Source organism: Dermacentor silvarum, chromosome 1 (genome assembly GCF_013339745.2).
Source record: "Dermacentor silvarum isolate Dsil-2018 chromosome 1, BIME_Dsil_1.4, whole genome shotgun sequence".
NCBI classification, from domain to species: domain Eukaryota; kingdom Metazoa; phylum Arthropoda; class Arachnida; order Ixodida; family Ixodidae; genus Dermacentor; species Dermacentor silvarum.
In genome coordinates, this window is record NC_051154.1 from 432,939,371 (window position 1) to 433,083,549 (window position 144,179).

The 144,179-nt window shown below is 46.9% G+C and overlaps 2 protein-coding genes across 2 annotated transcripts; both read left to right on the top strand.

Moving 5' to 3' along the window:
- The first annotated feature begins 14,996 nt into the window (after positions 1 to 14,996).
- On the top strand, positions 14,997 to 111,629 carry LOC119437697 (uncharacterized). Its single transcript, XM_049664154.1, has 14 exons — positions 14,997 to 15,106; positions 17,775 to 17,889; positions 18,702 to 18,816; positions 20,089 to 20,203; positions 20,553 to 20,667; positions 21,947 to 22,061; positions 22,411 to 22,525; positions 73,776 to 73,904; positions 75,391 to 75,401; positions 78,480 to 78,581; positions 99,150 to 99,245; positions 100,268 to 100,427; positions 103,069 to 103,206; positions 111,543 to 111,629. The coding sequence occupies exons 2-14, from the start codon at positions 17,801 to 17,803 to the stop codon at positions 111,617 to 111,619; spliced, it is 1,377 nt and encodes a 458-aa protein (XP_049520111.1). The 5' UTR covers positions 14,997 to 15,106; positions 17,775 to 17,800; the 3' UTR covers positions 111,620 to 111,629.
- On the top strand, positions 33,892 to 35,768 carry LOC125942593 (uncharacterized). Its single transcript, XM_049660782.1, has 2 exons — positions 33,892 to 34,111; positions 34,886 to 35,768. Exons 1-2 carry the CDS (start codon positions 33,996 to 33,998, stop codon positions 35,196 to 35,198), a joined length of 429 nt encoding a protein of 142 aa, XP_049516739.1. The 5' UTR covers positions 33,892 to 33,995; the 3' UTR covers positions 35,199 to 35,768.
- Positions 111,630 to 144,179: the final 32,550 nt, after the last annotated feature.

The following is a 144,179-nucleotide window of genomic DNA, read 5'->3' on the forward strand; positions in this document are numbered from 1 at the left end:
AGACAAGCGCTAGCCGTTTACCGGTAATTAAATACTCCCCGTAACAATATCCACGATATAGGCACTAATTAAGCTACCGCGCAGCCTTTCTTTGTTTTTGTTTTTCTTTTTGAAGTATCAGCTGGAAAAAAAAAATTCCACGTATGGCTAACTAAAACCGTTTTCGGCGCTCGAGGTCCGACTGCAATAAATGACCCAGTACCAATTACTCCGCATTCTGTTACGCGAGAAAGGCGGAAACTTGAATGGAATGTTGCACTGCAGTTTACTCTTTTTTTTTAATCTATACCAATGCTTCCCGTAAATCTTAAGTACAAGGCGCCGGATGGGGCAGATATGACTTGTTTGAAGCGGCAAGCAGGAAGGTTACATACACACGAGAGATACATGCTGCTTGAAGAACGAGACAAATATTTTTTCTCCAAAGGGAACCATACGAGAACACAGTAGAATGAAAGCCGACACTGCAGCCGCAATGCACGCGCCATCACCGAGCGGCATTAGAAAATAATAAAAATAAATAAAGAAGAGAAAGGAAAGCAATTTATTCTTAAGGCATAAATACATGTCATATGCAATTATGAACCCCATTTGAACGGTCTGCACGCAAATACCAGCGCGCGAAGTAGTACGAATGACCCTGCCGAGCAGTATCGCCAGTGGTTTCCAACGGCGCGACCTTGATGCGGCCCAACTCACTTCGACCGCAGCGCCGCCCCAGTATTTTTCCACGTCGGGCGCCTCACTGCAAAGCATGCGCCGCCCCAGCCGCTCGTCCCACTCGGCCATATTCTAGTACACTCTAGTTGCAACATGCATGTCGTGCATGCATGCGCGAGCTCGCTGTCGTTGTTGAACGGCCCTGAAAGCGCTGCGTTAGGGGCGAGTGCAACCGAACATTACGGCAAGTTACGATGGGAACTTCTTTCCGTGTTACGTGAATGCGACGACAAGAACGGCCAGCAGTAGCGTGTCGCCTATTTCGTCTTTGCCGACATCGAACAAGTACAGCTCGCCCGACCGTGGCAAGCACCCCAAGTGTTGCGGTCTACACTGCGTCGTCTTTCATTGTGATGTGAGAGATCGTAACGCACAGAGACTGCCGGATGCATACGAAAGCCTACCAGCAGGAAGTGACTGTGCCATTTTTCTCTTAACGTCTCAGGTGAGTGTATCAGCTTTTGTTCGAGTTTTCAAACGGCGCGTACTCGGCCCTTCCGGTTTGGCTACATTTTGCGCGACGTTTCTCTTGGCACGACGTTTCTCTCGGCAGTTACAGACGTTTCCTAGGAATGCGCGCGGAGGCTATTATTACTCGATTTTCTATTTTGTGTCTTGTGTTTTATGGAAGAAATGGTTCTTTCATTTGTATTTTTATGTGAGTATATTGGTATTTGTATATTTGGCAAGCAGAAATGAGTTCATTGCAAAGTTGTACCTCCCAGTGAGCTGCATATGAATCCAACCAAGTTAATCCTGTCTTGGCTGTTGTACGTATACCAATTTTAAGTACATACAGCTGTAGTTGGCTTAATCGCTGTAGGATATTTTGTTGTAAAAGTAGAATTCTGTGTACTGTTTTACTGCTGCCATGCAGAAATACTTTTTTTCTTGTACCAAGGAACACTGACAGTGTTGAATGAAATATAATTGGGTGTGGTGTATTTTACTAATTTAATTTTAAAAAATTTCGTCTGTATGTATCAGAGATTAGTTTACCTTGTAGAAACAATGTTGTGTTATCTCCTGCGCTACTGCTGTTGTCCTGCGTATTTTTGTAATCTTGAAATGTATTTTATTTTAGGTATTGAAGAAGCGGCAACAGCCACAGGAAGTAGCCATCTTATCTAGCACGTTATGGGTGAGAAATCGTAGCAGGCGCTTTGGCATATCTCTTTAGCAGTATGATGCGATTTGTTGTAATTTTTTTTGTTCTCGTTCCTGCCTTATTTATTTTAGTCTTGTGCAAATGATAATGCGTTAACATAGAGACAGAGTAATCACTCAAGGGTGTAACATGGCTGGAGGAGACAAGACATAAGCCTCCTTTGTCCGTGTATCAATGTTGCGCAGTTACTCTGTCCTCATCTACCAACAAGCCAAAATTTCTCGTCAGGTACGATTACTAATTCTCTGTTATTACAATTTCATCAACACAACAATGAAAGGACATATGTACACACACAGGAACACAAGAGACTTCAAATGATGAAGAGTCAGAACAAAGAGCATTGCTGGAGCCAATATTTCGACAAGGAGAATAAGACAAGTCCTCTTGTCAGCGTGTTGGCTCCAGCGACATTCCTCGTTCTACCACAATTTACCGTTAAAAGGAACGATTATTGCTCTTGCAGAAGTATTATGCATTACGTAATGAAAAATAGCAGGGTGAAATGTCAAGAATGTGAAAGTTTTTCTGTATTCTAATGCTAGAGCCAAGACAGGCAGAGAAACAATAAGATTCAGAGAAGCACTTTGTTAGCACTACCCAGTTGGCCAGCTTCATTTGCAGCTTGCACTTTATTGCATTAATGACCATAGAAATTAGTTAATTAAATTAGCTTGATTTACTTTTGTCAAGAGATGCTGAATTTGGATTAAGGGAGGTTAAAAAATATACAATGACATTTTAAGATGGCAGGCTTGCAGTTGACTAGCACACCACTTGATGGCATGAGCTAAGGTTCGGGTTGCACACTCTTTTTCGTCTTTGCAGGCATTTTCATAAACATAACATCGGCTTCGTTATTGTTGGGTTTCTAGTGTTGTAGGAGCTAACTGTTTACGTTTATTTATATTGGTAACCACGTTACACAGACAACGGCTGCATTTTTGTAAATTACGACATGGTAGGACTTGGAACATTTGTGCAAATTTGTTGCAGGTAGAACTTGGTGGCTCCTGCTCCTGCCTTCCACCACCACCCTATCCCTACTGCTTCCACTAGAGAGTTGGCAACCTTAGTGATGATGCCAAGCAGGCCAATGGCAGATGGCAAGATGCAGGTAAATACATGCAAACCAGCAGTGTCTTCTTGACTGAAGCAGCCTGTAGCCACTCAGCAATGAATTAACCTTGAAGTAGTTCCACTATTCCACGTCCCTCTATTGGTGCAGCAATGATCAAGTCCACGCAATTTGTTTTAGCCGCCAAAAGGCTGTGTGGATTAGACGAACCACGATACACATTTTGATACTAGTGGAAACCACTTATACAATTTTTTTTGCTTAGCACTAATAAAGCTTTACCAATTTGAAAGCAATACAGTGTGCTCTCAGAAGTGATATTTGGCATATTTTTACTAGGACCGCCTCATTGTTAAACCTGCGGATAAACATACGCCAAAACTGAGTTTTCTGCGAGTTCATCCTCATCTTTGCGTTTCTGCATGCAATATATTGTTACGACGCGTGACAAACGGTGATTATTGAACAGGCCTCAGGGCGAGCCTCCGACGAGCAAGAAGCGTTCTCTTCTTTGTATTCTCCGCTAACACTCCTCCTCTTCTACTAATGCGACTACATTTACTGTAATATTCCTCCCCTCCTAGACGAAGCCTGCCGAGCAAGTCAGCTAAGTTCTCGGTGTGAAGGGCTTGAGACGAGCGACATGCACAACCTCAGTCTTGGCGGAGCGCCGTCCAGTTGCGGTGAGACGCGCCAGTAGATAATTCACTTCACTGAGCTGGTCAACAATAACGTACGGGCCAGTATAGTTGGCAAGAAGTTTCTAACACAGGCCACGTTTGTGCACCGGACACCATAGCCAGACTAGATCCCCTGGAGAATAGGTGACATCCCGATGGTGCCTGTCGTACCGTGCTTTTGACTGCTCATGCGAAGCCAGAGTACGTATGCGGGCCAAGCGTTGAGCTTCTTCAGCGAGACACAGAGTCTCGGCGATGGTGAGATCGTCGTGGGTGGAGAAAGAAAATATGGTGTCCAGTGTGTGACGCGGCGGACGAGCGTAGAGTAGGAAAAACGGGCTGTAGCCAGTAGTCTCGTGCTTTGCTGTGTTAAAAGCGTATGTAATGAATGGCAAAATGTCGTCCCAGTTTTTATGGTCCGATGCGACGTACACGGACAACATGTTCACCAGTGTGCGGTTGGTACGCTCGGTCAGCCCATTTGTTTGCGGGTGATACGGTGTCGAGTGGCAAAAGCTGGAAGCGCATAATCGAAGAAGCTCTTCCACGACATATGCAGTAAACTGGTGGCCGCGGTCACTGATGATTACTCGAGGAGGGCCGTGACGGAGAATGATCGAATGCAGGAGGAAAAAGGAAACTTGGCTGGTGGTGGCAGATGGCAAAGCAGCCGTCTCGCAGTACCGGGTCAGATGGTCGGCACATACGATGATCCAACAGTTTCCTTTCGATGAGCGGGGAAAGGGACCCATGAGATCAATTCCAACTTGCTCGAAAGGAGAGCTCGGAGGCGTCAGTGGTTGTAGGAGGCCGGCTGGCGTCGTAGTTAGGTGTTTGTGGGCCTGACACTGAGCACAACTGGCCACATACATTTCAGTCGACCGACGCATTCGGGGCCAGTAAAACCGTTCTTGGGCACGATGAAATGTACGCGCTGCTCCGAGATGTCCGGAGGTAGGATCGTCGTGCATAACCTGCAGAATAGAGGAGCGTAGCTTCTCCGGAACTACAAGAAGGAAGCGGGCACCAGTGGTTGCGAAATTCCTCTTGTAGAGGAGGCCATCACGAACACAATATCCTCGGCTTGTTGTGGAGTCATGCGCGTTGAAAAGTGGCTCTAAGCTGAAGTCTTCTCGCTGCTCCTTCTCGAAGGTCTCTTTATCAGGGAATGCAGGTGCCAAAGAAGCAGTCAAATGATCAAAGTTATCGGCATCACAAAGAGTGGTGTTTAGCGGCATTCGCGAAAGGCAGTCAGCATCAGCGTGTCGGCGACCGCTCTTATATGAAACTGTGAAGTTGTACTCCTGGAGACGCAGAGCCCAGCGCGCGAGTCGACCAGAGGGATCACTAAGGTTGACAAGCCAACACAACGAATGATGATCTGTGACGATTGTGAATGGGCGTCCATACACGTACGAGCGAAAACGTTGCACAGCAAAAATGACCGCTAGGCATTCCTGCTCCGTAACGGTGTAATTGCGTTCAGGCTTACTTAACGTACGACTCGCATAAGCAATGACATGCTCGTTCCGGCCGCATCGCTGAACGAGGACTTCACCGACCTCCACGCCACTCGCATCGGTGTGGATCTCTGTTGGTGCAGCTGGGTCGAAATGCCGAAGGATGGGACCCGTCGTCAGTAAGAACTTCATTTGACGAAAAGATGCGTCGCACTCGTGAGTCCACTCAAAAACGGCGTCCTTATGCAGAAGACAAGTCAGGGGATAGGCGACATCGGCAAAAGCAGGTATAAATCAGCGGAAATAAGAGCAGAGGCCTAGGAAACTACGAAGCTCTTTAACAGACCGAGGAGGCTTAAACGCTTCAACAGCTGCTGCCTTTTGTGGATCAGGCCTGATACCATCCTTGTCTACAAGATGACCAAGCACCAATGTCTGCCGCTCACCGAAGTGACATTTCTTAGAATTGAGTACTAGGCCGGCGTTTTCGATGCAGTCTAAGACGACTTCCAGGCGCCTGTTGTGCTCTTCAAAAGTGCTTCCAAAGATGACAACGTCGTCTAGGTAACACATGCAAATATGTCATTTGATGCCTCGAAGAATGGTGTCCATAAATCTTTCGAAAGTTGCGGGTGCATTGCAAAGCCCAAACGGCATGACGTTGAACTTAAAAAGGCCATCCGGGGTTATAAAGGCCGTTTTTTCTTTATCCGCCGGGTGCACTGGGATTTGCCAGTACCCCGATCGCAAATCTACAGAAGTAGGATGCTGAATGAAGGCAATCCAATGCGTCATCAATCCTTGGAAGAGGGTAAACGTCTTTCTTGGTAATGGAATTGAGACGGCGGTAGTCCACACAAAATCTCCAAGTATCGTCTTTCTTTTTCACAAGTATAACTGAAGCAGCCCACGGACTAGGTGACTCCTGAATTACTCCTTTCTGTAGCATTTCGTGGACCTGTTCGTCGATAACCTGGCGCTCTGACGGTGACACTCTATAGGGTTTCTGTCGAACAGGCTGCGCCGACCCTGTGTTAATTCTGTGCTTGGTTCGAGACGCAGGAATGGACGGCGCGTTATCGCCCTGGGTGAAGTCGAAGATGTTTAAGTGTTTAGTCAGGACGTTCACTAATGTACGGCGCTCGTCCATGCTGATCGACTTGCTGATCATTGGCAGAATCTTCGAGTCTTCCGAGCAGATGTCAACTCGTGTATGTGGAGCATCTGCGAGCACGGCGACTGGCGTCGATCTGTGCTCTTTGAAGGAAGCAAGCTTCATGCCAGCAGGTACCACTGTGTTTTCGCCTGAAGGGTTGACAACCCATAATTTTGAGCGCCGCTGAGCAACAGACACAAGACAATGTGGCAGAAAGATATTCTTCTTCATGCACGGTAAATACGCCGGCTCTACTGTGGCGTTGAAGGCCCGATGAGCGGTAGTAGCGCAGCCCACCGGCACACAAACAGCTGACAACGCAGGCACGAGAGTGTCCTCACAGGCATGAAATGCGCCATCCTCGTTTGGAGCATCCTGCATGAGCTCGTAAGAAATGTCACCACTCACAAACATCTCCCCTGTTTGGCAATCAACAGTGGCACCGCACATCTGTAGGAAATCAATACCTAATATAACATCATGTGAGGAACGGGGGAGGATTGTAAATTCAGTCGCGAAAACTCTACCACCCAGTGACACTTGTGCAGTGCAAAAACCAACAGGCCGCAACGAATCCCCACTCACGCCACAAAATGTTGCCACTTGGTTCCATTGAAATACCACTTTGCGTCCTAATAACCTTTGGAAAGCGAGACTCATCACACTGAAACCATCATTTCTGAAACCATCTTGCGTACACAGTACATGTCCTGAGCACTTGGATCACGTTAGTTTACAGCTTTTGCTAGAAGCCATTTCTCTGAAAATAAAACTAGGTCATTTTGCCCATTTTTAACGTTCCATAATAAACTAATGATCAAGGAAAACAATTTTACGTGTAAGGCCTCTTCATTCTCCAGAGCAAAATTTGTTCTGCTCTCACATGGAAGAAACCGGTATCTTGGCTATGCCTTTCGGTGCCTTAGAACAAAATTCACATAGAACTTACACCAGTAAAAAAAATGTTTCACCTAGAAATATTTCACAAAATGATAATTTGTCTGATATTGAAGGGCCTGCAATTTTTCAAATAGAAATCCTAAATTGTTGAGGGCCAGGTTGGGACAGTTGGCATGCAATAGCCTTTTTACAGAAATGGGGCATGCGGAGGGCCAAGTAACGTACACTTGACATTACGTTAAGGTGAAATTATTGATTCACACAAGACAAAATGACAAGCATTCCATCCTATAAGTAGTTCCTTACATTTCTTTATACTTTTCGCACATTTATTTACCTTCAGTTGGGTGACCTGCGTCTGTTTTCATTATCTGCTATGTGTAGATGGTAAGCTTCAGATTTGTCCTATGGTGAAGAATATTTTGGTGTTTATAAATGTGGGCTTCTTTTTTTCAGGTTGCTGCAAAATTTTACCTGAGCTGTGCCACACACTTGAGCCAGGCCTCTTGGAAAGGAAGCATAATCAGACTCCACGCGTCGATATCGGAGGATGCCAGGGATCAAGGCAACCTGTTGTGCCCCAGCATTCAACCTTTGGTGACCCTTCTACGTGTTTCACCTATTTCGCAGCTGTACATCGGCTGCCATCTATCCAAACAGCATCGCCAGCTGTGCACACTTGTCGAACCAAGGGAAAATATTGGCATTGAGTGTTCCCTAGGCTTGATGTTCTATTTGCTCTTTAGGATTCTTAGCAAATACTCCTGTTATAAGTTACGTGTTTTTAGCACTGAATTTTAAATATTTCCGTTCTCTTGAAATTCTTAGCATCATCTCCTGCTATTATATCTGTATGTATGCCCAGTTTCTCGTAGTTCTTTTGTACTTGTGTATGTAATTGATAGGTTAACTCTTCTAATACGTAAGACTAAAATGCTGACTTACATCATGTTTTGTTCATTTATTAATCTGCAGCGCTGTAAAACATTCAACAAATATAACTCAACTAGCGCTCTATGGCAGGATAAATTCAAGAGCAAAATTGAGCACTTATTTCAAGCACTCATTATTTTTGAAAAAAGAAAGAACATAGGAGCATGAAAAAAAAAGTTTTATAGTAGGAAAACCTGGGCTGCCCATCATAAGTGTGTTAATAATGTGACTTCCTTTCAGTGCAATGATACCAGTGGCACTGGTGGACGTTTGAGACATGAAACCCATGATACTCTTGGCATTTGTCAGCGTGGCAAACAGGCTTGCCACACTTAAGAATGCCAACGGTACTGTTTCATGCACACATTGGTTGTGTTACACCTTATGAGAATTTCATTTCTTGAACATGAAGGTTTACAGCAGTGCTTTGAATGACCACTATATTTCCTAATTTTCAGTATTTATGAATGCAAGAGTAATGGTACAGATCATGTAAAAATTATTTTACAGGCTATATGCCTATAGATACACACTTCTGATGACACAGCACCGACATGTGGTGGCGGGATTTGTCTTTATTTCAGATTTAAATATTGCCTTCCAGGCCTGGGTTAGTAGTCTACTACACTGAGAGCCCATGTACTAGAGGGAAGTGAATTAAACTAAGAATGATAAACATCAAAATATCTTGTTTGTGACACTAATTTGACAATCGGCAAGGTTCTTTCTGCATTCATTTCCAAATTTGTTATATATTTTATATGACTGGTTTCATTAATGCGAGAACAATGATTTGTTTATTGTCAACACAGTTGATGTCGCCCATTTGCACACCATTCCTTTACAGGCTAAAATTTCAATGTAATAATGGGGTGTTTAAGGTTTTGCGCACTCAGTGTTAAGGGACGCAATGGTGGCATACAACCGAATGCACGAAAGAACAAAAAAAATGCAAGTAGGTCATAGGGTTTTGTAGGCAGATGCTTTGGTGTGCTATTTCTAAAACTTCCTGCGGTCTGCCTGAATGCATTGTCTAATAGAGATGGGCAAAACGGCTCACTTCAGTGGCTCGGAACAGCTCCGCTCACTGAAATGAACCAGTTCATTTGAACGGCTCACCGGTTCACTTAAACGTGTAACCTGTGTTATGCATATTCTATAGTCATGTGGCTTTGAAAAACACGATATATGCATAATTTAATAACTGTGTTATTGGTATTTTCGCTATGTTTAGAGAATATTTTTACATATATTGATAGCGTGAATTTTTAGTTGTAATGAAGCTTTCTTTTCTGATATTGGGGATAAAATGCTTATGATACTGTTACAGGCAGAATACGAAGTACTTTTTTCAGAAAGAAAACTATGTAACTTCATCGTCATTACAGAAGCTTGTCCGTTTTTGTGGTACTTTAAAATCAACTTTTGTCAAACAAAGAACACAAAATGTTTGTTATGTTTCAACTTTATTCATTTATTCACATACGTACGTTCACTATAATATGAGTAAGCTGTAACGCCATGCAAAATGAATGTAGAGATCATTTCTTGAAGTACAATACAAAAATCATACGAAAGATCCCCAATACTGCCGCACGTACCTTTCGTTTTTTTTTCTCTTGAGTGCACACGCGATACTGGCGATCATGCCATCATACACCAGGACAAAAAAAGAAAAAAAAAGAAATGTTCTATTACAACACATCAGATAATTGGCCTCGTTTTATTGACGTGCTAATGATACACTCTCAGAAAAGGCACTGAAGTGTATGTCATGGGCGACATTTTCTTGACTACACTAATTAGCACAAATGAAGACTAGGACGTAAACTGTACGTTCACCTCTTGTCGTTAAAGGGCCCCTAAACCACCCAGAGGTTGAAATTTAGTTGTGGTGTTGCAGTTGTGCACGAGTCTACAACGAACGCGTAGCCGTGAGAATTTTTCGAAATGGTGCCGTAATAGCGGAGTTACACACGTTTGATGACTGAAAAACGGCCCTCGCTCGTTTTGCTCTTTCCTTCGCTACTCTCCTCATCGGCTGGTATTCTCCCCTCCTCGCCGAGTGCTTCTCGAAAAGTCACGTGACATACGTCATCACCAACGCGCTTCTAAAAACACTGCATACTTCTGGTCTCGTCCACGCTAGCGGCACATATACCGACGGCGAACCGTCCGCCAGTGCCGTAGAACGTCTGCCCCGCGAGAGGTGTCCAAAGGAGACGGCAGTTCGGCCGGCGCCCCACCCGCTGCACCATCAATGACCCAATCGACGACCGCGAACCTGCGCGCCTCCGCCACTGGCAACGAAAACATCAGCTGCAGCCAGGAGACGACGGGCTCGGCTGTGCTCGCATCGCAGCTGACGGTGCCGCTAATATCAGCGTATTTTTCTTCTTTGTGTACAAGTATTGCGAAGAGCGATAACAACAATAAGAAAATATTGCGGCTTGTGAGCGTCGGTATTTCATTTCAAAGCGCCGTCCGTTTTAGATTTGAAGGGAACCAGAAAAGGCCTAGCAACGATATCGGCGCCGTCGAGCGATCAGCGGCGGTGAATCTGCCGCACAAATGAGTCCCGGTCTCATCCTCTCTACATACGGCAAGGAAATCTCGCCGTTCGCGAGCAAAAACCGCTGTTGAACGGCGGCCCGCGAATGGCAAACGGCGTGCGATGAGTTACCGTGCCGGTAACGTAACTCAGCACTTCTCGGCTACCCGCTGTTGCTGCGGTGCCAGCCCCTGTTATCTGAAGCGTAATGCTATAGACCCTGTGTTGCGCGCATGTCTGGAAAGGCCAACACTGGTGCACTCTGTTCGCGCAGCTAATCGGACCGCTAAGCACGACTGTGTTGGAACGCGAGCGATTTGGCACTTGCGTTGCGGGCTGTAATTACCGATTCGCAAGGGCGCACAAACGAGCAACACGACGAGGCAGAGCAGAAAGTGCGCGTACCTGCTAGCAGACTAACCGGAAGTCGTAGGTTCTTGTTCAACCAATGGACATCGTTTCCGCTGTTGACATCACCAAATCCGGTGTTGGTGTCGGCGTCATCTTTAGCGAAAATTTCCGTATATGTTTAGGTATATATATGCCACGCCATGCTACATGACATGCTGTATATGCGGGTTATATTGCCACACAATTCTATCACTTAAGTTGCTCCTACCTTGTCTTATTCTCATTCATCTTAGCAACGTTCCCAACTGGACAATGCCACATGGAATGCAGAAAAAACATCAGGGGGGACATCACCTGATGCACAGCCCTCGAAAACTCTCCCCAAAAGAGTACCAGAGCGTGCCAATGGTAAGTGGTTGTTTCTCAAGCTTTGCGCCTGGCTGCATGTGACCGTCTACCTTACTTTTATGGTTTGGTTGCACAGTTCAGACCACTCAAATGCTTTCCTGCACCATATGGTGCGCAACCATTCTTTTGGAAATGTCAGCGTTTGCTTTTTAATGCAACAGCGTTAAGGGCCCCGTGCCGCAGAAATCCGGTGTTGGGTCGGCGTCGTCTTAGCGAAAATTTCCGTATATGTTTAGGTATATATATGCCACGCCATGCTACATGACATGCTGTATATGCGGGTTATATTGCCACACAATTCTATCACTTAAGTTGCTCCTACCTTGTCTTATTCTCATTCATCTTAGCAACGTTCCCAACTGGACAATGCCACATTGAATGCAGAAAAAACATCAGGGGGGACATCACCTGATGCACAGCCCTCGAAAACTCTCCCCAAAAGAGTACCAGAGCGTGCGAATGGTAAGTGGTTGTTTCTCAAGCTTTGCGCCTGGCTGCATGTGACCGTCTACCTTACTGTTATGGTTTGGTTGCACAGTTCAGACCACTCAAATGCTTTCCTGCACCATATGGTGCACAACCATTATTTTGAAAATGTCAGCGTTTGCTTTTTAATGCAACAGCGTTAAGGGCCCCGTGCCGCAGAAATCCGGTGTTGGCGTCGTTGTCCATGAGCGAAAATTTCCGTATATGTTTAGGTATATGTATATGCCACGCCTTGCTATATGACATGCTGTATATGCGGGTTATATTGCCACACAATTCTATCACTTAAGTTGCTCCTACCTTGTCTTATTCTCATTCATCTTAGCAACGTTCCCAACTGGACAATGCCACATTGAATGCAGAAAAAACATCAGGGGGGACATCACCTGATGCACAGCCCTCGAAAACTCTCCCCAAAAGAGTACCAGAGCGTGCGAATGGTAAGTGGTTGTTTCTCAAGCTTTGCGCCTGGCTGCATGTGACCGTCTACCTTACTTTTATGGTTTGGTTGCACAGTTCAGACCACTCAAATGCTTTCCTGCACCATATGGTGCGCAACCATTCTTTTGGAAATGTCAGCGTTTGCTTTTTAATGCAACAGCGTTAAGGGCCCCGTGCCGCAGAAATCCGGTGTCGGCGTCGTCTTTAGCGAAAATTTCCGTATATGTTTAGGTATATATATGCCACGCCATGCTACATGACATGCTGTATATGCGGGTTATATTGCCACACAATTCTATCACTTAAGTTGCTCCTACCTTGTCTTATTCTCATTCATCTTAGCAACGTTCCCAACTGGACAATGCCACATTGAATGCAGAAAAAACATCAGGGGGGACATCACCTGATGCACAGCCCTCGAAAACTCTCCCCAAAAGAGTACCAGAGCGTGCGAATGGTAAGTGGTTGTTTCTCAAGCTTTGCGCCTGGCTGCATGTGACCGTCTACCTTACTGTTATGGTTTGGTTGCACAGTTCAGACCACTCAAATGCTTTCCTGCACCATATGGTGCACAACCATTATTTTGAAAATGTCAGCGTTTGCTTTTTAATGCAACAGCGTTAAGGGCCCCGTGCCGCAGAAATCCGGTGTTGGCGTCGTTGTCCGTGAGCGAAAATTTCCGTATATGTTTAGGTATATGTATATGCCACGCCTTGCTATATGACATGCTGTATATGCGGGTTATATTGCCACACAATTCTATCACTTAAGTTGCTCCTACCTTGTCTTATTCTCATTCATCTTAGCAACGTTCCCAACTGGACAATGCCACATTGAATGCAGAAAAAACATCAGGGGGGACATCACCTGATGCACAGCCCTCGAAAACTCTCCCCAAAAGAGTACCAGAGCGTGCGAATGGTAAGTGGTTGTTTCTCAAGCTTTGCGCCTGGCTGCATGTGACCGTCTACCTTACTGTTATGGTTTGGTTGCACAGTTCAGACCACTCAAATGCTTTCCTGCACCATATGGTGCACAACCATTATTTTGAAAATGTCAGCGTTTGCTTTTTAATGCAACAGCGTTAAGGGCCCCGTGCCGCAGAAATCCGGTGTTGGTCGTCGTTGTCCTTGAGCGAAAATTTCCGTATATGTTTAGGTATATGTATATGCCACGCCTTGCTATATGACATGCTGTATATGCGGGTTATATTGCCACACAATTCTATCACTTAAGTTGCTCCTACCTTGTCTTATTCTCATTCATCTTAGCAACGTTCCCAACTGGACAATGCCACATTGAATGCAGAAAAAACATCAGGGGGGACATCACCTGATGCACAGCCCTCGAAAACTCTCCCCAAAAGAGTACCAGAGCGTGCGAATGGTAAGTGGTTGTTTCTCAAGCTTTGCGCCTGGCTGCATGTGACCGTCTACCTTACTTTTATGGTTTGGTTGCACAGTTCAGACCACTCAAATGCTTTCCTGCACCATATGGTGCGCAACCATTCTTTTGGAAATGTCAGCGTTTGCTTTTTAATGCAACAGCGTTAAGGGCCCCGTGCCGCAGAAATCCGGTGTTGGTGTCGGCGTCGTCTTTAGCGAAAATTTCCGTATATGTTTAGGTATATATATGCCACGCCATGCTACATGACATGCTGTATATGCGGGTTATATTGCCACACAATTCTATCACTTAAGTTGCTCCTACCTTGTCTTATTCTCATTCATCTTAGCAACGTTCCCAACTGGACAATGCCACATTGAATGCAGAAAAAACATCAGGGGGGACATCACCTGATGCACAGCCCTCGAAAACTCTCCCCAAAAGAGTACCAGAGCGTGCGAATGGTAAGTGGTTGTTTCTCAAGCTTTGCGCCTGGCTGCATGTGACCGTCTACCTTACTGTTATGGTTTGGTTGCACAGTTCAGACCACTCAAAAGCTTTCCTGCACCATATGGTGCACAACCATTATTTTGAAAATGTCAGCGTTTGCTTTTTAATGCAACAGCGTTAAGGGCCCCGTGCCGCAGAAATCCGGTGTTGGCGTCGTTGTCCTTGAGCGAAAATTTCATATGTTTAGGTATATGTATATGCCACGCCTTGCTATATGACCTGCTGTATATGCGGGTTATATTGCCACACAATTCTATCACTTAAGTTGCTCCTACCTTGTCTTATTCTCATTCATCTTAGCAACGTTCCCAACTGGACAATGCCACATTGAATGCAGAAAAAACATCAGGGGGGACATCACCTGATGCACAGCCCTCGAAAACTCTCCCCAAAAGAGTACCAGAGCGTGCGAATGGTAAGTGGTTGTTTCTCAAGCTTTGCGCCTGGCTGCATGTGACCGTCTACCTTACTGTTATGGTTTGGTTGCACAGTTCAGACCACTCAAATGCTTTCCTGCACCATATGGTGCACAACCATTATTTTGAAAATGTCAGCGTTTGCTTTTTAATGCAACAGCGTTAAGGGCCCCGTGCCGCAGAAACCGGTGTTGGCGTCGTTGTCCGTGAGCGAAAATTTCCGTATATGTTTAGGTATATGTATATGCCACGCCTTGCTATATGACGTGCTGTATATGCGGGTTATATTACCACACAATTCTATCACTTAAGTTGCTCCTACCTTGTCTTATTCTCATTCATCTTAGCAACGTTCCCAACTGGACAATGCCACATTGAATGCAGAAAAAACATCAGGGGGGACATCACCTTATGCACAGCTCTCGAAAACTCTCCCCAAAAGAGCACCAGAGCGTGCGAATGGTAAGTGGTTGTTTCTCAGGCTTTGCGCCTGGCTGCATGTGACCGTCTACCTTACTGTTATGGTTTGGTTGCACAGTTCAGACCACTCAAATGCTTTCCTGCACCATATGGTTCACAACCATTATTTTGAAAATGTCAGCGTTTGCTTTTTAATGCAACAGCGTTAAGGGCCCCGTGCCGCAGAAATCCGGTGTTGGCGTCGTTGTCCGTGAGCGAAAATTTCCGTATATGTTTAGGTATATGTATATGCCACGCCTTGCTATATGACATGCTGTATATGCGGGTTATATTGCCACACAATTCTATCACTTAAGTTGCTCCTACCTTGTCTTATTCTCATTCATCTTAGCAACGTTCCCAACTGGACAATGCCACATTGAATGCAGAAAAAACATCAGGGGGGACATCACCTGATGCACAGCCCTCGAAAACTCTCCCCAAAAGAGTACCAGAGCGTGCGAATGGTAAGTGGTTGTTTCTCAAGCTTTGCGCCTGGCTGCATGTGACCGTCTACCTTACTGTTATGGTTTGGTTGCACAGTTCAGACCACTCAAATGCTTTCCTGCACCATATGGTGCACAACCATTATTTTGAAAATGTCAGCGTTTGCTTTTTAATGCAACAGCGTTAAGGGCCCCGTGCCGCAGAAATCCGGTGTTGGCGTCGTTGTCCATGAGCGAAAATTTCCGTATATGTTTAGGTATATGTATATGCCACGCCATTGCTATATGACATGCTGTATATGCGGGTTATATTGCCACACAATTCTATCACTTAAGTTGCTCCTACCTTGTCTTATTCTCATTCATCTTAGCAACGTTCCCAACTGGACAATGCCACATTGAATGCAGAAAAAACATCAGGGGGGACATCACCTGATGCACAGCCCTCGAAAACTCTCCCCAAAAGAGTACCAGAGCGTGCGAATGGTAAGTGGTTGTTTCTCAAGCTTTGCGCCTGGCTGCATGTGACCGTCTACCTTACTGTTATGGTTTGGTTGCACAGTTCAGACCACTCAAATGCTTTCCTGCACCATATGGTGCACAACCATTATTTTGAAAATGTCAGCGTTTGCTTTTTAATGCAACAGCGTTAAGGGCCCCGTGCCGCAGAAATCCGGTGTTGGCGTCGTTGTCCATGAGCGAAAATTTCCGTATATGTTTAGGTATATGTATATGCCACGCCTTGCTATATGACATGCTGTATATGCGGGTTATATTGCCACACAATTCTATCACTTAAGTTGCTCCTACCTTGTCTTATTCTCATTCATCTTAGCAACGTTCCCAACTGGACAATGCCACATTGAATGCAGAAAAAACATCAGGGGGGACATCACCTGATGCACAGCCCTCGAAAACTCTCCCCAAAAGAGTACCAGAGCGTGCGAATGGTAAGTGGTTGTTTCTCAAGCTTTGCGCCTGGCTGCATGTGACCGTCTACCTCACTGTTATGGTTTGGTTGCACAGTTCAGACCACTCAAAAGCTTTCCTGCACCATATGGTGCACAACCATTATTTTGAAAATGTCAGCGTTTGCTTTTTAATGCAACAGCGTTAAGGGCCCCGTGCCGCAGAAATCCGGTGTTGGCGTCGTTGTCCATGAGCGAAAATTTCCGTATATGTTTAGGTATATGTATATGCCATGCCTTGCTATATGACATGCTGTATATGCGGGTTATATTGCCACACAATTCTATCACTTAAGTTGCTCCTACCTTGTCTTATTCTCATTCATCTTAGCAACGTTCCCAACTGGACAATGCCACATGGAATGCAGAAAAAACATCAGGGGGGACATCACCTGATGCACAGCCCTCGAAAACTCTCCCCAAAAGAGTACCAGAGCGTGCGAATGGTAAGTGGTTGTTTCTCAAGCTTTGCGCCTGGCTGCATGTGACCGTCTACCTTACTTTTATGGTTTGGTTGCACAGTTCAGACCACTCAAATGCTTTCCTGCACCATATGGTGCACAACCATTATTTTGAAAATGTCAGCGTTTGCTTTTTAATGCAACAGCGTTAAGGGCCCCGTGCCGCAGAAATCCGGTGTTGGCGTCGTTGTCCGTGAGCGAAAATTTCCGTATATGTTTAGGTATATGTATATGCCACGCCTTGCTATATGACGTGCTGTATATGCGGGTTATATTGCCACACAATTCTATCACTTAAGTTGCTCCTACCTTGTCTTATTCTCATTCATCTTAGCAACGTTCCCAACTGGACAATGCCACATTGAATGCAGAAAAAACATCAGGGGGGACATCACCTGATGCACAGCCCTCGAAAACTCTCCCCAAAAGAGTACCAGAGCGTGCGAATGGTAAGTGGTTGTTTCTCAAGCTTTGCGCCTGGCTGCATGTGACCGTCTACCTTACTGTTATGGTTTGGTTGCACAGTTCAGACCACTCAAATGCTTTCCTGCACCATATGGTGCGCAACCATTTATTAGAAATGTCAGCGTTTGCTTTATAATGCAACAGCGTTAAGGGCCCCGTGCCGCAGAAACCGGTGTTGGCGTCGTTGTCCGTGAGCGAAAATTTCCGTATATGTTTAGGTATATGTATATGCCACGCCTTGCTATATGACATGCTGTATATGCGGGTTATATTGCCACACAATTCTATCACTTAAGTTGCTCCTACCTTGTCTTATTCTCATTCATCTTAGCAACGTTCCCAACTGGACAATGCCACATGGAATGCAGAAAAAACATCAGGGGGGACATCACCTTATGCACAGCCCTCGAAAACACTCCCCAAAAGAGCACCAGAGCGTGCGAATGGTAAGTGGTTGTTTCTCAAGCTTTGCGCCTGGCTGCATGTGACCGTCTACCTTACTGTTATGGTTTGGTTGCACAGTTCAGACCACTCAAAGCTTTCCTGCACCATATGGTGCACAACCATTATTTTGAAAATGTCAGCGTTTGCTTTTTAATGCAACAGCGTTAAGGGCCCCGTGCCGCAGAAATCCGGTGTTGGCGTCGTTGTCCGTGAGCGAAAATTTCCGTATATGTTTAGGTATATGTATATGCCACGCCTTGCTATATGACATGCTGTATATGCGGGTTATATTGCCACACAATTCTATCACTTAAGTTGCTCCTACCTTGTCTTATTCTCATTCATCTTAGCAACGTTCCCAACTGGACAATGCCACATTGAATGCAGAAAAAACATCAGGGGGGACATCACCTGATGCACAGCCCTCGAAAACTCTCCCCAAAAGAGTACCAGAGCGTGCGAATGGTAAGTGGTTGTTTCTCAAGCTTTGCGCCTGGCTGCATGTGACCGTCTACCTTACTGTTATGGTTTGGTTGCACAGTTCAGACCACTCAAAAGCTTTCCTGCACCATATGGTGCACAACCATTATTTTGAAAATGTCAGCGTTTGCTTTTTAATGCAACAGCGTTAAGGGCCCCGTGCCGCAGAAATCCGGTGTTGGCGTCGTTGTCCGTGAGCGAAAATTTCCGTATATGTTTAGGTATATGTATATGCCACGCCTTGCTATATGACATGCTGTATATGCGGGTTATATTACCACACAATTCTATCAATTAAGTTGCTCCTACCTTGTCTTATTCTCATTCATCTTAGCAACGTTCCCAACTGGACAATGCCACATGGAATGCAGAAAAAACATCAGGGGGGACATCACCTTATGCACAGCCCTCGAAAACACTCCCCAAAAGAGCACCAGAGCCTGCGAATGGTAAGTGGTTGTTTCTCAAGCTTTGCGCCTGGCTGCATGTGACCGTCTACCTTACTGTTATGGTTTGGTTGCACAGTTCAGACCACTCAAAAGCTTTCCTGCACCATATGGTGTACAACCATTATTTTGAAAATGTCAGCGTTTGCTTTTTAATGCAACAGCGTTAAGGGCCCCGTGCCGCAGAAACCGGTGTTGGCGTCGTTGTCCGTGAGCGAAAATTTCCGTATATGTTTAGGTATATGTATATGCCACGCCTTGCTATATGACGTGCTGTATATGCGGGTTATATTGCCACACAATTCTATCACTTAAGTTGCTCCTACCTTGTCTTATTCTCATTCATCTTAGCAACGTTCCCAACTGGACAATGCCACATTGAATGCAGAAAAAACATCAGGGGGGACATCACCTGATGCACAGCCCTCGAAAACTCTCCCCAAAAGAGTACCAGAGCGTGCGAATGGTAAGTGGTTGTTTCTCAAGCTTTGCGCCTGGCTGCATGTGACCGTCTACCTTACTTTTATGGTTTGGTTGCACAGTTCAGACCACTCAAATGCTTTCCTGCACCATATGGTGCGCAACCATTTTTTTGGAAATGTCAGCGTTTGCTTTTTAATGCAACAGCGTTAAGGGCCCCGTGCCGCAGAAATCCGGTGTTGGCGTTGTCCGTGAGCGATAATTTCCGTATATGTTTAGGTATATGTATATGCCACGCCTTGCTATTGACGTGCTGTATATGCGGGTTATATTGCCACACAATTCTATCACTTAAGTTGCTCCTACCTTGTCTTATTCTCATTCATCTTAGCAACGTTCCCAACTGGACAATGCCACATTGAATGCAGAAAAAACATCAGGGGGGACATCACCTGATGCACAGCCCTCGAAAACTCTCCCCAAAAGAGTACCAGAGCGTGCGAATGGTAAGTGGTTGTTTCTCAAGCTTTGCGCCTGGCTGCATGTGACCGTCTACCTTACTTTTATGGTTTGGTTGCACAGTTCAGACCACTCAAATGCTTTCCTGCACCATATGGTGCGCAACCATTATTTTGGAAATGTCAGCGTTTGCTTTTTAATGCAACAGCGTTAAGGGCCCCGTGCCGCAGAAATCCGGTGTTGGCGTCGTTGTCCGTGAGCGAAAATTTCCGTATATGTTTAGGTATATGTATATGCCATGCCTTGCTATATGACATGCTGTATATGCGGGTTATATTGCCACACAATTCTATCACTTAAGTTGCTCCTACCTTGTCTTATTCTCATTCATCTTAGCAACGTTCCCAACTGGACAATGCCACATTGAATGCAGAAAAAACATCAGGGGGGACATCACCTTATGCACAGCCCTCGAAAACTCTCCCCAAAAGAGTACCAGAGCGTGCGAATGGTAAGTGGTTGTTTCTCAGGCTTTGCGCCTGGCTGCATGTGACCGTCTACCTTACTGTTATGGTTTGGTTGCACAGTTCAGACCACTCAAATGCTTTCCTGCACCATATGGTGCACAACCATTATTTTGAAAATGTCAGCGTTTGCTTTTTAATGCAACAGCGTTAAGGGCCCCGTGCCGCAGAAATCCGGTGTTGGCGTCGTTGTCCGTGAGCGAAAATTTCCGTATATGTTTAGGTATATGTATATGCCACGCCTTGCTATATGACATGCTGTATATGCGGGTTATATTACCACACAATTCTATCACTTAAGTTGCTCCTACCTTGTCTTATTCTCATTCATCTTAGCAACGTTCCCAACTGGACAATGCCACATGGAATGCAGAAAAAACATCAGGGGGGACATCACCTTATGCACAGCCCTCGAAAACACTCCCCAAAAGAGCACCAGAGCCTGCGAATGGTAAGTGGTTGTTTCTCAAGCTTTGCGCCTGGCTGCATGTGACCGTCTACCTCACTGTTATGGTTTGGTTGCACAGTTCAGACCACTCAAAAGCTTTCCTGCACCATATGGTGCACAACCATTATTTTAAAAATGTCAGCGTTTGCTTTTTAATGCAACAGCATTAAGGGCCCCGTGCCGCAGAAATCCGGTGTTTTCGTCGTTGTCCGTGAGCGAAAATTTCCGTATATGTTTAGGTATATGTATATGCCACGCCTTGCTATATGACGTGCTGTATATGCGGGTTATATTGCCACACAATTCTATCACTTAAGTTGCTCCTACCTTGTCTTATTCTCATTCATCTTAGCAACGTTCCCAACTGGACAATGCCACATTGAATGCAGAAAAAACATCAGGGGGGACATCACCTGATGCACAGCCCTCGAAAACTCTCCCCAAAAGAGTACCAGAGCGTGCGAATGGTAAGTGGTTGTTTCTCAAGCTTTGCGCCTGGCTGCATGTGACCGTCTACCTTACTTTTATGGTTTGGTTGCACAGTTCAGACCACTCAAATGCTTTCCTGCACCATATGGTACGCAACCATTCTTTTGGAAATGTCAGCGTTTACTTTTTAATGCAACAGCGTTAAGGGCCCCGTGCCGCAGAAATCCGGTGTTGGTGTCGGCGTCGTCTTTAGCGAAAATTTCCGTATATGTTTAGGTATATATATGCCATGCCATGCTACATGACATGCTGTATATGCGGGTTATATTGCCACACAATTCTATCACTTAAGTTGCTCCTACCTTGTCTTATTCTCATTCATCTTAGCAACGTTCCCCCAACTGGACAATGCCACATTGAATGCAGAAAAAACATCAGGGGGGACATCACCTTATGCACAGCCCTCGAAAACTCTCCCCAAAAGAGTACCAGAGCGTGCGAATGGTAAGTGGTTGTTTCTCAAGCTTTGCGCCTGGCTGCATGTGACCGTCTACCTTACTTTTATGGTTTGGTTGCACAGTTCAGACCACTCAAATGCTTTCCTGCACCATATGGTGCGCAACCATTAGTTTGAAAATGTCAGCGTTTGCTTTTTAATGCAACAGCGTTAAGGGCACCGTGCCGCAGAAATCCGGTGTTGGCGTCGTTGTCCATGAGCGAAAATTTCCGTATATGTTTAGGTATATGTATATGCCATGCCTTGCTATATGACATGCTGTATATGCGGGTTATATTACCACACAATTCTATCAATTAAGTTGCTCCTACCTTGTCTTATTCTCATTCATCTTAGCAACGTTCCCAACTGGACAATGCCACATGGAATGCAGAAAAAACATCAGGGGGGACATCACCTGATGCACTACCCTCGAAAACTCTCCCCAAAAGAGTACCAGAGCGTGCGAATGGTAAGTGGTTGTTTCTCAAGCTTTGCGCCTGGCTGCATGTGACCGTCTACCTTACTTTTATGGTTTGGTTGCACAGTTCAGACCACTCAAATGCTTTCCTGCACCGTATGGTGCGCAACCATTCTTTTGGAAATGTCAGCGTTGTCTTTTTAATGCAACAGCGTTAAGGGCCCCGTGACGCAGAAATCCGGTGTTGGTGTCGGCGTCGTCTTTAGCGAAAATTTCCGTATATGTTTAGGTATATATATGCCACGCCATGCTACATGACATGCTGTATATGCGGGTTATATTGCCACACAATTCTATCACTTAAGTTGCTCCTACCTTGTCTTATTCTCATTCATCTTAGCAACCTTCCCAACTGGACAATGCCACATGGAATGCAGAAAAAACATCAGGGGGGACACCACCCGATGCACAGCCCTCGAAAACTCTCCCCAAAAGAGCACCAGAGCCTGTGAATGGTAAGTGGTTGTTTCTCAAGCTTTGCGCCTGGCTGCACATCACAGTCTGCCTTACTGTTATGGTTCAGTTGCACAGTTCAGACCACTCAAAAGCTTTCCTGCACCATATGGTGCACAACCATTACTTTGAAAATGTCAGCATTTGCTTTTTAATGCAACAGCGTTAAGGGCCCCGTGCTGCAGAAATCCAGTGTTGGCGTCGGCATCGTTGTCCGTGAGCGAAAATTTTCGTATATGTTTAGGTATATGTATATGCCACGCCTTGCTATCTGACATGCTGTATATGTGGGTTATATTGCCACACAATTCTATCACTTAAGTTGCTCCTACCTTGTCTTACATTCTTGACAAAGTTATTCCGCGGAATTTATAGATTGACAGCCCACAAACAAATGTCAAGAAACAAAACACCAACAGCGCATGCCTTTTATGTTAAATCTTCTCAGACTGAAATATTGAAACTGCGAAACAATAACAGAAACCTGAAAATACTATGTTTTGGCGCGGCTGTGCACTACCTCCGGGATTGGTCCACACAAAAGGCTGCGTTTCTACCAGAAAGCTTTCCCTCGTGCTTAGCGTTCGCCAGCAGCGTTTCCTAGTGAAAATTATGGTTACATAAGCTGCAGTTGCCGTGAAGCGTGAGAAGCAGTCAGGAATCTTTCAGTGCTAACGCGTTCCATTCTTAAAGGCGAAGTTTAAGCGTCCTGCAAGTTTTTAATGCTTTTGTAACACTGTAGTGCTTAGAGCCGTGCCTTCGACAATGATGAGCTTGCATTCCTTTTCTATTGATACGTGAGCGATACTCGGGAGAGCAGAATTAAGTGGAGGTGTCAACAGATTTGTGTCCCCATTTGCACGGAAATCTAGCCATTGTGTGATGTCATGTGCCAAACGATCTGTGCAACACGTTGTTGCACAGATCCCACTGTGCTAAGAAACAACTTTAGTGCTGTGAATAATGGGAGATAATGTTGTCGGGAGAAGTCGATGCTTCCATGACATTTAAAAAAGAACCAGCCACTGCCGTCGAATTTTACTGTATTCACTGTTAGCATTGTGAATTGCGCTGTGCGGCTGCACGCGAAACTCTTGGTGTCAGGTGCAGTTCAGTTGTACACGTGTCACTAAAAGCACAATCTCATGATGTATCAGGCCTGCTGTAGCCAGTATCACTGCTGTGTTGTCAAGAGAGGAGAGTTTGAGCAATCTAAACAAAGTATAGTGCGTGTATGACCTCCTCTATATCTTTGTTCAGAAACTGGACCATCTGCGCAATGACAATTCTCCCGCACCAGAATCATTTGACGAGTGTCCATTTATATTGGTATTTTTCCTTGTAGATTGCAAGAACTGTTCTTGTCCCTTATAGTATTAGAACAAAACGAATATTCTATTCGATAATTTCAAATAGTGAAATCTCGAATCGAATACAAATTGAATAGCAAAAACTATTCGATTCATATTCCAAATTTTGAATATTCGCACACTCCTAGTTTGAAATCGTAAGATTAGCTTGTAACCCCTATTTGCAGCGAATTTTCTTTAACAAAGATGGGTTAGCACTCGCATATGCATCCCATTTCGCAGCCAGTCAACCATCACTTTCTTTGCGTTGCTACTGTACGAGGTGCTACCCTAACGTTCCGGGAACTTGAAAAGCACGGCCAAACTGAGGGTGGTACACATTCCCGCCGCTAGATGTAGCTAGCAGTATGACTTGCGAATCAGTGTGCTAAACGACTTGCATCTGAGAAGAAGTACTGTTTTCCGAAGTGTTGCTTTGCAACTCAATGTTTCAGTAATTTGGTGCATTTCTTAGCAACCTATTTGGCAGACTTCAAGGAGCAAAATATTTCCATCAAGGTGTGTTTTAAACTTGGCAAAACTGCGGCAGAAACTCATCCTATGCTAGAGGACGCTTTTGGAGTCGATGCCATGAGCGAAAGTAGGAGGTTTTTATGGCATAAACGTTTCAAAAAGGGTCGAATGTGTGTTGAGGACGATGTACGCTCTGGACGGCCATCAACGAGCACAACCCCGGAAACGATAGTGGAAGTTCGTAAGAGTATCCTTGGAAATCACAGGCTAACTATAAAGAATGTCTGCTACATTGTAGGACAATTGGTTGTGCCGCGTAGTGCGAACAAAGACTGGTCCAAAGCGATGACGTCAATGCGCGTTGCCTAGCGACCACCTTGCGGAGTGGCGTGTGCTTCGCCTCCTCTCCGTGCCGTGGCGTAGCCAGAAATTGTGTCCGGGGGGGGGGGGGGGCTGGCTCACGTTGCAGCATGGCCTCCTCCTTATAGAATCTGTCGAGGGATCAAATACATGATAACTGCATTGTCATTGCCAATTCCATTGTATGTTAGATGCTGCAAACGAATTATTGAATGTTACGCACTGTCATGACAAGTACAATATCTATTTTTATTGCGATAGCAATAATATGGACATTTCAAACGGATTTTTGCCATCACCGTCACTGTGAGGTTCCATGTAAAGTCCCAGGGCGATAAAATCGTCGCCGCGCCCGTATGTGCAAGTGAAAGTGGGCGGGGGACGTGCGGCTTCACGCAGAGCGAACGCACAGCAGAGAGAAAACGCGACTTCCGTGGCGCAAAAGGCCGTGGGGGTATGGGAAGGAGAGGGGGGGGGGGCGACGCTGTGCTGCGGCACCAAATGCGTATCTTGCAACAGGACGCAAGGGTAACTGGCGACGCAATCTCCCACGCGAAAGGAGCAAAGCAGGAAGGTAACGCGAGGGGGAGGGAGGGGGGGTTGACTTCTACTCAGCCAACAATTGCGTTCTTGTACTTTGCGCCTTTGCTGGCTGTCGGTGTTGTGGAGCGCACCGTATCTTGAAAGCGATCTCTACATGGCTCTGACCTTTGTATGCGCTGTGCGTATGCCACTCAGTTGTTTTTTCTGCATTCAATGTGGCATTGTCCAGTTGGGAAGGTTGCTAAGATGAATGAGAATAAGACAAGGTAGGAGCAACTTAAGTGATAGAATTGTGTGGCAATATAACCTGCATATACAGTATATCATATAGCAAGGCGTGCCATATACATATGCGTAAACATAGACCGCACGAACCTTCGCTCACTGCGGCGGCCGCGCTTCCCCACGCCTCCGTTTTGACAGTGGTTGTCTGCAGTCGTCGAGTCTATTCATGTTTGCTTTTACATGCTGACACCACGCTTGTTAATTCTGTTAGTAAGCGAATGTGTCAAGTTCATGCAACCGATAAAACTACTATCCCTACTCCTTATAGCTCTCTACTAATTTGATATTAAAATTGATGCTTCGCCTTTTGGGCAAAACTGCCACATTTTTTCATAAAAGAAGATAATAGTATGTCCCAAACATTGTGGCAGAAATAACTGATATCAATGCTTCCGCGTTTTTTTGTTTGTTTATTAAATAAAGAAAATATCACACGAACTGGAGAACTATATCAGTTCGAAACCAGCAAAGCAGTGCATGCAGCTGATATGAAAAACGTAAATGCCGTGAAATGAACAAGTTGAGGACAAATATTTTGATCAATCTTTGTCATTCAAGAACCTTGTTTACATTTTTGTGCATATGCAACGACCAGGGAAAAACCTCAATGACGCTGTCCTTCGATGCAATAGATTGCTCCGGAGCAGCAGTTACCGGTCATGTATTGTAATTGCACCAAAATTATAGTCGTAACAGTGAGTACATATAAACAGCAGAAGTTCTGAAAAATATACGTTAGAAATCAATCAATCAGTCAAGTTGTTTATTTCATATTTGTATTACATGTTTCATAGTGTATATGCGAAGATACAACTTGATAAAGGGCAAAAAAGTGTCGCCAGAAACAAATTTCACTGCTTGTATACACAAAACCTCGCAACAAGGTATTTGAATGTACGTATAAGTCTCCAATACATCTACGTGTCTAAGCAAGCGTCACTGTATACAGGATGTCCCACTGTCCCAGCTATCACGCAGCAGGATTTAAAAAACGGGAACGGCATTACACAAAGCAAACCCAGTGCGTATTGTTTCCAGTTCAGTGGAGTAGCCACCAGTAACTTTTTTCGTTACTGAGATTTAATTAGGTAATTGTAATTATTTATCTAACTCGAGAAGTACTGTCCTAATTATCAAACTGTCAATGAGAAAGTTGTAGAGCAACATGAAAAACTCCTGATACAGCTTTCTGTTGCTCAATACGTGCTACATAAGTGTTTTTCCGAATGTGAAAGAAGCCCGCGAATACAAGCAGAATTGCCGCGTAACTGGCCGCTCGAGGCACTTTGCGGGTATTTGTTAACATAATCGTGGGATCCCATTTGTGGTGAGCACTTACATGCCTGCCCGTCCTGCGGGCAGACCTCCACTCTAGCACACATGCTCTGGGAGTGCGGGTCGAGATACCCCAAGTTGGGAGCAAGGATGAGTGGGACTCGCTTCTGCGTAGCCCCGCTCTAGACAAGCAAAGCCTGGCTTTCCGGCGTGCCCGCGACCGGGCCGGTGGGCTAGACCTGCCGGTCCCGACGTGAGACTAGCCGGGTGCGCGACTAGTTCGCGTCCTCGCAGGACCTCTAATAAAAGTTACTTCACTCACTCACTTACACGCTCATACGTGGCGATTCAGTCTTCCATATCGAGGTGGTCGGTGTCACAGAACATTTCAGGATCCCGCCACGGAGCCAGGACAACTGTCGGGTTGTAGGCGTAGAAGTGGACCGTGCCATTACGGGACCTCTATCATGTTGTCCTGCCCGAGGTGACAGCCACTGCAGAGCTCCATTGTCGTCTCTCGTGGGTATCCCGCACCTACACCAATTTGTTACGTTGCGGAAGTCACATATAAACATTTATTTACACTATTTACAAGGAAGGCAACTATATACAAAAAGATGGCTGTCAAGACTGATTACACGTCAACACGTCACAACTCTTGGTTGCGCCATAGCAATATGTACCTGGATCACAGGTGTCGTTGTTTAAGTGGCTCATCGCAGGGTGGAACAATGCGGCTCATATGCGCAAATATGTATGTTTTCCTACATTTTGACATTATTAATTTCGTATTAGCGTTGCACCTTTTCCCCAATATTTGAAGCAAACCACAATCTGCGGCTGCAGGTGTCGATGTAGACAAGTGCACCGCTTCGGTAATTCCTACATGGAAAAAAAAATGAAAACATGAGGTTTTACGTACCAAAAACACTATCTGATAATGAGGCACTCCGTAAAGCTGGACCACCTTGGTTTCTTTAACGTGCGCCTAAATCTTAGTACACGGGTGTTTTTGCATTTTGCCTCCATCGAAATGCGGCCCCCGTGGCTGGGATTTGATCCCGCTACCTCGTGCTTAGCAGCCCAACACCATAGCCACTAAGCAACCACGGTGGCTGATCTGACGCGAAAAGCTTCGCATGAAAACTTCTTGGATATGTGAAATGACTAAAGAAAGTGCAAAAAAGAATACAAAAAGCGAGGTGCAAGGTGAGTGGTACATAGCTCCCAGGAACCACATGCTGCCACGGAGAAGCCAATAATTGGTATTCGCGATCCACTAAACGGACAACCGACGCACAACCAACATGGGCGCAGGTATACACAAATCAACCGGTGAAAGCCCCGGCGCCCTTCCAAAACGTTTCCAGCCACGTGCAGCAGAGGCCTGCACAGGAAAATGAAAAGCAAAGGCTGATTGTCAACCCCGAAGATAAACATGTCCTTTCTTCCCGGTGACGCGACTTCAATGTGTTCTTCGCAGATGGACGAGGCCGTGAACCAGCGTTCAACCACGCACCACGACACAGCAAACACAAAGGACCTCGCAGAAATCCATACATCACTAGGAGCTGGCAGGCCAGCAGGCGCTATGCCACTGCCACACACGCAAGGCATGAGTTGCATATCGCACTAAATCTATCTTTGCAGAATGAGAGTCGTAACATGCTGCAACTTGCAATAGGCCACTTGCAATATGCCACTCCCCGTGTGGGGACAGCGATGCTTCGTGACAACGACAATACCTAATATTTGTTGTGCACTTGTGTTTCGGTCTGGTGCCAAGGGCGCTGACGAAAAAGGTAATTTGTTTTGATTCCGTACCGATGTGGACCTACGAGACCAGCGGAATCAAGCGATTGCGTTGAGAGAGATTATCGGCTATCCTTATGACTGGAAATGCGTTCGCATGAGTGAAAAACGTTTGGTGCCGATGACATTTTATTCGCACAGACGTGCGCACAGTGAACGGAAACGTTGTGTCGTTGCAACGGGAGCGATCTATATAAGCCCAAAGCAGGCACCATTCGGAGGGGTTTTGAAAGCCTGCCGGCTTACTTCTCTAAGCCGAAAGAACATCATACAGTGACACGGTATCGTCCATAGACACAAGAGAAATTAGCAGTTACCGTCTATAATAAGTGCTTTATGATGGTAACAAAAACAGACTCTTCCGCTCAAGGGGACGCGTAGCTAGCACAGATCAGAATTCTTATCCAAGCAGGTTTTAAACAAAATTTTTACCCCCACACCTGAATTGCCAACTTAAGTGAATGAGTTCACTAAGGCTTATTTCTTTTTGTTTTGTAGCCGTCAGCATTATTCCATTTAGTACTACAATGTTCTTTAACCACCGTCGTGGCTCAGTGGTGACGCCGTACTTCTGACAAGCATAATGTAGCAGGGTCCGAAGCCCTCTGACTGTCATATAGTTCCATTTTAGGACTTTATAAGCACCATCAGCGAACGAGTGTACAAAATTAATTTGCGTGCCACTCCGATTTGTGTAAAGGTATTGCTCAATGTTCGAGGTACTTCGCTTTCGCATCTATGCGAGGTCAGTGACACGCTATTATAAACATTTCGACAGAAGGAAGGACTTGCTGAACCTCTATTGCCTGGTAAGGCTTACTGGAACACTTTGTGCGAGCAATGTGACTTGGCGGGCCCGCTCTATAACCCAACTTTGTGGTGTATAATTTAGGCACAAACGCAAATAAAAAATAAAAACAGAAAAAATGTCACAGTTTCGCCCTAAGGGTGAAGCAATGAATGCGATAGCAACACAGCAATGTCATACGAAGTAAGGTGAGTGGCTTTGGTAGCAATATGAATTGTAGTAAACATGAGCTGATTAAGTAAGCAGGTGTGCTGTGGCGTAAGTAGACCGACATGAAGAGAGACTCGATGACCACGAGAAGGCACGTGTGAAACGGTGGTGTTGATGAGAAGCGCTTCCCGTGGGCAGCGTGTGCGAAGGGACACACCTGTAGCGCTGCACTACCGATCCGGGTAGCATTGCATGTGTAGCGTGCGTTGGAAAATGTGGCCCGACTATTACTAACTGAATGAACAAGCGTGGTGTGAGCGCGCACAAACAAACATGAATAGATCACACTGAATGACTGCAGACAACGACTGTCAAAACATTGGCAGCAAGCGCAAACGCCGCAGCGGTGAAGGTACATGCGGTCTCTCGCTTCAACAGAAACTGAGCGGCGAATGCACAGTGCATAAAGGTCAGAGCCGTGGGGAGATAAGAGACGGTGCGGGCGGAGTGACAAGCGCGGTTGTTGGCAGAGTAGAAGTGCGCCCCCCCCGCTCCCTCCGGTGCTGGCTTCCCACTTCCTTGCTTGCGCGTGGGAGGTTGAGTGCGTTCGCTCTCCGTGACAGCGCGCGTCCCTGCACGCTTCCGCTCGGGCATACGGCGCGCGGCGAAGATTTTATCTATAGAGAACCTCACGGCGACGGCGACGCTGACGGCAGAAATCCGGTTGAAGTGTCCATATAATTGCTATCGCCATAAAATAAAAACTGCCCGTCACAGTAAAAGACAATATGTTATGAAGAGCAAGCTCAAAAATCTTAGACGTGGCACTGAGAAGTGAAATTGGGCGATAATTCGAGACATCGGTTTTACAGCCACACTTAAGTACCTGTAAAACACAAGCAGTTTTCCACGCGTGATTGAGGGAAAGTGGAAGTAGTCTGATAGTTATAAATACTGATGTCAATACTAGAGCAATTACACTTCCGTAAGCCTTTAGAATGGCGGAGGGGATGCCATCAGGTCCGCAGGACAGGGAAGGCTTCAAGTGCTTAATTCGCAGATGAGTTTTTCATCAAACAACACAGCCTTTGACGCAGGAACCCTTGTGTGACGCTGACTGACGCCAATGTTGAAACCTGCAGCTTAATATAAGGATAAGAAATGGGCAGCAAGACAATCTGTGACCGCTTGAACTTCTACTCCTCTAGAGTGGAGCAGGCGAAAAACACTCTCCACGTTTACTAGAGTGCCATCGCATATAGTTCCAAAATGGCGTTGGCCAGTCGGAGGTGCTCTTTTCCAAGAATGCAATATATGAGTCGTGATCCCACTTATAGAGGCGTTTGCAGAAAATTCTAAAAATGCGGAATTTTTCTTTCCACTCATTAGACACGATACTTCTGGATTTTCGGTTGGCGTGATCTTTATACTTTAGGCAGTTACACGTTCAGATGACAACCAGTGGGTATATTTAGAACGTCAGTACTGTACTGGGGAATGTATTTTCTTATACTGCTCAAAGCAAGCTTCGTAAATTGATCTACTTGATCATGAACATTTATTTTGAATAATAATAATAATAATAATAATAATAGCAACCTTTATTGCGAGTTCTTAGCTACATGTATTTCTTGCCATGTCTGCTGAAGCCTTCCGAGGGCTTGTATGGCAGAGACCTGACAGTCGCGGCAAAATCACATTGATAGGTTCTCGAACATAACTAATGCTCCAAAATATAAACTAAACCTCTTCACCATTTTCAATAACACGTACAAATACATAAAATACCAAGTTTATCGGGTGATATCGGCATGTACTACACGTGCTGATAAGTACAAGTTATATCGGTGTTGCCCTCTCCCGATCCAGGCATGTATATAAAGCCTTGCTGAATAAACATGACGATTCTTCCCGTTATGCTCGGACTGTCAGGATGGCCCAACGGCGCTAAACGATACATGGTGTCAGAAGTTAACCGAAGCTAGCGCCTAAACAAGTACAGCATGGATTTTTTAAACCAACGCCCCCACTACATACTAATGGGGATATCAGCAAGAACTTGCAGCTATTGAAGCAGCGCTTCGAGTTGTTCTTGATGGCGTTGGAGCCCAGTGCGAAACCTTCAACAGAAGCAACAAAGACAGTGCTCCTCTTAAGCGTCGCAGGTGAGGAAGCTATAGAGATCTTTAATACGTTCGATTACCAGCAAAATGAGGATAGTAGCGACTACAAAGCAGTCGTGCAGAAGTTCGATGCATATTTCGCAGGACAAAGTAACGAAGTGCATGAACGCTATGTATTTCGTTCAAGGATTCAGACGCCAGGAGAACCCTTTGAACATTTTGTAAGAGATCTGAGGACTCGGGCAGGAGCGTGCAACTTTGGCAGCCTTAAGGAGTCTATGATCAGGGACCAGATTGTGTTTGGGACCATAGACAGCAACCTTTGAGAAAAGCTGTTAAGGGATAACAACTTAACCCAGCAAAAGGCAGTGCTGGCATGCAAAGCCGCGGAAGTAGCAGCAGCGCATCAAGAAATCTGGGCAAGCGAACATAAGTAAGTAGATCGGGTAGGCGTGGCTCCCAATCGCAAAACATTACCACCAAAAGAACAACCCGCCTTTTCCAAGTGTCTGAAGTATGCGCGCAGGCATGCACCACGAAGATGTTCAGCCTTCGGGCAGATGTGCAGGAAGTGCCATAAGCGTAACCTATTCGCCATATGCTGCAAAGCCTCCATGGAAGTTCACGAGCTCCTAGGCTCCGAAGACAATTTTGACATTCTGGACGTGTCAAATCTAGAAAATAGTCGACGTGACTGGACGGTGCGAGTTCAAGTTAAGAACGTGCTAGTAGACCTAAAAGTCGACACTGGAGCACAAGCAAATTTGCTTCCTTTGGGCTTCTACCTCAAGATGCGCCATAAACTGCCGCTGAATCCAAGTAGCGCGGTGTTGCGTTCGTATGGAGAAAGTGCAATTAAACACATCGGGCTCATACGTGCCGAAGTCACACTGAATGACTCGACCTCAGTACTCGATTTTTTCGCCGTCTGGAAGGGGCGTCAAGCGATTCACGGACTTCAAGCATGCCAACTCATGGGGCTTGTGCCGCATGTACACAGTGTATCCAAGAGCAGCCCTGAAGGCATCTTCAACGAGTTTCGCCATCTGTTTACTGGAACTGGGTGCGTGTAACGAGTATACAAGATGGTGTTGCGTGATGGCACCGTTACCGTCGTGCAGGCCGCAAGGCGTGTTCCAGTGGCCTTACAGGAACCCCTCAAGCTGGAACTGGACAGCATGCACTGTGACGCCATTATCACGAAAGTGACTGAGCCAACAGACTGGGTGAGTCCTGTCGTTATTGTTCGAAAGAAGGACGGGAAAATCCGAGTGTGCATCGATCCACGAAACATAAATTAGCGCCTAAAACGAGAGCATTACATAATGCCTTGCAGAGAAGATATAGAAGCAGATCTCGCCGGCGCGACAGTGTTCTCGCGCCTGGATGCAAATTCTGATTTCACCAGATTCCTCTAGATGAAGAAAGTTCCAGAATTTGTACCTTCACAACATCATTCGGCTGCTACCGGTTTATGCGTTTACCCTTTGGTATAGCATCTGCTTCAGAGGTTTTCCATAGAACGTTGAATGAAATTTTTGAAGAAATTCCCGGAGTCAGAGTGTCCGTTGATGATGTGCTTATCTGGGATGCATCCATAGAAGAGCATAATGAACGCCTAAGGTTGCTGCTGCGAGCAGCTAAACGTGCCGGTCTAACATTCAACCCAGAAAACTCCACGATTGCTGTCGAAAAGATAGAATTTCTCGGGGACATAACGGACAAAAATGGCATCAGGCCCAGCCCATCCTTGATAAATTGCATGTTAGAAATGCCAACACCGATGGACAAGCTTGCGGTGCAAAGAATGTTGGGCGTCGCCCATTACTTCGGCAAGTTCTTGCCGTCGCTCGCTGAAAGAACAACACTACTGAGGGGTCTAATAAAAAAAGACCGCATTTTCGAATGGACAGCCAACCACGATCAAGAATGTAATCAATTATGCGACAATTTGAGCAAAGCACCTTAGCTATCTTTCATCCTCAGCGGAAAACTAAAGTGTCGTCCGACGCGTCGCGAAAGGGGCTTGGATCTGCTTTGTTGCAATGCCACAATAACACGTGGAAACCCGGCGCGTATGCGTCACGAGCGCTCAGCGAAACAGAGCAACGATATTCACAAATCGAAAAGGAAACATTAGCTTTGCTGTATGGCTGCGAAAGACTCCATGACTTCATCTGCGTCCACAAAGTAACTGCAGAGAGCGATCATCGGCCCTTGATTGTCATCACTTGAAAACCAATAGGCGATATGCCGCCAAGGCTACAGCGTTTTTTCCTGCGTCTGCTGTGTTATGACCTTGACTTGCAATTCATTCCAGGGAAGCAGCTTGTCCTCGCCGACATGCTTTCGAGAGCCACAAGCAGGCAAGCAGGTGACACCGACAGCGACGACGTGGAAGTCCACGCAGTAAGTGTGATGTCTTTATTAGTGAGCGACCAGACTTGGAAGCGATTGGCAGCAGAAACAGAGAGGGATGAACAGCTTAAGGAAGTACTGAAGAACTTAGAGTCCGGAGAGGATATCAAGGGTCAATGGAAGACATTTCAAGTAGAACTATCCCAAGTTAAAGGAGTACTTTTGAAAGGCTGTAAGGTGGTAATACCCGCTACTATGAGGCGTGAAATGCTAGAAGGCATTCACCAAGGCCACCTAGGTGTCAACAAATGCAAAGCGAGGGCTAGACTGCTTGTTTTTTGGCCTGGAATAAATCAAGATATAGAATCGTTCAACTATAAATGTGCAGCATGCCGAAAGTACGCCTATAAACAGCCGACAGAGCCCCTTATGATGCACCCGGCGCCACCCCAGCCATTGTACCGTGTAGGGGAGGAACTTTTCGAATACGGCGGTAGAGCATACTTGTGCGTTTACGACGCGCTTTCCAACTTTCCTAGGTAGAGTTGCTCAAAGACACATCTTCGAGAACCGTCATAGAAGCAGCAAGTGCAATCTTCGCCAGGTGCGGCGTACCAGTTGAACTTTTCACTGATAATGGCCCCAGTTCACAAGTCATGACTTCGCGGCATTTTCTCGATTTTGCGATTTCAAACACGTCACTTCAAAACCTGGATAGCCTCAGTCAAATGGCCTCGCGGAAAAAGGGCTGCAGGTTGTTAAGCGCATTCTAACAAAAACTACTGACGCGAAACAACACTTCTGGCTTGGACTGCTCGCTTGCAGGATGACACCGATGGAAGGCACCCCTTCACCTGCCGAGGTGTTACAAGGAAGGCGACTGCGAACGACGCTGCCAGATGTCCGGGCCGTTCAAGAACTACAGGGCCGAAAACATTGCCAAAGCAACACTTGGAAGAGGACACTAGTGCCGCTGGGAGCAGGCGACACCGTTCGGGCTAAAACAGGGTCATGGGCAACCAAAGCCCAAGTCCTCAAGCCGTGCAACACTCCCGGGTTATATCACGTGGTCACAGAGGAAGGAAAGGTGCTCTGCCGCAACCGCCAGCACCTACTGCCGACCGGCGAAACCTTCTGAAGGCGTACATGTTCCAACAGCGATGAGGACTTCGGCGAACAAAATGCTAATTATGCTAATTGCAGTGGTGGACCCGCCTATCCACATGCACCCAATGCGGCAAGCACCACAGCAGCATCGAGATGCTCGACAAGACGACGGCGGCCACCACAACGGTTGACCTATGACAGAAACTTTGTGCAGGTGTCGTGATCAGCCTCCAAGCGGTGTGCAATGAACGTTGCCACTTCAGTACACTGTTATATTTGTTAACCTTCTGATGGAAACTTTTAACTGTTCTGTTTTTTTGTTTTCTCAAACGAAAGAGGATGTATCGGGTGATATCGGCATGTACTACACGTGCCGATAAGTACAAGTTATATCGGTGTTGCCCTCTCCCGATCAAGGCATGTATATAAAGCCTTGCTCAATAAACATGATTCTTCCCGTTACGCTCGGACTGTCAGGATGTCCCAACGGCACCAAACAGAGACATGTCATCGTCAAACAAAACGCGTCACACTAGTACATGAATATGCATTGAATTAGCAAATGTACTAAAGGAAAGCCGCGAAGTGGTCATGTGTACAATGTTCAAAGCAACTGCAATGCTCGCATACACCCAAATAAAAGTCAGCTTCCTATGAATGATATTTTTTTATATCTCTTCTTTGAAAGCTTTCTTGAAGCCCGATAAACTTTGTTGCTCCGAACTGAAGTGGGAAGTTCATTAAGCAAATTCGGAATATCATATTGTCCTTGCCCTATGCCATAATTAGTTCTCCTAAATATCTGGAGGGATTTGGTAGATTTATGTGCTTTATAGCGGGTGTTCCAGAAATATCACGGCGCAGCAACAGAAAGAAACACTGAATAAAAGTTCGGCATTTTCAGAGACCTGAATGAGTTATCCATATCAATGTTTGTGTTGTAGGCTGCACTTTTTAGAATATTCTGTAATGTTTACTTTGGTTTTCCAAAAGCTGCAGCAATTAAAAAACAGCAGTTACCATATCTTATACGCAAATAAGCTAGCGCATGCATGATCATGCATCTTTTGCGCTTCTAAGGCAGCACTTCAGAGTATTCATTTTGCCATTTATCACAGCACTCATGAGCAGCTGGCATATAAGAGAAGACCACCATTGAGCTATCCCTAAGGGGTAAGAAATTATATTTCAGTGGCTACCTGGACATACCAGCATCGCTGGTAATAACCTCGCCGACGAAGCCGCCCGGTCTGCTCATCTGGAAGGCCGACCAGTCCCAATGCCCTTATCTAGGACCGATGCTGCAGGAAAGCTTCATATTGTGGCTAAAGCTATCACACATAAATATTGGTCTTCTCTTAACCTCCCGAAGCATCATCTCCACAAAATTGACCCATCCTTGAAGCTGCAAGTGCCATCAAACATTTTCCGCTCTGAGGCGACAGTATTGTGCCGCCTCAGGATCGGGGTGGCATTTACAAAGGCCTACTCGTTCCGCATTGGAATGGGGTATTCGCCCATGTGCGACTCTTGTGGAACCAGAGAAACTGAACGCGCCTTATGCCTCTGTCCCCAGTTCGACATCGAGCTTCAAGCTCTCCGGACAGCACTGAAGCGGCTGAACTGAAGGCCATTTTCAGAAATGAAGATCTTTGGACCATGGCCATATGCGTCGATGGCACAGAAAGCCACGAAAGTCTTGTTGCACTACCTCAGGTCGACAGGTCTTGGCGACCGTCTGTAGACTTCGTGCGAAGTTTCAAATGTGCGCGAAACTGTGCTCCCTTTATTTCATTTCTCTCTCTTTTCATCCCTATACCCCCTTTCCCCAGTGCAAGGTAGCAAACCAGACATGCGTCTCGTTAACCTCCCTGCCTTTCCTCTCTTCTATTGCTCTCTCTCTCTCTATCTTTAGAAGCATAGCTCCGAAGTCTCCGAACATGCAGCTCATCGAAGTTCTGCACAAATGGCACCCATATGAACGTTCCATGATGAATCATTGTCAAAATGAACTTTTAGATATTTAACACTGCCTACGCGTTGTATCGGTGATGCATAGGCTTGTAGCTCCGAAGGCGGTAAAGTTAACACGCAGCTTGTCGAAGTTTTGCACAAATGGCACACATATGAACGTTCCATGATGAATCATTGTCAAAGTGAAATCTTAGATATTTAACGCTGCCTACGGGTTCTATCGGTGATGCATAGGCGTATCTATCGGGGCAGGGAGGGGCCACTTGCCCCCGCCCACCCCATTGTCAGAAGTGGAGGGGCAAAGTGTGCCATTTGCCTCCCCCCCCCCTGCTTTTGAAAGCGGTCACTTTCGGCTATATGCACGCTGGAAAAGCCAACAAAACAACAGTTGAGGCCAAATTTTCTTTGTGAATGCATTAGCCATGTAAGTAATGCTTTTCTTCATTACGTATCCCCTGTTTGGGCAGTAAGGATTGCCTGTGGTGCCTCGCTGCAAATAGATGTAGCAGGCAACGAACAGGGTGCACCATATACGCTGGCATTGTTGAGAAGGCTGGCGCTAGGCACTTCCCGCCATAACAATTTTCTTGTTGCGCTTCTTCCGTCATGCCCAGTTTTTTGGGAACGCCTAATCATATTAGAAAACATAAAGTCAGCTTGCAATATTTAACACAAGGGCGAGTGAATATACCATATTATAATCAGCCACGACCAAGGATGTCGTGCCTTATGGCATGAAATTGTTGGATTATCAAATACCGGAACTATTGAATCTATAATTATATCAAGTGGCTGTGGAATTTCAAAACGATCTTCAGGATTGTCGACAGTTGGGTGAATTGGTGACGAAAATTTTGGCAGTAGTCCTTTGCAGTCTTTCTGCTTTTCTGTGTCCTGTTTTTGTTTGGTGCTTCATGTGTTAATAAGAACACGACACTGTCGAACGTGAAGAGCCATTACTATACTATTACAGCACTGCCTTGAATTTTTTCTATCGGCATGCGCCGCTTTGACGTTGTCTGTTAAGTGTCTTTTTAGGCGGTTTCAACGTGAGAGTTATATTAGCACACGTTCCATGGCAGAAGCAAAAAAGGACGAAATTTCATAATTTTGAAGAAATGGGAGGTCACTTTTCGACTGATATGTACCGAAAGTTCGAACTCGGTAGGTTACTTATCTGCTTTGAAAATATGTACTAAATATCTGCTTTCTCCCAACTTTTATGCGTTATACAAGGTATTTAGTTGCTTTTCCTGGTTATTTCGGTAAACAATGTGATTCACGGTGTACTATCGTGTCCTGTGTGACAAGTGATAAATGTTTTCTCTGTGCGGGTTCATTGCAGCCTTGTAGAAAATCACTTATTCAAGTGTTTTAATGTGTTGTACTGTCGTTACTCCAAATATTTCTCATACTTCTAAAACAACTGCACAAATTACGAACTTCAAATTCCGTGAAAATAGGGATAATTTTTATTGTAATGCGCTGCGAAATTTTCACGTAGTTTTAAATGTAACGCTGTAATTAATTACTGAACCCTTGTTTTTTTCTCCTATTGTTCGTCATACAAGGCTCGCAGTTTGTTTCTCCGGTGTCTTCGGTGAACTAAAGAAGGCATCTTGTTCATATTGGGAGAAAATTAGAGGCATGGTAAGCGTATTGTGTAGGCTACGTTGCAAAAAGATGGGTTAAATGCGTCTTTTTACAATAGATTACGTATGCAAGTGGTCCGGAGCGTTATAAGTGTGTTTAACCAGCGGTGTAAAACTTATACCGCTGCCCTGGCATAATTGCAATTACAACCGAGGTCAAATTTTGCTAGCATATGGAGAACGCTACTCAGTTTGCTGGGCATGTTAAATGCGTGTTGATCAAATACAACTTTTGCAGAAAAAGTTTAAAATTTTAAGAAAAAAAACAGCAAGCGCATTCGTGTGAAGCTGCCGTAATCAGCTACGTGTCCCAAGTTCCCAAGAGTACTCTGCATTCAACAAATTTTATACTTAGAAGGAATGCATGCAGCTTAAGTGGAATTTGTCGCGAAAGTTTAACATTTATTTCTTACTAAGGAGCATTACGAATAATTATTGAACCATCGTTTTCTTTTTTTGTTTTTTGTTTTTAATGCATGATGCATATACATTGGGTTCGCCGGGTGTCCTCAGTGAACTAAACGAGTCAGCTTCTTTATTATTAGTAACAGCATGGACGAGGTAATGGGTGATCTGTAGGCAAAGTTCAAACTAGGTGGGTAATTGAGACTATGGTAATACATAACCTATGTTAAGTGTTTTAGCGTTTTGAGTGTGCCTAAAGAACGGGGAATTTAACCCGTTGCTCTGGCAGAACTACAAATGCCACAGAGACCACACTTAGCAGAAATGGGTAGAACGCTATGAAAATCGTTGTGCGAAGTTAAATGAGTGGAATCAAACAGAGCTTGTCTTAAGTTTTACAACGTGTGATGTGGCCACTGTCTTCTATGTTTCCCATTGTCCCCACATGGCTGTAGGTTATACATGTTTATTATGGTGGCTAGATGGGTAGGTGTGCCGACAGAGCGTAGTTCACCACTTCTTGGCATCATGATGCGGAAGTGGCGCTGCGGACAGTATAACGCCTGAGCTGCGCGCAACATTGGCTGCGCTGTGTAGTCGAGCAGCGTGTTTGATAGTATCGCGGCCTCTGCTCTGGCTTTGAAGTATGCGTTATACAATGCCGTTTTGAGCAGTGTAGGCAAAGCCAGAATGGGGAATGTGTTACTGTCGTCTAGTCAGAAGACACGATATGCTGAAGTCAATTTTGTAGCTTGGCGATTGGTCGCATTTATTGGTATAAACGCGGCGCTCCAGCCCATTGCAATAAATACGTAGATGCATTTTCTCCATGCATAAAAGAATGCTGCAGTGATTTTATACGGTATATGGAAACCTGTTTACGTGATATTTACTGAGTTCTAATGTTTCAATTTCGATAAATCTAGCCATTGTGTTTTATTGCTTGGCATGGCAGCATTTATGCATGGCTTTACTGCCTTGGCGTGGCAGCATTTTGTCTACTTCCACAAGAAGGGAGCTGACTACTTCTGCAGATTTAATTAACAGTCGTTGCACCACCGTTCCCTGGACAGAAACATTTGCTCGCACATATGATCACATACTTTCAGGAGGATGACTTTAGTGAGCGTGGTGCTGTTTCCGTTCTTCTGGCAAACGGAAAACGCGACTGCTGTTGTACCTTCCAATGAATGCCGTGTCCAGCGGCCGGGAGGCAGAACACACGAGCTGACGATCTCTGCAAGTTTAGGTGTAGAAAACTGAATGTTGTCGTTGCCATTTGAGCAGGCTTCACTAAAATCTCCTTCCTGGGATCTCGCCGCATTTTCAGTACAGCTTGCTGTCTTAATCACCTGTTATGATGGCAATCCCAAAGAATTCTTCGTTTTCCTTTTTTTTGGGGGGGGGGGGGAATCACTTTAGAGAGGTAGACGGGAGCACCTGGCAGAATTGATGGCAGTGCATCGTTGGTAAGCCATGGATGCTCCCTTGGAATCTGGTCAACCTCTCGGTTGACCACATGGGTGAAATCGCTCTAAATGAGATGTTCTTGAAAGAGTCGCTCGCACTCAACTGATGTCGGCCCCAGTTGCTTGTCCGCTGGATGCATTTCCTAAAAAGGTCAGGTTATTTTGGCACCAAAAGCAAGGTTATTTTAGGCCTCTTTCTCAGAAATTTAGAACCCTACTTGCAGGTCGGAGCGAAGCAGTGTCCTTGGTGGCCTTCTTTGGTGGAGCAATACTGCCGCTAATATCGTCAGTCATTTTTCCGTCCAGGAACATTTCACATGTCTTATGAACTTTCAAACAGTAAGAAAGACCCGGAGCTATTCACCTTTCAAGCTGACACGAACAGACAACATACAACTATTCCAATACGGGTTTTATATTTTTGCGCGTTATCTGCCACCTACAGCAGACGACGCGCGCTGCGGAACCGCTATACTGACCGCAGCGCCAATTTTGCGTCATGACGCGGAGAAGTGGTGAACTACGCTGCAGACGCGCCGGTCGGCACACCTACCCATCTAGCCACCGTAGTGTTTATATTTTGTGGAAAATAATGGGAGGTGTGGTCACGGTAAGTGCCATGTCTGACAAAAGTTTCACGTTTCTGGTCAAGTTCAAGGTCAGCCTTGCAAATAAGTACTGAACTCTCGTCTTTTTCCCCCTATTTTCATGCCTCATAAGACGTTCGCAGTTGGCTTCTGCGGGGTCCTCGGTGAACCAAGGCACATTGGTTATATTTCGCGAAAATAAGGGGCGCGTTATGGTAATGTGTAGGCTAAGTTGAAAGTGAGGGAACAAATTACGAAATATTTGCAGTAAATTTCGCATGCAAGTGATCCAGAGCGTTATCAATGTGCTTTACAAACAAAGCAGAATTTATCTCGCAGCTCTGGGAGATCTGGGAACGAAACTGAGATAAACTAACATAAATAGTGGGGATGCTATGCCATCAGCTATGGTTAAAGCTTCTGGCTAAGTAAAATGTGTATTGATGAATTACTGGCTTTCAAAAATTCCTAACAGAAAATTTAGTTGCATTGCATCTGTGTATGACCAGCGAAGCTGTGTATGTGGCGATTGACCGTTGCTCCGGCGAAACGTTCCAAGTTTGCGGGATTGGGGCCACATAGACTTTCCGATTGTTCTTTCTTTCCGATTCGCATTCGCATTAATGCTTATTTGATTACTTTTGCATAAGTCTACAACGTTTACGGCGTCGCTTTGAAGCAGAGCTACAGACCTTTCATATTACATGTGCCTCGAAACAAGCAATGTGCCGTCCACATATTAAAAACAGTACTTGTGCCAATTACTTGTCCCAAGTCACGCGGGTATAAGCTAAATAAAAGCCGTGACAGCACTGAACCCTGCGGCACTCCTGCTGTACGGTACCGCAGTGTGCTGTGCACTTAATTAAAGAAACAACAACTTGAGACCGATTCAAAAGATATGTGTTAAATAAATCTAGAAAATGTCCCCGGCAGTCATGGTTCAAAAGTTTACTGCATAGAATACGGTGGTTATAACTGAGTCAAATGCCTTTGAGATATCCAAAAAAGCGTCCACAGGCCACCTGGCTTCGTTCAAACCAAGTGGAATATGTAACGATGCCCAGGTTACAGTGAACTAGAACATACGTATATGAGAAGGGCACCGACCAACACGCGCTTCACCTTATCGCACGTGTCGCTCGAAGTGTTGCTCATAGCGGTGGCGTTCTCGCTAAAGGATCCTTAACACTAAGCCGACACGACACCGCTTTTAGTCTGCCGACTGTTGGCGATAGCCTTTTCCTTCCTTTAAACCGTTGGCCACAGCATTTTCCGTCCTGTAAAAGGCTGTCGCCAACTGTCGACAGGCCAAAATCGGCGTCATGTCTGCCTAGTGCGAAGGAGCCTTAGCTGTTGAACGTGTCTAGCAAACCGTAGCTCTACCCATGGCCGGTTTGGAGCACGCGTCTGCTCAGACGCCAGGCGCGCGTTCCAGATGAGGCCGTGCTCCAGCGCCGCGCATGCGCCTTCAATAGTTAGCGACTGCGGCGCCGCCACTACTGGCGCCACAAAAAGCGTCCGGCGGAGAGGCGCAGCAGTCGCGCCACTCAAAAACGGTCGCGCTGCACTCTAACCAGGTGGTCCTACTTTTAATGCGCTAGCATTCTCAGGGTACTTCGCGCACGGAATAATCTCTTTGACATCGACTTGGAGCACTGAGTACGTGCCACTCGGTCTGTGTTGGTGTTCAACGAACGTCTTTGATGCCTACTTGGGTAACTAGGTATCTGCCACAGGGAAGTTTTCGCTCTGAGATGACGAAAATTATGCTTTGAATTTCTGCTATGCTGGGTGGAGTCGAACCCAGGTCACAAGGGTTCCTCAAGGACAGCAACGCGACGCTTTAGCAGGCATTGCTTCAAATGCACTGGGTATGGGCCTCTCTTCAATGAACATCTCGCCAACTTGGGTCGCTGCGTATGTGGTACTGGGTGTGCGGCAAGCGAGGGAACCATTCTCAGCGTTCGCACGCACCGGTGCGCCGTGCATTTAAGAGGCCACATGCACGCTAGATGGCACCGAGTGTTCTTAGGAAAGTGCAAAAGAGGAGTCGCGCTGCAGTACACGCCTCATACGTAACTCGTTTCGACGGTGGCAATACGTTCTGCGGCTATATTGATGCAATGCTAAGGCACTATCGTCGACAGCCGTTGTTAGACAGGTTCTGCGGAATTTGTATTATTATTAGTTGTAGTATATAGTAGTAATTTGTACTACTTGCGCTGAAAATATCGCAAATTTCTGAAACCAGCCTTCAGGGGCCCTGAAACACCTTGTTACCAGCGACAGAATGGAATGAGTGCGACGGCTTTTATGGAGTGTGTATATGAATTTTTTTGCAAGGGCCCAATATGAACGAATACATAAAGAGGGCAAGGTTGAGTTTACCGGTTCTTCCTCAACTAATTTTTGCTGGGACACGGTCGATAGCAATATAAACAAATGATCGGCATTTATAGAGTGAAATATTGTCGACTTACAACTGAATTTACGTCTATTAAGAAGTGAATATCCACGCATTGGTAACAAAAATAAACCGAAAAGTACAGCAACATCACATGATTTCGGAAATCAACTCTCGTTGTTAAACGCATGCCCACGATTGCCTGAAAACTCGTCAAGATGTTCAAATTGATGTTTTGAAAATGCAGCGGAACGTTCACACGGACACACATGTCGTCCTGCTTATTTATGATTTCAGCCTCTATAATATCGCCGGTTAGCTAGGCTTCATGCTTTGCCAACATTTTGCATTGATCCAACAAGGTCCGCAACCACTGTCGTGGCATTTATATACGCTTCGCTGCTCGCTCATTATTCAGCCAGAGACGTAGGCCAAAGTGGCTCACTGTGGTCAGACATGACCTTTTCGCCATGAGCCCATGCATTATTACTCCTATATACAGTGTTGATCGTTTCTTGCTTTGTCTGCTTTTGTTTAACCCTAAGGAAAGAAAACATGCACCCCGAGAAGTGTGTTGAAGGTGAAACATCTGGTAGCACGTAGACCAGCAACCCTTAGTTTGAGGCAGTTACAGAGAGGGTTTTTTTTCTTTTTTTTACTGTACAATTTTTCAATAAAGAAGCCAGGAGTGTAGCTTACATGATTCTTGCAGATGAAGTCCTAGGTAAGGTGTACACACTTTGCTGCTACTAATGGTAATAATGTGAGCATCCGATAACTAATTTACAAAAATGTACTACTTCCTTTTTTTATTAGTGCCTTTGGGGGCAGTTGTATAAATGGCGAATTTGGATGGAGTCACATTTTAATGCCCCCCCATTCTTTAAAACTCTGGAAAATCTCACCTAATTCTTCACATTCATAATCAATTCTACTTTCAATCGAGGCAAAATGTAAAAAATGTAAACCAATCACGCCGGGAGCGTAGAAAAGTCGGCTGTTCTGTCACGTCAGACGGAAATGCCCCGTGACGAAAACCAGGACTAAGTGTGAAATGGAACGTTGATACCGATACGACACGTTTCGCCTGCCGTGACATGCCACCCCTCAATCTTCGTCATACACTTTCCGTGTGACGTTCGAATTCTCTGGATTGAGCGTTGAAATTCGATGAAGAATATCTTTAATTATTATATGATTTTAACGAGTTAAAAAAACGAGGGTGCAATAATATGTGACTGTCTCCAAGCTTGGGCACACTCTCTCCAAGTTTGCCCAAGGCTATGAAAAGTTAATGAAAAATATTTCTGAATCCGTTTGCCGAGACTCTATATTAGCGGTAACGTTAACGTTATGAGCATTATGTCCGCCTCGCCTAGGAACTCCTATGCCTAAACTCCATGTTCGCTACTCTCATTTGATTGGGTTATATAGGCACTTTTTTAAAATATTTGACATATTGAGGCTGTTTTCAGTGGATGTGCATTAACGACACACAATGACAAGGCTACGTTAAACCTTCTTGCCATCTTTGTCATGGCTTTTCAGATTCTCGAGAAACTAAATAAAAAGAATTAATTGCGAGAGGCTTTTTTATTGTTCTCACGGCACACGCAGTTAATTACTAGGAACTCTTTACATTTCTTCCGGTCCTGAAAGTTCTCAAGAGTCGGTTTTTGCTTATACGGAATCACTAAATCAGTTCTTTTTTTCTTTATTTCGTTTTGAAGAGTTAAATGCAGGAAGTATGGTTCCAATACTTATCCCTCATAATGCAAGAAGTTTTAACCTCATTCAGAAGTTCGTGGTTGAGTCGTGCAATGTAGCGTTTCTTGGCTGTCACATAGGGTTAAGCTGCCGTGAATAAACGAATGAACGAAGCAGTGAAGCAAGGAACAAAACACGTAACCGCACGCGAAAATACAGAAAATTAGGCTGGTTTCTTTCTCTTCGTTATTTTGCATGTGATACCGCTAGGAAAGAAGTTAGGATGCTGCTCAGTTCCATTACAGAAACTGCAGGTGCCTACGCTCCATAGACATCTTGAATAAAAATTTGTAGCGGTTATTGAACAATCAACATGCCTTTAGTGGCATTGGTTTTCTATAGCTGTAGAAATCCGCATCGCCCCGCGGTGAATGGCAACTGTGTGCGTGATGCGTTGGAATCACATGACTCCAGTTTGGGCGAAGGCGAGGAGAGAAGGAAGAAGTGACATTTTGCAGTAGGGAGAAGAAGAGAAAGAAAGCCGCACAGGTAAAGCCTCCGTATTTATTCACAATTGTGGCTACATCGAACTCTGTCGCTCTGTTTGCGCATTGGAATAACGCCCGCAGCACGCACAATCCGATAAAGGTGAATGCTAAATATATGTGCAGCCCACGTGATAATTCACACTCAGCATTCAGGCGTATAGCCGTCATCACGCAATGTCTTGTAATCAAATGCCGTAACTCATTCGTGGTCGCACATGGAAACGCTCTACGTTACAACCCGTCAAGGAGAGAACTCCTCGCTGCGGTCCTGGACGAAGTATGACCCGTGTTTAACATATAATGCTTCGCACGTGCGTGTGTATAGTGCGCATGTTTTCAAAATATCGATTGTTCTTTTCGGTTTGAAGCAGGATTATCCTTTGTATTCCATTGCTTGCCCACCTGCCATGCTCTCAACTGAGAGTTGCAGTATTGCAAATAAATAAACAAAAAATAGGAGCTTGACGTGCAAATGTTAATGGGCAGCTAACTTTAAGAAAGAAAGACGGGGACGGGGAGCACGAAAGGTTAGTACCTCTGTTAACAAACTCATCTGGGACAACCATTAAAAACATTGGTGATTAACTGTTAACTGATGAACTGTTAGTCCCCTGGAACTATACTGGCAGGTGATGGCCTCCTCGCAGTTACTCCCATGAAGAGTAACTGTTTCCTGTTTGCACGCTATGTAGTGAAACTCGACTTTAGGTGGACAGTGCTTGCGTGAGGTTCACAGGGTGATGTATAAGAATCGTCACACTACGTTGAATTTGCCCGCAGGGGCGCCTGCGTCAGCAGGCGTTTGGTGAGCTGCGCCACCACGTACCCGAGCACACGAGGGTTGGACCCTCAGCGTCAAATGTGCGCGGCTTAGCCGTGTCCGGGGAAAAGGGGATCCTGGGGGTTGAGCCAACGCTGAGTGTTTGGACCTTTAAGGCCCCTCGGCGGAGGCAACACACCCCTTTGGCCTCGGCTTCACGTAGACGGCACCCCCGGACTGACCCACCCGGGGGAAATCGGTAGTTGCCTTTTCCTGTCTCTCTCTCCAATCTTCGTCTTTCTCTCGCCTTTTCATCTTTCCTGTCTTCTACTCTCTTCTATATTACTTCCGAGCTTCTTGGCAGCGAGGGTTAACCCTGTGTGAGTAGCCAACCTAGGTTATTTCATATTCGGTTATAGTGGTGACGTACGGCTGGCGTCTGCAGGACCTGTGTTTACAGGCCCTGCAGCGTCCCCTTGTTGGGCTCCGTGGTGGGTGGCTGGCGTTGCTGCCGAAAAATCCATATATCCTTATGGCTAGTTCCTTCCCATCACTCCCTGATCGCCGTCTGAAACGAGGGCGCACCGAAGACGTGTTCCAGTTCTTTGGACAACAAAGACAAAACTTCCCTAGATTCCATGTAATTCACTCCGAAAAAGCAGGAAGACAAGTACGAACAATCTCTCCATTTCTAGTCTCTAAATCCCTAACTGAGGCTTTTGGGCCAGGTTACAAGTCATCGAGGATGGCCAGTGGTGATCTCCTCTTGGAGCTCCATGATCAGAAACAATATGACAAGCTGCCTAATCTAGTGTCCTTTGGGGACATCCAAGTAACTGTTACCCCACACCGCACCATGAACACCACCCGAGGCGTTGTCTCAGACGACGATTTGTTGGAACTGACTGAAGCTGAACTCTTGGAGGGCTTCAGTGAACAGAATGTTATCAACGTTAAGCGAATTAAAATGAGGCGTGACGGAAAAGAAATCCAGACTAAGCACCTGATACTCACTTTCAATTCAAGTGTTCTGCCCGAGTCCATCGAGGCCGGGTACATCAAACTTCGTGTAAGGCCATACGTGCCAAATCCTCCGATATGTTTTAAGTGCCAGCGCTTTGGGCACAGCTCACAGAACTGCCGAGGTCGGCAAATGTGTGCGAAATGCAGTGCACACGAACACACTTCTGAATCTTCTGAAAACTCTCTCCACTGTGTAAACTGTGATGGGGAACACGCCGCATACTCGCGGTCCTGCCCATCCTGGAAAAAGGAAAAAGAAATTGTCACAATTAAAGTAAAACAAAACATTTCGTTCAAAGAGGCACGTCGGCAGGTATCCTACCTGCCAAAAACCAGCTTTGCCGAAGTGGTGCGTCAGGGGGCTGCGCCACAACGGCTTTCAGCGGCTGTCTGGCACATGCGTAGTGAGCCAGCCGTGACGCCATCCGCCCCCTCGGCGGCTGCAGCTAGTGCTGCTCCGCCATCTCAGAAGAAGGGGCCATCGACCTCCGGGCTGGTGGCCTCAAGGGTCTCGTCTCTTGAGACGAGGCCTTCAACGCGAACAAACCGCTCTCAAGAGCGGGTGTCCAGCGCGCCGCAAGAGCCGATGGACACATCTTCTAGCCAGATGGCGCAGCCAGCGCCTAAGGAGCGGCGAGAATCTCTCGACCGCTCCAAAAAGAGAAACCCCGCCTTACAGGGCCTCTAAAGGGTTCTGTAAGCTAACTTTCTTTTCTTAAACACACAGCACAAAACTCTTTTTAATATGGGCACTCAAATAATTCATTGGAACGTCAGAGGTCTCCTTCAAAATCTTGACGACGTGAAAGAACTCCTCCGCAAGTTTAGTCCCAGGGTGCTGTGTTCAAGAAACACACCTCAAACATACACAAACAAATTTCCTTAGACAATATGCTATTTTTCGCAAAGACCGCGAGGACACTGTCGTGTCATCCGGTGGTGTAGCTATCATAGTAGACAGAGGTGTTGCCTGCCGGGAAATAAAACTTCGTACGCCCCTAGAGGCAGTTGCTGTCCAAGGGGTGCTGTTTGACAAGCTAGTCACTATCAGCTCTATATACATCCCTCCCAGTTATCACCTTAATAAAACCGAATTTCAAAACTACATAGATGAACTTCCGGCTCCATACATAGTTGTCGGAGATTTGAACGCACACAACACACTGTGGGGAGACTCGTTGCGATGCGAGAGGTCGCCTAATCGAAAACTTTCTCTTTTCCTCAGGAGCATGTCCACTTGATAAGAAAGAGCCAACATACTACAGTGTGGCGCATAATACATACTCCTCCATAGATTTAACTATAGTATCAAGCACAATAATGCCGTACCTAGAGTGGTCCGTTCTCAAGAACCCTTTTGGGAGCGACCACTTCCCTATTATATTAAACTTAACGAAACAAGATATAAGCTCACCACACATTCCCCGATGGAAGGTTGACACAGCTAACTGGGAACGTTTCCGAGAACTTACGTATTTAAGCACGGATGATATTGCCTCCTTTAATATAGAAGACGCTGTGGTGTATATTACAGGCTTTATAATTGACGCTGCCACGAAATGCATCCGTCAAACTAATGGACTAGCGAATAAATGTCGCATCCCGTGGTGGAATGAAGAATGTAAACAAGCATGGAAAAATCTAAACAAAGCTTGGGGACGACTTCGCGACTCCCCAACTGCTGAAAATTTGATTAGTTTCAAACAAATAAAGTCCCAGGGTAGAAGAACACGCCGACGTGCTAAAAGGGAGAGTTGGGAGAAGTACATCTCCAGTATAAATTCTTACACGGATGAGACAAAAGTGTGGAATCGAGTAAATAAATTAAAAGGCCGGGAGGTACACCCATTACCGTTAGTCAGTACCCAAGGTGAGAGCCTGGAAGACCAGGCAGATTGTCTGGGCGAACACTTCGAACATGTATCCAGTGCGTCCCACTACACACAAGCATTTCTGAGGTTCAAAGAACGCGAAGAGCGACAGCCCCTTAAACGTAAAGGTTCATCGAGTGAGGCCTACAACTATCCATTTACTTTAACTGAACTCAAGGCATCCCTCGCTTGCTGCAATGACTCGGCGCCAGGCGGTGATCGTGTCATATATGAAATGATTAAGTACGTACATCCTGAAGCTCTGAAAACACTCCTGTATCTTTTCAATGCCATGTGGGCAGATGGTTATATCCCGTCCTCGTGGAAGGAAGCTATAGTCATCCCCGTGCTTAAACAAGGCAAAGACCCATCCCTAGCCAGCAGCTACAGGCCAATTGCGCTAACAAGCTGCCTGTGCAAACTATTTGAAAAAATGATAAACAGGCGCTTAATCTCTTTCCTTGAATATAACAAACTACTAGACCCCTTGGAATGTGGTTTCAGGGAAGGTATGTCCACAACAGACCACCTTGTTCGCATTGAGTCTTATATTAGGGATGCTTTTATACATAAGCAGTTCTGCCTCTCAGTGTTCCTCGACCTAGAAAAAGCTTACGACACGACATGGTGCTACGGCATTCTCAGAGATCTTTCCACGATGGGTGTCCGTGGCAACATGTTAAATACAATCGAAAGTTACCTATCTAATCGCACATTCCGCGTAAGAGTGGGTAACGCTCTGTCTAAATCATTCACCCAAGAGACCGGTGTACCACAGGGAGGCGTGCTCAGTTGCACACTATTTATAGTAAAAATGAATTCCTTGCACAGAGTCATTCCACGCACAATGTTTTATTCCATTTATGTCTACGATGTACAAATAGCCTTCAAGTCATGCAATATTGCCATCTGCGAACGACAAGTGCAGCTTGGAATAAACAAATTGTCCAAATGGGCGGATGAGAATGGTTTTAAAGTTAACGCTCAGAAGAGCACTTGCATACTCTTTACAAACAAGAGAGGCGTAATGCCAGTCCAAACTATTGAAATCAAAGCAGATGCGCTCTCTGTAAGCAGCGAGCACAAGTTTCTTGAAGTAACTTTAGATTCAAAACTCACGTTTATTCCTCATATTAAGCGTCTGAGGGCAAAGGGCCTGAAGACAATGAACCTCCTAAAGCTTCTATCGCGCACAACATGGGGCAGTGATCGAAGGTGTCTCTTAAACCTCTATAACAGTCTTGTCCTCTCACGCCTTGATTACGGGTCTATAATTTATAATTCTGCAACGCCAAGTGCGTTAAAAATCCTAGACCCCGTTCACCACTTGGGCATCCGTCTCGCGACTGGTGCTTTCAGGACAAGTCCAATCCAGAGCCTCTACGTAGAGTCGAATCAGTGGTCGCTTCATCTGCAATGGTCATACAGCAGTTTTACATATTTCCTGAAAGTACAAGCAAACATTGAACATCCTTGTTATTCAACTATAAATGGCGTGACCGCTGCCATACTCTTCCATAATCGACCTGCCGCGAGAAAGCCATTCTCTTTGCGTGTGAGGAACCTCAGTGAGGAAATGGGTGTTCCGCTTATTGAACAATGTCCTGTGGCTCCAGCGAAACTGTTGCCACCGTGGCAGTGGCAGCTCATAGAGTGTGACACATCGTTCGTAGAGATCACTAAACACGCGCCAGAGGCACATATTAGAATTCATTTCTTAGAACTCCAATTTAAATACTCGTGTACAGAGTTTTACACAGACGCTTCCAAGTCACATGCCGGGGTATCTTATGCAGCCATCGGCCCATCGTTTTCGGAATCCGGTGTACTGCACCCGGAGACAAGTATCTTTACGGCTGAGGCCTATGCAATATTATCGGCTGTAAAGTTTATAATGAAATCAAAACTCAAAAAGACTATCATATTTACAGACTCGCAAAGTGTTGTGAAAGCATTGCAATCACTCTGTAAACACAAAAACCCTGTACTTAATGAGCTCTATTCCATTCTGTGTAAAGCGTATATATCTAACCAGCATGTGATTATATGCTGGGTGCCGGGTCATAGAGGCATTGAGGGTAATGTTCGAGCAGATCAAATGGCCACATCTGTTACATCTCAGGCTATTAATCCTACAACTGCTGTTCCTGCAACAGATTTGAAGCCTTTCCTGCGAAGGAAACTGCGAAGCCACTGGCAACGCTTGTGGTACGCTGAAACAAACAATAAGCTTCACCTCATTAAACCACAGTTAGGTTTCTGGCCTCCCGTAACGAAAACACGACGAACTGATGTCCTATTCTGTCGTCTCAGAATAGGACATACATATGGCACCCACAATTTTTTGCTTACTGGTAGTGAACCACCAACCTGTGGTAGATGTGGTGAGAGGCTGACTGTCCTCCATGTCCTCGTGGAGTGCCGGGAAGCTGAAACAGAAAGAAAGAAATATTTTTCACAAGCGTACCGATATCATGTCCCGCTTCACCCCATTATGTTTCTTGGCGAAGAACCGATCTTTAATGCCAAAGCAGTTGTCGACTTTTTGAACGATGTGGTCCTGCATGTTATTAGCCCAACTAGTTCGTAGCGCATCCTCTATCCAGAGGATGCCGCTGTGATAATTTTTATAGCACATGCCTCCAGGCCCTTGTGGTTCAAGGGCTCTGTCTAGGCAGTAGTGCTTCTTGCAAATTACTGCATCTTAAATATTTTAAATATCGTGTCATTCTTTCTCAATGTATTCTTCATTGCATAGTACACCTCATTATTCATTGCCATGATTTTAGTACATGTATATTTTACGCACTTTACAGCGATTATTTTTCGGCCCCTTTACAGCCCCGTCACATCTACTTCTCAGAATTCATCACTTCACTGCGAACTAACAAACACTGGCATGGCGCTCTTTGGCCATACCTGGCCCTTGCGCCACTAAACCACACACATTCAATTCAATTCAAACTACGTTGAATTTCCGCATTTAATTAACAGAAAATGGACGTTTAGACTGTATTACTCGACGGCATGAAGTCCTAACTCATTTTTCTATATTGACATCTTTGAGACACACGACGAAATACTTTTTTCCCCTGCTTGGGTTGCCAGGCGGCATAACGTCAGCGTGTAATTAAATGTAAGCATGCAGGCCCGTTTCATAGAGATACTGCAATAGCGACATATCAAATGTGTCGTCCATAATCCCCCTTTCATAGTCTTCAGCTTAATCACTCTTCAGTTCCACACCTTTAAGTACACTTTCGCAAATTGTCTTTGTCCCAGGGCACGTCCAAAGGAGAGGACGACGAAAGACTTTGTCGCTGAAATTTGCTCGCCGCACCCTCGCTTTGCATTCAATCTCGACAGGGACTAACGGCAGGTTTTTTAGACTAAGTGCTCCTTTACCGTTGCTTTCCCGGGCATTTTTCTTAGAGTAGAAACAAAGCTCGGGCAGACCGAAAGCAGTGGGCTAACTCCCTAAAATAACTCCCTCCGTATAAGAAGTTCATCAACTGCCTACGCTTAAGAGACAGGCTTAGCACAGCATTTACAGACCGCTTCACTAGGACGGGTGTATAAATACAACAGTGTGCATGCACACGGCCGCTAAGCGGAAACACTACAGTGGAATCTAGATGATACGAATCTCACGGGTTCACGAAAAATATTCTTGTTAGCCGAAATTCGTATCATCGAAACACAATTAAAACTAGCTAAATTAAAGAGTCAGAGGTGAACTCACGTAAATAGTCAGAGGCACACGCAAGTAAAAAGCATTTACAATATAGACCACTTATAACGTAACCGTTTATAGTGCATAACTAGCTACAACGCGTCCTTTTCCCACTCCCGTTTTCCCTCCCATAGAACTCTATATATACGCATACCACTTACAGTGCAGCCGCGTGAGACTAAATACCGGTTATAATGCGGCTTCCGCGAGAAAATCTCGCCGACAAGGGCGTAGCGAGCACGCTTCTCAACGAGGTGCGCCCACCGATGGGAGAGGAGCTCAACGAGGGCGATGCGGAGGAGGAGCATGAGGCGTGGCGCATGAGACCAATGGCGATAAAATCGTCCCCACGCGCCGTATGTGCGAGTGAAAGCGCGCGGGGGACGCGCGCCTTCACGGAGAGCGAACGCACAGCGGAGAGCAAACGCGACTTCCGTCGCGCGAAAGGCCGTGAGGGTATGGGAGGGAGGGAAGGGGGCGACGCTGTGCTGCGGCACCAAATGCATATCTTGCAACCGGGCGCAAGGGTAACTGGCGACGTAATCTCCCACGCGAAAGGAGCAAAGTGGGAAGGCAGCTGGGGAGGGAGGGAGGGGAGGCGGCTTCTACACTGCCAACAAATGCGTTCCTGTACTTTGCTCTTGTGCCGGCTGTTAGTGATGTCGCGCGCACCGTATCAAGAAAGCGATATCCCCATGGCTTTGACCTTTGTATGCGCTGTGCGTAGGCCGCTCAGTTTCCTTTGAAGCGATAGACCGCACGAACCTTTGATCGCTGCGGCGGCCGCGCTTCGCCATGCCTGCGTGGGGAAAAGCACAAAAGCAACAAAAGCGCCACCGCTTCAAACTCTTCGCGCCCAGTCGCGGGCTCCGCGCTGTCCGGCGCCGCGTCCCCGCCTCAGCACCAAAAGAGAAAGGGAAGAAGCGCGTGACTGCGCGCTGTTCTCTTTCGCGGCCGTCGGTGAGACGGTGTTTATTCGTATCAACCGACCGGGTCGAAAAGCGATTCGTAACAACCGTTCTCTAGCACATTCCAAAGTAATGGGGCTCGGACGGGACCGCAGAAAAATTCGTATCATCCGGAAATTCGTATTAGCCGTGATCTTATTCTCGAGATTCCACTGTATATACTTGCGCCTGCGTGCAACGATCATGCGGCCCTCAGGGGAACGTGATGGGGCGCCCGCACACACCATCGTAGTTTCACAGCGCTTCGTACGTACCCTTGCGACTAGCGGTTAAGGCATAGAGTAACATACGGATTACAAGAGTGGCCACTCCAGCCTAAAAGCGGCCGAGCTACGCAGCTTCATGCCGCCCGCTAGAGGGCAATACAACACTCCCTGTCTCCAAGGGAACGCACGTACTAGTTATCTACTGTAGTAACTTTTCTATAGTGCACTGTACGTCTACTTGTCTATGTGGCTGTAGACGTAGACGTTATCAACGGGATCAGCCGTCCGTAAGCGGTGGATGATAAGACTAGTATATACAGCAAAGCATAACGTATCGCTGCAAAATATCGGCCATGGTGTGATCAGGCAAGGTGACGCTACAAAAGATGTGCGATAACGTCTGCGTGGTCTTTGCTGGCTTCGTCTGCCAGAACGTCTGTCTGCTTGGCTGCTGCTTGGTAAGAAGGCCTTCATTACGTTCTTTTTTCCCTTTATTACTTTGCAAATTGCTTATGTATTTGTCACTTCAGCCGTAAGTTGACATTTGTCGCATAGTGCTGTTCGCCGCAGAGAGCTTTTTGTGTTCTTCATTTCGCGCATGATGTTCGTGGATTGCTTCACCTTATGTAAGAAACGGCAATTTGGAATGCTGCGCGGCACGTTTGCGAGAAAACTGTTTCTTGGCGCCAGAAAGTGAGTCGGCACACGCCGGTGTACGTAGTCTGAATTCAATGCACGTGTGGGCAATTGTGTGAAAGAATGCAGTTATGCTTAGGGTCGTTATTTGTGGCGTGCGCAGATTGCTTGAAGCCTTTGTTACGAGCGCAATTAGAGAGAACTTGTGAATTGAGAAGAATGTTTGTAAGCTGTGGCTACGACGTCTTCTGAATAAACACTCCTGCCTCAGTAGCGCATGCATGGCACTGAAGGTTGCTTTTTTTTTTTCAGCTGCGACAATTGCATGTGACGCTCTTCGCGAAAGGGCGATCTGAAGTGCGTAGGTGAAATTATGTGCGAAGGTGGGAGAGAAAACATAACCAATACTTTTTTTTCAGGTCATGCCGACCACAGTCAAGTACTACGGGAATTACTGCTGTGTTGCGAGGTGCAGTAACAACGGCAGGACAGGGAGAGAGCGTGGTTGGCTGCCAACTGCAGTGAGCAGCCTTCATTCCTTGTTTGCTATGCAGCCCAAAACTACCACTTAATAAGAAAGGTTAGGCTTCAAAGGACGAGCGTTGTTTTCCTCTTTAATGCTAATGCTGTATTCTGCAGTTTTACTGTTCTGTGGGGTTTTTCATATCACCTGTTAATTCTTTTTGTGAAATTTATTCTCAACATATGGCACCTGTATTGGCATGTCTTGCACTTTGCAGTGCAACCATCTTTCTGTGCTTGCGTTCATCGGCGTGCGTCTAAATGTACAAAAATCCCTCACGTGACTCGATCCTAGGCACCTAGGGACACGATCATTTAGGGACTTTTGAGAAGGCGCGATGGTGGCGCCAAGCGACGACGGCATGCGACCATGGAGGAAGGAAAAAAACATGCGACGGCGTGTTCGTTCTCTGGCCCGCGCCGACCGCGCGTTGTTCAACGTTGCGTGTGTGATTGTGCTTGCGTTGCTTGTGTCTTGTGTATTGGTTGTAGGTTCTGTGTTACTTGGCGGAAAGCCGTGAGTAGTGCTTGTGTGGCAGTGCGGCTTTGGCCTCGGTGAGCGCTGGCAATACAGAACCACGGCCGCTCGATGAAAAACACATGGTGTGTTTTTCATCGAGTGGTCGTGACAGAATCTGCGTTGTGTGATCCGTGTTCCTTGACAATGCGGAGGTGGTGACGATTGAAATGTCGAAGTGGCGTAGCGCCTCGGCAGCGCAATTCAGCGAACCGCGATGTAGCGTCGCCGTGTCCGCTTTGCATAACAGACGTCGAGGGATGTGCTGCTCTCTACAAGTCACAAAAATGTGACTGCTTCGACCGCCCACGGTTGAGCGCTAAATGTGTGGTTTGAGTACTGTGCTTGAAACGAGTGGTGCAGCTGTGGTGCCCTAATTTCGCACAATTGAGACGCGTGCTTTTGTGCAAAAAGGGCAACAAATCGTATCTTAACCCGCTGAGGCGATGCTACATTGTCAACAATGCCGTGCATGTTTATTATGATGGTAGTCTCTACAGCAAGCATGCTTTATGCAAGCAAGTATGCACTGCAGCTATGCTGTGAATATAGCCTCAACTCGAATGTGGCGTTTGCAGGACCCTTATGTTTGTTTCGGCTTTCAAACAAGCTGTATGTTGTTAGGATTATCACTCACTGCTCACATGAGACATGGCGGGGGGGGGGGGGGGGGGAGGTCCATCGTGTGGGCTGGGGCTCAGCCAACACCACCTAGACTTTTTTTCAAGGCCTCGGCAAGCCTCCGTCTCGACAGCGTGACGTCGCTGCTGTGAGATCTGTGAGAAAGCAACGCTCGACTGGCTGGAGTCGGAATGGCTTGCGGCTTCTGTTCGCCAAATAGACAGACAATCTCGTTTGCTTCGAAACAAGTTTTCAGAAGGCAAACTGAAAGAAATTATTACCTACTATCTAACAAAAAGAGCTTTGCAATATTTTATCTTTCAAATGATGCACTTATTTACTTGATTTATTCACGCTTTAAGCATTTTCGTGCACAGCCGAGCGAAGTTGGCAGCGCATGACAGTGCGTCTGGCCACATTGATCTTACGTGCTCGCTCGCTCTGCTGGCTGTTGTGGTTGTAGGCTAGTGGCATTGTTACCGCTCACGCTGTTTTTTTCTTTCTCTTGTGCTGTGTGAGCATGGTTGGGTAAACAACGCAATATGCCTGGATGCTGCTGTGCACCGGGGTGCAACTCTAACTATGCTCATGGACCTAAAGCGCGCGTCTATCGGTTTCCGATGGACGCCGACCAAAGAACCGCATGGACGAGAGCGATCCCGCGCAAGGATTTTGCGCCCACAAAATACACTGTGGTAAGTGCGTTCTTTCACTTGTCGCAGGTGCCTACGCATGTGTAAACTCACTCAGCTACGCAACTAAAAACCTTTCAATTTTCATTATTTGTGAGCTAAGCTTTCGAGGCACTTGCAGCATATTTTACGAAGGACATGAGACACGCAGTGTTAGTAATCGTGCTGCTTGCCTAATTTTTGTTTTCGCGCGACCAACCTTGACAAACAGATACTTTCCTCGCAATCTCACGCCTAGCTGATGACCTGAGTCGCTCTAAACGGACTGCAGCGCCTGATCGAATCCTATGAGAGTTAGAGTAAATAAACAGCGCTCGCCTGTTGGGCCGCCTAACAAGGCATTGTTACTATGATAATGCCTAATAATACAGCCACATTTTGTGATATGTAGTTGACTAATGTCCACTAACTTTTTCTTGCTTGATTTTTGTGCTATAAGCTCTGTTTCATTTTTTTTTCAGGTGTGTGAGAAGCACTTTCTTACAAGTGATTTCGTGACCACTTCGACCTATCGAGATGAGAAAACCGGACGAGTACTTGAAGTTCCTCTCCAGCTGAGACGACTCAAGTCTGGTGCTATCCCCAGCCTATTTCCAAACTGCCCTTCGTATCTTTCTCGTCCCACTACTATTGTCCGGGAAGGCCCTGAAGAGAAGCGGCTTCGTCTAGAGGGAGAATCACTACAGGAGGCAATAAGGCAGTCCGTTAAAGCTCACGAAGAAGAGAAGAAAAAGAATAACGTCAGTACTTTTGAGGACTTGCTCACCGCTCTGACAAGCTTCCAGACAAACACCTTCTGGACAAAACTTGTTACTCACGACAAAGTCCTCTTCCTAAACTTCGATTCTCAAGAAGCTCCAACCGTGCGGTTTTCTGTTACAGTGTCAGCTGATTTGATCGTGAAAGTGTTTGTTGGTGACGTGCAGCTTAACAAGCTCGGGACCCTCGTGCTTCCTGTTTGTTTGTGTGATCTGCGGGAAATCGACAAGGTCCTTACTGCTGTGCAAAGTTTGGCAGGAAACTTCTCCAACAGCGAAGAACGCCTGCAGATTGTCTTGAAGAAGACAGTGGAAACACTGGATGAACTAGCGTCACAAAGTTTCCCACACGAGTGGCAAGTGGAAGTTGTCAAGTTCGTAAAACAACAAGTCGGCATTTTACTGAGCAGAACTTCGAGATACCCTGCGGACTTGCTGGTATTTGCTAGCCTTGTGTTCACTATATCTCCACATGCGTACAGATTTATTAGGTCCACATCAAAGTTGAAACTTCCACATCCCGACACAATTAGACGTGTCTGTGGGTCATACCGTGTGAACCCATGCTCTGAGCAACAAGATGCTTTATTTCTGTCATATGCAAAGAGGCTGGCCGTAGGAATGGATGACCAGGAAAAAACTGTGACGCTTGTCATGGATGAAATTCATCTGCAGCCATACATTGACTACAAAGGTGGTGGTCTAGTAGGAATGGCTACAAACAATCAAAACGCAGCAAAAACTGCATATGTGTTTATGATTCAAAGCCTCCTGTCGTCAAGCAAAGACGTAGTGCACATCCTTCCTGTGGCGAAAATAGATGCAATACAGCTGCATCAATTTCTTCGTGAGCTCATTAATGGGCTGGAGGCTACAGGATTTCGAGTAATCGCGGTTGTTTCAGACAACAACTCCATCAATGGGAAGGCAATGTCATTTTTTTCAGAGCCACGGAAGGTTGATACGGTCTACAAGCATCCATCAGACCAATCAAGACCACTGTTTTTTATTTTAGATTCTGTTCATGTTTTAAAATGCATACGAAACAATTGGCTTAACCAGCGTAACAGTGGTAAATGTATGTTTTTTCCAGACATCAATGGACTACCTGACAAGCCGTGCGTGCTAACAGCTTCATTCAACACGCTGCTAGAGCTTCATGAGAGAGAGAGAAATGAGCTTGTACGACTTGCACCAACATTGTCTTTGAAGACACTGAAACCTTCGAACTTAGAGCGACAAAACATGAAACTTGTTCTCAAGGTGTTTAACAGTTTCACAATCGCAGCTCTCAACAGTGCACAAGCAGCAGGACTGCAGCATGCCAAAAGCACGGCCGATTTTATCAGCACTGTCGTAATGTGGTGGCGCATAGTGAATGTTAAGACGCCGGATAAAGGGAGGCGCCTTCGAGATGACTTCCAAGAGCCCATAAAGGCAGTTTGTTGCCCCCAAGTCGAGTTTTTGAACAAAATAGTCAGTTGGCTCGACTACTGGAAAAGCCTCAAGCATGACATTGGTCATTTCACTCATGAGACGCACAATGCATCGCGTCACACGTCTCTTGCTCTTGTTCAGGTGACAAGCTACTGCCTTAAAGAGCTTGGATTCAAGTACGTTTTACTGGGGAAATTCCAGTCGGACTGCCTTGAGGACAGGTTTGGCAGGTACCGACAGTTAAGTGGCGCACAGTACCATATCTCCATACGGCAGATGTATGAAGCGGAGCACAAATTGAGGCTGCAGAAGGTCCTCGAGCTGCCAGAGAGTGACGAGATTCCTCTATGTGCCTCCACTGATGAATTTCGTGATGCTTTAAAGCAATTCCAGATTGTAGTTGGAGAAGAGGACATTGCTGCACAGCAGCACACACTTCCAGCTATAACTTATGTCGCTGGTTATTGCGCATATGCTGCACTCAAGAAGCTTACATGTGCATTCTGTCAATAGAACCTGGTTGTTGAGAGTAAGACTGTCACAATTGAGGCAGACGAGCTCATAACGAGCATCACAAGAGGTGGACTTAAGTTTCCCCAAGCTGTCGTTGTGAACGCCGTACTGATTATGAATATTGTTCTCGAGAAACTGACAAGTGAAAAACATGCAGCCAAATTTTATGGCTGTGAAAAGCAGAAAGAACTGCTTGTTTCAATGACAACACTTTTCCTTGAGTGGAATGAAGACTTTGATGTTTGTGACAATGGTCATATGCCGCATGTAGTGATGGGGTACATACTTAGTGCAGCAGCAAACACTTTGTTAAATAACCTTTGCAAACGAGAAAACAACAAGCTGTCTGAAGCCAAAGCAGCTAAACGGAAACTGAAGACACTCCAGGCGTAATCTCTCGCACATGACTGATAATGTGTCCTTTGTGTTTACAAAGCCAAATCGTTTGAGCTCCCAGTTTCAACACTTTCAACAAGATCATTTTAAAAATGTTCTTAAAAGCTTTATGTCCACAATTTTTTTAAGTATTGTCACAAGTTCCGTTTTGCTGTGAACGTTACCTTTCTTTTGACGCTCGAGCTGTTATGTGGAAGAATCATTTGAAGATTTTAAGTAAATCATATTTAACCCATTCTGTGTGTGTTCAACTACATGTACTTAAAATAAGTCAACAAAGTGTCGAAAAGATTTTACAGGTAATGTCATGTCTGCTTTATTTTACTTTTTATAAAAATATTGTATGTGAAAAACTTCGCATGAATCCTCGTTGAATGGTTTTATTTCATTGTTGGTTTGTTTTTAAAAGCATTTCATATAATAAAACATGCAGTCTTGTTTTGACAAAAATCTTCTGGTGCATTTACTAAAGCATGCAAAATAGACCCTCCAATGCCTTCAAAAACTGAAGGCTTTGTCAGGGGTCTATAACGTTTACACCTGTTGCTAACAAAAATTCCTTCTAGGCAGGCCCGTAGCCAAAAATTAATTTTCGGGGGTTGGGGCACCTGTTGAAGTCCTTGACAAACCCCTATTTTCACTATTCTGGGTAAAACAGCCCCCTCCATCCGAATTTCGAAGGGGGGGGGAGGCTCCTAGGGCCCCCTCCCCCCCCCCTGGCCACGGGCCTGCTTCTAGGTGTAAATCTCCGAAAAAAAATGCTACGAGTGCAACCGGGCCGCGTAACGACAAAACGCGAACGCGTGCCGGTCATTTGAGTGAAGCCAGCTTCCAGGCAGATCTCACACTGATGACGTCACGTAGGCTTGCGGAGGCCTTGAAAAAAAGTCTAGGTGGTGTTGGCTCAGCACGAATGTGTGGTGAGGGGGTGCGGAGTTGGTGGCTGTGTCAGGTGCCTCACTGAATTTTGTCATTAGAATAAACTCTATGTAGAAGGACACACCGTATACCTGATGGCTCACTTTCACGAATATTGCCTTTTTTTTCCCTTGAAATTTCCAGCCTCAGGACGTGCCTCGCATTATATTCAGGTTCGTGACACACATAATCACTATAAATTTTTGCTTAGGAGAGACCAAAAGCCGCTCGTTGCATCATATTTGTGGTCGTGTTACTTACATGCAAATCCAGTACTTTCAGTGCCCATTGACTGACTCAGGGGTGCAGGACTTTAGCAGTGGTAGCAGCACCAAAGCAGCTGCCCAAATGGTATACCCTATAGTGTTAGATTTCTTGCGCACATGGGTGTACTGTGAAAACACGTGAAAGGAATTCCACAATTGCTGCAGCATCACGTCTGGATCTGTGGATCACTGAGCGGTTGTTTGATCACATGTCTGAATTTCTGTTGTCACTGAGTGGTTCTTTGATCATTAGCTTAGGCTGTCTGTTTTCTACATATATTTTCTACATATTATATTACAGCAATGCCGTCAGAGTAGCTGCAAAAATGGGATTTCGCTGTACAATCGCAGGTTGGTTGCTTTTCTGACTGCTACATTGCTCTATTTGCTGCAACTGCCGCCAAATGTTGCTTTACCATGTCTGGTGAATGCCTTGAACGTGAACCACATTTGGATGATGGTTGTGAAAGTATAACATACTCCTTGTATGTAAAGAAAACTATCACACCGGTAGGTGTGGTGGAGTCACTGATGAAATAGAAGTTGAAAAATGAAAGTTCTCGCAAAATCTGGAAGTGTTCATGGCACTTGCCATAAAAATGTGTAACAATCCAAGCAAACATAAAGATAACCTACCTATCCTGAAGAATATGAAAGTGGTGCTTCAAGTTGTCAACATAAAGCTTGATATACTGGTGCCGATCAAGGAAAGAGTTGAGATTATGTAGAAGGATTCAGTGCAATTCATGTTTAATCAGCTTGGCAATCTTGTCAAAACGACCGAATAAAATTGTGACAACTTTTAAGATATTGCCATGATAACGTGATGAGGTTGCTGGCATTATTTGGTGCTTGGGAAACAAAGCATCACAGGTATGTGGTGATTGAGCTTCTCAAAAAAATTAGGTGTGCCACTAAAGGTATCTAATGAATTGAACGCATAAACCACTGAAAGAAGTTGGGTGTGCAAAGGCAAATAGCTACAACTATATTTGCACAGTAATAGAAAAGTTGTAATCGGGCTGATGGTGCACAGGTGATGGATGTATATTGCATGTTCGAGGGCTTAATTTTTCATGAGCTACTCATTTTTGTTTTCCTGTTTTGTTTCCATGTGCCTTAGTGAGTGGAATGCCTGACTGCAGACTCCCGTCATTATGTACAATTAATGAAAAATAAAGTACATTTTTCTATGGAACTTTTTTGTAACTTCTGTTCCGTTGCAAATGACGCAGTTGTCCCTACTCTGCACTGAATGGTGAAGGGGGGGGGGGGGGGTGAGCGCATGCAGGCACCCTATTTACTGGAGCTTTGGGGCGCCCTCACCATGGCTGCTCACATGCCTATTTTTCTGGCTGTAACAACCTAGAGTCAGCGCACAGGTGTTTTTAACGTTCCACAATTAAGTAAACTTGACGTCACTATGCACAAAATTTAGATTACGACAGCCCAAGATGGCAACTGCCATGAACTGAATATAAAATTGCCTATAAGCATGCATTGTGCAATTGAATGCCTGTGAATTCTGTAATGCCACTTTCATGAAATTGACTGGCATGGTTTGCTTGAAACTGAAAACATGTTCGATCCTCAGTTGTGGCAGACTTCTCAGATTCATTATAACATATTTGATAATGCAGGTGCAGATTGTGAAGGAATTGAAGCGGCTATTACTCGTGGTGAGAATCAGTCATGCTCAATAGAAATTATAGCTAAGGCTATATATACATTTCTTCAGGTGAGATCGACTAATGTTGAGATAGGAGCTCAGCTGTGGCACATAGGTACAAGGGAATAAATTTAGAAAGAAAAATTCTGGCATAACCCATTTCACGATGATGCCGATGCTAATACGATAGCATTGAAACAATGTAGAGACATTGTATTGCCACCACAGAGATCAGTCATGTATGAGCCGGGCTCCTCTCTCACGAGTCCCTCTGGACATGCTATGCCTGTTAGCAGGGTTGCCGCTAAGTCAGTGCTTTACATTGGATTCGAATCTGCCCAGCACCTAAGAAATTTTTTTTGTCATTGATGAGCGGCCCGGCCCATACCTCGTGACCTATTTTTGTTTCAAACTGGGTGCCCTCAGCACAGCAGCCCCAGTGCTCTACCCATTATACCATGGATTACCCAGTGACCCAAGTTTACGGAAAAATGAATAAAGACCCGGACAGACAGGAAGATAGGATATTACACACTATTCAAGGTCTAAGAATTATAATTCTAGGCAATATACACAACTGGCCTGTTATGGATACGTTGCCGGCATTGCAAGAGTACAATTTACAATTTAGAGCTTCTATTGGTAAAACCACAACAATATACACAATTTTGATTTCACAAGAAACAGTAGTGCCATCTGGTTTATGTATTCATCTACGTCACAGGCTCCAGAAGGAGTATTGCGTGGAGGGGGGAGGGCATCGCATAACAAAGGAGCGAAAAAGTTATACAACGTTAGAAATATAAACATCAACACAAGATCAACGCAATAAATTGAAAAGAATAGAAATTATAAAATCGCGAAGTAAAATTCTACCATTAGAAAGCTGGGTTATACAGTGAATAGTACGATTGCATAATTACATAAAAAAATTACATACACCAGAAATAGAAACACTTGAACACTACCCAAACGTACTGATTTTTTGTCTGAAGGTTACAGTATTGTTAATGTCAGCAATGTTACCGAGAAGACCATTCCAATGCCTAATGGCACGTGGCAAAGCAGACAAGTCAAGGGCATTAGTTTGACCAAAAATGTGCTGGACGCTAAGGCGATTGTGCAAGCACCTAGATGTGTGGGATGGACAAACAAGAGGCAAGGTGGACGACTGCTCACTATAATGATTTTATGTGGCAGACAAAGCGACACTACATTCTGGCATGATTCCAAGGATGGTAGTGACAATGACAACATAATGTTAGATATGCTCAAATATTGGTTGCAATCCCTGGCGATTAAACGTGCAGCACAGTTTTGGCTATACTCAAGAATGCAGATTAGATATGCCTGGTGAGGTGACCAAATTGAACCTGCCAATTCTAGTTGGGGCAAGAATAATGTTTGATATGCAAGCTTTCTTGTGAAGGAAGGAGCAGCATGAAGGTTGCATTTTTGAAGATTGATGATCAAAGCACTCGTGTATATGGAGGCTAATGGATAATATATACAACACTGCCACAGTGCAGTCAAGACACTGCAGTAGTGAAAAAAATTCAGAGCACTTATCAAACAAGGACATGTATGCAAACAGCAACACAACACACATGGAGATGAGATTCAGTGCAACAATGCCCTTGTAGCCTACAATGTGCGGTTACTCAATATTTAGAAGCAACAGCACTACTACTAGGGCAACTAGAAGTGTTGTGCACGGGTGACGAGTTGACCGTAGTAGCAGCAGAAGGCACAGGCTGTGAACTTGCGGGGCGATCAGCTGTTGCAACAACAATGAACTGTAGACTGCCTAGGTCGAAGGGAACACAGTACGTTGGCCTCTTGGCTCTTCACTGATGTTACGTAAGGGCCTATAATTTGTGCAGAAAGCATGTGGCCATCCATGGCTCAATCACAGTTCTATGGTTGTGGGTGCCGATATTCCTCTTAAATTTTCCGAAAATGCGGGCATGACCAACTTAGTCGTCTGCATTTTCACTTTTCTGTCACCACCAAAGAACACTGCCAATGGTGCAGTTTTTTGGTAGGCTTAACATCTTTTAAAAGCACCTTAAAATAACATTGCCAAGAATTTCTCATCAAATTGACAAAACACAAAGAACAAACCGGCTTAGCTAGCATCCCCATTTCGCAAACAGAATAGCAGCTCACTTTGAAGAAAATGAGCCCATATTGTCATCATGCTTACTGAGGGCATGCAAAGCGTGGAATGCCAGATTGGGAGCAGTACTGGGACACTCCTGACAATCTTCTCATGGTAGACATTGTCTTATAACACATGCTAGGCATGTATATATGCTACACGTTTTTAATGTGAGAAAAACTGCAAAGCTGGCAGGCAGCATATCGCAGCACCTTCGCCATCGGCGTCTGTCAAGTAAGGACTGGTTACTTAAATATTATTGCGTCGACGCTACCGAATAGGGCGGGCACAGAGGCGCCGCTCCAGGGCGCCGGTTCGCGAATTGGCCGTCGTCAAGACGCCGACGTGAATTCGATATTTCGAGCGTGTGCACAGCACGGATTTCACGGCGTTCTGGCACCACAGCTGCACCACTCGTTTCAAGCACAGAGCACAAACTGAGGCCTCATGGCGTTCTGCCACCACAGCTGCACCACTCGTTTCAAACACAGTACTTGAACCACACATTCATCGCTGAACCGTGGGCGGTCGACGCAGTCACATTTTTGTGACTTGTAGAGAGCAGCACATCCCTCGACGTCCGTTATGCAAAGGCGGACACGGCGACGCCACATCGCGGTTCGCTGAACTGCGCTGCCGAGGCGCTAAGCCACTTCGACATTTAAATCGTCACCACCTCCGCATTGTCAAGGAACACGGATCACACAACGCAGGTTCTGTATTGCCAGAGCTCACCGAGGCCAAAGCCGCACTGCCACACAAGCACTACTCACGGCTTTCCGTCAAGTAACACAGAACCCACAAGCAACGCAAGCACAATCACACACGCAATGTTGAACAACGCGCGGTCGGCGCGGGCCAGAACGATCACTACTACTAAGTGGTTCGTTGGGAAAGGGGAAAGGTTGGCGCTATCTTCTGCAGCCCTTGAGGGAGCACGGCTCAGCGCCAGAACGATCACGCCGAGAACGAACACGCCGTCGCATGCCGTCGTCGCTTGGCGCCACCATCGCGCCTTCTCAAAAGTCCCTGAATGATCGTGTCCCTAGGTGCCTAGGTTCGAGTCACGTGAGGGATTTTTGTACGACATTTAGACGCACGCCGTCCATCGAACGTTGCGAAAAAAAAGTGTGCATGTGCTTACTGAGAATATGACTTGAAAATAAAATATTTCGTCTATCCCAACACTTGTCATGTTTATTTAAAATGTCTGCATAAACACGCAGTGGCATCGTGTGCTTGCTGCTCTGGCGGTACAGCTTACACGAAGCTACTCGATGCATGCAAGCAACGCGTTAAAAAATTCGAAATATAGCCTCCGGGACGAGCACTCGCAAGGAAGCGATCTTGGAGGCTGTGTAATTTTTCCAATCACCAGAATATAGCCTTCGAGATTAGTTTTTCTGCGGTCCCAATCTCTGAGTTTGTGTAGATTCCACGCACCCGCTAGGTGCGCTGCGAACCAAAATCGGCCGCGAGGTACAGCGAGGTAGTGCGGCAGGCTTCGGGTGGGAAGGGACGAACGGCAGGGAGCACATCGTCACGTGTCAGTGGCGCACGGCGGGTGGAGAACCAGCTAGCGCGAACTGGAGGACGACAATCGCAGGCGGGAGGCAAACGTGTAGAGCGAAGGGTCCTAGTGGTGGGGGACTCCAACGTAGCTAGGGTTGAGGAGGGCGTCCTTACAACAGTGAAGGCAGACGGGCGGGTGAGGGTGGAGGCCCAGTCAGCGAAGTGCATGGTTGACGCAATGGCAAAAGCTCAGAAGGTGGTATCGGACAACCTCGAGCATGAACATCTGGTCGTTATCCATGCTGGTCTCAACGATGTGCTGAAAGGAAGGAGCCAGAACCTAAACGGACAGTTAGAGGTTGGGTTGCGTAAACTCAGAGAAACCTCTGCGAATGTGCATGTGACCATATGCACTATCCCACATGTCCGGGGCCAGGCTAGCGGGATGGAATGGAGGGTGCTTGAGGCTAACCGGGTCATTAGGGGTCTGAGCAGACCACTTGGGTACGGCATAATGGAGGTAAACCGGGAAGTGTACGAGTCTGGCTCCCACCCTTTTACACAGGATGGCATTCACTACAGTGGTGCCACGGGCGGGAAAGGTAGTAGTAGGATAGGGCGCCAAGCTACGGCTTTTTTGGGGGGACCCAGAGCCCTAAGACCACCAGTGTAGACGAAGACGGACCCAGAGAGGCTCCAAGATTCAAGAAACGTAGAATCGGTAGAAGAAATAGACGTAAGCACCAGGGGCAAGGTCATTCTGACACAGGGTACATTAACATGCGAGGTGGCAGGAATAGGCTGAAGTGGGAGGAGATAGACGAGCAACTAAGGCAAGAAAAGCTGATGGTATACGGGTTTGTGGAGACACATCTTAGGGACATTGAGCAACCTCCCTGTAATCCTGACTATGCATGGGAATATTGCAATAGAACAGAGGACAGCAGAAAAGGGGGTGGAATTGGTGCATTCATTCATAAAAGAATGAACTGGCAAAGGGTCAAACAGGAATGCAAGGAGCATTTATGGCTAAAAGGGAAAGTTGCAGGAGAGCAGACACTCCTTGGCTTTGTATACCTGTGGACAGGAGCAAATGCCAAAGAGGAAAACAAAAAAATGCTGGAATGCATATCAAGGGACATTAATGAGCTAGGAGAAGGGTGCGAGATTATTATACTAGGAGATATGAACGCACACATAGAAGACATGGACGGGTAGACAGACTCAACAGGCAGCATGATGCTGGATATGTGTGAAACGCATGACTTAGTTGTATGCAACAGTACTGAGAAGTGTGAAGGGCACATAACATGGGAGGTAGGGAGCCTGCAGTCGACGATAGATTGTGCACTAATGTCACATAGGATGCACGATAGGCTAAATGTAATGAGCATAGATGAATATGGCTCCAGAAGACTAGGTAGTGATCACAAACGTATTAAGGTGAGTTTTAGAAGGGAAATGAAAGTAGGTAGGAGGCAAGATGAACAACCAGGTGGGATATTTTACTCGGAAAAGCAGCTTGAAATAGCAACCCAGCAAATTGAGGAAGTAATTTCAGAGGATACAAAAACAGAATGGACATATGCAAATTTAACAGGACTATTTGAGCTAGAGCTTACTAAGGTACGAGTCAGGACAAAAGGGAACAGAAGACGTAAACCCAAGAGCTGGTGGGATGAGGAGGTTAAGAATGCCATAGAGAAACGTCAGGAAGCATCCAGGGAACACAGATATTCAAAGCAGAGGGGTGAACCAGAAGCTGATGTAGGCAGAAAATGGAATAACTTCTTAAACTGTAGAAGGGAACCATCCAATTTGATCAATGAGAAGATCAGAAGAAAGGGGAGCCAATGGTTGTCAGAAGTAAACAAAAAGGATAGAAAAGCAGCGAAGAAATTTTGGAAACATCTCAACTCCTTGAGTAATAAGACTAGCCTAGAGCAGAGGTTTAGAGTTACAGCTCAAGGTGTTCGAGATGAGGCAATGGAACATATAAGAACAATGCTGACAGAAAAATTTAAAGAACGAAACATAGCATGTGCTCAATCAGGTGAGGATGGACTAGTCAGTGCAGTGGCTCCACTGGCACAAAGCGAGTGGGAAAGGGCAGAGAAGAGGATTCCTAGTAGCACGTCGACAGGTCCTGATGGCATCCCAATTATGTTGGTAAAGACATTGGGCCCAAAATCTAAGAAAGCATTAAGAGAGGCAGTGAGCAAAATGATAATGGACGGTAAAGCCCCCGACGGGTGGAGACTGAGCAGGATGAGCATGATATATAAGGGAAAGGGGGACAAAGCCGACATAAACAACTACCGTCCCATAAGAGTGACGTCAGTGGTTTACAGGGTGGTGATGCAGATTATAAAGGACAGACTGCAGGCATGGGTGGAGAGGGAGGAGGTGCTGGGGGAACTACAAAATGGGTTCCGAAAACAAAGAAGGTTAGAAGATAATCTGTTCTCATTGACACAGTGTATTGAAATAGCAGAAAAGGAACACAGGCCCCTATGGCTTGCCTTTCTGGATATCAAGGGAGCCTATGACAGTGTAATCCAAAAGGATTTGTGGGACATACTGGGCACTCTAGAGGTGGAAGATGGAGTAAGAAATCTTTTAAAAGATATCTATAAAAGTAACAAGGTGCTTATGAAATGGGAAAACAAGGTATCTGGCCCTATAGAGATACAGCAGGGGCTTAGGCAGGGGTGCCCTCTGTCATCTCTGTTGTTCATGCTGTATTTACAAGGATTAGAGAAAAAATTAAAGAGGAGCGGACTTGGCTTCAACCTTTCCTATTTCAAGCAAGGAGAATGGATTAAACAGTCATTACCAGGACTGATGTATGCGGATGACATTGTACTTATGGCTGACAGCAAGGAAGACTTGCAGAGATTAATGGACATCTGTGGTAAAGAGGGAGATAGCTTATGTTTGAAGTTTAGTAAAGAAAAATCGGCAGTCATGACTTTTAATGATAATCAGGGCAGCGAGCATAGGATACAGGAGGTTACGCCGGAGGTGGTGGATAAGTACAAATATCTTGGAGTGTGGATAAACAATGGGGCTGAGTACCTAACGGAACATGAAAAATATGTGACGGCTAAAGGTAGCAGAAATGCAGCTGTGATGAAAAATAGGGCACTGTGGAATTACAATAGGTACGAAGTGGTGAGAGGGATTTGGAAAGGGGTGATGGTCCCTAGTTTGACTTTCGGCAATGCGGTCCTGTGCATGAGATCAGAGGTTCGAGCAAGGTTGGAAGTTAAGCAGCGAGGGGTAGGTAGACTGGCTCTGGGAGCACACGGAAATACACCAAATCAGGGGGTACAGGGTGACATGGGATGGACGTCATTCGAGGGCAGGGAAGCCAGCAGCAAGATAGAATTTGAGGAGCGATTGAGAGAAATGGCAGAAAAGCGGTGGGCAAGGAGAGTTTTCAGTTATTTGTACATGAAGAATGTTGATACAAAATGGAGGAAGCTGACCAGAAAACTGTCAATCAAATATTTGGACTGCAGGAGGGGTGCAAACCAGGAAACAGCGGTTAAGAAAAAGGTTAAGGAAACAGAGAGGGGTCTGTGGAAAACAGGGATGCAGACGAAATCAGCACTGGGAACATACCGAACTTTCAAGCAAGAAATTGCCAAAGAAAATATCTACGATAATTCTAGGGGAAGCTCTTTGTTGTTTGAAGCCAGGACGGGAGTATTGCGGACTAAGATGTACCGAGTCAAGTACCAAGATATAGACACGTTGTGCTGTGCGTGTGGAGAAGAAGAGGAAACGGCTGAACACCTCATAGTTTTCTGTAAAGGGCTTAACCCTACAGTACAAGGCAACGGGGCTGATTTTTTCAAAGCATTGGGGTTTAGGACAGTGAAGGCAAAATAGACTTTAAGCGGGTAGAAATAACCAAACAGAGGTTATCTGATTGGTGGATAAAATCAAGGCAGGGGTGAAATTTCACCCACCACAAAGTACAAAATATGTTAAGTCATGGCTAGGTGGCATATGCCACCGCCCGGTTTAAAGGGTTCAGCCTCATCCATCCATCCATCCATCCATCCATCTGCAGGGGCCTATGGAAGTGTCCTCTCTTATCCTTGTATGTTACTCTATGGTTAAGGCCCGGTCACACTGGGCCGGCACGACACCGATGCCGACAAGACGCGAACAAGATGCCGGACAGATGCCAGACAAGACACGGCCAAGATGGGAGTAGACCCCGCTATGCCCATATATACCTGCAAATGTAAATAAATTCGCCGCTCTGGTAAACTCGCATTCAAATGCGAAAAGTTGTGCTTTAAGATTCCTTGGAGCGAATATATGAATTGTTTTACTTTTCTACCCGCCGTGGTTGCTCAGTGGCTATGGTATTGGGCTATTGAGCACGACGTCGCGGGATCGAACCCCGGCCACGGCGGCCGCATGTCGATGGGGTCGAAATGCGAAAACACCCGTGTACTTAGATTTAGGTGCACGTTAAAGAACCCCAGGTGTTTCAAATTTCCGGAGTCTCCCACTACGGCGTGCCTTATGAGATCGTGGTTTTGGCACGTAAAGCCCCATAATTTTTGCTTTACTTTTCTCTTATTTTTTTCGAGAATAAAGGTAATACAGATAAAAACACGAGGAGCCCAAGTGGACCTTAGCCGATCATTCCACGGCGGTGTAGGCGGTCATGTCGTTGCAGTGCGACAACAAAATCATCAGGCAGTCTGTCGACGACTCAGCTTCCTCCGACGCACCGCCGACACGGCCGTCGGTGGACCGTCTGTGGACCTCTTGGTTTCGGGGCAGTGTGACGGGGCGCCGACACTATGGAGACAGCTTTCCGGGGGAGTCGGCACTATTATCGGCGTCGTGTATACCTATATAGTGTGACCGGGCCTTTATCGAAATTTCGAAAAGAACGTAGTTCTCTTCAATATTCGAGTGTATAAAATGTCTTTTATGATGATGATTATGATGATTTATTCGCATCCCCATTGAAACGGGGCGGTGACAAATTGTCACCTAGCCTGCTTGATTTAATCAAGTATAATGTACTTGTTTTTCATTCTAGAATTTTTGTATACGCCTCCATCATATTTTTTTTCCTCAGAACATCTCTTTCTACCTTGTATCGCTACCCATATGCCCGTAAGGGATCCGGTCGTATCAATGTCTTCCCTGCTTTATTTCCACCAATACTCTAAGCGTCTCTTGTTTATTTGGAGTGCTGACCGGTTGATGCTTCCACCAACTTTGAATCCACGCGCTTCAGGAAGGTGTACGTTGCCTCCGGGTCTCACTGGGTGAATTCCTTCGCATGTCATTATTCTTTACTACGTGTGCGACACGCCTTCTATGGGCCGCCCATATGAATCGACGCACTGCGTATACACACCGCAAATTGAACGTCGCTTATCGCCTTGAAAGTTTTGCAATATAAGGTGGAACGCATACAGGTTGTGGTTAAGTCGGCAACTCTCCGTTGAGGTGATTCTTTGCTGTTTTTCAGAACAATGTCATAGAGACAGCCGGTTGCCGGTGGCTGGGTAAGTGGATACCTTCGTCATCGGCTTTGCGGGCGAAGGAAGAACTCAAAATTCGCAACGACTAATTGGGACAGGGCTCAACATTCTCCTAAATGAAGTTTTCTTTTGCTTTAGCAGGAACAGGGAAAGTCTCTAGCAGCCAAGCGGTACTACGCTGTTTTCTCCGGCATATTTTATGCAAATATTAGCAATGCGCAAGCATGCCATACTTACGGGAACGCAATAAGTAACTTATATAAACGTGCGCGCGCAACATTTATGTACGCGGTCACGTTGAAATCGCCGTGGAGGTATACTTATGCAACGGTCATCAGGCACTTTATATGCGTGACACCTTCAGAGGTTCCGCAGAAAAGTGGTAAAAGCGAAGGACCTAGCGAATGACAGCCGGCACCCGCCGTGGTGGCGTAGTGGCTTTCGTGTGGCGCTTCTAAACCCGAGGTCGCGGGATCAAATCCCGGTCGCGACGGCCGCATTTCGATGGGGGCGAAATGCAAAAACGTTCGTGTACTGTGCATTGCGTGCGCGTTAAAGAATCCCAGGTGGTCGAAATTAATCCGGAGTCCCCCAATACGGCGTGCCTCATAATCATATCGTGGTTTTGGCACGTAAAACCCCAGATTTTATTTATTTTTTCTGACGGTCGATCGAATGGAACTAAGTTCTTTGGTGTCCCTAAAGTTTCATTTCATCGGTTCTTATAAACAAGGAAAGAAAAAAAAGCGAATTAAAAACCACCAAGTGTCAGGGTGGCGTTACTTAGCGATACTATCAACTTTGAAGCCACCTATTTGAACGCGCTGATATCGGCGAGCCTCGACATCCCGTGGCACCAGGGCCACGAGCTCTGCATTGTTCGTGTACAGACAGTGGTCGCACTCCTCAGCTGCTCTGACTTGAAAAAAAAACCTAATTTGTTTGATATCGTACGAATTAAGTAAGCTTGACATATGCGATACTTGTAGTGAGACAGTGACCTGCAGCTGTGGGATCACACGCTCTCTGCCATTTGACGCGCATCACCAACGTAAACGCGATCAGTTGTATAGGAGGCGCGGTCACTCGCATTGGAATGAATGCACGCAGAAGCAGCACCTGCGTTCCATCGCGGCCTTTTCTTTCCACATGCAGAGAGCGAGTGCCGTGAGCGGCGAGGATCACAGGCCCAGCGGCCAGTGCTTCATGGCTGCCGACGGCCAGCTCTACTGGCAACCGACACCACAACGCCGCGCCGCCCCCAGGGGCAACAACCAAGGACCGGTAGGTGCCCGAGCGCACCACGCGTGGCGCACGATTGTTCCGCTGCGATGTGTGGGCCCCCTGTGGGGCAATGGAAAGTAAAAAAAATATAAATTGTGGAGTTTAACGGGTCGAAACTACAATGAAAATGTTAGGCGTGCCGTGCATATTTCAGAGTTCACCGTTATATATAGTAGTGAACTGTGGAATATATTGTGGGCCACCTGAGATTCTTTAACGTGTCCCCACTGCACTGTACACGGGCGTTCTCGCATTCCGCCCCCGCCGCATATAAATGCGCCCAAGCTCAAACCCGCCAGCTTGTGCTCAGAAGCTCAACTCTATAGCCATTGAGCTACTGCAGTGGCTGGCAACGACAAGTGTTGTGGTGCACTGTGAAGAGCCTAAATCGTCATTAACTAACGAAGAATGCTGATGCGGTATTAGTCGTAAAAAAATGCCAAGCGCACGTGATAGGCGTTGTTCACGTGACAATTTCTTTTGTCCCTTGTCATCCCTTGTCTGTATCAAAAATGAAACTATTTGCCGAAGCGTCTACCTTGATTAATTAATTCAGAAGGATGACAACAAAATGTCCAGGGCCGCTGGAAGTCACATTTAACCAAAAGTGATACGCGCAAGACTTGGGCCCCTAACTGTTGGAATCGAAGTGAACCATGATTCTGCGCAAAGGTCTCATATGATCGGATGCAGAAAGTATATGCTATCTCGTTGTGCTATTCTGTATACTGATTACACTATGTTGTTGAATTCGCCACCATATGTCAGCTCTGATTGGACTGTTGTGCTGCTGAGGCCGCTATAATTGGCTCAAAACGACCACATGGAGTATATTTGTCTCGTTTAGCGCGTTCTTGGTGCCTTGAAAAGCCCTTTCTTCGTGGTTCCCTCAATTCTAAGTGGTGTCCTTGGCCAACAGGTCGTATAAGGGGCTAACGCAGTGGACATTCGCGGCAGAAATTTGTGACAGTAGTTCAAAAGGTCAATGAACGCTTTCAGTTCCGTTACTAAAACAGGACGGGGGGCTCTGAGCACCTCTACAATGTTCTCTTCGGTAGGTTTAAGTTCTCTCGCATTTACACGGTGTCCCGAGAAAGTCACTTCCTCTTCACGGAATTAGAATTTATCTCTTCAAGCGAAGGCCGTGTTCCCTCAGATACTGGAAAACTTGTTTCAGCACAGTGCAGCCAGTGGCCTTCTCCGCAGCAATAATATCGTCTACATAGACCTGTATACAGCTGGGATGGCACAAAGGACGGCTTCCATTTGCCGTTGGATTATTGCGAGTGCCGATGATACTCCAAACGGAAGACGTTTAAAGGAATACATACCCTTGTGTGTACTCAGTACGGCTAGTTTCTTAGCATTCTCATTCAAAAGCAGTTGATTGTAAGTGTTCCTTCGAACCAGTGTACTGAAATCTTCTCCGTTTAGATTAACAAAAAGTCCTCAACAAGAGGAAGTGGATACTGTTCCATTCTTGTAGCTGCATTGACGGTTAGTCGGAAGTCACGACACAAATGAAACTTTTCATCGTGTCCGGACCGCGTAGAATAGGTCCCGGACAGTCCACAACGGTCAGCTTTCTGTTTACTGTACAGTCGCAATCTTTTTGAGGGTGTACACGGGAACGCGTGGCCTTCTGAGCTCACAGCGCGGTTCAGCGGCGGCAACGAGAAGCATTGCTCATGCGCAGTGTGTCCGGCGTGCGCAAATTCTCCCGCCGCGCGCATTGCGTCACTCAAGCAAGTGTGTGTCGTCTGCTGCGCGCGTACCGCAATAAAGTAGCCGTATGGTTCGGGATTGGTGACGATGTTGAACTTCTCATTACGCTCCCCACGATGCATCAATAAACTTGAAAATATATGTAATGTATTGTGCGCGTTCTCAATATCATTGATCTGTAGCCAGGCCACGCATGCTCATGACACTTGTGGGCGTATTTAAAAAGCGGCTTCCGTGTTTGAGGAGCGTGTATATATTCTTGCACATTACCGCATCTGTCAGAGCAGCAACTGAATTTCAGCATGGCCCGCGTTCCTGAAGGAGAGAGGTGGAAAATCGTACAATATTCGCTCAAGGGATATTTACAGCGCTCCATCGGTGCTCTCGTGCACATACCGCTAAAGACCGTCAACAGGATTACTCAGGCATTCAGCAAGGAAGGCCGACTCTGTGATGCCCCACACAGGCGTCGACCAAAGGCAATGACGGAGGATGAAGACGCGCTTTTGGTAGCTGCTGTCGTCGAGAACCCGTTCCAGTTCGCGAGGCAAGTGCGGGAGCAGCTAGATGTGGACGCTTCCCTTGCTACGGTCCGGCGACGCCTCCGAAGTGCTGGACTGCGAAATTCTGTAGCTGCACGAAAGCCAGTCGTCACTGCTTTGAACAAGAAGTCACGTCTCCAGTTTGCCGAAGCACACGCCTCATGGATTGCAGATGACTGGGGCCGTGTGATCTTCTCGGATGAGTCGACTTTTACCACTAGCCAAGACCAACGAATGCGAGTTTGGCGAACCAGAGGCACACGGTAAGAAACTTTTCTTAATGCACGTTTGATTTTGCGAAAGATGGTCAAAAATACGATTTCCATGCAGTTACGAGTCAGCCAGTGTGCAGGGAGTCACCGCGAGTGGTCGAAACTGCGTGAATGTGTGCGGCGCGGTGTAAATTAAGGCATGGTCTCGGGCCTCTGCACCGCATAGAAGGTGCCCTTACATCGCAGCGATACTGCACAGAAATTTTGGACAATGTGTTCCTGCCCTACGCCTACAGCGTCTTTCCCGATGCCGACTTTATGTTTCAACATGACCTGGCGCCGGATCACACGGCACAAGTTGCCAAGGAACATATAGAAAATCGCAGAATCAGCATGCTTTCCTGGCGGGCCAAAGGCGCTGACATGAACATCTGCAAAAATATATGGGGGTACATCAAAGCAGCCATGGTGCGAAAACCTGTCCGCCCGACGACTGGGGACGAGCTGTGGGCAGCCGTTCGACAAGAATGGGAGGACCTTCGAGCGCATCATGACTTTGTGCCAGCGCTGTACGCGTCACTGCCCTCTAGGATGGCAGCAGTCGTTTCCGCAAAGGGATGTATGACAAAATACTAACATCATCAAAGAGAAAATTATTCCTGCTTACTAATACTACTTCTAAACGTATAAATCTTTTGTTAAACTTGCACCAAATAAAAGTTCGGATGTTTGTGCTCCCTTGCCTGTTCGTTGTAGGATAAGAACACAGCAGAAGGAAAACTAAACAAAGTGAAAAGTTGAAGTAATTACAATAACCCCAAGCATAAGAAGCACAACGTTCTGAATTAAAAGCATCAAACTCGTGGTTTCTGTAATAATTTGGTTTCTATTGAGGGGAAAAAACTGCTAGCAGACGACACACGCGCGCTACGATGACGTAATGCACACGAAAGGAGCCTACCCTCCCCGAGCATGCGCGCAGATGTTGTGGCTGCCGTCTGACGGCGCTGGTGATATAGAAAGCCACGCGCTCCCGTGTTCACCCACAAAAAGATTGCGACTGTACACCCATTTAACGCCGCAATCACCAGCAGCTGACGGTCACGGGTAGTTGTCCGAGAAAACGGAGCAACTTCACTTTTCCCTTCTCCAAAGATGGCCACCTGTCTGGACACACCTTCCAGTTGCGTCCGCATGAAGAAATTGTAGCTTCTTGCTACCTCGCTCACTTCGGTCGCGTAATAACTATCCAGATGCTTTACCACGTCCCCGTACCACAGTTCATTTGCACTTTTTGGATGGCAACGGCCTTTCAGCACTTTGACTGCGCTGTCGGGGGAAGGACGCCACCAGCAGGGCCCGGCGTATACCCGTCGTCGGTGACAGCGATACCCTCGAAACAGGCCTCCAGGCGTATCGGGAACGCCGACCAGGCCCCTTCAGCCTCTCGCAATTCCGGCTGACAAATAGACGGCATCCTCCACTTGTATCGGAGGGTTACTCCGTAAATTCAGTCCGGTACATTGCACAGCGGCAACGGCACTAATTCCATGCATCCTCGTCGCCATTTTTGCGTCGCGGGAACAAGGCACACATAGCAACATTCAGATCCCAGTCAACGAATGAATTTACTGCACTCGAACGCGGCCCTTCTGATACCAATCACTAGGGGGACACCCTCGTGCGTACGGCCGATGGCACACTGGATGCCGAAGCACTTAACACCTCAAAACTAAAGTGCATTGTGCTTGCTTTTTTTCCAAGCTCACTCCAAACTCACTCCAAACTCACTCCAAGCTCACTCGCTTACTGGTCACTAGTTCGCTCGTCCTACGTGATGCACAGGTGTACAAAGTAGGGCGGTGGCATGAACAATACAAACTCCAGTTGATAGCCATCGTCTCTGTTGTCTTTGTGCCGTCGTTCACGCTGCCGTTACAATGTTTCAGCGCGGTGTTCGCGCAGTAGCTTATTAGTGCCATAGCGACGCCTACAGGTCGCCTTCACATCACCAACAGCAACCACGTCCCATTCCTTCCTTCAGATTCGTCAGTTGCTCTGTGTAACACAGCGTGCACGGTGTTCCCGTATTGCAGCAGCAGATCCCTCAAGCGGGTCCCGTGGACGGGGGACCAGCGTACGACAGCCGCTACACTGCAGAGCGCTCCGGCGCAGCGCCGGCTTCCACGCCGAGGACGGTACGCGCGCACTGAACGTAGTTTATACCGGGTGCTTCAGGAAAATGCCTTCATCGTTTCTCAGTGCTCCTTTTTTCTTTCTTTTTTTGTTTTACTTTGTACCCTTTTTTAAAAGCCTACAAGAGTTATTCCAATCACTCACTACAGAATAATTATCTTCCCACGCGGACATCACTTGCAAGAACAACTATAGCTACATCCATTAAATAATTAAACTAATTACAGTATAATTAACTGCATTTAATTACATTAATTACATTAATTAACCTTACGGTGCACGTTTATATTGCAAAATTGAATGGAATTGTCATAAAAGTCTGGCGTCGTGTTTCTGCATTTTAAAGCGGCCATGTGGACCGAAAAAGCTGGCGTCAAATAATTCGTGCAATTTACCTGACGTGGTAGGGTGGTGTAAAATAGAAGTTTGGCTATACGGTGCGATAAAGCGGTCCGTGTTGCCTCTGTTGTTTAATGAATTTATTTATTTACCCCGCAGGGGCGTCTGCGTAAGCAGGCGTTTGGGGTGTTGCGACACCACGGACCCGAGCACATGAGGGTTGGACCCCCCCGCGTCTAACCGTGCGCGGCTTAGCCGTGTCCGGGGAAAGGGGGATCCTGGGGGTTGAGCCGATGCCGGGTGTTTGGACCTTTATGGCCCCTCGGCGGAGGCAACACACCTCTTTGGCCTCTGCTTCACGTAGACGGCACCCCCGGACTGACCCACCCGGGGAAAATCGGTAGTCGCCCTTTCCTGTCCCCCTCTCAAATCTTCGTCTTTCTCTCTCGCTTTAAATCTTTCCTGTCTTATTTTCTCTTCTTCTTACTTCCGAATTTCTGGGCGGCAAGGGTTAACCGTGTGTTATGTATCCAGTCTTGGGTATGTACATTAGGTTATAGTGGCGGTGCATAGCTGGCGTCTGCAGGTTTCTCGTAACCTGTAGCGTCCCCTTGTTGGGCTCAGTGGTGGGTGGCTACCACCGCCGCCGAATTTTGAAACCATATTATGGCAGAACCGTTCCCCCGACTTTCAGATCGGCCTCTGAAAAGAGGTCACACCGATGCAATCTTCCAATTTACCCTCCGGACCGACCTAGACACCTTCCCAAAGTACCATGTCCTTCATAGTGAAGGCAACACAAGCGTAAGAAAACTCTCACTCTTCCTTGTATCGAAATGCCTCGTAAACACGATTGGACCTGACTACAAAGCCACAAAGATGGCTAGCGGAGACCTCCTCCTCGAACTGAAAAGAAAAGACCAAGTTGAAAAGCTCGCCCAACTCACCAGTATCGGTGACATTAATGTAACAATCTCCCCACATCGCTCCCTAAATACAAGCAGAGGAGTAATATCAGTAGAAGATTTCCTGAATCTCAGTGATTAAGAGCTGCTTGAAGGTTTCCAAGAGCAAAATGTAATTAAAGTACAGCGAATTACACTTCGGCGAAACGACCAACAGATCCCCACGAAACACGTAATACTAACATTTGGAACCAGTACTGTGCCCACTTCACTCGACGCAGGATACTTGAAAATCAACGTCCGACCATACATACCGAACCCGAGGCGGTGCTTCAAGTGCCAGAGGTTCGGTCATGTATCACAATCTTGCAGAGGTAAAGAAACATGCGCGAAGTGTAGTGCCAACGACCATCCTTCGGACAATTGCAATGTTCCAGCACTTTGTGTCTATTGCAAGGGAGACCATAAAGCTTACTCACGGAGCTGCCCTTGCTGGAAAAAAGAAAAAGAGATCATCGCAATCACAGTAAAAGAAAAAATCTCTTTTTACGAAGCGAGGAAAAGGCTAGTGCACTTACCTCAAGTTAGCTATGCCAGTGCGGCGCGGCAGGGGGCAGCGCCACACCGGTTTCAGGAGTCTACAGGGTCCACGCACAGTGTGCCCGTAGAAACTCCATCCGCCCCCTTGATGGCTGCAGCCAGTGCTGCGCCACCATCATCGAAGACGGGCCTGCATACCACAGTGTCGCAGGGCCCAAGCTGAACCGAATTTCACGGCCCGAGACGCGCGTTTCGGCGCCTGGCTCTCGATCATCCAGCGCCTCGGAGAAGGCGATGGAGGTCGACGCCAAAAGATCCGCGCTCTCTGGAGCGCACCAAGAAGGAAAAACTTCTTGTAACTGCGCCGAGAAAGGGACCGGTAACCTGAGTGGTTACCGCTCTCGCAAATAGCACATCCCTTTTAACACATGTCACCTACAACTTTTGAATCCATATACATCAGTTAATATTTTCAATACCATCAGTATGGCTTTTATCATACACAGGAATTGTAGAGGCCTGATCAACAATTTAGGTGACATTAAAGACTTAATAAACAACCTCTCACCTGTAGCATTCTGCTTACAGGAAACAAATCTAGGCCCTAAATATTGTCACGTAGTAGTGACGCTGAAGAAAACAGTCGTAAAACTGTGTACAACGAAACTGGTTGTTTATTGGGCGAACCTGTGCCCACAAAAGCAAGGTACACTCAAAGCATAACGATAACGGCGAACACAGTCGGCGATCGTCGAAAATCTGATCAGCGGCGAAACGCGTCGGCTTTTATACCTGAGTCATCGAAGGTTCTAGATTAATCCCTGATGCCCGCGTGTCTTCCAGAAAGTTCTAGAGAATTCGCGTCAGTCATGCAATCAGATAACATAAGCGTCGGTGAAAACAAGCAATGGAAAGAAGCATCGATAGCGTTCTAGAAACTTCCGATACAGGCGCGTCCTGCGCCGAGCGATAACGTTTAACATTTGTTAGCCGGTGGAAAGCGGCCACCGGTGAAAGATAAACATCTATACGTGTCAATACCCTCCCCTTAAAAAGCATCGTCCCGATGCTACAAACAAATGTGAAAGCGAAAACAAAACCACACGTAATAAAGAAAAAAAAAGTAACAAAGTACCTAAGTTCGTCAGCGGGCGTAGAAAGGCTTAAGACGCACCACATGGACGACTTCGGGTCGTGCGCGGCGCCGCTGTGATTGCGAAATGCCGTCTGGCACGACCTCATAGTCCAGTGCGCCAATACGTCGGATGATCTTATATGGTCCGAAATAGCGACGTAAGAGTTTTTCGCTAAGTCCTCGTCGGCGTATCGGAGTCCAGACCCAAACACGGTCTCCGGGCTGGTACTCGACGTAGCGCCGTCGAATATTGTAGTGTCGGCTGTCGGTCCTCTGCTGGTTCTTGATGCGCAGGCGGGCGAGCTGTCGACCTTCTTCGGCACGCTGCAAATAGGTGGCAACGTCTAGATTTTCCTCATCGGTGACGTCCGGTAGCATGGCGTCAAGCGTCGTTGCCGGGTTCCTTCCGTAGACCAGGTTGAACGGCGCCATGTGCGTCGTTTCTTGCACGGCCGTGTTGTATGCGAAGGTCACGTACGGAAGAATGGCATCCCACGTCTTGTGTTCGACGTCGACGTACATTGCCAGCATGTCGGCGATGGTCTTATTTAGGCGCTCGGTGAGGCCATTCGTCTGCGGGTGGTAGGCGGTGGTCCGGCGATGGCTTGTCTGGCTGTATCGCAGGATGGCTTGAGTTAGTTCTGCCGTAAAGGCCGTGCCTCTGTCGGTGATGAGGACTTCTGGAGCACCGTGACGCAGGAGAATGTTCTCAACGAAGAATCGGGCTACCTCGGCGGCACTGCCTTTGGGCAAGGCTTTTGTTTCGGCGTAGCGGGTGAGGTAGTCCGTAGCTACGACGATCCATTTATTCCCGGACGTCGACGTCGGAAAAGGCCCAAGTAAGTCCATCCCGATCTGCTGGAATGGTCGGCGAGGTGGTTCGATCGGCTGTAGAAGTCCGGCTGGCCTTGTCGGCGGTGTTTTGCGTCGCTGACAGTCTCGACATGTCCTTACGTAATGGGCGACGTCGGCAGAGAGGCGAGGCCAGTAGTATTTTTCTTGTATCCTCGCGAGCGTGCGGGAAAAACCGAGATGTCCAGCCGTTGGGTCGTCATGGAGAGCTTGCAGAACCTCTGGACGCAACGCTGAGGGCACCACGAGGAGGTAGTTGGCTCGGAGAGGCGAAAAGTTCTTCTTTAGGAGAATATCGTTTTGCAAGAAAAACGACGCCAATCCTCGCCTGAACACCTTCGGCACAGTGACGGTCTTGCCTTCTAGGTAGTCTACAAGGCTCCTTAGTTCCGGGTCGGCTCGCTGTTGTTCAGCGAATTCGTCGGCACTGATGGGTCCCAAGAAAGTGTCGTCATCCTGGTCGTCCTGTGGCGGCGGTTCGACGGGGGCGCGAGACAAGCAGTCGGCGTCAGAATGCTTTCGGCCGGACTTGTAGACGATGGTGATGTCGAATGCTTGAAGTCTCAGACTCCATCGTGCGAGGCGACCTGAAGGATCCTTCAAGTTAGCTAGCCAACACAAGGCGTGGTGGTCGCTTACATAGTTGAAGGGCCTGCCATAGAGGTAGGGGCGAAACTTTGATGTAGCCCAGATGATGGCGAGGCACTCCTTTTCTGTTGTGGAATAATTTGATTCCGCCTTCGATAGCGACCGGCTAGCGTAACTTACAACCCTTTCTATTCCGTCAGTCCTCTGCACAAGCACGGCGCCGAGTCCTACGCTGCTTGCGTCGGTGTAGACTTCGGTATCGGCGTTTTCGTCGAAATGCGCAAGAATGGGCGGCGATTGCAGGCGTCGCTTCAGTTCTTCAAATGCTTCGATTTGCGGCGTCTCCCACTTGAACTCGACGTCGGCCTTCGTGAGGTATGTCAGTGGCTCGGCGATCCGTGAAAAGTCCTTGACGAAGCGCCTGTAATAGGCGCACAGGCCAAGAAATCTACGCACTGCCTTCTTGTCGGCGGGCGGAGGAAAGTCAGTGATGGCCGCCGTTTTCTGTGGGTCAGGGCACACTCCAGACTTGTTGATGACATGGCCCAAAAACAAGGGCTCCTCGTATGCGAAGCGGCACTTTTCTGGCTTCAACGTGAGTCCGGAGGTCTTGATAGCTTGAAGAACTGTTTCAAGGCGCCGGAGGTGTTCCTCGAAGCTTGAGGCAAACACAACGACGTCGTCCAAATAGACGAGGCAAGTCTGCCACTTCAAGCCTGCCAGTACTGTATCCATGACCCGTTGGAAAGTCGCAGGTGCCGAACAAAGACCAAACGGCATGACCTTGAACTCGAACAGTCCGTCTGGTGTTATAAAGGCAGTCTTCTCCCGGTCTCTCTCGTCGACTTCGATTTGCCAGTAGCCGGTTTTGAGGTCCATCGACGAAAAATACTTTGCGTTGTAGAGTCGATCCAAGGCGTCGTCAATCCGTGGGAGAGGGTATACGTACTTCTTCGTGATCTTGTTGAGGCGACGATAATCGACGCAGAAACGTAGGGTTCCATCCTTCTTCTTCACTAACACCACGGGGGACGCCCACGGACTCTTGGACGGCTGGACGATGTCGTCGCGTAGCATTTCGTCGACTTGTTGCCTTATGGCCTCGCGTTCGCGCGCCGAAACTCGGTACGGGCTCTGACGGAGTGGGTGGACATATTCGTCGGTTATGATGCGGTGCTTGGCGACCGGGGTTTGTCGAACTTTTGACGACGACGAGAAGCAGTCCTTGTATTGTAGGAGCAGAGCTTTTAGCTGTTCTTTCTTATGCCAAGGAAGGTTCTGATTGACGTCGAAAGTTGGTTCAAGTACTACAGTCTTCGTTGCAGGTGCACTAGAATCCGTGAAGGCAAAAGCACTGCCGGCTTGTACTATTTCGTCGATGTAGGCGACCGTTGTGCCTTTGTTAATGTGCTTGTATTCGTCGCTGAAGTTCGTGAGCATCACTCTTGCTTTCCCTTCACGTAGCTTAGCTATGCCTCTAGCGACGCAAATTTCACGATCGAGCAGTAAGTGATGATCGCCCTCGATGACGCCCTCCATATCTGCAGGTACTTCGGCACCGACGAAAATCATTACACTGGAGCGAGGCGGAACGGTGACTTGTTCTTCTAGCACATTCAAGGCATGGTAACTGATGTCTGTATCCGGTGATATCGCGTTGTCCGTTGAAAGCGTTATTGACTTGGACCTTAAATCGATGACTGCACCATGTTGGTTTAGAAAGTCCATGCCTAGGATGACGTCCCTGGAGCAGTGCTGCATGATTACGAAGCTCGCCGGGTAAGTGCGATTGTTAACCGTGACTCGCGCTGTGCAGATTCCAGCCGGCGTTATTAGGTGGCCTCCCGCTGTCCGGATATCAGGTCCTTGCCAGGCCGTCCTCACCTTCTTCAACTTGGCGGCGAACGGGCCACTGAAGACGGAATAGTCAGCTCCAGTGTCGACGAGAGCGGTGACGCTATGACCATCGATTACCACGTCTAAGTCGGTAGACCGTCGTCTGGCGTTGCGGTTAAGTCGTGGCGTCGGATCACGGCTACGTCGGCTTGCTTCGCTGCTGCTACGTCGCGTCGGTAGGTCTTCTTTCGGCGGCGAAGTGTTGTCGTCAAGGCTCTTGCTAGGCGGTGTGCTGGTACCTCGTTGTGATGATGCGTGAGTTGTCGTCGTCGGTGGCGGCGGAGGATCTTCGGTATTGCGTCGTACAGCAACCGCACCTCCATCGGTTGCTGCCTTTAGTTTCCCGGATAGGGGCTCACGGACCGGCCCCGCGCTGGGCCAGTGTATGGTCGGCGCTGCGGCGACAGGTAACGTCCTGGTGACGGCGAGCGTGAGGGTCGTCGTGGTTGGAACTGGCCTCCGGCGAGGTAGTCAGCGATGTCGCGTGGTCGCTCGCCAAGCTGTGGACGTGGCGCGTTGACGGCGAACCCTCGTAGGCCCATCTCGCGGTATGGGCATCGGCGGTAGACATGGCCGACTTCCCCGCAGTGATAGCAGAGCGGGCGGTGGTCGGGGGCGCGCCAAATGTCCGTCTTCCGCTGGTAGCTGCGCTGGGCGACGGGCGGGCGTGCTGGCGGCGGCGGCGGTGGACGACGGAACTGCGGCGTTACGGGGCCCTGGCGCGAGCGCGGAGGGGGGCCGTGACGACGGGCGACGGCGGCGTAGGTCATCGCTTGCGGCTGTAGTTGAGGCGATGCTAGCTCGCTGGTCCTTGGCGATGTTGGTCTCGTCCTCCGGTTTCGGGCTTGGGTCGCGGCTTTGCGGGGGTGTCCGCTGCATGGACACAAAAGCACCTCCACCAGATGTCACGTAGTAGTGACGCTGAAGAAAACAGTCGTAAAACTGTGTACAACGAAACTGGTTGTTTATTGGGCGAACCTGTGCCCACAAAAGCAAGGTACACTCAAAGCACAACGATAACGGCGAACACAGTCGGCGATCGTCGAAAATCTGATCAGCGGCGAAACGCGTCGGCTTTTATACCTGAGTCATCGAAGGTTCTAGATTAATCCCTGATGCCCGCGTGTCTTCCAGAAAGTTCTAGAGAATTCGCGTCAGTCATGCAATCAGATAACATAAGCGTCGGTGAAAACAAGCAATGGAAAGAAGCATCGATAGCGTTCTAGAAACTTCCGATACAGGCGCGTCCTGCGCCGAGCGATAACGTTTAACATTTGTTAGCCGGTGGAAAGCGGCCACCGGTGAAAGATAAACATCTATACGTGTCAATATACACATTTCCTTAAAGGTTTTACTGTCATACGAAAGGACCGCGAACACTCCAGCCGTCTATCTGGGGGAGTCGCTATTGTTGTGCAAAGCGGCATCCCTACACGAAACGTTTTATTAAATACCCCGTACGAGGCTATAGCCGTCACCGTTTTATCCTATAAAACTGTCACCATTTGTTCACTGTACATTCCACCACATACCCATTTCACAACTCGAGACCTGGAAAATTTAACAGACCAGTTGCCGGAGCCTTTTGTTTTAGTAGGTGATTTTAATGCCCCTTTGGGGCAGCGATAAAAATGATCAAAGAGGGCAACTTATTGAAGATTTCGTGTTAACTAATAACATTTGTCTTTTGAACACAGGTGCGCCAACATATTTTTCACCAAGCTCCCGCAATTTTAGCTACCTCGATTTAGCCTTTTGCTCACCGTCTGTTTTTACCGATTTTAAATGGGAAGTACTGAATACCTCGTATGGCAGTGACCATTTCCCTGCTATCATCAAACTCACATCATCACCACCCATTATAAATTGTAAACCGCGTCGCTAGAAAATACACCTTGCTGATTGGACACTCTTTACAGAAAATGCAAAGCTCGAACAAGTGTTTTCAACTGAACTAAGCGTTAACGAAATCAATGAAAGGTTCACTGCGGTTTTAATTTCAGCGGCAGAAAAGGCCATTCCCCAAACATCCAGCCTTGTACGCAAAAAACTTAACCCCTGGTGGACACCAGAGTGCACAGAAGCAAAAAAAACTACAAAATCGGGCCTGGGGAATCTTGCGAAGATACCCGACCTATACAAACCTCCTACATTTCGAACAGGCCAAATCCAAAGCACGATTTATACGAAGGCAGGCGGAAAAATTATCATGGAGGAAATACATATCTTCGATAAACAGCTCTGTCACCTCTAAACAAATGTGGGAAAAGGTGAGGAAGTTTAGGGGAGATTACTCGTCGTATACAATACCGCTCCTTACAAGTCCAGGTACACAAACAACACTACAAGAACAGGCTGACATACTTGGTGAACACTTCCACAATGTTTCCAGCACGAGTAATTATTCAAAAGAATTTTTAAAGTACAAACAGTCTGCTGAAAAACAGAAGCTGCCCACTACTGGCGCGATAAATGAACTGTACAATGCCCCCTTTCACAGCAGGAATTAAACATAGTCCTTTCAGCTAGCAAAAAACAGCGGTAGGTCACGACCGTATTCACTACTCCATGCTGGCACATCTATCCCAAGCATCTGTAGACGCTCTCCTTGAATTTTTCAATTTAATCTGGGAATCTGGGAGAATGCCAGAAGAGTGGAAAAAAGCAATAGTAGTCCCATTTCTCAAAGCTGGTAAATCCCCAACATCCGCAAGTAGCTACAGACCCATTGCCCTGACCAGCTGTCTGGCAAAATCATATGAAAGCATTATTAATATAAGGCTCGCGTTCATTTTAGAATCAAGAAACTTAATAGACCCTCACCAGTGTGGTTATAAAAAGGGTTGTTCAACCACTGACCATCTTGTCCGACTGGAGCATGAAATTCGATATGCATTTTTACAGAAGCAACATTGTCTGGCAGTTTTCTTTGATTTAGAAAAAGCCTATGATACCACGTGGAGATATGGAATTTTAAAAGACCTAGCTAACCTCGGCATCCGTGGTAAAATGCTTAACTACCTAGCTGATTTCATGTCTAATAGAACATTTCAGGTTCGTCTCGGCACAGTACTTTCTCGTACATTTGCACAGGAAAATGGTGTTCCACAAGGCTGTGTTCTCAGCACAACACTTTTCATTGTAAAAATGAACTCGGTTAATAAGGTTATACCGTCGTCTGTTATGCACTCTATATACGTCGACGACCTGCAAGTGGCTTGCCGTGCCTCAAATTTATCAACTTGTGAGAGGCAGCTACAGATCACAATAAATAAACTTGCACAATGGGCTAACAAGAATGGCTTCTGCTTCTCCACCCAGAAAACAGTTACTGTTTTATTTTCTCAGAAACGTGGGCTATACTGCGACCCAGTCCTGAAATTAAATGACGCCACACTACCGGTCAAACAACATTACAAATTTTTAGGAGTAACCTTTGACACCAAACTGAATTTCCTGACCCACATAAACACACTAAAGATTAAGACAAATAAAGCGCTGAATATCCTGAAAGTGTTGTCCCATAAGCACTGGGGTTCTGACCGAACATGTCTTTTACGTATTTACCGGTCTGTTGTGCGTAGCCTTCTAGACTACGGCTGCGTAGTTTACGGCTCAGGCAGACATTCTTACATTCGACGACTTGATCCAGTACATAACTTTGGACTACGCCTAGCAAGTGGTGCTTACAGGACATCACCCGTACCAAGTTTATACGTTGACTGTAATGAGCCTTCCTTAGAGCAGCGCAGAGCGTTACTTACTTTTTCTTATGTACTCAAAATTCAGTCATCACCGCAGCACTTAAGTTACAATATCGTCACACAATGCAACTCACGCTTACATTACACTAATAAGCCGAACATGATTCGGCCACTTCTTTTACGGCACGAGGAATACTGCAAGACTTATGATTTTCCTCAAGAGGTACTGCAAGCTGCTGAAAGGCCACAAAGATTGCCTCCGTGGTGCGATTTCAAACAGTTATGTGATTGGACACTAGCACATCTAAAGAAAAAGGACACCCCACAAGAACACATAATACAAGAGTTCCGAGCTATCCAAGAAAAATACAAAAATTACACAGAATTTTACACTGATGGCTCTAAAACACAAAAACATGTGGGCGTGGGAATCGCAATGAAAAATTGGGAAACTAGTATTCGAATCCACCATTCTGCTTCAATCTTTACCGCCGAAGTTTATGCAATATGGATAGCAGTAAAAAAAATTATCACCGAGAAGCTGAAAAATGCTATAATTTATACTGATTCGTTAAGTGCACTGAGAGCTTTAAATTTAAATTCCGCCGGCGAACCCCTACTTGGTGATATCTTAAACATGGTCTTTTGTAACAAATACGGAAGAACCATACGATTCTGCTGGGTCCCAGCCATGTTGAGATACCAGGGAATGAAGCAGCAGACAGATGTGCGTCCATGGCAGCTCTCAAAAACATAACTCGCACAACACTTCCATACAAAGACACTATCCAAGCGGTTCGTAAGGCCCTTGCGTCAAAATGGCAACAGGAATGGAACTCGTGCATAAACAACAAGTTACATGTGACTAAACCCCTGCTTGGCGAGTGGAAATCATGCAGCCACCAAGAGCGGTTCTATGAGGTAATCTTATGTCGACTTCGAATTGGGCACACGCATCTAACACACAATTTTCTACTTCGAAAAGAAAACCCACCAACTTGCGAGACGTGCCATGAACCACTTACTGTAATGCACTATATTATGACATGTTCACATACCGAAACACAGAGACGGAAACTTTTACAAAATCTAGATAACTTGCATATACCTCTACACCCGTCCTTACTCTTAGGAGACGACCCGCTAGTGCCATTCACGGAGTTGTTCAACTTTTTAGATGAAACTGGTTATTTACATTATCTATAAAGTAACACAGCTTTTCCTGCCCTAACATTGTTGTTGTATTGTCTTGTGACTGGCGCAGCATGGCCTTAGTCGCTTTTGCGCCATTAAACCAGCATTAACTAACTAACTAACTTGATTACACATTTTTTTTTCAGTTGCAGATCTGTAGTTGCTGTTCAAATCATTAAGCATTTAGTCAGGAGTTGCGCGCAGGGTTAATCGAAACAAGATCGCGGAAAGAGGGAAGCGCGACGGCAGCTTCATTTTCCGCCATGCCTTTACGTCACATAGGGGTTGGACAGAGGGCTGCGTTTCGTCAGGTAAATGGAATGAATACGTTGACGCCCGTTATTTCGGTCTACATGGTCGTTTGGAAATGTTGAAAGACCTTTATGACGATTCCCTAGACCTTTATGACGATTGCCTAGACCTTTATGACGATTCCGTCCAACTTTCCAATATAAATATGCACCGTAAAGTTGGTAAGTACAAAGTTAATTAATGCAATTTCCTTAATTAGGCAATTGATTTATTTGGTCTTTCTTGAAAATGGTGTCCGCCTGGGCAGATAAGTGATCTGCAGGGACGTAATTCGACTAACTTTGTAAGCTTTAAAAAGTGTTAGAAGTAAAAAATTTTTTTTGAAATGCGTAGAATCTCCTCAGGGACTTATCTGAATGATGCGTAAGCATTTCGTGGTAACGACATGGTGTTGACACTCAACACTGCTGGTAGTCCTAGCACTGCTCAGTGACTGCGGTCGTCTTGGCGACAATGCGGTAAATGCGACAGCTCATGTGGCGACACGAACTGCTGCGGAAGGCGGCGCTACGGGAACTGTTGAGGCAAGCAAACTACTGCAGGTGGCGGCGCCAGGGGCGCTGATGACGTTGCGATACGAAGCCACGGCTGCTCCACAGTTCTGGCCTACTAAAGGTGTTCCTAGTGCGTGACAGATTGCGTACGTCACGTGGTCACAGAGACGCGCTCGTGCCACAGATCGCGCGTTCATCGTCCTCTTCTTCCACAGCTATCTTGAAAGCTATCGTCTTACGCGAAGGACGGACAGACTCTCGCACAGTTTTCTCGTTTTGTAACCATGGGAATGCTTACGCATTTAAATCACAATCTATTGGCAAGATCCAACAATTACTGGCGCTCTTTGGACGTAGCTGGCCCTTGCGCCATTAAATACCACACATCATCAAGATACGACAATTGAGCGATTTCCTCACGATTATTTGCACCACAAAGGCATAAACTTTAGAATGACTAGTGGAAGTAATTAGAGAAGTAATTGTGGAAATTGGACTAATTAACTGTTTAACCATAATCTTGGACATTTACTCTGGGAGTGTTCAAGGCTCGCCAGACTCTGGGATCCATACAAGCCCAAGAACCCCAGGTGGTCGAAATTTCCGGATTCCCCCACTACTGCGTGCCTCATAATCAGATCGTGGTTTTGGCACGTAAAACCCCATAATTTAATTTTTTTAGTACAAGCCCAAGACAGTGCGGGTTCTCGACGGCTGGCTGTACTTCGCATCATGCTCTAGCACTTTATCGTCGAAGCTCACCTACGCGGGGTCAATATTATTCTTGATGTGCCTTCTTTCTTCTTCCCATCTACCAAGTAGCGCTGTAGGCCATTTTGTGCGATTAAAGATACATTGATAATTTAATCCCGGGCTGTGCACTATGGCTCTGTAACCACAAGCCTGTCTTCGTCACTGCCGCCTCGAGTGACATCAGCGCCATTACCTGCCCACACCTATAAGAGTAACGGGCTTACCCAGCGAAAACAGCGACCAGGGGTGCTATGCAGGATGCCCCGAGTTTGGCGAAACTCGGGATCTTCACGAGCTCTGGCGACGCCCCAAGATCAAAGAACAAATGATAACAAGACGAAGTTTGTCCATCGGCACGCCTCCAGTTTCATTGGTTAATCTAGATTCACTCTGGGTGGCTATTATCCCTTGGGCGTTGCCATATGGGCGGTCGACAAACTGGGGCTCACGTGATCATACGGTCGGTGCATGGTCGCGCCTTCTTTCACTTGTTTGTCGTTCCACCGAGTGCATTACAGGCACAAGCAAGTTATAAAATAAATTCATTTAGTACAATAATATTAGTCACATTAACGTGGGTTGTAAGCATTTTAATGTTTCTACGATGTACACGGAATGTGTATTAGACTAATTTGTATTTAAATACGTTTCGCGTTATGCCACGAGGGGACGCTCGCCCCCCTCTTTTTTTTCTGGATTGGATTGGCACGGCTCGCTACGTGCTTGCGCTCCCATTTCCGAGCAGAGATTGGTGTGCGCCTGGTTTTCACACTGGGCTTTTAACAGATCGCTCGTTGCTCGCGCTAAAGAAAAGCTGCGAGTAGCGCGCGCATCCAGCTACAAGACGAAGTGAGCGTCGGCTAGCGCATAAGTGGTTTGCCGCGCGCGTACCGTGTAAGCACACAGGAATGCCGGAAAGCAGACATACAAGGGTCAGAAAACTACGCTTTATTTTCTTTTACTTTGCGATACACCTCCATACTGGCAAGCGTCGAGCGATGGCTTCTAACAACCGCAGGAAAGAGTCTTTGTAGTGGCTAGCCCGAGCGATCCGTGGCTTCTAACAAACGCACGAAAGGGTCTTTGCAGCGCACGTGGATGTTGACTGCCACCACATGCATCCCAGGTGGGACTCCAGCATCGGTGCAGTTACCCTGTACCCATCGCTGACGAGGGAGCGCTTCACTTTTTGACAATAACTTTCTTTTTTTTTGCGTGTGAACGCCCGTGATGGGGTCCGCAAAGTTCACGCTTTGGTTGACTGTCTACCAATGCGGATTGAGGTATAGCCCCGTTAGCATCCACTAAATTTGGGATACATTTATATGCGGCCAATTCGTCACTATGAATATTGGTCCCCGGTTGAACATTGGCTGCAATAATGACGCCTAGCGTCGCCGCCTTTCGTCGGTCGACTTTGAAAGTCGCAGCACCCCTCTGGTCGCGCAGAACATGTCGAAGACCCATGGGCCCCCAACTTTAACACCGCCGTAATTTTGGCGGCTGGCGGAAAGTTGTCGCCCGTCATTACGCGGCCTCGATTGTAGACTTTTGCTCGCCGCGAAGAAGGCACTCATCAATTTGCGCTATCTACCCGGGGTACCAAGTGGAGGTCGCGCCAGCAGCTCGTCCCTCGCGACCTTACGGGGGTAGTTCGTCCTGTCGGCGATGGTGTGCTCCTATAGAGGAAACAAGTCACCGGTCATCTCCTTCAACAGCCATATGTCTACGCTTTTGCTCACGCAGTACGTGAGCCAAATCATTTGCCGCCTGGAGAGGTGGTCGTTCGGACGGCCGAGGCGGTCCGTTTTGGCGAAGTAACGTCCTTCGCCTCTCTGACCGTGCAGTGCAGCTTTACCGTGTAACTGCGAAAACTGATTTCGGCACCTGTTGCATCGGAAGGCAGCCCGGCTTCCATTCTGAGTCTTATATAATGTGACCACTTCACCTACGCAGGTTGGTTGGCCCGGGTTGAACCCCAGGTGCTCGCAGGTGCCCCAGTACTCCGATGACGACGCCGGATCTGGCCTGGGGCTAGGGCGCGGTGGACGAGCAGCGCTTGAAACAGGAGAGAGCCGAAGCGATCGCACGAACTTTTCCTCCGCAGCCTAGTCACATCAGTCTGTGCTCGGAAAGCATAATATGCCCGCCACGCAGTCTCCGCAGACAAGGGCGTTCGCCTAACTCGTCACACAGCCAGCGCACTGACGTTTTGGAAAGGCAAAAACGACGCTGAAACTCTACGTCGGTCATGTAGGTGAACGGGTCCAGACGGTCATATTGACGCTTGCTGCCGCTGGATGCGATGACACAGGCTGCTGCTGCCGCCGCCATGCTCCCGAGTTTAACTCGAGGGGGGTTTCGCGATGTACGAGTTTGGCCCGAGTTCGCGTGTCAATCAAAACCATAGGTCACGCCCCGAGCGAGGCATGTAACTCTTGTGCGCGCCCACCACGGTTGGGCCACGCCCAACTTATATTTCGACAACAGCGACGTGGTGCGGAACTGAGAGGCATTAACAATCTTGACCGGCGAAATAAAACACGCACAACGCACTGTCATCGGTGATGTACTCAGCACCACTATAAAAAAAAAAGCGTCGACTTTCGCTGCCTTATGCATATGTCTTCTTGGGCTGTGATGACCCCACAACACGGTTCATTGTCTGCGTTGTGGCTACGTAGCGCACAGCAAATAATTATCCGCACGTCACTGTAGCTGCTTGCAAGGCGTCGATGCGCCGTGGTGGACGACGATCTTGAGCAGTGCGTAGTGTTTTCCAACGACAACGTATCGCAGCTGTCATTTGAGATGGCTGCTCTGTCAATGATATAGTGCAGCAAACACGGTCGGCGGTCAGCGCAAACACACCCAGTGCAATGGCATTTTGTCATCACAAGCACGGCACACTAAACAATTGCAACACCTTCCTGCGTTCGAAGTCTAATTTCCTAACTGCACACAAGAGCCCTCACCAACCAAAATGCGATTGCTGCGCTGTCGTTACGATAACCATCTGCGATCGCTGTTAGCTCAGCAGCAGAGGCAATCGGCAAGCACATTGGAGTGAACAACACACTCAAATTCTGCGCACATGCGCACGGAGGCACCTTTAATGGGCAAGCGGTGACAAGCGACGAACTGTGTCGCTGGGCAGCACGCTCGTGTTCGCAATGCATCGCGGAGACTTCGCGCACGCAGATAAACTGGTGCATTTTCATTGTGCTGCGTCACTACGGACCCAGACTACCGCACAGCCATTTTGCAGCGACAGCCGTTGCTAGCGTGTCTATGGCTAAAGTGTCGTTTCAGTTGGTAAAGCGGCGGCCTTAATAGCCGCCGCAGTGAAGCACCTGCGGTGAACAGCCATGCCGCAGCGCTGCGTTGCCATTCCCCTATTAGACAGGGAATGGGCAGATCGTTGTCATGACTGACTTTATCGAACATAGCACTGCAGCGCCCCTGGCGACTGCTCACCGCATGAACTCCCTCGTGCGTGTGACCCTCTAGAATGTATCCGCTTGTAAGCTTTCGCCTCACTGTCGCCACTCGCGGCAAAAAAGTACAAAATTTCATAATTCATTATATGTCTGTTTGTCATCACAAATTGACAGCATTCAAAACAAAAAAAAACGATACTTTAAGAAGTAAAATGTTGGTTATTTTATTTGTTGTATTTCAAAGTATTCGATTGAGGGAAAGTATAGGTGCAAGAATGCACCGCATGTGCCCTGTTCGCATTCGACGTAGGATAGAAAGATAATGCTCGAAAAAGGAGGCACGCCCTTGACGCGCCCGAGAAAGGCGTGGCAAGCGGCTCACGGCAAGTGTGCAGATAGACAGCGGGACAGTGACAGTATTGCTAAATTGCGATAATACGTTGATAACAATACGCGGCGCTGGCGCGTTTTGTTGCGCAGTCCTCTGTGCTTGAAGCCCGGCAGCACTGTGCCGCGCAGGGTGCGCTCATGTTGTCATACGCGGCTTTATCTCGACATTTCTTTTTGCCTGCTGTTATCGAACGTTCCTTGCTATCTTCATTCACTGACTGCCATCGAGCAAACTCGGGTAAAACTCGGGTGAACGAGAAACTCGGCGCATCCTGCATAGCACCCCAGGTTTCCTACCTCTTAATTGATTGACGCCGAATAGGCTTCTCCTAATGGCGGCTGGGAGCATACTTTCGCTTTTATTCGCATGGAGAGCCTTGACAGTTCGGTGAACTTTAATAGAGCAGTGTAACAATACAGCGCCGCACCAACCGCGTTTACTCTCTAGTCGCTGATTCTTCTCCTTCTCCAACCCGTTCGCAGAGGGCCAGTCGTCCAGTTCTCCGGGAGGCCGAGGAGAGCGGCGCTGGACCGGAGCCCAAGCAGCCGACCCCGACGCCGTCGCGATAAGGGAGAGGAAAGGTGACGGCGAAGCGTCTCAGTTGCGTTCGTGCCACCTTTAAAGCGGTAACCACATGTATATTCAGATTATTATCACATTAATATGCATAAGACAAAGAAGATGCTGAATAGCCTGGCAAGGGAACAAGAATTCAGGATCGCATGTATATAGCGTGTAACCTCCGACGCGCTTTGGGAGCGGCGTCGCCCGGGGTCGGTGCACCCCCCTGAACTGCGCGCAATGAAGTACGCAGGTATCGTAGCTGAAGCGCGCACTGCGGTGCACCCGTCTTAGTCTGCTACCACGCTGGATGCACATGGGTCGGTATTGTACAGCGCGATGAATGCGCAATGCAATATTGACGCGCAGACGCCGGGTGACGGTACGGCGTCGGAAATACGTTAAATGTGGTGGCCGCTTGAGCGTATACGGCGCGCTAAAGGCGCACTGGGGCTGGGAAAAGACACTTCGAAAGTTCAGCTTAGCGACAGATGCATATAAAGCAAAAAATGTATGCGTTTGAAGCGGAGACACAGATTCATGCGCGAAACTTGTAGCCGGTGCAAATACTCGCTGTTGTATCCGAGATAGTTCGGTGCATTACTTAGATTCCGGTATGGCAAGTTTATTGAACAGGCTGCAACCGTCATCCGGGAAACAAAGCCGTCGGACGCCGTGTCGGAAACTTGGTTTTCCTGCCTGTTTAACGTACTTAACTATGGCGCAAAAAAAAAAGAAAAATGCAGATCACAAGCAGATCAACGGGGACCACACACGCGGTGTGTGTCCCCGTTCTGCTTGTGACCCGTCTGTCTTGGGCTACAGTTAAATATGGTCAGTGGTGACCAGTTCGGCCCGATTTTCGGGTGCTGACTACCTGAACATGCTGTAGGTGACTTGAAACAAATGACTACGACCTGCACAGACCAAGAGGAGGTCTGAACAAAAATATGCCCAAGATTAAGTGAATGTTCAATAGCCTATAGCAAGATAATGAGTATTTGTGATTGGGAGTCAGTCTCTAGAACCGGAGAAATCGTTCGGTAATATAAGCTAATTACAATCAAGGGACCTGGGTCATCAGCAGAAGATCTACAGAATAATAAAAATGGGTTGAAGCGCATGCGGCAGGCATTACCAAGTCATAACCGGTAGCTTACCGCTATAATTGAAAGGAAAATGAACAATCGATACATTTTGCCGGCACTAGGACATGAGGTAGAAACTTGGAGGTTAACAAAGAAACTCGAGAAGTAAAGGACCGGGCAATGTGGGAAGCGATGGGTGAAATATGATATTCGTAGCTTTGACAGGAAGACAGCGATGTGGATTAGAGAGCAACCGGCGGGGTTAACCGATATTCTAGTTGTCATTAGGAGGACTAAACGGAGTTCGGCAGTCCAGTTAATGCGTAGGGCGGATAACCGGAGGATCATTAGAGTTACAAAAAGGGTGCCAAGGCAAGGGAATCGCAGTTGAGGACGGCAGACAATTAGGTGTCCTGAAGAAATGATGAAATTTGCAGGCACAAGATGGAGTCAACTAGCGCAAGACAAGAGCAATTGGAAGTCACTGAGAGACCCCTTCGTACCAATTAGCTCGCATTCACACCTTTTTAAGACAAAAGTAGGCTTACGTTGATGTCGACGAAAAGGTTCAAAATTGTGGAACTTTGTTGGGTGTGGTTGTGGTTATACTGTACCAGTCGTATATATCAGATCGGATATTTTGTTGTGAAATATTCTGTTGTCTGTTATTGTTGTGGAATACGATTTATTACAAATCGCCGTTTGCCCTTTCTCGCATTTTTCAAGGAGTACCATGTACGCGCGTTAAAACGCAAGAGAAAGCACCACCGCGCGCCTCAACATAACAGCTTACACGGGGATGCTTGTGGCGTTTGCTCTCACTTACGTAACGTGGGCTCCACGTGATACCTGTTTGCCATTCCGTACTGCGCCGCAGAACTCTACTTTGTTATCCAGACGTACGTAGTAGAGGCTCTTAATAAAATGTAAATTGATAAAGAAAAAAAAGGGGGAACAATCGTACAGTCAACTACTAATCCTTACGAGATACGGGCTCCACGACAAGTGTGAATTCCTGCTTTGTTAAGCCGTGTCCTTTTTAATTTGAAGAATCATCGTACAGGTCGTAAAAAAACACACTGCTGACTGGCACTAGGAATCCGAGGCTATGTGCGCTTGGATTTAAAGTGGACGGAAGCATCAACCGGTCAGCAGTCGAGATAAGCAAGATACGTTGAGAGCATTGGAGGAAGAAACTAAGCGAAGAGATCGTAGCGACATATGTACAGCATACCTGATTAAATCAAGCAGGCGAGGTGACTGTTCGTCACCGACCAGATTCAAAGGGAATGCCATTAAATCATTGTCATCGAGCACAGAAAGGGCCCACGAAAAATCCCGACCAACCAAAGGCTAACCGCTTCGCTGTAAAATGGTGCAAATAGCACCGACATCAGCGTCGTCCTTACGGCACCTTACAAGCTTTCCAGCTTATGCCGTGCTATAGCTGTCAGATGCTCGGGACAGTCTGGGAAACAAAACACAAGAACCCGTTTGTCCCTTGTTGCAAAGGGGTCGTTTGTATTTAACCGCTGTCCTGTGTAAACCAATATATTGCAATATAGATGTTTAAATGTTACACTTCGGGAGCATTTTAATAATTCGCATAACATTGCCCCTGGCCATTTAAGCTTCCATTGGAGAAACAGCGGAGGATGAAAAAAAAAGCGGCGAGAGCGAAGAGAGCGTGAGGAGGAGGGTGCAGCGGAAACACGAGGTGGAAAGCGGAGGAGGGTATGGCGAAAGCGTGAGAAGAAAAGCGTAGTGCCGCGAACGAGGTGCTTTGGGGCGACGATGGCTACTAGATGGTGCCAGAGTAGCGCGCGTCGCCTGTATGGAAACAAAGCCCTGCATGAGCGGTGGTCGTCTGCGGCGGCTGATGTGAACCGCTCCTACGCGTCACCCACGCGCTTCCTCTCGCGTTCTCCCGATTAGCGAGGCCGTCGTGCTACACTTAGCTCCGTTTGCAACGTGCCGCACGAGACAGATAGTCTGCGCCAGTCAATATATCGCGAAATCAAAACACGTGTATAGCTTCATTCAAATTTCGCTTTAGAGAGTATTGCAAACGTCGGTGAACGTTTTCATTAGAACGCCCGTTGTCTGGGGAGGAAAAATCGTGGTTTGACAGTTGAGATAGTGAATGGTGCAGCCGATCGAGGGCCAGGAATCAACGTGAGATGTCACTCTATCAACTGATCCAACTATATTAATTTGTTTCCCACCATTTTAAGAGAGCACTTTACCTTTAGACAGGTGTGCCCTTCACGGGAGAACACCGTGCACCACACGCTGAGTTTCTCTGAGTTTCGCCATTAGCGCCATGGCATACTGCTGCTTGCCTCGCTTCTAACGCCGACCACTGTTTCCGTGCGAAGGAAGCCCCTGACTCAAGGCAAGGGGCGGCCAAGCCGGCCGATCCCGCCCATGGGGCACAGCAGCCCACAGCGGAGGCAGAGCCACGGAAGAGGAAGGTGAGCTCATTTTATCGTTCATTGTTGTCAAGCATTAGGTATTGCGGAAAGGTTGTATGCAATGGGACGGTCTTTGACTTCAGGACCTCCTTCTGTATACTAACATGCTGTAATCGTTGTAATCAGCATAATAAAACCGATTCTGATACTGAAAGGGGGGGGGGGGTGGAACATACACGCACACGCGCACGCACGCACGCCACGTACACTAAATGTTCACTGTCTCTTCTGGTGTCCTCGTGCCGGCTCTCACAGATTTTCGCCATATTGCCGTGGGTATATATTCAGATTATTATAACAATAATATGCATAAGACAAAGAAGATGCTCAATAGCCTGGCAAGGGAACAAGAATTCAGGATCGCCAGTCAGCCTCTAGAGTCTGTAAAGGTTGATCTAGGTCAATTACTCACAGGGGACCCTGATCAGGAGAAGGAAACTTACAGAAGAATAAATTTGGGTTGGCGTGCATACGACAGGCATTGGCAAATCCTGTCTGGGAGTTTACCACTGTCGTTGAAATCAAAAGTGTACAACCATTGCATTCTACCGGTGCTAGCATATGGGGTAGAAACTTGGAGGTTAACAAAGAAGCTCGAGAACAAGTTAAGGACCGCACGAAGAGCGATGGAACGAAAAATGTTATGCCTAACGTTAAGAGGCAGGAAGAGAGCGGTGTGGATCAGAGAGATAACGGGGAGAACAGATATTCCAATTGACACTGAGAGAAAAAAAAATTGAGCTGGGCAGGCCATGTAATGCGTAGGATGGGTAACCGGTGGACAATTAGAATTACAGAATGGGTACCAAGAGAAGGGAAGCGCAGTCGAGAACGGCAGAAAACTAAACGGGGTGATGAAGTTAGGAAATTTGCAGGTGCAAGTTGGAATAAGCTATCGGAAGACAGGGGTAATTGGAGATCGCAGGGAGAGGCCTTCGTCCTGCAGTGGACATCAATATAGACTGATGATAATATTGAATCCGAGGCTCTTGCCGTTCAGAGTGCTCTCCTCTTTTCTGCAGCCGTCGGTGTTGCTGTTCCTGGCGTGCTCCGTGGCGTTCATCGCACTCGCCGTGGCGGTCATCCTGGTGTACACCTTCGGCAGCCCCGCTACGGCGAGGCGCCTCAAGAGCCCGCGCTTCTGCGGCGACGTGCCTTCCTGGAGGACGAACCGCCTCAAGAGTGAGCATGTCCGAGCGTTAGGTTTCCTGAAAACACGGCCGGCGAGGCGCTCTTAACATAAACACATTTTCAAGACTGTACAGCAATTATTCGATAAACCAACGAAGCGGAAAACGAGTGGCTCTCCCAAAGGACGCCTCCGACTGCAAGGAAACGACACACACACACACACGCACGCGCGCACGCACGCACGCATACACACACACACGCACACACACACACGCACGCGCGCGCGCACGCACGCACACACATTACGTAGCAACAAGGAAGGACTCGGTTACAGCATCCAAACTATAGCGAGCGACCGACCGTCGCCAGCCTAACATCTTCCCGCGAGTGGCGTAGCCGGAAATTTTTATATCGCCCTTGGACTTTATACGGAACATCACTGTGATGGCGATGCCGACGACATAAATGCCACTGGGGTGTCCATATAGTGGCTATCGCAATAAAAAGAAAACTAATTTCTATGCACCGCCTTTTCTTCCATGCATACTGTCACCTCAAATGCTGGACGATCGATGTTTGCGGAAGTTCGTGGCTTTATGTTGGCACAGACTTTGTAACCATGCTTTCGGACCGTCTGGCGCTTGAAAAAAGTACGACTGTGTCACCCCGCATTGTGGCTACACCTGTTTTGCAGTAAATTTGCGAGAAAGCTTAAACCTTAGCTATGTTTTGTTCCGACATTCGAAAGTTTCTATGAAAGTGCAATTTCCGGTTATCAGCTTCATTGGCAATACTATTCGGGGCACTGGCTGTAAACATCTGCGGAGCGAGTGGGGTGGTGCCGCTATACACATCTCCTCCCAGCGTTACCCACCCGCAGTATAAATCGCCGCGGAGCTTTGACCAATGCTCAACGCTCCCGCATTACGCTCGCCGGGCTGCACGATGTCGGGACAAGACGAAATCAAAGTCAGTTTTGCTTACAACAGTGAATAAATAAGAATCATGACAGCTGTCAAAACACTATAAATAAGCCTGACGGGTCCCACATACGCCCTAAACAAACAGTTAACATCGGCAGCCTGACAACAGCAGCATCTATATTGTAACTTCACAACACAAAGCAAGTACACCACAAAAGATAACGAAAGACAAAAAATACAGGCCGGTATACGCGATAGCTTACTTAGATTGGGATGATTGTGTCGCCTCGACAGCTGAACTGCATGCGTCACGGGTGTCCTTGCATACTATCATTTATCAAAGTAATTTTAATGTGTAGCATTATATAGCGAGTCAGTCGAAAAAATTCCATGTGAAGCCAGAAAGCGTATTTCCTAATACAGGGCGCGAATACGAAGTTTAAGCCTTTTGTGTGCGTGGTTCATAGCTGACATGCGGAGTAAAGTGTTAAACGACTCATTGTCCATGTTAACCATAGGCGCGCCGGCGCAATTCGTTCTACGCCCACGTCCACTTTCGCCGTTCCCCATATGCCGTACGTAGAAAGGAGGCGTTAAACTTAGACCAGAAACGCCTAAGCCTATACTAAAAGAGGGATTGCAAGCAGTATGGAACGCCTTGTTAAACACCCGACCAGTGAGGATGGAAGATGAATAAAGGGGACCTAAAACGAGAGGATACACACTCGTGCATTATTTACGCATGCACGCACAGCCATCCCCCCTCCGATGCCTATGACGGCATGAACTCGTTGTTATGCCGGGCATAACTTAAGCGGAGCTATAGCTCCCTGAGCAGGAACTGTCGTAGATATGCATAGCATTATATGGGGATCGGCGTGGTACGGAATGTATATGTTCGGCAATGTAAATATGTGCATCTCTCTGCTCGTACTCCTCATGCATATGTAAATAAATAACGCATATTCTACATCAGCGAAACCCCCCACACATCATTGTCATGCATAACACATTTCGCACCACGCCGACCGCCACATGGTGCTACGCAAATCTTGGACAGTTCGTGTTCAGGGTGGTTCCACTTAATTTTCTCTTACCTCGTATCCCTTACAAACTTGCAATTTCGTGCGCACAGTGGCGAGCTCGTGTACGCTCAACACACCTTTTCAGGAAATTTACAGGCGTAAGGAAATTGACAGGCATAAGATGGAGTCAGCTAGCGCAAGACAGGAGCAATTGGATTTCGATGCGAGCGGCTTTCGTCCAGCAATTGACATAAATAGGGGGATAATTATGATGATGATGATGAAAGGCAAGTAAAGGCAAAGAAAGGCAAGATGGGAAGCAGGTTTCGATCGTACTTAACTTTTGGACAAAGGAAAACGCTTTATGCAGTATTAAACGATGGCGGGTTTTGCATTTACTTGTCCCTGTGCTTCTTCCTATTTTACTTCCCCTTTTACGTCTTCATCCTCTTCCTTCTTCTTCTGATTATTATTATTATTGTTATTATTACGTAGCCGATTACGCCAGTCGTTCGGTCATTAAACAAAATAAACATCAAGTCAAAAGCAAGAGAACGCTCTCAAGAGAAAGAAAAAAACGAGATCACTCTTAAACGAGGAAAAAAAGATCTGAGCGCTCGTGCAACGCAGGAAGCCAAGCGCACGTTTGAGCTTTTTATAAAGGAGAATAAAAAAAGGCAGTGGAAGGAAGATGCCGTCAACCTGAGCAATCGTGGGTTGTTGTCATCGCTCCTTGAAAGCCAGATGACTTCATGAAGTGCTCGGAAGAGTCCTGCTCCAAGATCGTGTGCGGACCGATCAACGACACTTGGTGCCTGACTGGGGCTCCGCCATTCGAGAACAAGTGCGAGTGCTGCGACTGGTGCATCGTCCGAGACCTCGGTGAGTCACATGCTGGGGGGCCACCGTGGTCTACAGGACGGCTCGACACTCTACCTCGACTAAAGAACAGACAGATGGTAGAGCTACCACTTGACTAAGGTGGTCACTTCAACGTCACTCCACGGCGATTCGTGAACGAACGTGTTGTTACAGGGCAAAATTAACGCTGTGTAATAGTAGGTACCGACGTCTACTTCATTACACTAAAGTGTAGGAATGCTTTTAGAGCAAGTTCTCGGTCGCTGGAACCGCCCAGAAGGGTCATTGAGTCGCAGTACGTTCTATGGTCGAGGGGCGACGTTGTGCTTCGGTCGGTGGAGCACAACGCCGATGAGGGATACACCACAATGGTTATAAATGAAAGAAGAGTGGCGACATGTTTCCCTAGCCCGTTTTAAATGGTATGCTCATATCATCACGGAGTCGAGTAAGAGCTCTGAGTCGAGGTCCATTTGTGAACAAGGGTTTAAGTGCGGAGTATTCGTATAGTAGTAGTCGGGACGAGTGCTACCAGTTGTTCCCCTCAGTGACACACAGAGCGGAAACGTCGCGCCATGTTGAGGGTCTTTTAGGCTGGACATAAATACTTCAAGTTATACATCACCCAGAATAGATTATAAAGCAGGCTGAAAAATTATACTTGGGTACTATGGCATCGACTGTGGCAGAAGTTGCGGAGATAAGGTGAAATAGTTCAAGGAAGCAAAAATAGCTTCCGATTGTTAAATACCTTCTTCCGGAAACACCTCTATCTAGTTATCTATAAATGCTAATGTGGGGTAGCTATAAGAGTTTGTTGCTTTTGGAACTCCAAGTGTACAGAAATGGTGACCAATTAACACAAGAAACTGTTCGTAGCACGCAGAGGCTAGGTCGAGGTGATCACGCCCCTGTTTGAACGGAACTCGGACCGAAAACCACCATGCATAAGTTCGCATTTTACATGACTTCATGAAACGTTCAATATTACGAGAACATCGGTGGTGCATTTCTTAAGAAGAAAGAAGAACATATGCGCAACTGACAGGTCACTGGAACGTTCATACGGGAACAAGCGCCGTCGCTGGTCAAAAATGCGCCCAATAGGCAAAATGAAGAACAGTTTTCACTCTTGAGTCGTACTTTGTAGGGATACGTATCATTCGGTGGGCAATTAAGGCTTGCAATCATGTTTCCTTTTTCTCTTAAGATTTCCGAGTGAGACAAGTAAACTGCCCCCTGAACCACCCTACAAGAGTGAAAAGGTCTCGGAGTCGGTGCTCTCATTATCGGCATGCTGGTGACCTGCAGAGCCACCTATTGTGAGATCACCACTCCGTGTGCCAATTACTTAGGTCAGTTCCTTTTCCCGAGGACTACAGTATACAGAATGGCAACATGCATAACACAACAGCCATGCAAAGAAAGTCTGCTTCCTGAAAAAAAGGAAAGCCTTATCTGAGCAGGGACCAGGGATGGCACAAGCAGAAAATAATAAGCAGTCTCGACTCCAGTTGACACCTGCGTAATACAACGCGTTCACGGTTTGGTAGAGAATGGTTCTTACGAATAATATAACTGTTAATAAGCTAAAGGGTAATGTTATTGTGAAGCGTTGCGAAATGATGCGGAGTGGAGCGCATGGTGCTGTTTGTTGTTGCTGTGATACCCAGTGAACCAAGTTGACGTAAAAGGGGCTCATTGAAGGGTGGCGCGTACCCAGTGCCCTCCAGGATCGGCTCACAATTTTAGAGTGCGCTATGTTTGGACTGCATAATACGGAGAGTGACTGATGGTGTGTCGCACTGACAGCAGTTATTTGTCCATCGAAGAACTGCAACACGCATGGCGGCAACACGGCGTAGACTGCCGCGTTGCTTTGAAGCCAGACACCAAATGCCGAGCCCGCTTCCGGTTTGAGCAGAGCGAGCAGCAAGTGTGTGCGCCCTCTCACTCCCGTTCTTTCCCAGCCACCAGTGAAACACCTGTTCACTGAGACAGCTTTGATGCGAGGAGGCCTACGCGTGAAACGACGGAACTTGCGCAGACTCGATTTGCGGCCTAGTTCTGCAACACGGGAAGCTGGCGTGGAAGAAGTACATTAAAGAGCGGCACATATACAGTAGCCTCTGGGGCATCCACCCAGTTGCACATACCCACGGGAACGGCCCACATTACCCAGTGACCCAAGTTGGCGTCAAAGAGGGTAATTCAAGAGCGGCACACATCCCAGTGGGACGCACCTAGTGGCACATAGACAGCACTACCTTCGGGATCGGCGCGCACTTCTAGAGTGAACTATCTTCGGGAGCAGCCCACGATCACGGCCAGATAGTGGTCAGATTGTCGCCAGATAGCCGTTGCACAATACTGTGTTGAATTCGCCAAGAATGTTCGCATTAATGTTATACACGGCACGACCTGGTGAATAAACTAAATCGCGGGTCACGTGAGCAACCTGTTTCCTGTTGAGAAGCTTCACGGTGGGAAAGCAAAGAAATTTCGGTAGAAATTATTCGCGATGATCATCAAAGTCAGTGACAGCTTCCTGGACTTCCGTCGCATGCGCATGTAGGGAATCACAGGGCAAATCAATATCATTGATCAAGTTCAACAATATAGTAAGCGAAACAGCATAGGCGGGCACATAAAACCGTTACTGCGGGAAAGACGAGGTACTTGGAACTCGTTCAAACTAGACCCGGAAGTACTACACGTAGAGAAGCAACTCTTTAATCGGGAATTTCTTTGACAACATAGACACGGACTTTTCGGGAACTTTCGGAACGTCCGACGCGACCCACAGGCGGTCACAACAGATCTCTCCCAAGAAATCCCACAGTGCCCCGCGAGCGCATGTTGCACTACGGGAAAAGTGTGTACGTCGAGGGAACGGGCTTGCCCGACTGCCCGCTCCCCGTTTACCGCGTTAGCGCCATGGGTGTACAAAGTGAAGAGAACACTGCATCGCTTCTGTCTTGACGCTCATCATGTCGTAAATAAGCATGCCGACAAGAATCTGAACTTCTATTTCTATTCTACGCATGAAAGCTGAAAAAAATACCGCAGTGCGGTTATCACCGAGCGGCGGCCCTTTCGCGGAGACCTAACCTCCGGCGTAAACATATCGCCTTCATCGTTCGAAACTTCGTTTACAGAATGCCGCCGTTGCCGGACGGTGCATCAAAAACCGAAGAGACCGTGACTTGTGGAAAGAAAACGTGTTCATCGTTCGTCTGCTGCCACAATGGTCTGACAACAGAAGGGCATGTACGGTGCGGGGTTATAGAAACGGCCAGGGTGCTCGTCAGTTTGGCGCTACTTGTATTCTTATTTCTAAATAAATATACAGATGTTGTCTATACTTTTGTCTCTTTTATGATTTATACTACAATCGAATTTACGGCCCGGGCACGCGCAGTAATGCGTACATGGGTCGCGATCCACCTAAACCAGGAAGTAACTCGCAATAATGTTTTTTCTTTGTTTTTTTTTCTTTTCTTTGTTTTTTTATGTGAGCGCGCAGGTCGCCAGTGAAGTAGGTTGCTGCTTCGTGGTGAAAATCTCTTTAAAAGTGTTAGCTGTACTATATCAAAACTTAGTAACACATTTTCCTTAGGTTTTTGGACACATGCTACACGTGGCATGTTTCAGACATTGAACCATCGATAGGAGCTAAGCAATTTGCTTCGTCAGAGCACATGCACTACTTCGCGGAGCTCACTGAAAAAAATTATGTTTTCACTCTCACACGTGGCACCGGAGATAATTATAATTAAAAAAAGTGTTTTTCCGAGCGTGAAAAAAGCCCGCATATACACACAAAATTGCCGCGCGACTGCCAGCTCGAGGCACTTTGCGTGTATTCGCGGGCTTTTTTCGCGCTCGGAAAAACACTTTTATGTAGCACGTATTGAGACACGGCAAGCTGTATCGGGACTTTCTCATGTTCTACAATTTTATGATTGACACTTTTCGTCTAATTATAATTGAGAAGTTGATAATTTATTAATGAAGACTTAATATGTAATTAGGCGTAATACAAAAAGTAACCTGAGTATCTCCAAGCGACCGCAAACAACATTTCCTTGCTTCGGTCCAGCTACGTGGCATTTGCATATTTTGTAAGTTTGGCCCAAGTGAAACACCCTGCATAGACAGAGTGGACGTTATGTCAAGATGAGATTAATGGAGCCATAGGCGGAAAATTTTTATTTTTCTGGGGGAGCGGGGACCAGCTTTCCACTCCCCACCCATATATATATATATATATATATATATATATTCACGGTGCCACGAGTAGGACAAAGCATACGATTATCTACAAGACGAAACAGATGGTGTAGTGGGGCTAATCTAACGTCTCGCCATACTGGTTGTACCGGCCATATCTTCTGCAAAGTACACACGGTCCCATTTCTCGTGATATCTTTGCCCGTTTAATTTCTGGCGGAGGCGCTGGGTATTGCACAAGACGGAACTCCGGAGCGGGCTTGTCCTCGGCCGTTCTACCATGCTGACAGACGACCAGGCCGCTGGGTGAAGCACGGCGTCAGCGCCCGGCGCATCCGGGGCGTCAGCGTCCGCGACGCCGCAACTGTCAGTCGTCTTGACGCAACGGCGCGACCCCGGTACCTTCTCTGGTAACGGCACCGACAAAGTGCACATCGAAGAATGGCTTGGCATATACGAACGAGTCGCTGCACACAACCTATGGAACACGACAGTGATGCACGCAAATCTTCTCTTCTGCCTCCAGGGACCAGCAGGCACCTGGTATGACACACATGAGGAAGAGCTCACCAGCTGGGACGTATGCAAGCAAACACTTAGCGATCTCTTCGGCAAGTTCGCTGGTCGCAAGTGCGCCGCTGCGAAAAACCTATCCTCTCGGGCTCAGACAGCTACCGAGTCGTACGTTGCGTACATCCTTGGTGTCCTAGTTATTTGGCGCCGCTTCGATTACAGTATGCCCGAGGCTGACAAAGTGAGGCACATTCTGAAAGGCATTCTGAAAGGCATGAAAGGCATGCTCACTGCCCATGCGAGTGCCTCGCACTCGTATGGGCAGTGAGCAAATTTCGGCCGTACTTATACGGTCGACCTTTCACTGTTACCACGGACCATCACGCTCTCTGTTGGCTCTCGACACTAAAGGATACCACGTACGGGTCGTCTAGGTCGCTGGACACTACGTGTTCAAGGATTCCCCTACACAGTGGTGTACAATGCGTCGTCGATGCACGGCAAAGGATAGACGTCCTTGTGCTTGACCTTATTTTATCGATGGTATAGTCAACGCAAAAGAGATTAGACCCGTCCTTCTTGTGAACGAGAACGACAGGAGATGACCAGGGGCTGTGAGATGGTTGAATAACGCCACGGCGTAGCATATCGTCGACTTGGTCGTTAAGGGGACACTAAACCCAAATAAAAAGTCAAGCTAAAGTGATAGAGTATTGCTCTAGAACGTCTAAGGCGTCAATATAATTGCGAGCAGAGCCTAGTAATCGAGAAATTGAGGTAAATGCAGGACACGATAAGAGACTCCCCAGGGACATTCAGGTACTTATCCGATGACGAAGGCACTCCTCAAAAAAAAAATTATCTCACTAGTACTCAACCACTCGGATTAAAAAGATAATATCTTTGGGTTATAAGATGGAGGCATATGCTACTTCTCTACTTGTATTAGATTCGTAGAAAAAAAAACCCTTTTGGCTTTACCCTTGATAGCGACACGGGTGGTGTAAAGGTTTCGTTTTCGCTCGACTATGCGCCGCGCGCTTTCGAGTTTCAGTAGTTCCGTTATCGTGTAGTGCTGCGCAGTTGTTACTGGCTCCCTAAACTCGCACTTGAAATTGCAAGCAGCAGAGAATGCCACGTCCATATGTGATGTCGTGGGATGCCCGAACGGTCCGCACGACGGCACATTCAGCTTCGTCGCCCGACGTCGCATGGCTGGAGTCCTCGCTGCTTTAGCGCTCGGAAGAGCCAGTGTCGAGGTCGCCGTCGTAGTACGCAACGACGCCGGCAGGGCTTGGCAGTGCGAGCCCTCAGCCGCATGTCACGCTCATCAGAGCTTAAATAGAGCCCAGCATCGCGAGCCAATGTGTCGTTGTGAGTGTACGATCGGCACGCTTTCGCTCCGCTTTCGTGCTGCTGTCGGCTCTGTCTTGGCTCTGTTTCTTGCCGCGCGTCTGCGTTTTCCACAAAAAAGCCATAGCGCTGTCTGTGGGCGGCGTTTTACTCACCAGCAGCACAACGTCACTATGAGACCGTGACGTCACTACTCCTCGCTTGGGAGGGGGGCGATTTGAATGGCGCTAGGGCTACGCCGACGCTTTAGACGCAATTTTCTCATAAAATAAATCTTTTCTTGGCATGAAACAACCATTTCGATGTTTCTGTGATCTATTTTAACATTCCATGTTGACTTAGTATTTGCCTTTAGTGTCCCTTTAATGACGCGACGCTCGTCGGCAGAGACGTGGTACGGTCGTTGACGCAACGGCTGATGTAAGCCGGTGTCAATGTAGTGCTGCCCTTCCGACGTTCGGCCCAGTTGCGGCTGAGAAACATCGAAGGAATTTCGAAAGTGGTGTAGTAGCTGAAGGAGCTCGGAGTGTTCGGCAGGGGTAAGTGTAGTGGCGATGGAACTGGAGAACATGTCACTCGACGACTCTCCAAGCGTTGAAAGGGCGAGGAGTTCATTGGAGTCAAGTTGGAAAGATTCGTTTGGCACGGTAACAAAGAACGAAGAGTCAAGGTGTTCCACGCGGCCGAGACATTCGCCGACAAGCAACGCAACAGACGTAGAAAGTGGATTGCACACAAAAATATTGCTGATGCCGGCGGCGATGTCAAGCGTTGCAAAAGGCAGTGGAACGGCTTTGCGGCTCACAAAAGATGTCAGATGGTGTAAACAAGACGGTATCATCGGTGACGCACCGCAGACGACTGGGACAAGGGCAAAAGAGCCAGGCGGAATTTTTTTTATACCCAGCACCTCCAGCAATTGCGAAGGTGTTTATTGGCGTTGTCCTTCAAGGATGCTACGAGTTCAAGGAACGGCGAGGCAGCTAGTGGCACCGTCTCCAAATAAACCAGCGACCAGCAGCGCGAGCAGAGCGGGCCGTACGTGCGTTGCCGATGCCGCTTGACGGAGGCGCGTCTTCTTCACAGTGCATAAATGTTCTAGCTCAACAACTGTTAAATGAATTTAATTTTGTTTACGGTTACATTCCAAGCCACGCAAACTATTCAAACGAAGCTCTCACTAACTCTATCGCAAAGAATGTTCCTGCTATTGGTAGCAAATGAACGATCCGGTATATCTAGGCATTTGGAAGACTTTGAACATGCATTCATGGCACGATTATTTGAAAAAAGTCTCAATTATTAGGTCACCGGGAACAGCACGTAAAGGAGCGAGAGAGAAAAAAACAGGACTACAAAAGCACTATGTCCGGAAAGTAAACAGTCATGTACATTCTGTTTCGCAGAGATGTTCTTAGGAAGATGAGTCTGAGAAGCTCTTAGGAACATTCGTGTTCCACTCAGTGATCAAAGCTTTGGATCTTAGGTGGCACGGAGAGAAAGTTTTTCGTTTCCTTGCCATACGTGCACCGTCATCCGAGATCGAAACAGTTCATGACTTCGCTAATCCACAATTGAATGAGCTTAACAACCTAAAACCATTACATGTGCGACGAGTAGATCACCTTTGAGCTCACAAAGCAGGGGAAAACCAATGTGCGCCAGCTGACGACTCAAACGACAAGTGAAATTATACAGCGCACCGCGACAAACTGCGTAGCATTACAAACGCTCGAGACAAGTCGGTGTCAAATGAAAGCAATCGATTTAAGTTGGCAACATTTATGAACAAACCGAGCATTGCAAATTGGCAACCCGCAGCTGAGTTCTTTTCATGTCTTCGACTATGCTGCCCCATTCGGCCGCGTAATAGCCGCTTCTGAAGGTGACTGTTTAATATCCACTTTCGACCCCATATGGTGCATTGTATTTGTGCTAGCCGCCTGGAGAAGAGGAGGAGGGGAGCAACACTAGCGAAGGCCTGTTGTGGAGAGGGGCAGCAACGGAGGCAGAGAGAACGACGGCGTGCTGCGCCCGCCGAGGGCGAGCGGGTTCGGGACATTGTTAAGGGAACAGAGCAAACGCATTGACGAGTGCCAGCGTCGGCTGTTTCATTTCACAGAAGCCAAACTGTGGGCTTTAGCAACGCCGGGGTGGTATAGATGAAACACTTGCAGCATACAGTCCAACTGTTTCAAGGTGCTGAGTGGAGAGAGCCACAAGCACTGTTATTAAAGCTTGTTGATTCGCCTGTGCAGTCTGCGGCAAGCGGGCTCGGGTGAGCAGCGGCTCCAATCCGTACGCTTCCTGTCAGACCAGTTGCGGACGCCTCTGAAAAGCCACACGAGAGGTACCCGCGGCCACTATTTGAAACATTTTGAGCACAAAATCCTTCTCTCGGTGGTCTACAGCAGTGCGTAGAACATCTGATAAACAAGGAAGTAGATGAGAGACCAGAGTACTTGGCGGAGTCGTGGCACACAAAGCGTGCGCAACACTCACGGCCTTGGCGAACTGCCCAAGGCAAGTGGGCGCGTATACGCGTGCGCATACACGGGGCATGATTACAAACCACAACGCACCGTTGCATCTTTCGTGATAGTGTGAATTCTTAGGCCATACGTTAAGCAAGACGGCGCAATACTTATTTTTGAATATGTCATTAAGAGAAATGTACTCGTAATTACGTCGAAAGCTACTGCGTACATGGTAATGGCGAAATCGTATTTCTAGGCATCAACAAAAACAATATTGAAGATGTTTGTTGCATACAAAAGGGAAAATGAAAACCTAGCAACTGTGGGGAGCAATTTTTTATGATTTGTTAGGCCTTGAATTTATTTTGTGATAGTTGCCGAAAATCACGAAAAGAAAAAACACCGCATTTCCCCGAAGGGGAGTATGAGGAAGTGCGAAGCACGGGGTGATGCTATGAGGGGGCGCGCGCGACTAAACTGCAGAGCCGAGCGAAGGAGACGGCAGCGAGAGAGCACGACTGACGCGCCGGCGCCACACACACAACACGTGACGGCGGAGCGAAACACGCCAGGTGGTTGGAGAGGGGGTGAGCGGTGGGGAGAGTACGCACACGAGGGGCTGTTACCGGGCGAGGAGGGAGCTGTCAGCGCGAGGGGAGAGGCGGCGGCTGGGGTCGGGGTCGCTTAAGAGTTTTGGCGCTGAGCCGTGCTCCCTCATGGGCTGCAGAAGATAGCGTCAACCTTTCCCTTTCCTCAAGAACCACTTATCATCGCTTAAGAAGTGCATTCGCACTTAATATACATCGTGTCCCAGCTAACATTGACCGAGTAGTTAATACAAGATGGATCACTTGGCACCGAAGAAATTAAGTGCATATTTAATCTTTTAATGGTGCGTACAAAAAAACGAGGACACAACGACACATGAAAGGTAAACAACAAGCGCTTGTGGTGTACTTTTCGTGTGTCGTTGTGTCCTCGTCTCTTTCGCGTCATTGCATCAAGATAAACTCTGTGCAAACTAGCCCAAGCATCATTACTACTGTAAATACACATTGTTCACAATCCAGTTCAGAAGCCGCCAATAAATGTTTTCATTGTTGGCACTCAATTTTAATTACGGCTGTTTCGCGAACTCGTTACTTGCTGTTCTAATTAACAAGCTGTCGATTAAGAAGTTGTAGGCAATAATCAGAATCATCAAACTGCGATGCGTTAAGTTAGAAAAAGTTGATGTCCTTAATTTTTTTAAGCTGAAGAAAAAAGAGCCCGCGAGACAATAAAAATACCACGAGGTTACGCACCCACCTGCACCAGAAAGCAGCGCCCTCAAGCAAACTTCTTAATTGACCACTTTTGAATCAGCATAGTAATTGATGAGTTAGCTAATAAATAGTAATAACTTATTGAGGGTCACTAACAAAAATGACTGGTTGCTTTTGAATGAGTGGTTGTGGACAACCTAAACATGGTTTCGTTCGCTCAAGGGGATCCATATGTTTAAAGCATGGGTCGTCTTAACTGGGACCCCCTGTACACACACACACACACACACACACACACACACACACACACACACACACACACACACACACACATATATATATATATATATATATATATATATATATATATATATACAGCATGCGCAGCCACGGCCGACACGCGTGTAAGAAATCGCGTAGCGCCAACTTACCCCCCGCACTCTCTCGCGCGCTTGATCGCTTTACCCAACGCCACCTAAACTGGAATTTCCTTTAGGTGGCATTGCTTTACCGCGAGCTCGCTCCCCTCCCCCTCTTTCCCTTTGCTCGCGCGGGAAGGCGGCACTCGTGAAGCCACCATCTTTCTTGCCTCACCCTCGCACGCTTTCGCTCGCACAAAGCACACAGTGCGCGGGGCGCGATAGGATCTTATCGCACTTGGACTTCATACTGAACATGATGCGGCTCTACTTCGGCGGTCGCTGTTGTCGCGCTGCGTGCGATTTGCGAGGTCCGTTTGCAAGCAGCCGCTAGTAATTGAATCATTTGACGATCTGCGTCCGCGGAAGTTTGCATTTATTGGCCGGCATCTCTTGGCGCTGGCAGTGAAATTTTGTTATATTGAAATCGCATACAAACGCACTTCGTTATATTGAGGTTCTAAATACATGGTGTTCTATGGACAAAAAGTTATGAAAAGGCAAATACTTCACTATATCAAGAATTTCGTTATATTGAAGGTCGTTACATCGACGTTTAACTGTATCTGTTTTTGCAGCAGACCTACGAAGTCGGTAACTTTGCGATTCCAGCAAAGTAAATAAAAATATGTATACGTATATTCCGATATTCGGCAGCTTGCGTTGAAACAATTGTGCAACTAATTGGAATTTTTGCTTTCAGAACATTGTAAAATTTAGTTTTTTTTCTTTTAAAACGCAACAAATTTTCATGAAATTGCTTTTCAAATGAGGGTATTTGAGCGTTTCACATGCATTCTAACGAGAAAAGTGTAGCTGGCCTCGAGGTGAAGCTCTCGCTCAGGGTTCGATCTGCTCCCATCTGAATGTCCCAGCGCTCCATTTATTGTACGAGGAATGCCGGGTCAACGAGAAACTTTAGTATCCAGCTTCCAAGAAAAAAGTTAATGCTTGCATGGTTCTTTTTTTCGCAGATTGCCTACCTATGGCGGCGGACGCTTCTCAATGCAAGACGTACGTTGCAGTATAAAAGGTGATTGGCAAGAAAGCTTCAATGTTTTATTTATTTCTCCTGCCTTCAAGTGTATTTTGCCGTGAAAAAGTAGAGTACCTTGCGTGCACATTCGCATAGTAAGGTTGAGCTCGCAGATTCCGGTTGTTGTGTAATAAAGGGCAAAGCCCCTGGGTGTCATCTCGTGCCTTTGAAAATGTACCACCGGTATATCTTTCTAACATTGAAATAAAAACGCCTCGTGGAATCTGTCTCGTCTATTTCACTGGATTCTCGAAAATGAGTGTTCAATAACCCCATTGCTGCTAACTACGAGAACTTGTGCTTGTTTTCATTTTTCTTTCGTCTTCTTCCACCAGTCCATTCAAATGTAAGGCACACACAACAGAGCCGGTGTAAAGCTTATGCCACCATTTCGCTAGCATATTGAAGTTCCTAAATGTCTTGCATTTAACGGAGCTCGTCTCGCTTCATATCGGTAGAAGTGAATACAGACCCATCAACAATAGTGGTTAGGAAGCTCAACTAGTCAATCCTGGTGGACAACGTTCGCTCTTCAGAATCTATTATGTAGTATGTTCTGTACTTGCGTTACGTTAGTACCAGGATACTTATTTTCTACCACACATTGATGACACCCTAATTGTCTCCATGGCTCAAAGTATTCTTTTTTCATCGACCTTCGTTCCGGCTACTGACAGATTGCCGTGTACGACATTCACCGCTTTTGCAAGACCCGACTGTCTACACCATTTAAATGTCACGATCCCCTTTGGCTTCTTCATGACCCTGTTTTGGACGCATAAAGGGCACACTTCTGCGCGTTTGGTGGGTTGCGACACCACGGACCCGAGCACATGGGGGTTGGACCCTCCCGCGCTTATCCGTGCGCGGCTTAGCCGTGTCCGGGGAAAAGGGGATCCTGGGGGTTGAGCCGATGCCGGGCGTTTGGACCTTTACGGCCCCTCGGCGGAGGCAACACACCTCTTTGGCCTCTGCTTCACGTAGACGGCACCCCCGGACTGACCCACCCGGGGGAAATCGGTGGTCGCCTTTTCCTGTCCCCCTCTCCAACCTTTTGCTTTCCTATCTCCTTTCTTTTGCTCTCCTATCATCTCTTCTCTTCCGTCACTTCCAAATTTTCACAGGCGGCTTGGGTTAACCTTGTGTATGTGCCCTCTCTTGGGTATCTTATATTGGGTTATAGCAGCAATGCACGGCTGGCGCCTGCAGCCTTACACGTTAAGTGCTGCAGCGTCCCCTAGTTGGGCTCCGTGGTGGGTGGCCGCCATTGCCGCCGAAATATACCAAACAATTATGGGAACACCTGCATTTCCCCGTTTACTTGATCGTCACTCTCACAAGAGGGGACGCACCGATGAACTATTTAACCTCTTCAAACCAAAAGAAATCTTCCCCCGATTCCAAGTAGTGCACAGCGAAAAAACTGGAAAGCCAGCTAGAACCGTATCCCCTTTTCTTGTTGCGAAAGGCTTGACTGACGCCCTTGGCACAGGTTATAAAGTCACCAAAATGGCGAGCGGGGACCTTCTGCTTGAGATCCGCAATAAAGAGCAGCACAATAACCTCAACAAACTTGTGGCATTCGGAGACATTCCTGTCACCGTTTCACCTCATCGTTCTATGAATACAGCACGCGGTGTAGTGTCTGATGCAGATCTCATCGACTTGTCCGAAACCGAACTATTGGAAGGCTGGAAAGAGCAAAACGTAACCAATGTACAGCGTATCACTATCAGACGAGACAATAAAGAAATTCCTACAAAACACCTTATTCTGACCTTTGCCACTTGCGATCTGCCACAAACCATAGAAACTGGATACACAAAGATAGCTGTCAGGCCATACATACCTAATCCCAGAAGATGTTTCCAATGTCAACGATTTGGCCACGGCTCGCAAAGCTGCCGTGGTAAACTCACATGTGCGAAATGTGGAACCCAAGGTCATTCCTCAGATAACTGTGAAGCGACACCTCACTGTATAAACTGTGACGGTGAGCATCCAGCTTACTCCCGATCTTGTCCTAACTGGAAAAAAGAAAAGGAAATTATCACTCTAAAAGTGCGCGAGAATATCTCTTTCAAGGAAGCACGTCAAAGGTGCTCACCATTCCACAGCAAAACCTATGCCGAGGCGACGCGTCAGGGGGCAGCGTCGAACCGGCCTCCGCCACCTGCCCGGCTCGCGCATAGTGAGCCGTTGGCTGTGGCGCCCTCCGCCCCTGCGGTGGCTGCAGTCAAGTCTGCTCCACCCACCCAGACAGAGAGACCGGCTACCTCAGGGACGTCGGGTCTCAAGACCACGCCCCACCAGGCGAGGTCTGAAAGACGAACTAGCAGCCCGCACGTGCGGGCATCCAGTGCCTCCCAGGAGGCAATGGACACAACACCGGCACCATTGGTGCCCAAAAACCGGCGTGGCTCTCTCGAGCGCGCTAAAACCAACAAAAAACCCATAACGGGGCCAAACGACGGTCCTGTTACTTAAGACACTACACAACTGAACACAGAACACTCTCTTCAACAAGATGGCGGTACAAATTATTCATTGGAATGCCCGTGGCATTATAAACAACTTAGACGACATCAAAGAAATAATACAAGAATTTAATCCTAGGCTGTTCTGTGTTCAGGAAACACACTTAAAGACATCTAATACAAATCTCCTAACACACTATACATTATTTCGCAAAGATCGCGATGACGGCCACACCGCGTCTGGCGGCGTGGCCATTATAGCTCAGAGGTCAGTTGCTTGCCAACACCTCCACCTTCAAACAAATCTAGAGGCAGTAGCTGTTAGGGCAATACTGTTTGACAGGTTGGTGACAGTCTGTTCACTGTACGTACCACCCGAACATCGTTTGACGCTTACGGAACTTCATACGCTTGTCAATCAGCTCCCTGAGCCATTCATAATAACAGGTGACCTGAATGCCCATAATATGCTTTGGGGCGACTCGCGCTGCGATGCAAGAGGGCGTACTGTAGAAGACTTTCTTTTATGTTCTGGTGCGGTTCTGCTGAATAAAAAAGAACCCACCTTCTATAGCGCCACACATAATTCATACTCATCAATAGACCTAACCATAGCCTCTCCAACTCTGATGCCATACCTTGACTGGAAGGTCATAAAGAACCCTTACGGAAGTGACCACTTCCCTATTGTTTTAAATATAACAAAACAAGCTAGCTGCCCTCCACAGGTTCCTCGATGGAAAACCGACTCGTCTAACTGGGAACTGTTTAAAAAGATTACGTACTTGGAGTGGGATGCTTTAGTTTCTTTTAATATAGACGATGCTGTGGCATATTTGACAGGTTTTATAATTGACGCCGCTGAAAAATGCATAAAACAAACTAATGGACTTGCTAATAAGCGTCGTATACCCTGGTGGAACGACGAATGTAGAGAGGCAAGAAAAAACAAAATAAGGCTTGGCGCCTGCTTCGTCACTCTCCAACTGCGGAGAATCTCGTTAATTTCAAGCAGGCAAAATCACAGGGCAGGAGAACACGTCGACGTGCTAAGCGAGACAGTTGGGAAAAATACATATGTAGCATCAACTCTTACAAGGATGAGAATAAGGTTTGGAACAGGGTGAACAAATTAAATGGCCGGCAAACACAACCACTTCCCTTAGTAAACACTCAAGGCAACAGCATGAAAGAGCAAGCAGATTTCCTGGGCGAACATTTTCAAAGTATTTCTAGTACATCACACTATGGGCCAACTTTTCTAAAGTTCAAGGAACGCGCAGAGCGGGAACGCCTCGAACGAAAAAGCACAACAGATGAACCTTACAACAGTCCGTTTAGTCTCGCTGAACTGAAGGCCTCTCTCAGTTCTTGCACCAACTCCGCACCAGGTGGTGACCGCATAATATATGAAATGATTAAGAACCTGCACTCAGAAACACTAAACACGCTTCTGTCTCTTTATAATACCATGTGGATATCTGGACATATTCCATCCTCATGGAAGGAAGCCATTATCATCCCAATTTATAAACAAGGCAAGGACCCCGCACTAGCCAGTAGCTATAGGCCAATAGCACTGACAAGCTGTATGTGCAAGTTATATGAAAAAATGGTGAACCGGCGTCTTATATATTTCCTCGAAAGCAACCGTCTACTTGACCCGATGCAATGTGGTTTCAGGGAAGGTAGGTCAACAATAGACCACCTCATTCGCATTGAGGCAAACATCAGAGACGCTTATATACACAAACAATTCTTTCTCTCTGTATTTCTCGACTTGGAGAAAGCCTATGACACAACATGGCGATTCGGAATCCTCCGAGACCTATCTGCAATGGGTGTACGCGGCAACATGATAAACATGATAGAGAACTACTTGTCTAACCGCACGTTCCGCGTAAGAGTGGGCAATGCCCTGTCCAGAAGTTTCACTCAAGAGACTGGTGTGCCACAAGGGGGCGTGCTTAGTTGCACCCTTTTCATTGTGAAAATGAATTCCCTTCACAAAGTCATTCCATCCTCTATGTTTTATTCAATATATGTCGATGATGTGCAGATAGGATTTAAGTCTTGTAACCTTGCAATATGCGAGCGTCAGGTTCAGCTCGGACTGAACAAAGTGTCAAATTGGGCAAATGAAAATGGTTTTAGGCTAAACCCTCTCAAAAGCTCTTGTGTACTTTTTTCTAGAAAGAGAGGCCTAATACAGGATCCAGATATTATGCTGCATGGACAGCACATACCAATCAACACGGAACACAAATTCTTAGGCGTTATACTCGACACAAAACTAACCTTCATTCCTCATATCAAGTATCTCAAAGCTAAGTGCCTGAAAACAATGAACATCCTGAAAATACTGTCACACACAACATGGGGTAGCGACAGGAAATGCCTCACGAACCTCTACAGGAGCCTTGTACGATCGCGTTTAGACTACGGCGCTGTAGTGTATCATTCTGCTGCCCCCAGTGCACTCAAGATGCTCGACCCTGTGCATCATCTTGGTATCCGCCTTGCCACCGGTGCCTTCAGGACAAGCCCTGTCCAAAGCCTCTATGTCGAGTCGAACGAATGGTCCCTTGATCTACAACGGTCATATTCTAATTTTAATTACTTTCTAAAAGTACATACTGATAAAGACCATCCTTGCTATTCTATCATCAACGATATGACCTCTGCAACGCTTTTTCATAACAAGCCTGCAGCGAGAGAGCCATTCTCGCTCCGTGTGAGGAGGCTGAGTGAAGAAATGGACGTCCCGCTTTTTGAAAATCGCCTAATGGCTCCTGCTAAGCCGTTACCGCCGTGGTTGTGGCGCACCATTGACTGCGACACGTCATTTGTGGAGGTAACGAAGCACGCTCCAGAGGCCCACATTCGTATGCATTTCCTAGAGTTACAATTTAAGTACTCGTGCCCAGAATATTACACAGATGCATCTAAATCACATGCCGGCGTATCATATGCAGTCGTCGGCCCAAACTATTCGGAGTCCGATGTTCTCCACCCTCACACAAGCATCTTTACAGCAGAGGCGTATGCACTATGGTCCGCTGCGAAACACATCAAGCAGTCAAAACTACATAAGGCGGTCATATACACAGACTCATTAAGCGTCGTTAAAACATTGACATCATGCTGCAAACACAAAAATCCAGTAATTGCAGAACTTTTCTCTCTCCTATGTGCTATTTATGCCTCTGGCCAACATGTAACGCTATGCTGGGTGCCTGGACACAGAGGTATTGAAGGTAACGTGCTAGCAGACCGAATGGCAACTTCCTTAGATACAAAATCTTGCGACATATCCATAGGTGTTCCATTTGTTGACCTAAAGCCATATTTGCGGAAAAAAACTGAGAACGTACTGGCAACATCAGTGGGACGCTGAAATTCTTAATAAGCTCCACGTGGTTAAGCCACATTTGGGGTATTGGCCATCACTGACCAACTCAAGACGAAGTGATGTCCTATTCTGTCGTCTGAGAATAGGGCACACTTATGGAACACATAGCTTTTTGTTGACTGGCGGTGAACATCCATTGTGTAGTAGATGTGGAGACACCCTCAGTGTTCAGCATGTCCTCCTGGAATGTCGCGAAGCACAAGCCGAGAGGAAAAGACACTTCCCCTTAGCGTACAAGCAGTGTATACCACTTCACCTAGCACTGTTTCTAGGCAGAGAACCGCTATTTGACATGAAGTCTGTCTTAGCCTTTTTAAATGACGTTCGTACACTCAATGTTTTCTGCCCAAGAAATTCGTAGCACGGCCTCCTGCGAGAGGCCGCTGTTGCGATGTCAACCCTTGTTTATAGCACATGCCTCCGGCCCTTGTACTCAAGGTACCTGGTGAGGCTGTTGTGCTACTCGTCAACCATCACTTTTTGATTTTTAAATTCATGTTAAGTTATCACAACCTTCCACCTTTCAACTCATAGCATACGCCACTTCAGTCACTATCATTATTTTATTACCTATATGTTTTACGCCATTTACAGCGACAGTTTTTAGGCCCTTTACAGCCATGTTACATCTACCATGAGAAACGCATTGCCCGCGTCATAACAGCTCATCGATTACATTACCACTTGTCATGGCGCTCTTTGGCCATACCTGGCCCTTGCGCCATAAAACACCACACATCATCATCAGCACACTTCTGCATGGCCTCAAGTAATACCTCTGTGACATGAGCACTAAAAAAACTCTTTTACCTAAGCGGTCTTTTACCATGTTGAAAGACTCATTGACGAGGACGTGTGACGCAGCAGGCACACCGCACCGACGATCTCCTTTACTGTTTTCTTCTGGACACGCTACCGAAAATGTGGCGCTAGCGTTTGAAAGAAAATCGGCCAAAATAAACTGATGTATCTCGAAATATCAAGTGAACACTTATTGTCTTACATGTGTTTCAAATAAATTTGACAACACCAGTTTAAGAAATGTTAATGTAAAGATTTATTGCAGTAGTTTAAAGAGCGTTTGCAGAACCCGTTCTACCTGCGCTTACGAGAGTACAGAAGAAAATTAGCGTTACTGGGTTTACATCTTCTGCGAGACATAAAATTATTTTTTTATGATGAGCCTAGGCGACAGAAAAATACGCATTTGCTTGTTTTCATAAATATATGATAAGTGCAGGCACTCACTGGTTTCGAGGCTACTCGTTTTTGGCCGTAAGAGAGATCGAAGAACTCCGCTTCCAGAAAAGACCGCTTCTGAAAGAGATCGCTCCCTGTCATGCGTCTGCGGGCGCAACTCTTTTTCGGGAGAAGCTTTTTTGCTCAAAAGACTTTCCAGTAACTGTGTGACAGGGGTACAATCCATCTGGATTCGTTTATCTGGACGATGCCGCCGTATCTGCTCTTATACCCTTGCCTCGTACCTCGCGAGCGCATTCATTTAGTTCGCACTGCCGGCCTTAAGCTTGATTCATATAAAAGCCAGTTCGGGTGGCACCAAATCACGGCTATCGGCCATCTTGTTGACTCATTGGGTGTGCGCCTAGACCCAGAGAAAGTTCGCGCCGTACAGAACTTTACCACGCCGACAAGCACGAAAGGCTGTCCAAATATTTCGGGTCTGTGTTCCTCCTTTCGCCGCTTCGTGCAGAATTTTGCGCACGTCGTCCGTCCTTTGCTGCACTTATCAAAGCTGACGCTTCATTTTCCGGCCGTCTTCTGCAAGGAATCGACAAACTTATCTCGCGTCTATTATCTCCACTAATGTTGACGCACGCCGATCCATGCGGTCCACGGAAGTCCACACTGACCTCAGTGGCCACGGAAACAGTGCCGTTTAGTACCGCCGTCATGGAAGTCACAACTGTGACTGCATCCGCCATCCGCCTCTTCTTCAGGCCTCTCGGAAATGAAGATATCGCTACATTCTGGAACTTACCGCGTACTCCGCGAGGGGACCCACGTAACCTACGATATGTAAAACCCCTTTATATAAAAAGTAGCGCCAACCACTTCCCTCCTCCTCCGTTCCACTGTCGCGCTGGGCGCGGTCAGTGCGATCGAGGCGCGATATCGACAGTGGCGCCGCCTACGTTGGGCCTGCCGTGGCAGACGACAGCTAACGCGCTACCAGAGGAAATCCGCGGAAAACTTCGATCGCGCCCTGCGGAGAAGTTTCTGAGGCGCGATTTTGCTTCGTCAGTCAGTAACTGGCCTTAATAATGCCGTTTTGGAAGTAGCAACGCGACAATGCGAGACGGCGTAAATACCAAGTGTGCAGCAAGCGTTTGCGCTCACCGGATGGTAAACAAAAAAAGCCTTTTGCCCTCGCCTTGTCGGTTGCGACAACTGAAGGCGCAGCAGCATGTCATCACAACGAAGTTCTTGTCCCTAACACGTTTGATCCGTTTGTGCGTACAGCACTTTCGTCGCACAGGCCCGAGAATGGCGGTCGGAGCGCGCCGGAACGAAAAAAATATGCGAAAGCGCAACACGTGCTTCCACGTGACACGGATTGGCCAATGGGGGAGCGGAGGAGGCGGGGGTGACAGGAGGCGGCGAGGAGGGAACGCCAGGGTGAGCGCGGTGGCGGCAATATCTAAGAATGGCGCTACTTTTTATATATAGGGGCTGTAACGAGATCGCTCCGCTTTCTTCGCCCATGCCTTCCCACGACGTTCTTCCATGTCGGCCGCCTTAAAGCATGCCAATTTTCTCCTATGCCCGCAAACACTTGGACAGTGCTTCCACTACGAGGGGAGTTAGTTACAGCGCCCTGTGCAACGTAGAGCCAGAACGCACCAGCTTTGTGCGTTATATGATGACGTTTGCGGCTTGGCTGCTGAGCTCTTGTCTCTGTATATTTCGTAAATAACCAGAAAAAAAAGATTTTCCTGTTTGCTTCCTCCTCATGGCACAACACGTTCTCGACCATGATCGAGTTCACCGGCAAAGAGGGCTAGCCTCTGCGCAAAAGGAACAACAATCTGTGGCAACTTGTCGGGCTATAGACATATCGGCAACCTTGCCAACTCACGTGACTGCGAAAACCACAGAATAGGGCCAGCCCGATAGGCTCTGTCTTGCAGTCCTAACGTAGCTAGCTCACAAACGCGGCGCCATATGCGGAATCTTCCAGGTGACGTCACAGGCAAGAGGGCGCCACTCGAACTTCCCAAGCTAATGATCCTGAACCACCCTCAAGCCAGCAAATATTAACAACTGAGCGCAGAACCTACGCGCTGTCCAGTGGCTATGACGGACTATTGTTACGCGCGAGGCTTCGGGCCCATATCCATGGGAGTGGAATGCAAAAGCGCTCACGCATTTGAGGCTTTGGTGAATATGAATCCCGAGCTCTCCCCTATGCCGCATTTCGTAGCTTCTCTGCTGCCGTAAATAAATAAATAAATAAATAAATAAATAAATAAATAAATAAATAAATAAATCGTTATAGCGTATCAATAGCAAGGGCGAATTGCGTATCTGCAGTACAGCTGCAATGACGTAATCCCTTGGCCTTCGCCGCAAAGAGGGCTGGACTATGCTCAAAAGGACCAACAACTTGCAAGGTGACAAAAGGGCACGTGCAACACCCAATCTTAACGCAGTACTTTATTTTAGACTCACTATTTTTGATATCGTGCTTTGATCAAAGCGCAAGTGCGCGCACGTCGACGTCGATCACGTGGTTTGACGGCTTTTAAGGCGAAATCCTTAGATGGCTCATGGGTGGAAAACACCTATGTCCGGCGTTATGGCACCAAAATTGTGTGCCAACAAAAAGTGGCACTAAAACCCAAGACCATTGGTGGGAATCGAACCCACGACCTTTGGTGTTGATTAAGGCGAAGTTAATTAAGGCATAGTTAATTAAGACATAGTTAAATAAAGCACTTGAGCCTACGACCTTTGGTGGGAGTCGAACTCACGACCTTTAGTGTTCATTAGGGCGAAGGTAATTAAGGCACGATTAATTAAGGTACAGTTAAGGGCACTAGGGCACCAAAATTCAATAGGACCAAAATTCAATGGCACCAAACTTTATGGCGTCGAACCCACGACCTTTTGTGTTCAGAGTTATTTCAGGCACAATTAAGATAAGCGTTAAGACACTCTAACTCACCACCTTTGGTGGGAGTTGAGCCCTGGACCTTGGGTGTTAATGTGAATTTAGGCAGAGTTAATGTCCCCAGAGCACAATAATAAGAGCGCCATAGAAAAACACTCGCTAACCGTTTCACACAACACCCGTGGGCACGGGAACAGTAAAAGAAAGGCGTCATCGCATTTCCTTGCAAATAATGGAAAGGTTGCACACACCTGCATCGTACAATAAGGATGAGCGTTAGGCATCATGTTGTAAGGTCTGCTCCCGTGCCCACTCATTGTTGCTTATTGCGAAGTTAATTAAGAAACCGTTAGTTAAGGTAGAGTTAATTAAGGCACTCGAACCCACGACCATTGGTGGGCGAAAACAACAGGAAGTAACAACCCATGCGAATGAGAATTTCAAGTAATTTATTTATGTCTCGTGCGCGAAGGCTTTCGCCTTCATTCTTTTTTGCGTATGCTAAAGTGATGGTCAACTTTTTTTTCCTTTCATTTGTGCATTTGTATTGAAACGAAAGCTGTGCTTTCTCGCCTCTGCCTTACTGGGGTACGAGCCATTGTTCCTGGCCCTGCACCTCCACCGGTTTCGGTCCACTTGGGTTTTCTGTCGACGTGACGGACGCGAAAAAATCTCAGGATTAGGATCCTGAGATTTGCAGCTTCGCTGTTAAAAGAAATTTGTGACCGATAGTGGAATGGAACCTGTGGCTTCGAGCGAGCAACTTAATGCTCTAACCACTAGGCCACGAATGCACGCATACTGCCAGCCGCGGTGGCTTAGCGGCTACGTTGCGCTGCTAAGCCCCAGGTCGCGGGATCAAATCCCGGCCGTGACGGCCGCATTGCGATGGGGGCGAAACGCAAAAACAACCGTGTACCGTGCACTGGGGGCATGTTAAAATTACGAGGATGGTCAAAGTTAACCCGGAGACCCCCCCTCAGTACGGCGTGGCGTGCCTGATAATGAAACCGTGGCTTCGACACGTAAAACCGCAGAATTCAATTCGCACGCATACTCCTCTCGTGCCAGTGCCGAGTATAGCTCTTCGAGACGTTTGGCACGCACGTGCGCTTCTCGTGTTCTTTCCTCGTGACAGCTCGTCTTTCTCTTCCTGTTTATTTATTTATTCATCGACCAACCAATTATTACTACGGTCCACATTCCTCAGCTCCTTCCTCGTACAGCAGCTAACGCGCTACGTAGAAGCTGCGCAACCTTCTACAGCCTTCATGGTCGGCCCAGGTCGAACAGCTCTGCTAAACAAAAGCTCTTTCCGCGACACGAACGCGCTTGCTGTAACCACTGCAGCCACGACCGAGACTCTCGTCGCCCCGAGCTTTGTGTTCGTGCCGCTGTCATCCGCAGCGGCGATGTAAAACTGCAGACGTGAACGTGCGCGCGTGCAAGGTGCATGACTTGCGCAGTTGTTACTCGGCGCATGCGTCCGATTGCGTCCTATATCACGTGCGCTGACTAAAAGGCACGCGTAGCACCAAATTTACGAACGCTTTCATTTCACACTGTTCTGACTCCGCGCTGTAAAAATGGTATGACGCATGAGGCGTATATTCAAAACATACATATCGCGCTTAATGCTTCAGCTTAACGGCTAGTTCTGTTCAGGTGTATTTCTGTAAGAGGTGGAAATCGCGTGAATGAGAAATGCCACTTTTCATGTAGGTAGCTAATTATTTTTAATTATTCAGTTTAATACGTGTTTTAAATTGCAAAAGTGAAGACGAGCATTGCAAAAGTAATCGCCGTTTTTGGTAGTGTCGATAGGAACTGCTAGAGGGAGGCATTTTGGAAACTTAACAGGAACGCCAAAGTATTTCACGGATATTTCGAATGTTGTGCTAGTAATTTCTGTTAAGCATACCTGACTTCAGTATAGCTGCTCGACATTCCATTGGAAATTTCTGCATGCATCCTAAAGTGATGAATTGAATTTTTAATTAGCTTTTTAATTTTCTTGACGTTGCGATTTGTCATACAAGCATTGTCCTGATCTTTAGCTGGCACCTGAACAACCCGAACTGCCGGATAGGCTTCATATGATTTCGAAGGTAGGTTCGAACTAAATAAAGAAAAAAAAGAAAAACTGGCCGCGGAAGCCCAGTGCCTATGCTGACCTCGAGGTCGCCGGTTAGGTCGCATTTCGATGGGTGCGAAATGGAAAAATGGTCGATTTAGGCGCGCCTTAAAAATCCTCAGATGGTCGAAATTATTCCAGTGACCCCCACTACGGCTTGTCTCATCATGAGATTGTGGTTTCAACACGTAAATGATCAGAATTTATTTTTTAACTAAAGAAATAGCAGAACAAATCTTATGCACATACAGTCGAGCGCCTTTATAACGAAGTGCTTGGGGCCTCTGAAATAACTCGCTATAGAGGTCACTTCCTTGTAAAGGTCACGCACGGCACAGAACACAATAGAACCAAACAGAATTATTCTTTCGTTATACAGGGGCGCTATAACGTAAAGCTGTTCCTAACTGTTTCTATTCCATTTCGGCAATCGGCCCTCCGCGATTAGTCAAACATTTGACGAATCCTGTTTGCCACGCGACCTCACAAAAATCGGGACGACGTGTGCATGATTTTACCGAACGAAAGAAAAATAATTATTTCTGATTCTGCGCCTTTCTCGCCAGCAGCCATTTGCTATTGCTCAAATGTGTTTGGGCTGCGCGCACTTCGCGTTTCTGTAACGCGAAGTCACAAAACCGCGAAAACTCACATGTCTAAGTACGCATTAACGATCTATTAATATGCCGAACAAAATTGATTTTTTTTTGGAATAGCCATAGACTGCCTCGTTCCGAAAGGAATACATTATGTCTGCCCACCGACGGACTCTGGAACTGGCTACTTGTAGCTGCCATGTAGAACTGATTGATTGGCGTATAATAAACCATTTTACGTGCCAGTGTAAAGTTGTCGCGTCCTTTCGACACGTATACGACATCGCTCCGCCAACTCCTCTTCGCTGGGGATACATTTTAGCGGCATTTTTTACCTTCCGTTGCACGCCGCCGTGATTATCGACCAGCCAGCACAAGCTCAGCAAGGGGGAAGCGGGCCAATCGCAGACGCCAGCACCACCCTCCACACCCGGTTACATTCTTTCACGGCGCTAGCTCGGCCTCACTGATACCCTCTCCACTTATGCACGCTCCTCTTCTCGTGTCAGCCAATTAGATAAGAAAAACTTGTCACGATAGGTAATGCTATTTGCTTTGAAAGGAACTATAGTGACCTTTCATAAACGAGGAGAGCGTTTGATTGCGCGTTTAAAACGTTGCGGGTCAACGCCCGATGCTTGCGTCGGCTTCAACAGGAGATGGGATTAAACACTAAATAGAATAATTTTACGTTATACGGCCTCAGGTAATTTTGTAGTAGAAGCATTCGTTGTAGAAGCGCTCGAAGCATACTTATTTATTTTATATATTTCAACCAAAAGTCCACAGACATTACAGAGGAGCGTTTGTAAAACGTAATGCAAATAATGGTAAACAGATCATAATGCCGGAAGTAATACAGAGGGTGAAACATTCTACTAACGCATTAGTATACAATTCTGACCAGTGCATCATTACAACGCTGATTATCTCCCATTGATGCAAGATCAGTGGTAAGATGGCTTCCGCTGAAATGACATGCTAGTTATGGAAAGAACCAGAACATGTTTCAGACGCAAGCGTAGATCGGCGAAATTATATTTGTCGCCGCGAGGGAAGCGAGCGCCGGTGGATGAAGGCGCCTGAATGTGGAGAGGAGAATAGCCGCGTCCGCGCCCTTTCCGTTTGTGCTTCGGATGAATTCTCACGAGAGCGCGACCAATCTAGCTGCGCCAAACGGACACGATGCTTTCAGCTGGGTTTGTGGCAAGGACACTCAGCTCGTACACCGAGACAGCTGATGTGAATGCACTATTTCAACGGAAGTCGGAGTATACCGTGCAGATAAGGATAAGCGCCCGTACTGGACCACGCGACTGCCTCCCGTCCTAAATGCGTGGATGAGATTTCTTTAGAACCAGCATGGACCTTCCTGCCATCCCGACGTTGGCCCTCGAATAAACGCTGCCGATAAGCTAAGCCGATTAGTCAGCGTTAGTAGTGACTGCAGAAGTACGGCTCAAGCAAATTAGGGGTTCGTATAAAGCAGACTGTTTGCATTAGGCATGTTCAAAATTGAACAAATGTTATCATATTTCGATACATTGTCTCGGTGATTACATGCATACGTACATACAGAAGTGTTATATAGAAGTGTATATAAAGATGCTAGAAGGAAACATTAAGCCAGTTCCACGCTTGTGAAAACTGATGAAACAGCGGAGCTCTGCAAGCGAGGGTGTATAGCGTAGTGGATATGACGCTCGCCTTCGACCGTGAGTACCCGGGTTGAAATCCCGCTTCGCCAAGTTCATTCTCTCTCTCTCTCTTTAATTTTCTCTCGCTCTCATTTTCTCTTTCTCTCGCCCATAGCAAGTTGTGTTGCAATCGTCGGTAGAATGCAACCATATGGTTCCCATATGGTTGCATGTTCTGCAAGCGTGGGTGCATGTATAGCGCAGTGGTTAGGACGCTCGCCTTCTTACCGTGGGTACCCGGGTTTGAACGCCGCCTCGCCATAGAAGTTCATTGTGTTTTATTTATGTATTTATTTCTCTCTGTGTGTGTGTCTCTCTTCCTTTGTCTCTGAACCTCCTCCTATGCTCTGCTTTCACTACTGATCCAACGCTCGGCAAGTTCAACGTCGGCCTTAAACAGCTCCACTCTTAAAACATGTTTCGTATACCTGCATGATTAAATCAAGCTGGCTAGGTGTCTATTTGTCACCACCCCGTTTCAAAGGGTATGCCAATAAACCATCATGATCGTCATTATTAGCATTGTATCGAGCCACTTGTCATGCGATGTGAGATGCGCGCCGCGTAGCGTTGATACATGCACACTTTGCTTTGCAGTTGCGTTGTATTCCACCAGGTGTCCCGACATGTAGCAATTGCATGCAGCATTTTCATGTTTCATGTAGGAGGACGTTGTTAAATCAAGGTAGCTGGCTGACTGACTATTTGTTACTGGTCCTTTTCAAAGGGGATGCCAATAGATCATCATCAACAGTATCGTATCGTGCCACAGGTAAAGGAATGTGGCACATGGGCCGCGTAGTCTCGATACCTGTGCTCATTCTTCGGTACACTTTATGGCGCCTCATCGCAAGGTACGAACCGCTGCTGAAGAAGCGAATCGTAGAGATACGCGCGCGACTGCAACCAGGCAACGTCAGGACCCGTAAACCGCTGTGCAGGGAGCAGCAAAGCCGCAGCTGAACGCCGACGCCGGCCGGACAGTTCATATCGTTCTCGTCAAAACAAGGAAAAGAGACTTCGCCAGAAGACCCTCTAGTGCGTGCTGCCGAATATGCAGCTCTTATGAAGCCGCTCCTCCAGCTTACGCTGTGACTGTGCTGCATGTGCCTAGCAGACCTGTGACTTCTTCCCGTCGATATGTGCCTGTGCAACTTCGGTCATTTATTGATGTCTTTTTTCGAAGAGCATAGGCTGAGCGTTGCAGTGGAAGACAGTAAAGCACACCATGACCCGGTCACGTGTTGGGCCGAATCTCTTCGCTTCAACAGCGCTGCGCAATCCTCTTTCTTAGCTTTCTTTCTCACATGCCTTCAGTCTTGACGAGGGCAGCGCGAAACAACAGAGACGAAAGGAAAGAAAAAATGGACCTTGCGCTGTGTCTGTGTTTTCTTCTCTTTTCTTTCAGTTCGTCTCTGTTGTTTCGGGCTCCCCACGTCAAGATGCGTTACCAACACACCCAGCAAACCTCCCTTTTATGCTTTCAGTATTGTTAGTCGGGCTACCTGCGCCCGACTTTGATGGCACCTTTGATTTTCCTTTCTGCTTTCTTGCATAATGTGTTTCTACATCGTTTTTAGAGTACCGATTGAGCTACGGTAACAACAAACGTACACAAGCCTGTGAGCACACAAATCGGCGATACAAAAACTGAAAACTGCGTCTGATGGTGAAGATTTTGTTTTTCTGTGCCTTCTTAAACATGTACCGGATATGCAGCCATTCGCGCTCGAATATCACTAACCATGGGAACTCGTAGTAAATATGCATATGAACCCACAAGAAGACGCAGTGCAAACATCTAGCGCCCTTTCTTGGTAGTTGCACCATGAAATCTACGTGGATTTTGTAAAAAATTACTGACATATGCCCAATGTTTGGAATTTGAGATGGAAACGTCGAGCATCACCTTAAAACCATCGAAAATGCATGCTTAGGACATGTTCAATCAGAGTGGCAGCAGCTGCAAATGCACCCAATTTTAAACACACGCTTAACATTTCACGTTGCGATATCGACATGCTTTTGCAAACTTAGTGCCAGTAATTAGAAATTTTTTTCAAAAGTACTCTTTAAGAAGGGGATGTTTGGGTTACCTCTCTTGTGGCATACATAATCGTTATATATATAATGGCATCATATGAAGCCAACAAACAATGATACCAAGGATAACATAGAGGAAATTACTTGTACTTACTAATTGTATTAAAGAAATGATGAATTAATGGAAATCAAAGTGGATGAAAAAACAACTGTCCGCAGGTGGGGAATGATCTCACGTCTTTGCCTTACGCGTGCGATGCTCTTACCATTGAGCTACCGCGGAGTCGTTTTCCCATCCACTTTCTGGGGTATTTATGTTTTACAACTAGACATAATCCTGGGAGTGTTAGCCAGCGCCACCAGTCACAAACCTAAGCGGCGGATGTGGAACATCCTTTCTGACGAAGGCGTCACGAGCTAAATCGGGCCCCTAGGTTTCTTTTCTTCTCATACAGAGTCAGAATCAGAATTTTATTATTAAAGGTTGGGACGTATTACAAGAATTTAGTATACAGAAGGAGGTCCCATAGTCAAAGACTGTATCGGGACGTCCTGTACAAGAGCAATTATGATAGTTAACATCTTAAAGCAACAGTAGCAAACAATAAAGTAGTAAACAAGAAAAAAAGAAAAGAGGGTTTACAGAACAAAATACTCAGCATTTCCTGCTGCTGCTCGTTTTCGAGAAGGCTGCTCTCGCCGCTCTCGCTGGCCCGTGCTGTTCGAGTCGTGTTGCGGGGAATTGGTCAAGTATCGGGTGGTTTATTTTTCGTTAGCTTTGTTTTGTACTTTCCTCTTATTGTGTAATTAATCTGATTGTGAGTTCCTAATGTCTCTTTCTTCTCCCGGCCAGAGGTCTTTCCTCTGGACGGCCTCTCTTCCCAAAAATGACATTCCTATAGAGGCTTTCTTGCGCAGTGGTATTCACAGCGTTCCAGTGGCCCTAGTGCCGACCAATGGGGGATTCATCCGCGTGAAAAACCCAAAGGCGACTCAAGAAGAGCTGCGGAAAGCAACCCCGCACTTCCAAAGCATAACTGATGTTCGACAGTTTGGTAGAGGGGGCATTCTATGCTGTTCGCAGGACCAGACCTGTGTCTCCGACCTTCTGCAGTGTGTCAAATGTTCGGGAATCACCCGGTGAGGCCTTTTATTCCTCCTCATCTAGATTGCGTTAAGGGGCTAGTTCGTGGAGTCGACGCGAGTCTGTGTACCTCCGAGGTCCTGGAGATGTTCTCTCCGGCAGGTTCCGTCTCAGTCTACCAATGTTCACGCGTTTCTGATAACCAAAGAGTCCCCACAGAGTCGGTCATTGTCACCTTTGCAGGCACAACTAGGCCGTCAGAGATCAAGGCGCGGCCCTTATTATACAGGGGGAAGCACCTTCTCCCCGCCCCGTGCAATGCGTTCAGTGTTGGCGATATGGCCACAGTATTAAGGGATGAGGTCTGATGTTCGGTGCCGCATTTGCGGAGAAGGCCACGATGGAAAAACGTGTTCCTCTCAGAGCGAACGATGCTGTTTGTGTGAAGGTTCCCACCCGGCAGACTGTACGAAATGCCCTGCGAGAGACGAAGAGCTTGAAATTATACAAATTATAGAAAGAAAACGGTGTTCGCGTCGTGAAGCTCGTGCCCTTGCATTAAAGAAATCATGTGTTATGCTGAAGCTGCTGCTCGTCTCTCCAAAGCTATGAATGCATCTCTTGGTGATGTTGTAGCTGCAGCTGTAGAGAAGGCTATGGCAAAAGCCCTTGACAGTTTATTTACGAACCTTTCAGAGACAATTGGGCAAGTTTTCACTTCTCAGTTGTCGCAACTTTTGCATGTTACTGAGCGTCCAAGTGTTCCTTCTTGAATCACAATTTCTGGTGAAAATGTAAAGAAACATCAATCGGCAGAGGCCTCGCCTCGCAGTACAGATGACACCGCAGCTACCGCAACTCCTGTCGAACCTGAGGGCTTTAACAGTCACGAGACTGGTTCAGATGCCACTGAGAACATGGATTTGGATGCTCGAACGTGTAAACGTCGTGCTTCTCCAAACTCCCCGAGAGCAACTACCCTCCATAAACGAAAAGCTAAAAAGAGTCAAAATGACAGCTTAACAAAGGATGATTTCCTAAAGGATAACATTCTACACACGGCAGTAAATACTGCCGGAATATCGTCAACATAGGAAGCTTGAAAGTGCTGCAGGGGAACTGTCGTTCCATTTTTGTTGCAGCCGCTGATCTGTTATATCTCTGTGAAGAACTTTCTCCTGATTTGATTATTTTGCAAGAAACTTGATTATCCACAAAAAAGAGTTTTCATTTAAAGAATTATCGCAGTTTTCGTCAAGCTCGCCCTTCTCGTAGAGGGGGATTAGCATTTTTCATCTCAATCAAAATTTGTCATAGAGCTAAGATTAGTCACCAGTCATTCTCTGCTGAAAATGAGATTCTAGCATTGGATTAACGCTTCCTGGATGCGCCCCATTTTCGGTAATCAATGTTTATTTTCCTACGGGAGTTCACAATACAGGTTCACTTGATGCCGGGTTTGCAGACTGCAGAAAGGATCTAATCATAACTGGTGACTTTATTATTCACCACGTATCATGGAGTTATCGGTCCGACTCTTGTGGTAAAAGATTGTTGGATTGGGTTTCGTCAAATAATCTTAACTGTGTAAATTCTAGAACCCCCACTTATGTATCCGGCAAATCGCGTTCGGTGTTAGACCTAACTTTTTCCAGTTCGGGTTGTGCAATTTGCTCCTGGTCTGCTATCACCTTCGCCACAAATAGCGACCATGCATCTTCCAATAATTTTTGAAGTCATGCGACCAATTAGTTTGGTCGAAAAGCACGTCCGCATCTATGTTAACTATAGTAAATTTCAAGATTCACTGCGATCAGCTTTAAATAAACAGGTTGGCCTAAATGATGAAGTTAAGGCATTTAATTTGTGTCAAGTGATAAGTGACAGTTACAAAAAAATCCAGCTTCTGTATGCAGTCAACTAAAGGGGATACTTATCCACCATGGTGGAATCCGGACTGTGAATGCGAATATAGAAGAAGAAAGGCAGCCTGGAGAAATTTACTGTATAATCTATGTCCACGTAATTGTAATGACTATAAATTTGTTGCGGCTACATACAGGCAAACAGTTGACAAAGCAAAAGAAAATTATAACACTCAACATTACAGTTACCTATCGCAGTCTAGTAATAAAAAAGACGTATTTAGGTTTCTACGGTCTAAAAAGATTGTTTCAGCCCCGATAAATTTAGAGTCTGTTAGCTTAACTTCCCCTGAACTGGTACAGTCACTGGAGGAGATTGCAAAAGGCTTAGAGCGTCGATTCACATCACTTCGCCCCTATCATATACCAGGCGCCTGAAACAGCTAATGATTACATAGCAGTCACATTAGAAGAATTAATGAGAGTGGTAAAGATGCTGCCAGCTTCAGCCCCAGGTCCTGATGGCATAACTACAGCAATGATAAAACTATTATTCGAATTATCTCCCCAGGATTTGCTTAATTTTATAAATTTCTTGATTAAAAACGCATGGATTCATCCAGATTGGAAGGTTGCCAAAATAATTCCGCTACTCAAAAAGCCGGGTGATGGATATACAATAGATAACATTAGACCTATTTCTCTGACCTCAAATCTCGTAAAGTTAATCGAGAGAGTTCTGTATGGTCACATCCATAGGCAGATAGGCGAGAACCAAATATTAAGTGATTCTCAAATAGGGTTCAGGCCCGGCTGCTCAATTTGATGTGCTCATGTTGACTTGGAGAGTCGAATTCAACTCGCTCGCCGCCGCAACAACCAGTACGCGGCCTTAGTCACATTAGACATTGCGAAAGCGTATGACAGTGTCGATCACAGTACCTTAATCAACAGACTCGAAAGTGTGAGTCTCCCACTGTATATAATTTCATAGATTCAAAATTTTCTTTTTTATTGCTATCAAAATGGTGTGTATTCTCACATTTACAAACAGACAAGGGGCGTTCCTCAAGGTGCAGTACTTTCCCCGTATTATTTAATATTTTACTAAATCACATCCCGACACATCATGACGCACAGGTCATGATATCATCAGCGTATACGCTGATGATATGTCATTTTTCTCGGTATCAAATGATATACATAGCTTATATAAAACTTTGCAATCGTATTTGAATCAGATTCCAATTTGGCTAAAAGGAATACAAATGTCGCTAAATGGCAGGAAAAGTGCAATCATTGTTTTTCCCTTAACTTTTCCTATCCGAATAACACTGTCGTATGGCCAGGAGATAATTCCGCAGGTGCAATCTTTAAAATATCTGGGAATGATTTACACAGAAAAGCTTAATTGTAAGACACACATAGAATACATCGCATCTAAAGTAGCACGCGCAGTTGGTTTAATACGAAGAGTCAGCAGCAATCGTTTTGGAATGCGCAGGGCGACCTTGCTGATGATTTATTGTATGTATGTCCGCCCCATTCTAGAGTTTGGATGCGTGTTATTTTCTGGAGGTCCTACTTATAAATTACGCCCTCTGGTTCTTTTAGGACGCGAATCACTACGTCTATGTCTCGGCCTTCCAAAATATGTAGCGAATAATATTCTTTATCATGAAACTCACCTGCCTTCTCTTCAAACTCGTTTTCGTATACTGACAGTCCAAACATTACTGAACATATATGCTTCTCCCCAGAGACGCTCCTTCTATATGTTTATTAGAGAACCGACTGCATTCTTAGAGAATCAATGGTCCAGACTGCATTGTGCCCAGGAAGTTTTTGAGCGGAAACTATTAGAGCCATTCAGTGGCCTAGCCAGAAATTTTTTTCGGGGGGGGGCTCAAGTTGCAACGCGGCCTCCTCCTTATAAAAGTTGTCGAGGCATCAAATACATGCATAATAACTGCATTGCCACTGCCAATGCCATTGTATATTAGGTGCTGAAAACTAATTATTTAACGCTACGCACACTCAAGACAAGTAAATTATGTCTTTGTTTCATAAAAGAATAGCTACGTATGCCCCAAAAATTGTGGCAGTAATAGCTGATATCAATGCTTCCGCGTTTTTTTTGGTCTATCTAATAAGTAAAGAAAATATCACACATACTTTAGAACTATATCAGTTCGAAACCAGCAAAGCAGTGCATGCAGCTGGTATGAAAAACGTAAAGGCCATAAAATGAACAAGTTGACAAATATTTTGATAAATCTTTGTCATTTAACAACCTTGTTTACATTTTTGTACATATGCAACGGCCAGGGAAAAACCTCAATGACGCTTTCCTTCGTTGCAATGGATTGCGCAGGAGCAGATGTTACCGGTCGTATATTGTAATTGCACCGAAATTATAGTTGCCACAACAAGTACATATAAAAAGCAGAAGTTCCGCAAAATATACATTAGAAATGCGAAGATAGAATGGAATATACAAATGCCAAGATAAACGGCAAGAAAGTGTCGCGTGAAACCAAGTTCACGGCTTGTATACACAAAACCTCGCAACAAGATATTTAAATATACGTATAAGTCTGCAATAAATCTACGTATCTAAGGAAACGTCACTGTATATAATGCGTCAAACAAGACAAATAAACATCTTGCGCAGTGACAGATAGTAAACTTCACGTATACGAGTATAAAGACAGACGATCCAGGCAAGAACAAAACTATGATCTCAGAAATCGTGATATGCATTTGGGCCATGCTACGATCACGACAGCCCCATGTGGCTAGAATAAGAGAAAAAGAATGCAGAAATCAATACGAAAATGCGTATTTTAACTGCCTGCACAGCGGCAACAATTATTCTGCACTCAAAGTCAAAGAAGTCTATTGCTTCGTTTCATAAAAGAAGTAAAAACATGTAGCTAAAAAGGAAAGAAAAGGACAAACGAAAGCTACAGATGATGCGGCAAGTTGATTTACCTAACATGCGAGTGCGTTTTTGGGAAACGCTGCGTGTGCCGGGCTTTCAATGAGCAAGGTTTGTCAAAATTGGTTATTGATGTCCCCGTAATTTTTGTATTCCCAGGATAATTTTGATCATCATGCTAACTGTTACAATAAACGGTGAAAATTTCTGTGGTTTTAAAAGCTAATGAACAGTCATACGTTTTCATAATTACGAGCTTATATAGGAACGTGAAGGAACAGATATTTTTACAGGCATTGATTTTTTCTGCTTCGCTATCTAAGCGATAAACTTCACTCGGCGGGGAGGTTTAGCGAAGCGTTCAGTAACTTCGGACACGTTGATGGCGACGTCTCTGTGGGCGTATAGAAGAGCCAGCATAACCACGCGTTCCTCATTGTAAAGCGCAAGTGGTTTTTTTTTAGTAATCTCATGTCTGAAAATCTCTCTGCGCTGGCAGTGGCACTGGAAGGGCGACTAGAATCTGCAGCAGTTTGTACACATGTACATATAACATGCAGTCTCCATGATAGAGGGCATCTATTCCTGTGCTAAAACCTGAAAACACTTCGATATCGATTCCTCAGCACCACGCTCGACAAGGTAGACAGCCGTCCTCTTACGGAAGCCACGATTCTTGGTCCCTGGTCCCAGCGGACGTCGGAACGAACTGCTTTAAAAGCGCTAGTACGCTCTTTAAGAGAAACAGGACTTAGTGAAAAACTATAGAATGTGCGGACTGATACGTTTCTTTTCTTTCTAATCTTCTTTTGTTTTCTAATCTTTTCTGCCCTTACCCCATCCCCCTGTGCAGAGTAGCCAACCCGACAATTAACCTGATTAACCTCTCTGCCTTTCACCTCTTATTTTCCTTCCTTCCTTCCTTCCCGGCTTCGATATCGTTGACATCCTTGTTTACGTACCTTGCACAAACAGTAAGCTGTTCGATTCCAGCAATATCCGTTGTTTCGTCAGCAAGTACGGAGAAGCAGCCTGCAGCGTTCACTTTTGCATCTGGGCTTTCTTTGATAATTTCACCACAAATTTCTATAATTTGGTTTTGTACGTCTGGTTTAAATACGAGGCATTACTGGGGCAACTTTCCAAATGGTTTTTCAGATATGTATCTCCACAATCAGCTCGCATGCGAAGAAGCGCTCTGGAAATTCCAGTATTTTCAGCGGGGGCTTTGTTTAAATTCATATAGGACCAGTGTCCCTATCAGCCACGGAGAGCCAGACCTTGCCACCCGCAAAAAAGAACTGTCTCAAATTAAATAGGCCGTGACTTTCTTCTGTTTTCTCTTATTTTACTTTGCCTGCCCTGGTCCAGCTTATCGATCACATTGGGCGCGCTTCCTGAAAATGTTTGGAGAAAATTATCAGATGCCAGCTGACAGTCACGGTGATATTCAATATTTTCGTGTGTGTGGAAGATTGCGAAGCGCGTGCTTCCATTTCTGGAACGGCTTGGACACGCGCGTTCGAGTGCGTGCATGTTGGCCCAAGTTTATAAAAACATTAAACCCAGAAAGTTCCAGAATTAAAAATCAGAAGCACGCCTTTGGAAATGTCAGTGCACTTTTCAGCGTCAAAAGTGTATGAGAACTTTATACCCATCAAGTTTCGGAATTGAAATCCATGCGCTCCGTAGATTCCGGTGCCGCTGCGAGATGCCGCGACGCGCCCGCTCGCTATCGAAAAGCCCTTGAAACTTTGTGCTCGCTCGGCTGGGGCTCCTTACGTTATGTGACTCCAGGTGCATGGGTGTTTCCACGAAATCCAGCCCGAGTTCGCAATTTTCGCGCCGAAATGTCTTTTCGAGTGTCAAAAAGACACTTTAGACAAAATCCAGAATGATTCCCAGCGCCGGTGGTTGTTTTGGTCGGCGGTGCATGACAGCACGAAAAAAATTTCGGGGAGAGGCTGAAGCCCCATCAGCCCCCCCCCCCCCCCCCCTGTCTACGCGCCTGGAGCCATTACAAATATCATTCCGTGATGTGGATTTTCAAAATTTCCCTACTGTGACAGTAAGCGTTGAATTCGATGATATATTTCCTAATAACGCTAAACTCCTGCCTATTCGATACCTAAAAGGTTTGTTAGATGACCACCTCGAGAACCTCCAAATAAATGCAGTAATAGCCACAGATGCTTCGGTTAGTGAAGAGAAGGCAGGAGTGGGTATTTTTACGGTATCATTAAATTGGTCTTTCTCCCTTCGACTACCCGACTTTACGCCAATATTTCAGGCGGAGTTATTAGCGATCATCCTGGCTCTACGAAAACTTCCCACATCTATTACTTCAGTCGTAAATCTTAACCGACTCCTTGTCTGTTTGCTCCGATTTATCAGTGCCCAATTCATCTATCATTCTTCCAGAATTTCATTCATCCATCCCCCAACATTTACGCCTTATCCATCTAGCATGGGTGCCAGGGCACGTGGGGCTCACTTTAAACGAATCTGCAGACGCACTAGCAGCGGTATCTCTTAACGGCCCGGTACTGAGGATCCTAATACCTTCGGCATACGTCACTTCGGCGAGATTTTAAAAATTTTCTGTCCAAGAACAACATGCCAAATCATGTGTACTCAATAACACCGATTTTCAGCACCTTAGATTTCCTTGGCACAGCAGATGGTGTTCAACAAGAAAACTTGAAGTGTCATTTACTAGAATGCGTTGCCGAATACCAAGGCTTAATTTCTATTCTCATAGGTCTGGTTTGGCGCCTTCCCCTCAATGCTTTTATTGCAATGAACCCAAAACTATGGATCATTTCTTTATAGAGTGTCGTAGGTTCACCATACATAGAAAACTACTTCTAGAAGGTCCCCTCCGCCAATTTGAATTGACCATTACGCTACCTATCATTGTATCTCTGGGGGCGTCGGCACTAGGACACTGTAATAGGAACGTATGCGATGCCATATTTAATTTTGTAATGGAAACAAGGAGACTGCCGTGCTAATTTTTTTTCACAAGACAACAAAAATATTTTCTTCAAATTTTAAGATGCTATAGCATGGAAATGAATATTAACGATTAGAATTCATTGATCATCTCATTCTTAAGTAAGAAAATCCCATTTAAGTAACCTTCATTTTTCTTCCCACTGCCGCCCGATTCATGGCCAATCCCGCGTAGTGGGTTGTGCTATTTCCCTATAGGCACTAAACCAAACCAAACCAAACTCAGTAGACTGTAAAGAATAACAAGGTTTAGCATATCTCATGGGAGCAAGAACAGTTGAAGACAGAAGACATATATATATATATATATATATATATATATATATATATTGTAATGCGAACACAGGACAAGAGAGCAGCGGGCAGCGTTCGCAGCGTGTCTCAACCAGAGCAGCCCAGGCAATCTCTAGCTTGCGCTTCCCGGATGACTGGCGATGCGGCTGCAGCGCCGGGGATTCGTCTTCACTACAATCACCCCCCATCGGAAAAGGAGCCATCCTGGCGACTCATGGTGAACATAGAATCATGGGGTCGTAATACGGCTTCAGGCGTTGTACGTGGACGGTTTCACGACGACGACAGCGTTGGTCCGTAGGTGGCGCGACAGGCTCGACAATATAGTTCACAGGCGATGTCTGCGCTACAACACGGTAGAGTCCTTGATATTTGGATACAAGCTTGGATGAAAGGCCAGCAGGAACGGCAGGAACCCAAAGCCACACAAGGGAGTCCGGAAGAAAGTGACAATGCGGGTGATCATCGTCACGTCGAGATTTTTGTTACCATTGGTCGACTGGCTGTAAACGAACGGGCGAGTTGACGGCATTCCTCGGCGCGGCGGGCAACTTCAGAGATGGGTGTACATTCGGATGAATCGGGTCTGTACGAAAGAATGTCGTCGAGGAAGTCGAAGGTTCGCGGCCATACAACAGGAAGAATGGGGAAAAGTTTGTGGTCGCCTGTGGTGCAGTGTTGTAGGCGAACGTGATGAATGGCAGAATGAAGGTCCCAATCAGTGTGATCAGAGGCGACGTATTTGGAGAGCATGTCGCCAAGGGTGCGGTTAAATCTTTCCGTCAGACCATTAGTTTGAGGATGGTAGGCGGTGGTGGTGCGATGAACGATGCGACATTCAGTAAGGAGCGCGTTTACGACTTCGGAGAGGAACACACTTCCTCTATCGCTCAAAAGTTCGCGAGGTGCACCGTGACGGAAAATAAAGTTTTTCAGTAGGAAGGATGCGATATCACGAGCTGTGGCAGCAGGCGGAGCGGCTGTTACTGCGTATCGCGTAAAGCGGTCGATGGCGACGACTATCCAGCGGTTTCCAGAAGCCGTGCTCGGAAGGGGTCCATACAGGTCAATCCCAATGCTATCGAAGGGCCTGGCAGGACACGGAATTGGCTGGAGTGGACCACAGACATGCTGAGCAGGAACCTTACGGCGTTGGCACTGAGGGCACGATCGAATGTACTTGCACACAAAGGTGTACATGCCACGCCAATAAAACCTGGAGCGAAGCCGGGTGTACGTCTTGAAGACACCCGCGTGTGCACACTGCGGGTCAGTGTGGAAGGCAGAACATATTTCACCACAAAGATGTCGTGGTATGACGAGCAACCACTTGCGGACGTCAGACACGTAATTCCGGCGATAGAGAAGTCCATCCCGCATTTCAAAGTGCGAAGCTTGACGGCGGTCGACGGGTTTGAAAGTAACGGTCGGGTTTGAAAGGAACGGTCGACGGGTTTGAAAAGAAGCGGATAAGAGCACTAATCCAGGTAGAACACTGCACGGGCTCGGGCTTACCCGAAGGCCCGGGCCCGGCCCGGCCCGCGGGCCGGGCCGGGCCGGGTAGAGCAGTTTTAGGGGCGAAGCTCCTTATAGCGGCACCCGTTCCGTCCCCGTCGTCGTAGTAGTAGTGTGTAACCAGTAGTGTGTAACCAGTCTGAGAAAAATGAGAAAAAAAATTCCGAAGTTGTGTCCGTAGCGCGGAATCGAACCAGGGACCCCTCGCTTCCGAGCGCGCGGCGTTAGCCCACTACGCCACGAAGCGGACATGGACACACGCACCACGATGGCAATAAATACCCAACATTAACGAAAGGCCGCGTTTCTAGCGCGTTTCTAACGCGTTTGTGCTAGCGCGTTACGGCCCGTGTAAGAAGCTGGTGTAAGACGCTGTGGCCTCTCCGCCTTACCTTCAACGCGTTTCGAACGCGCTGCCCAAAGCGGTGGCAAGTCAAGTTCAAGTCGAGGAGCGTTTATGAATACGAGGGGTATACTCTCTCAGCAGTCATGTGATGGCGTCGGCAAACGCGGTGCACGTTCCGGCATGTGTAAATGGCTGCGTAAGACGCTGTGGCCGCTCCCCCTTACTAGAGAGTACTGCACGTTTCTAACGCGTTTGTGCTAGCGTCCCCTAAGCGGGAGATCCGATGATTCCCTCCGGAGCTTCGCCCACTCATCATCATTCACCCCGTGGATATGCTATGATTTTTTTCACGGGCTCGGGCCTGGCTCGGGCACGGCGTGTGCTTTTTGACCCGGGCCCGGGCCGGGCTCGGGTTTTTGACGCGGGCCGCGTTTCTAGCGCGTTTCTAACGCGTTTGTGCTAGCGCGTTACGGCCCGTGTAAGAAGCTGGTGTAAGACGCTGTGGCCTCTCCGCCTTACCTTCAACGCGTTTCGAACGCGCTGCCCAAAGCGGTGGCAAGTCAAGTTCAAGTCGAGGAGCGTTTATGAATACGAGGGGTATACTCTCTCAGCAGTCATGTGATGGCGTCGGCAAACGCGGTGCACGTTCCGGCATGTGTAAATGGCTGCGTAAGACGCTGTGCCCGCTCCCCCTTACTAGAGAGTACTGCACGTTTCTAACGCGTTTGTGCTAGCGTCCCCTAAGCGGGAGATCCGATGATTCCCTCCGGAGCTTCGCCCACTCATCATCATTCACCCCGTGGATATGCTATGATTTTTTTCACGGGCTCGGGCCTGGCTCGGGCACGGCGTGTGCTTTTTGACCCGGGCCCGGGCCGGGCTCGGGTTTTTTGACGCGGGCCCGGGCCGGGCTCGGGCTTTCTGCGAGTTATTCTCGGGCTTCTAAACTCTGAAAAACATGCATTTTTCGGTCTCGGGCCGGGTTCGGGCCAGTTTCGAGTCGGGCTCAGGCCGGGCTCGGGCTTAAGGTAAAGGGGTGGCGGGCCGGGCCGGGCGGGTAACGTAGATTATTTCCGGGCCCGGGCCGGGCCCGTGTCTCGCCATAAAAGTTTGATCGGGCTCGGGCGGGCCGCCCAATGTAAGAACGGGCCCGGGCCCGGCCCGGGCCGCAAAAATTGGTCCGTGCAGTGCTCTAAATCCAGGCATCCTTGCGTTGCTCCGAAGCCATGTCGCAGCCTGCTGGGAACGAAAGTACTTGGTCAACGGCAGAGAGGCAGGCATTGCTTTCGGTTGACACGGGCGAACGGGAAAGCGCGTCGGCGTCGGTGTGGCGGCGGTCAGACCTGTAGACAACGTGCACGTCGAAATCTTGCAACCGCAAAACCCAGCGAGCTAATCGACCTGAGGGGTCCTTCAATGTGGACAGCCAACAAAGTGAATGGTGGTCTGTACGTCAAAGGGGCGGCCATAGAGGTAGGGTCGAAATTTACCAAGTGCCCAGATTATGGCGAAACATTCCTTCTCCGTAACGGAATAATTCGTCTCTGCTTTGGTGAGGGTGCGGCTTGCGTATGCAACGACGTACTCGTCGAACCCAGATTTGCGCTGCGCGAGCACAGCGCCGAGCCCAGCACCGCTGGCGTCGGTGTGTACTTCGATCGGAGCACCCGGGTCGAAGTGACGCAGTATAGGCGGCGATGTTAATAGACGACGCAACTCTTGGAAGGCATCGTCACAGGCAAGGGGCTAGGCGTAATTGTTCAAGTCGCTCCGTAGAAGCTGATTCAAGGGAGCGGTGATGGACGCAAAATTCCGAATGAAGCGGTGAAAGTAAGAACAGAGGCCAAGGAAGCTACGAAGTTCTCGTACGGAGGAAGGTTTGGGAAAATCAGCAACTGCATGGAGCTTGGCGGCGTCAGGAAGAATACCGTGTTTGGATACGACATATGGCCAAGGATGGTGAGCTGACTTGCGCCAAAGTGGCATTTCTTCAGGTTGAGCTGAAGGCCGGCGGCCGTTAGGCACTGTAACACTTCCTCCAGCCTACAGAGATGGGTGGGAAAATCGGGCGAAAAAATAACCACATCATCAAAGTAGCACAGGCACGTTTTCCACTTGAGACCATGCAAAAGGTTGTCCATCATACG

Excerpts from the sequence above, each read along its gene's own strand:
- LOC125942593 (XM_049660782.1), top strand. The coding sequence starts at position 33,996 with ATGACCTTGACTTGCAATTCATTCCAGGGAAGCAGCTTGTCCTCGCCG. Across the intron at positions 34,112-34,885 it reads ACGACGTGGAAGTCCACGCA|GATGACACCGATGGAAGGCA; the intron begins GTAAGTGTGATG and ends GCTCGCTTGCAG.
- LOC119437697 (XM_049664154.1), top strand. The coding sequence starts at position 17,801 with ATGGAATGCAGAAAAAACATCAGGGGGGACATCACCTTATGCACAGCC. Across the intron at positions 18,817-20,088 it reads AGCACCAGAGCCTGCGAATG|CAACGTTCCCAACTGGACAA; the intron begins GTAAGTGGTTGT and ends CATTCATCTTAG. Across the intron at positions 20,668-21,946 it reads AGCACCAGAGCCTGCGAATG|CAACGTTCCCAACTGGACAA; the intron begins GTAAGTGGTTGT and ends CATTCATCTTAG.